Here is a 113,298-nt window from a genome sequence, read left to right as displayed (position 1 = left end):
AATAAAGAAAGGTTATTTTAAAGCTTTATTCTTAAACCACATGCGTACACGCGTTGACATTCTATATGTTGCGTCATCTGTTTTTGCCGTCTGGTTGTTGCATTCTTCCTTTCAGATTCCTGGGCAATCTCTCCGACCACAAAAACACACAAATTACCTTTCAATTATGGCATTAAAAGATATAACAAATGCATAAAACTTGTTTTGACAAGAATAAGGCTCTAATGTGCAGAAACAAACTAGATGTAACTTTACTAATAATCTTGCAAAATACCCGATTTGTGCTTAAAACTTTGTGGAAGAGAAGTTTATAATGGCTGAATGATTTCAGGGAACGAGCCCAACAAAAAATTGAGTTATGGTCCCAAGAAAAAAGAAGAAAAAAATCTGTTCTTTGAGAAATTAACATCAATCTGTTAAAAAAGTTATCGTATAAAATATGGATACAGTATAGAGGCATAAACCCTATATTTCTACTTAGAAGTAAAATTGAATTTTTGTTTGAAAGGAAATTTTGTTAATATTTGTCTTCAAAATGTTGCAAGGTACCTACCACCTCACCTATCGAATAAGAAGCTGGTAATTGATAATGTTTAAGATATTTTTTTTTAGAAAAGAAGACAATTATATTGAGACGTGGCAGAATTTCGCAAAAAATTAAAAACAACCTGCAACCGTTGCTGCAGAACACAAAAAAGCAAATCGCTCAAGATGCTTACTATCAAAATAATCCAATAGGCTCAAGCCCTCTAATAGGACAAAATCAGAAAACAACTGTTCATGAACGTCTAGGCCTTAAACAAATACGAATGAAACGAATCCCTTTTATAGGAACAAACTCATCTACAATTCCACCCAAAAAAAGAATTTTCAAACAGCATCCAAACCACATAAGGAACTTTAATAATTCCAAATTTCAGAGGATTTATTCTGCACAAGCAAGGCTTGATCGAATACGTCAGAAACACAAACCTCTTAGACTTCACAGATTTCAAAATACTAGAAAACACCGAGCTGCAAATCTAACTGTACAAGTAAAAAATCCAAACTATGTGGGAAGTGGAATTCAAAATAGGGGAGCAGCTTCTAGTGCTGTTGGACGATTCAAAATGATATTAAATCCTGTATTGCAATCGGAGATTTTGCACTTGAAAAATAACGAAACTAAAATGGGAGATGTAATCATTTATAATTGGCGTCCTACTCCAGTTACCACCATTTTCAGCACACATGAACGTTTCTCAAACTATTAAATTTTGTTTATGTTTAGTTTTATATAGTTTTGGTTTAGTTTTGGCCACCATTGCATGTTTGATTTATAGACGCAGCACACAAAGTAGTATGTTTAAAGATCTATTATTTTCACATTGCAAATAAAATAAAACAAATAGCATTGCATATATTCTAGTTTCACAAAAAAATGCTTTAAGGATAATAAGCCCTTAAATTATTGAATAAGCCTTGTAAGGTTAATTTTGGTAAGTTCTTTTAGTGGATTGTGCTGTTACTTATGGTATCCAAGAGATGTATGTTTGACTTGCATTATTTAAACCACTTTATGAAAGTTTTAAAGTGTCAAAAATCGCATTGGTGGTCAAAGCCCTAGATGTTACTTTATATTTGAAATTAAATATATTTTGGATTTTGATTACACTGGTGTTAATCCTCTTTTTTTATTATTATTCATATTATTACATTATATAATCTGCAACAGGTGATGTATAATTTGTTTTTTCTACTCCTACCCAAAAATTAATGGTCATAGAAAAACTACAGTATGGACCCGAGGGAAGCGCAGCGAAACAAGAGACAAATGCCGTTTAACAAATGTCTTGTATACGACTGTTAGTTTCGGGGTACATTTTTGCAGAAATTACACGAATACGTTCACTGCCAGACCGTCATGCGGTAAAATTTCCGAATTGGCTCGGATCCATGGGAAACAAAACTCCCCTGGCAAAGTGACGCTACCCGCACGCTAGATCGGTGAATAATTAGGTACTTTACAAAAAGGACTAGAAAAAACTTTTTAAGTCACTCGCTCTGCTCGCCATTAAAATGCCGTTTGCCAAACTTATTGCATAATACAATATTTGGTAATCAAAAACTTTGAGAAATGTGGTGCCTTTTCATGTATTTTTGCATTATTGTTGGAGACACAGGAAACACTATAGAGTTGCATCTATGATTCTCGCGTTCAGCATGTCCCTTGTGTATTTTTTTTTTAAATATTGAGTGGCACATCAATAGTATATTATGGAAGAAGTGTGGTAAACGGCATTTGAATCACGAGTTTATTTGCCACGAGCGGAGCGAGTGTTTAATAAATGAGTGACTTAAAAAAGTTTACCAAACGTATTGCATTCTATACTTTTTCTACGGCCGTTATTTTTTGGGTACATTTTTTTAAAACATTCAAACATTCATTGATATGACCCTCAGAATTGACAATCGTCAAAATTCAAGTCGAGCGGTAAAATCTCCGAAAACTTCCGATTGGTCCCAAACCAGTGCGGTAATATCCCGTAATATTAATATTAAGATTTGTCAATTTTAATTGTGGTATTAACAATTAGAAAACATAAATGGCATTATAATCGATGCAGTTAGCAATATATTCCATTCAAACAAAAGCAAGTTCCTTGAAGAAAATTTTCATAACAAAGGAGTCACAGTAGCAAGAAAACGACTCCGACTTGAAACCGATCGAAATTGACCAGTACTCCCGCGTATAAAATCTTGGGCTCAGTGGGATTCCCTTGTTGTGAACGATAGGCTTCTAAAAGGTTTGCGGAAAAACTCAGAAGGTAACCAAGGAGTACAGTTTCTGGACCTCAGAAACGTAACAAGGCCCACAAAACGTCAAAATATTGTAGTAGTACAGTGTCCAACACTGATAAATTTGTCCGGTTACCCATTTATTACGCACTCGCTTACACGGAGTGACTTGTTGAATTCCACCGTCGCGTTAGACGAAACCAAACGATTTTGGTTATCAAAACGTAACAATAATGTAATTATTATCGGAAGTTATTTTAGTCGGACTAAAAATCACAGTAACATCTAAATACCTAATCGAAGGTTTTTACCAATACCGGTACCCCTGCTGACGTCCTTGCTCATTCATTCATTACTTGCTCATAGTCATATGTTCGAACCCGGATTATTGGAAGAACTTCATTAGATTCAAATTACTTAAATTTTGTCAATAAGGTACTACCATTAATATTTAATAACTTTATAAATACTTGCCTCACAGGCAAGTACTTATAACAGTCGTTTTAAAACCGTTCGGGTTGCATCTGAAAAGAAAACGTGTAAAATAAATAACATGTATAGTTTAAAAGTTTTATTGATTTTAGTGTTAGTAGCATCGGGTAAGTTTAACTGAATCATTAAATATCCACTGGAGCTGAACACTCTTTTTCTGTTCTATTTTCATCACCATGGTTCTATGAAATTGACGGTATATCTATCATTTAATGTGTGAATGTAGACCTTCTCCTGTTACTGACTAATTATTTTGTTCAATTGAAATCGAATTTGAAAATGACATTTGATTGTATTGGTTGTTTTTAGTTGCAGGTTGGAGGCTTATCGATATAAAATGTAATCCGGATTTTTTAATTTTTATAATAAAAAATACTTCATAATATTTTTTAATAAGTAAATTAAAGCAAAACTGCAAACTTACCAATTATTTCTATTTATATAAAAGGGATTTTAAAAAGAAATTAGTCGAATTCAACTCTTGGAAGTAGGTTTAATGTGTATAAACGTTAACACGGAAGAGAATCTATCATGAGTCTGTGTCCATTAGAAGAATACTCAATAATAATGTTGCATTTTTAATTTGTTTTTTATCAAACCTGATTACAGATTTAAATCCAAATACCTAAACATGATGTTCTTTAATTCTGATTAAACTACATGCATTTAAAACTGGAAGACACAATGGAGAGCACAATAATAATATTGGAAATGTTTCATTTAATATTCGTAGTCAAAGACTATTATTCAACAATCAATCAACAGCTCAATATTTCAAAACATCGATAGTTATTGTAATGAATCAATTTAAATCGCAAATATCCAGTTCCTCTTGGATATATTTTCTAAACAAAACTTCTATATAAGAATAGAATCCTTTTTTTCGTAACGGCTTAAACATTACAATCTTCAAAAAGAAAGTATAAAAATCAAAAAAGATGCAAATATTGAGTTCCAGCATGCAGACGTTAAAGTGGAGTGGATTTGGATCTACTGCTTTTGGGTTATAATCCCAACATATTATATTAAATCGAACACTGGATTTTTCTAGACCATTAAAGTTCATTATTTTTATTTTATTTTTTTCTTTTCAATGATGTATCACAATCTCTACTTTCTATTGTGCTAAATGAAAAATATACACCGTTTCTATATAAACACATGTATCAGAAGCTGTTGTCATCTTTTTAATGTCATAAAAGACTATCAATATGGTGTGAAACCTGGTTCGACACTTATGATACCCCGGAAAAGGGTTGGGTTGACTCAACTGATAAGCGTAAAACAAACGTGCCATCAAAAAGAGGTAAAAGAATAACTATTTTGCATGCTGGCTCTAAAGATGGTTGGATTCCAGATGGACTTTCTCTGTCTGCGAAAAATATTAAAGATTCTTCTCTGGATTACCATGAAGACACCACCATTGTTTTATTTGAAAGTTGGTTTAAAAACAAACTAGTTCCAAACATTCCTCCTAATAGTGTGATTGTAATGGACAATGCAAGTTATCACAGTAGACAGTTGACTAAAACCCCTTCCTCATGTGACACAAAAGCAACAATCCAAAACTACATGTATAATATCGACATTTATTTTCACCAGGATTATACCAAAAAGCAATTAATTGAGGTTCTACAAAGCTTGAATCCACAAAAGGAATACATCAGTTTTAAGACTTTACCACTGTATATTTAATCCCATTGAACATGTTTCGCACAACAAAACCCCAAATAATTAAATTCTCAGCAAAGTACGGACGTGTTCGGCCATATTTCATTCTTACAGCTTCTCCGGGTATTTCCTTAATTCGTATCAGTTACTCACTTTCTTATATCTATGAACAGACTTTACCCTGTAAATTATGTTTATCTTAAAATCACCCTATAACTTCCAAAATTTGTGACAAAACTCTCCGTCTGTAAAATACCTAATTACGCACCGATCTAGCGTGCGGAAAGCGTCGCTTTACTACGTCAGTTTCGTTTCCTGCGAATCCGAACCACTTCGGACTATTCCGGAATTTTACCGCACGGGTTTGGGAGCAATCGGATGATTTCGGAGATATTTCCTACGCTTTGAATTTTGACGTTTGTCAATTCTGACAGTCATGTCAGTGAATGTATTCGTGTTTTGCGAAAATGTACCCAAAAACTAACAGTCGTTTAAAAAGTATAGTATACAACACGTTCGGTAAACTTCGGCACTTGTTGCATAATATACTATTTCTAATTTTGGCATTTAAAATGGCAGTTTTCAAATCTCGTTATAAAATGTCTTACTTTTCATAACCAGCTGCAAAAATTAAAACGGAACTGGTGATGAAATAGTATATTATGCAACAAGTACGGTAAACGGCATTTGACTCACGAGTTTATTTGATACGAGCGTTTAATAAACGAGTGAGTTAAAAAAATTACCGAACGTGTTAATTATGTGATAGAATATGCTGATGAAATGCTAGCTTCAGTATTCCCAGTATCTGCGACGCGACGCTTGCATAAAAACTTTATATATATAACAACTTTGTACTTTGCGTTCAGTTCTCCTTGTAACGGGTTAAATAAAACCTCGTAGTTCTGTTTGTAAAACAAAAAAAGTGTTTTTTAAAAACGAGATCCTTCGTTCGAAAACCTTAACTGGCGCAGTCGTGACGGATTTGGGGTAGTTTTCGGTCAAAGCCACGTCATCGGGACGATTTGATCGCGAAACGTGGGTTTCAACCCTTAGACTCCAAAACGAACCAGTGATAGACTGTCTGACAAACCCAACGTGATTGAGTTCGACTGAGGGCAAGGAAGGCAAGAAATCACCCCCGCAAGCAGTGCTACGCAAGGAAAATTCCAATAGGAAGAATAGGCTGACGACTAAGAGAAATCAAGGTTAGTGCCCAAAATTCCTATTGTTCTCCTTTCATCTTCCCTGGTTAGGACGGTGGAAATAATTTTAGGATTCTTAGTTTTAAGTTCAATTTTAAGAAATTTCAAAATCAATTAAATTTATGAACGAAGATAAAGACGTCGACAATTTAAGTGCGTTTTTTACTTCGTTAAATTTAGTGGAAAAGAAAGTAGAGAATAGTCAAATCAATTTGAAAATGAATTCTAATCAATCGTCGAATTCAGGTGTAAATTACACTTTGTTAAAAATGTTTATAGACAGTATTCTACCATATAATGGTGATTCCAACACTTTAAATAGTTTTCTATCAGCTGGAGATTTCCTTTTTGATACATATGGTCAAGGAAACGACGAAATTTTAAAACAATATTTGTTAAGAACTATACGAATGAAACTTGTTGATAGCGCACAAATTCTAGTAGGCTGTAGAATAGAGTTAGTAACGTGGGACAATATTAAAGTAGCTTTGTTAAATTGTTTTGGCGATAGACGAAATTTAGAATGTTTAGAACAGGATTTGTTTATGGCCACCCCCTTTAAAAATGAACATCCTTTAGATTTTGGGAAAAGATTACAAGTTTTAAGAAGTATCCTTGCTCAAAAAATTAATGCATTTCCTGCCGATACTATGGATAATGCAAGCAAAGTAATTCATTTACGTCAATACGATCAAATTTGTTTAAGGACGTTTATTAGAGGATTACCAGGACAATTACAAAGTATTATAAGACTTAAAAATCCGAGCTGTATAGAATTAGCTATGACCCAAATTATTGAAGAGGAAAATTTTCAATATACACAAAATATCTTCAGAACTCCAATTCAATCAAAAGTTTTACCTAATACTTCTATCGAACCCGTTAAACAATTTTCACAAAATCCAAATTATTTTAGTAACCAAAATTTTAATTATATACAACCGATTCGCCCTACAAATTATTTTCAAAACAACAATCACCATAATCAAAATTTTAGAATTAGGCATGATCAAAATCAGTTTACTCCCCAGACTAATAGTTTTCCCAGAGGTCCAATTAATATGCCTCAACCACGCGAAGTTCCAAGAAATTTTCCTACAAATAGGCAAGTTTTTGGCCCACCTAAAAACGTATTTAAACCGACAGGTCAGATACCTAACAATAAACCCGAACCTATGTCAACAAGAACAAACTATACTATACCACGTCAAAATAATCAAATTAACCATTTCAAACCTACTGGCCCTAGAAATTTTATTTCGCAAGAATTATACCAAATCGACGAAAGTAACGCGGTACAAACAGATGAAACATCTGCGGTATTTCAAAATGAAAATATTCACCAAGACGAATACTCTGAAATTGAATTTTCAAATCAAACTGAATACTTTAATGACACTCAAAATTTTACAATAACGAGCCAATGCGACTCAACGAAATGACATTAGAAATGTACACTGAAATTAATAATAGTTTACCGTACATCCAGATTAAAGAACCCGCAATTAAACTTTTAATTGATACTGGTTGTTTTCACTCGATTCTTCGACCTTCCATTGCAGAAAAATTTTATTATGAAAAAATATATCATTCCCCAACTATTATTAAAACAGGAACTGGTGAAAAGGAAACTCTATTTAAAGCAGATATTCCGGCTTTCCCAGAATTAAAGGCTAATACCAACCTATCTTTTATTCTTTTTGACTTTCATAAATTCTTTGACGGTATAATAGGATTAAACGACCTAAAACGTTTTAATTTTTCTATCGATCTTGTCAATAAACAATTAAGGAATAATACAACTAATATACCAATTTTATTTAGACAACCACAAAACGAAGTATATTGTATTACTGTGAATGCACACGAAATTGTTAACGTAAGAATTCCAGTAACACAAAACAATGATGTTATTATTCCCGAGCAAGTCATTGAAGGTCTCTATTTTCCAGAAACACTTACTACTGCAAAAAACGGTTTTGCGCAAACAGAAGTTTTTAATTACACTGAGAAAAATATAACGTTAAATTTCCCACAACCTCTAAATGTTTTATCTTTTCCGGACTTTCATAAAGAAAATTTTGAACTAAATATGATAGATAAAGAGTCACTTTTCGGAAATCCTGGAGATATTAATGAAGATATCGATAAATACATACATGAAGAAGATCAAAATATAAGCCTTGAACAATTGGAACAAATTGAAGACGTGTTTAACCCTCTAGAAAATGTAAACACTCCAAAAATTAATATCATCTCGGACATTCAACTTAAACCGCCAAATATTCCTAATACTGGTGAGACAGTACACTCAGCAGCTGAAGATCCAATATTAAATATACCAATTACCGAAAATAGTTTAAATACTTATTCTAATCAAATAATATTTAACCAAAAAACAAACGATCGTTATCACGTGATTAGGAGTTACCCATTTCAAAATAAATCTAGATTTTCTGTTTATTTAAGTCAGAACTATCAAAATGAAATAATTAAATTCTTTTTAAATTATTTGGATCCAACAAAAATGTACTGCCTTTATGTACAAAACACCGAAATAGATTTAAATCGAGAACTATCTGTTTTGTTACCAAATACATTTAAAAACCGTGCTTACAAATTGGTAATATCGAAAACTCTTTTAACTGACGTCACTGACAGGACAAAACAAAAAGACCTAATTGCATATCATCATGAAAAAACCTGTCATCGAGGAATTAATGAAAGCCTAATAGCATTACAAAGGCTCTATTATTGGCCAAATATGAAAACTGACCTAACTGAATATATTAATAATTGTGACACGTGCCAACAAACAAAATATGATCGACATCCACCAAAATTAAAGTTTATGTTGACACCGACCCCTTCTGAACCATTAGAATCCATCCATATGGATACTTTTCAAATATGTAACGTAAAATTTCTTACAATTATAGACGTATTTTCACGGTACGCCCAAGCTTATCCGTTAGAACCCGTTTGCACAGCAATTGCTATCTTAGACGGTTTAGCGACCTTTATAAGTCATCACGGCCTACCTCAACAAATAACGTGTGATAATGGTACGGAATTTAAAACGTCTTTGCTTTTAGATTTCTGTAAATTGCATAAAATTGCAATTCATTTTACAACTCCGGGCAATTCTAATAGTAATAGTGCAATAGAGATATTTCACTCGACTCTTGTTGAACTATATAGGGTATTAAAATTAAAAGAACCTAAAGAAGCCCCTAAAAATTTAATAAAATACGCAATTATAGGTTATAATTCATCAATGCATAGCGTAACAAAACAAAAACCTTTTGACGTTATTAATGGAAAAGTAAACGGTTTAGATCCCTTTGATTTAACGGATGAAATCATTGTAAATAATTATATCGCAGATAGACGTGAAAGACTAAAAACTATCTATCAACAAATTTACGAAACATCGTTAGAAACAAAAATACGTTTAAATGAAAAACAAAACGAAAAACGAGAAAATCCACCTGAAATGAAACAAAATACAAAGGTTTACGTTACTGACAAAACAGCAAAACGTAGTAAGGACAAACCCCGAAGAAAACCTGTTATTATAGATCAAGATATTGGGAATAAAATTATTACAAAAAATAAAAAAATAATTCATAAATCTCAGATCCAAAAACCTAAAGCTTTTTCTTCTTCGCAGGTTAATGAACCGGACAACGCTGTTCCTTCTTGCAGCTACGCTGTTATTAGTGATAGCGAATAATGATATTGAAGTTATCCCAATTAAAACACCACTTCTCCCCTTCCGCTTAGGAAATGCTCGAATAATTCAACATCAACATACATTTTTGCATTTTGTAGAAACATCTCAACTTTTTAATCAATTACGTAATTTAGAATACGCTTACGCTGTAATCTCAAAATCATTAAACTATACAAATAAAAATAATTATCAGAATGTACACTATATTAATGGAAATAATTTACTTAATAATGTTCGATATTTAATTACTTCAGTAAAATTTAAACTTGGTAACATAAAACCTAATAACCGTACAAAAAGAGGTTTAATAAATGTTGTAGGTAAATTATCGAAATGGCTTTTTGGCACTCTCGATTCAGAGGATGGACAAAAATACGATAAAATTATCACAGAACTTGTGCGTAGTAAACATTCATCTGACATCCAACTAAAAAAGCAAACCTCGTTGATTCAACAGCTGATTGACAACTATAATGATACTATAACACTTCTACAGAAAAATCAAGAAGCTATTAAAAAACATATAGACATTTTTGAATATAATTCAAATAAAACTATTACTGACATAACTACTTTCATTAAGGCTCAAAATACACTAATGCAAATTATTCTAAATTGCCAAAGTTTTATAACTTTTTTGGATAATTTAGAAAATGCCATTACATTTGCGAAATTAAACACATTACATCCTGTAGTAATATCGGCGGCTGAATTAGAACAAATAATTTTTAAATTGACTGTTCTTTATGGTGATAATCAAATTCTAATTTTTGAAAATCAAAATAATTATAATCAGTTAGCAAACTTACAAGTTAAATTTACAAAAGATAAAATAATTTTTGCCGTCCATATTCCGATTTTTCTTAAAGATATTTTTGAAATATTCCACCTGTTCCCAGTACCTGTGAATCACTCCTTAATTATACCTAATATTGGGCACTGACATGCAACAATATCAAGAATCAATCTGCCCAATCATTGAAGACACCTACGTTTGCGAAAATCAACTTACCCAGCCCATCGGTGATTGTGTGACAACCCTCATTAAATATGCCGAAAACAAAAATTGCCACGTAGTCAATGTAAATGTTTCAACGCATATAATACGACCAATCACTAGTAGATTTGTTTTGATAATACCATCGGAACAGAAACTTAAATTACAAATGAATTGTCAAAACAAAGAAATAGCTTTTATTGAAGAAGCCTGCCTAATCAATGTTCCATATAATTGTGGTATAAGTACCCAAAATACTGAGCTTTGGAATAAAGAAGAAATTTTTAAAGCAAACCCATTCTCACTGCCACCCATTAAAATTGAAAATATGGAACATCACGATGTAAAGTACCAGCCACTCCAACTACAATCGATTGATCTCAATACGATCAAAAAACTACGAGAAGCTGCGAAATCATCGATCCCCGACATTGGTTATGAAATTCATCCAGTCACTTGGAGTCTCGCCACTTCAACAGGAATGATGTTTATTTTAATCTTGTTAATAGTTATAGCATGGAAAATCTACAAGAGCCATTTGCTGCAAGATTCCAAGAAAACCAAGAACGACCAGTCTTCCGAAAACAACCCTTCGTCCCTGTTGTTTTCCACTTCGGAGGGAGGAATTATGTGATAGAATATGCTGATGAAATGCTAGCTTCAGTATTCCCAGTATCTGCGACGCGACGCTTGCATAAAAACTTTATATATATAACAACTTTGTACTTTGCGTTCAGTTCTCCTTGTAACGGGTTAAATAAAACCTCGTAGTTCTGTTTGTAAAACAAAAAAATGTTTTTTAAAAACGAGATCCTTCGTTCGAAAACCTTAACTTGTTGCATACTATACTTTTTCTACGACCGTCAGTTTTTGGGTACATTTTCGCAAAACACAAATACATTCAATGACATGACTGTCAGAAATGGCAAACGTCAAACTTCAAAGCGTGGGAAATCTCCGAAAACATTCGATTGCTCCCAAACCCGTGGGGTAAAATCCCGGAAATGTCCGAAGTGGCTCGGATTCGTGGGAAATGAAACTAACGCGACGCTTCCCGCACGCTAGATCGGTGCGTAATTAGGTATTTTACAGACGGGAGTAGAAAAAGTTAATTTATTGTCATTAATAATTGACATTTCCGAGTTGCTTCCATGGCAACTAAGAAACTAGATTTAAAAGTGATAATTATAGAAATGGCGTTTTAACATTTTTGACAAATCTTTAAGGGATTTTGTTCTTTTTTAGCTGCGGAAACTGCCATTGGATCAATCTCATCAGCTAGCGCTGAGGCTAGTGCCGTAAGTTACGGTAACACGCAACATGGTGCATTGAGTTCAGCGTCTGCTGGTGCCAAAAGTGGAGGAGGCAGTGTCGGTTTTGGTGCTGACGCCTTTGGTTCCGCTAATTCTGCACCTATAGGTGAAAAGCAAATATTAATTTACCAAGAACTAATTAATTTAATATATATTTTTGCAATAGAATTGAAAGAAGCATTTCCTATTTAATTATGTTTTTTATTTCGTATAACCAAATCAAATCAAAACGTTTTACAGAATCCATTACTTCTACAAACATGAAAAACCTAACGTTAACAGAATTGCTTATTTTAGATAAGATTATAAATTATAATAAAGCGCTATCCAAAACAATTCGTTCCTCAATTATTGAAACTCAAGTACAGTCATTGGCAACAAGTGAGTAACGTAGGTTCTAATTATTTAGGAAATCCATTTTTTGGAGCTGCCGGAGCAAATGCTGCAGCCGGTGCTGGATCGGATTATTACAAGGGTACACAGAATATACGAAAGCTTTTCGATAGAGTTGGAGGTATGATTACATTTTTTGCGTGTCTAATTTCTCCTGCATAATTTATTCAATTTTATTAGTCATAAATTATATAATTTTTTGCGGTAAGCAGCTGTGGTGTCGTATACATTTCAATTATTGCCAGTTCCATGACATGATTTTCCCCGTATATTTTTTAAATTTCTATCATACAGCTAATTAATTTAAAACAAATTTGGTTTCAGCTGCTGCTGCAAATTTGAACAAGGAATATTCCCAAACACTTGGGGCTATCACTGACGCTCAAGCAAAAGCATTTGGAGGCGCTTCCAATTCTATCGCAACTGCAGCTGCCAACGCGAGATCCCAGATTTTTGCAAATCCGTTTTTTGGAAGTTCTCAAGGTGTTGCTAATGCTGGTACTTTGGGGCATGCGCCATTCGGATACTCCCAGGCGAATGCGGCTGCAAATGCAGCTTCTGGAGTCAATTTCATGCGAGGATTAACAGTCAGTGGCGCACAAGCTAATGGTACAAATAATATATATGGACATAATGGGGGAGGTCATGCCATCTCCGACGGAGCTGCTACAACTGGTACTTTGGGAGGGTTAGAACTCGACCACTCCCAAGCTAATGCTGCTGCAAATGCCGCTTCTGGAGTCGATTTCATGCTAGGATTAGCAGCCAGCGGCGCCCAAGCCAATGCTGGTGCAAATACGGTATATGGGCATAGTGGGGGAGGTCATGCCATTGCTGAGACAGCTGTTAATGCTGATACTTTGGTAGGATTACCACTCGAAAGTTACCAAGCAAAGGCTGCTGCAAATTCAGCTTCTGGTGTTGATTTTATGGGAGGATTAGCAGTCAGCGGCTCCCAAGCCAATGCTGGTGCAAATACCGTATACGAACATAGTGGGAGAGGTCATGCCAGTGCTGAGGCAGCTGCTGCCAATGCTGGTACTTTGGGAGGGTTAGAACTCGAAGGTTCCCAAGCAAATGCTGCTGCAAATGCAGCTTCTGCTGTTGATTTTATGGGAGGATTAGCAGCCAGCGGCGCCCAAGCCAATGCTGGTGCAAATACGGTATACGAACATAGTGGGGGAGGTCGTGGCAGTGCTGAGGCAGCTGTTAATGCTGGTACTTTGGGAGGGTTAGAACTCGAAGGTTCCCAAGCAAATGCTGCTGCAAATGCAGCTTCTGGTGTTGATTCTATGGGAGGATTAGCAGTCAGCGGCTCCCAAGCCTATGCTGGTGCAAATACGGTATACGAACATAGTGGAAGAGGTCATGCCAGTGCTGAGGCAGCTGCTGCCAATGCTGGTACTTTGGGAGGGTTACAACTCGAAGGTTCCCAAGCAAATGCTGCTACAAATGCAGCTTCTGGTGTTGATTTTATGGGAGGATTAGCAGCCAGCGGCATGCAAGTAAATGCTGCCACAAATACAGCTTCTGATGTCAATTTCATGCGAGGATTAGCAGTCAGTGGCGCACAAGCTGCTGGTACAAATAATGTATACGGACATAATGGGGGAGGTCATACCATCGCTGATGGAGCTGCTAATGGTGGTACTTTGGGAAATTTAGAAATCGGGGTTTCCCAAGGAAATGCTGCAAATGCAGGTTCTGGTGTTGATTTCATGGGAGGATTTGCAGTCAGTGGCGCACAAGCTAATGCTGGTGCCACTACTGTATACGGACTTAATGGGGGAGGTCATGCCATGTCTGATGCAGCTGCTACTGCTGGTACTTTGGGAGGTTTAGGACTCGGAGATTCCCAAGCAAATACTGCTGCAAATGCAGCTTCTGGAGTCAATTTCAGTAGAGAATTAACAGCCAGTGGCGCTCAAGCTAAAGTTGGGGCAAATAATATCTACGAACATAATGGGGGAGATCATGCCATCGCTGACGGAGCTGCTAATGCCGGTACTTTAGAAAATTTAGATCTCGGGGTTTCCCAAGGAAATGCTGCTGCAAATACAGTTTCCGGTGTCGATTTTATGGGAGGATTTGCAGCCAGTGGTGCACAAGCCAATGCTGGTACAAATGCAGCTTCTAGTATGGATTTAATGGGAGGATTAGCGGCGACTGGTGTAAATACTAATGATGGTTCGAATGCATTACATGGTTCAAAGGGAGGAGGTCAATTTAACGCTATTGGTAGTGGAGATGCTAGCACTGGTACTGGAGACATAAGTCTTATACGAATTTTAGGATCGTCAGGAACTCAGGTTAATTCTGCACCTAACTCACGTTCCTTAGAAGGCTGGAGATTTCAAGGTGCCCAAGCCAACGCTGCAGCGAAGGCAACTTCTGGCGTTGGTCCTTTTGGTTATTTAGGATTTACCGGAACTGAGGCTAAGGCTGCTTCAGATGTACAACGGCGTACTGATAGTACAGGATTTGCAGCTCAAGGACCGGGAAGTATGTTGAAATAAGTTTATTATACATTTTAATATCTTCATCTATTGTTTTCCATTTAAAACTACGATTTATTGGCACTGTGATCATCATTTTTTTGATATTTTTAGGTTTTTCTTTAGCAAATTCAAACGCAAGAACATGGAATTAGCAAAACGAGCTCCGCTTTAAGTTAAGCTTACCTATAAATTAAAAATACTTTGTTAATAAAATCTCTTTATATCTACCAGTGTTTCTGATTTTATACTCCGGACCCTACTTTAAAATACCCGATTATACCCTGATTAAGCATAAACATGGTGTCACTTTTAAACGTCAGCTTTATTAAAAATGGGGTTTCCTGTACTTTAGTCATGGGTTGGAAAAGATGGTATGTTTTAACCAGATTTTAAACACGAAATGTCAGTTCTAATGACAGCATGAAGTTCTTGAACACTCGGTGTGTTCGTGTGAAAACAAACTCGTGAATAAAGTATTATTTCTGAAACTTTTTGCATAATATACTGTTAAAAACTAGAAAAAATGTACAAATCCTTCTGCATGGAATTTTTTGAAATTTACGTCTTGTGTAAGTCAAAAATAAGGTAATTTCTCAGGTTGAAGACCTTCGTACTGAGCTTCTACAGTTTTGAATAGCATAGATTTAACTTTTTTCGCCATATTTCCGGAGTTATCTAAGGTTTTTCAAATTTTTTAAAATAGTATACTTATCGTAGCACTTATTAGAACTACCCTGTATATTCGTCCCCGACTCAATGCCCAACCTTGAGAGGTGAGTTTGAAAGATCCTGCATTTGACTAACGGTCTCAACTTCTAGGTGAACAACTAAGATTCTGGTTTTTTCTGAATGAAACTAACACTACTTTCGAAACTTAGTCTATATTTATATAAAAAAATCACAATTTTTGGCAATTCCATATGCGAAAATAAATGCAGGGATGCAGCATGGAAAGACTAATAAGCACTGGCGAATGAACTAGCGTGGGCGCTGGCGCTTGAATACGACCCTATAAAAAAGGATAAACTCAAACGGCCTGAATAAAACTAAATGCTTTCCCATTTAATACCTGCTGAGCTGCCTGAAAACGCACCGGCTTTGGAATAGGCGGCGCTACCAGAATGAGCCGCACTACCAGCATGGGCCGCACTGCCTGTACCAAAATGTGGGGTTCCCCCGAATCCAGACGCACTTCCAGCCGAAGCGAACGAATTGCTACTAGCAAATCCATGTTTTACCTGCTCGGTTCCGGACTGTGTTCCCGAATACGATCCAGCAATGGAATCAGATAATAAATGTTGGTTGTTTTTCGAATCTACCTCAAAAATATCTTGACCAGATGCTTGGTTTGCTCCAAAACAAGATCCTCCTGAGCAGTCGGATTTATTTCCCGATACTAGACCAGGACCGGATTCGGAGGCACCATTATTACTGGATGCACCGCCATCCATTGTGCAAGCTCCCAAACAGCCAGATTTTTGTCCGGCATTTTTGCAAGAGCTTCCCGTACAGCCAACATAGCCGCCTAAATCGACGTCAGCCGATAACAAAGGAGCACCATTTTTGTTTAAACCGAACGGACTTAACTTTTGTCCCGCATTGTTGCACGAAATTCCGGTACAACCGATATACCCAGCGAGCTTGTAATCGTCCTCTCCTGACACAAGGGATCCATCGTTTTTCTGTATAGTAACTTGGCCGGTTGCATATCCGGAATCGGATCCACCACACGAACCCGAAAAGCACGGGATACCGCTACCACTTAGTGGGTAATCGAATACTATTTTATCTGTAAATATTTGTTCAGTTGTCAATAATATACAAAAACATTTTGGTGATGCAGCAGGTGCTAAAAAAATAGCGTAATGTGGGAAAGTACACACAAAAGTACACGTGTGATTTGAAAGTTCAATACTCAACGGGAGAAGGATCTCCGATTTATGAAAGCGAAATACGGCTCGATAGAGAGCAATAGTTAGTAGCGATTTTGGCACATTATATAAATTATCATTTGAATTCGGTACACTATTTGTTCACATCCTGTATAAAGTGATTTTTCAAATTTTCGTTAGTTTTGGTTATGTGCAATAAAATTTAACTGATGACTTTAGCCATAAAACTCTTCCAAAAGTTGGTGAACATTTTACGGAATAATTTAATGTACACTGATGCTTTTAATCAATATTCAAGCCCATATTGCCCATTCTATTTAATTTTTCTTAATTGTTTTAACTAATTATACCAGTACTTTTAATTCTTCGGGCAAATAATATGTCTGAGGGTTAATGCTGGGAGTCTTGCTAAATAGGAAAATTGTTCATAACTGTGATTTTTAAAAAGTGCATCTTTCTAAACACGACCATTGCTTAAATCAAAGTGAAACAAAAACTGTACCGTGCGTTCAATTTATCTTGATAACATTTTAATTGACTGTAACTTTTTTGTTTTTAGAGATATCAAGGTAAAGAAAAAAACAAAATGTGGGGTTAGTAGCCAAGTTTTTCCGCGTGACGTATAAAACAAAACACTATCAATTTTCAACAGGGTGTTCCATTTAAAAAATATATGATGTAGGCTTATATGTTAGAAAATTGATAGTGTTTTATTTTATACGTCCTTTGGGGAAAAAACTGGGCTACTAACCCTGCATCTTGTTTTTTTGTTTATCTTAATATCTCTTAAAACAAAAAAGTTACAGCCAATTAAAAAATATTATCAAGATAAATTGAATGCACGGTACATAGTCTAGTTAGCTTTTTCTGCAATTATTCTTTTTGTTATAAATTATTTTTTCAACATCACATTTTCACTACTGGACTACTTTATCTCATAATTTCAAAAATATATTTTTTTAAAGTGCAACAAATAATTCCAAATCAAATATCAATATTTAAAAATTTTTACTGCCAAGTGCATCAAGTCAATTTTATTGTACAAAAAAAAATCAACGAATATTTCAGAAAAATTTACCTTGGGTAGATAGAGCGCTTCCAGAATAAGCTGAACCTTCGGCGGCATTCGAAGCTGGTTTGCTCTCGTGAATGCTTCCGCTTCCGCCTGGGAAGTGAGACGTTGGGTACTTAACCGGCGTCAATGTAGAATAGGTTCCTGAAAGGCAATTCAAATTTGTAAAAATTAAAACGCTATGGTCACGAAAATATTCATTGTAGTCACGAGTTTGATCCGGCGGAGCATAGCAAGTGGACGTTATAATACTGCTTTGAAATATTGGTAAAACAAGGAACGAAGGCTAGCCAAAATATTACCCTTGAATCTATTCGGAACGTGCATATTATTTTATATTATAACTAAATATGTATAAGTGTAACTAATAGCTGGATCAATTTGATTAGGTATTATGTAACAATTATGACAGTAAATATTTTCATCTCATTTAAATAACTTCGAGTATAGGAAAATAAATTCAATTTAAGTATACAGGGTGTCCTTTAACTTACCCGCCTTGTATTCTATAAATGAAAATAAGAAAGTTCTGTTTAATAAATGTGATGCCCAATGCAGAAAATGAAACTAAACTTTTGAAAATTTACATTAATATCGAAACCTTAATTCAAAATTAATGTATCAAGTTGTTCGATGTAGAAATTTGAATTTTGTATTAGTGTCAACCCTAAACCAGTCTATAAAGCGCATTCATACTTGATGAATTTGTTTGATGAAACTGTTTTGATTGTATGCGTATATGTGTGTCATTTATAAGTTTTAAAATTATCAACATTTTTCCAGAGTTAAGTTTCAGTGTCAATGCTGTCTTTCTAACGACTAGCATTTGCTACATTTATTTCGGTTTATAGTAGTGCCTGTTGCTTGATAATGTGTAACTTAGGGCATACTTTATAGCTACAAATATTATTAGAATAACCGCATTTTTGGTAATTTCGGTTAGTTTGGTTGTATTGTATACGTATATGTATACGTGTTTCATTTACGACTTTTAAAATTATCAACATTTTTTTGCGAGTTAAGTTTCAGTGTCAATGCTGTCTTTCTAACGACTAGCATTTGCTACATTTATTTCGGTTTATAGTAGTGCCTGTTGCTTGATAATGTGTAACTTAGGGCATACTTTATGGCTACAAATATTATTAGAATAACCGCATTTTTGGTAATTTTGGTTAGTTTGGTTGTATTGTATACGTATACGTAGACGTGTTTCATTTATGACTTTCAAAAATTATCAACATTTTTCGAGAGTTAAGCTTCAGTGTCGATGCTATCTTTCTAACGACTAGCATTTGCTACATTTATTTCGGTTTATAGTAGTGCCTGTTGCTTGATAATGTGTAACTTAGGGCATACTTTATAGCTACAAATATTATTAGAGTAACCGCATTTTTGGTAATTTTGGTTATTTTGGTTAGTAACGTTGGTCAAATTATTTTGGAGAAACATATTTTGCCGATAAATGTCAAATTAAATTACTAAAAAATGATAAATTAAGAAAAAAAACATATACCTTGGCAGGACTGGCACTAGACTTAAACTCTTCCGTTCTGTATTTCCATTTTTTCAATACAAGGGACAATAATTATTAATATAATAAATATGATATTTGACATCGGTCAAGCCTTTTGCTTATAAAATCCAGTTGTTGATGGACTTGTCATTGGGATACATTATTATAGAATATACTATATTATATTATAGAATATACAGCTGAAGTAAGCGGACAATATACTTAATAAAGACCTAAATAAAATAATTCACGTGCTTGCCAATCTATATCTACGACAATTTTTGTATTCACACCATTATACTAATTTGTCCTCACTGCATGTTTCATACTGTAGAACCTTTTATTTTTGTTGAACTACCACCTATATGTAAACTAGCATCACTAGCCGCCCACTTTCGACTTGCTTCATCCTTAATTGACTTTTGGGAACTGGGAAACTTATATTTTAAGTTATTAGAGGTATTTTATATTCGCCTTTTTTTTAGAGGGTGAGGGGGTATATTTTTTTAATTATTTTAAATCAAAAAGTTTTCGAGTATTTGGGGTCACCCTTGACTGTTTCTAAGATACATTTTTGTTTTTCTCTCTGTCTGACAATTTTTTTCACTTTGTTTCTCTTATGCGCAATTAAATAAATTTCATGTACCAAATATCAAATATGGTTCGGAAACTCTACTGTGATATATGAGAATTATGTAAACTCTTTACTGTCCCACGATCTGGGACATTTATTAATTTATTTATTTCAACAGCTGAGTCAATTTACAAAAAAGAACAATATAAATATAAATTAAATTAGCAACATAGCAAAACACCAAAATAAGTATAAACCTTTTTTTAATTAAAAAAAAACAGTATGACACTAGCTACTTAAAATCAACCACTCCTTTTAACTTTCTCTTAAATGGTCGAAGACCGCTAGCAAAGAATCAAGACAACAGTTCTTAAATAACCTCAAGGCTCGAGTTAAAGGCGAAAAATAGCCCTAGTCGACTTAATGAAATGGAAAACAAAACATTGGGGAGTTCTGACGTCATTGATAGATGTTAAAACCAAGGAACTAGAGTTGAGTCAGACAGCTATATATACCGTTCAAAATTTTATAAATCGTCAAGACATCGGAGTAGGTTCTTGTAATTTCCAGACCATCTATCATAAAAGGCTCACATACTAGATCATAATTAATGTGATAGTTGTTGCAGATATTCCTACTAGCTTTATACCGGCTATATGATAATTTAGAATGTTTATCCGCTGGTAGAGGTGGGGTTTAAGAAGAGAATTTTCGTTTTTCAGATCAAAATGTACTGAATCTCGCCCATTTATTATGTGACTATTTTTTGTAACCGTAAATAGGTAATCAAATAAAAATTGTGCGCCATACTAAATTACCTGAAATTGCAGCAGAACCAGCATTAACTCCTGCCCCTCCCCCCACCTCGACCACATTCTGGATCGGTTTACTATCGTGGATGCTTCCAATAGGGCCTGGAAATTTGCCTAAAAAACATACATATAATGCCGCTTTGAACAAAATAACCATACACATTAAATTCACCTGTTTCCGTATGACTTGGAGCAGCAACATGACCGCTTACCAAAGCTCCTCCTTCTCCAACTACATTAGGAATCGGTTTACTATCGTAAATTGTTCCAACAGGTCCCGGGAATTTACCTGAAAAACGATCCAAACCTGCCGACGTAGTCTCGAAATAAAAAATGTGAAAGGAAATTTACCAGATTCCGAATAGCTTACGGCTCCAGCTTGAGCTCCGGCTTGTGCTACGCTACTCGCACCACCTACTACGTTGTGGATCGGTTTGCTGGAATGGATGCTTCCAGTCGGTCCTGGAAACTTTTCCGATGTTAACGGCCCCTCTTTAGATGCGGTCGTCGAGCTTCCATAGGAACCCTGACTTTCCAATGATGTACTTGGTTTTTCTATAGGTAAATGTCCCGTTCCAGGTCCCAGAAGTATCTCTGGAGTGTTTTCCGTATTTCCGCACTCGGCCCCATTGCAGTTGAATTGAATGTTCTGGCACCCGATAGTACTACACGGTACTTGAGCGGAAATACTTGGCGAATGGGCATACGGTGCTTGCAAATCATGAGAAATGACTGGCGCTTTTTCTTTGATAATATAGTATATTCCGGGAGTAGATTCAACCACAGGGGTATGATGCCCTAAAACTGGAATGTAAGTTTAAAAGTGACGACGAAATGGAGAAGAAAATGGCACCTGCGCCACCGGTTTGAGATGCGGCCTCTGCGGCAGCTGCTGAATCGACATGAACATTGTGGATATTTCCAGTCACGTGGCCGTGTTGCAACGGTGTCAAATGTGCCGGTTTACTGTCGTGAATGCTTCCAGTGGGGCCGGGAAAAGTGCCTGGGACTGATGCTAAATGATAGAATGATTGACTGAACATACCCGAAAGTTACAACCACCACTAATAGATAATATAAACTAAGATAACATAAACTTAACTATTCAATCAAGCAAAAAAGGGTTCTACTTTCGATCAGTTAAAGTTAATTTCTTTTTACTTTCCTTACTTTAACCAATGAGCCAAAACGAATAATGATCGGACTACAACTGAGTCATTTGTATTAAAAGGTGTGCGTCTAGGATGCATCCTCTCACCATTGCTCTCTAACATCTAGGTCGAAAAAATATTTCGAAGACTTATGATACATGTTAAATAATAGAAATGATATGGAACAGCAGCATAGGCTACAAATTAACATTGCTATATAAAACCAAAACCATCGGTAATTAGTAGACAGGTACTGGATGCAGAGGTCATAATAAAGGACGCAAGAGTGGAAGGGATTGTTGGGATATCTTGGTTACACGAATTACATGACCAAAACCACATTTTCTAAACTTAAAAACGGCCTTCTTTAACAATCTACGCCTTCGGAGGATAACGAACAGATGACGACCCCCATTTGAAACAAGAATCAGAATACAAATCATTAAATGTAATGATTGCAATGTAAAGTAGATGTGTAGAACAAACAAATCGTTATGAACATGGTGGTATATTGTCGCTTTACCGCAGTTTACTATAAATGCTTAGGTTGGGTACATTAATTAATTAATAATTTATATCATTTCCTGATAGGTGCTTAGCAAAACATTACTCCAGGTCATTGAATTAAGTGCGATTTTAAACTTAGTGTATTTGTCTTCCACCAGTGTCGAATCAACTCACCGGAAACTGCCACGTTAGAGCTACCAATATTTCCCAACGGACCGCATTCTTTATGGGGCGATCCTGGTCTATAACTGCACGCGGGTCCAACTATCGGTATGGAAGGTGTACCAACGTTGCCGCTATATGACGGCGCATAATTTTGTACCGTATTGTAAGCCGAACCACTTTCCACTATATGACTGACAGGTTTGCTCGAATATATACTTCCAGCAGATCCCGGCAAAGTCTGAATGAAATCTTTATTGGTGCCCACAGAACCATGGTATCCGGGTCCTTCTCCATAAGTCACCGAATGAATTGGAGTAGCAGCATTAGCTGGCTTGCTCGAGTAAATGTTGCTGGTTGAAATTGGGTTCACAGCTGGGACAACTGACGGTACTTGCACTGTAGCCGTGCTGTGTGAGGGAGTGGCAAGTTTATAGTCGTGAATGCTACCACTAGGACCGGGAAATGGTCCTCGGCATCCCAAACAACTGCCTGCTGAGTAACTCGCAGCGTTTTTGCTGTTGCCACTGGCCAGACCGCCATTGGTTTTTACTTGGTCGTCTATTACATAGTTTGTATGGGTAAGAGTTCCTCCCCCACTAAGAGTCGATTTTCCAGTACACCCGCTATTCCCATTAGAACATCCAGATGAACCTGCATAAATCAATCAAACCAGTTCGTTATCGAATAAACACATTTTTATAGTTAAATATAATTAATTGATTCATTTTTTTAGCTAAATAGTAATAAGCACAATAAAAATAGTATATATATTTAAGAACTTCCCAACCCACCATTGAATTTCTTCAGAACAACCACAAACAAATTCATTATAACCAGGATGATATTCAGAACAAATGGGCATTGGAAGAAGAAAAAGCTACTAGTTTCAACTGCAATTAAATTTGAATCCTATTTTATTTCACTCAAACTCAAAACGTTTCCTCATAATAAAATTGTTTTTAGTCTCTGCAAAACTAGTATAGAAAAGAAATAAAACTCAACCAGTGACCAACGACAAAACAATTTTTATAATTCTACACTTTTTTAAAAAGAACGTATCTTCCTCGGAAAGTTTTAATTTCTCATTTTTAAACTGTAAGTTAATGCGGCAATTTTCAAAAAATATATATATTTTTTGTGTTTTAGCATCCTTGTAGTAATCACGCAACTTTGAAATCAAACCACTTGCTCCGATAAAGGGTCACAGAGAGTACACATTAATAATCGACTGAAGTGAGCAATTTTAATTGTTTTAAAAAAGTAATAATATGTTTACCTGTATGTACCCCGGAATCAGATACTGTGCTTACTTCGGCGGCTGAATTAGCAGCTGCTTGCGCGGAAGCACCCGCTGAAACAAATCCGGCATTGCCACTCTTTAGATTACCCAGTAAATTGTTCACTTCATTTCCATTCAGGTCCCCGTTAAAGGATCCGCTAAAGGAACTGGAACTGGAACTGCTGTATGCTAAAAAATAGCACATGTTTTTGGTAACTAACACATCACATGAAGTATTGAAACCAAAACCCAATTTAAATTTGATAACCGCCCAAATAAATAACTCTTTCTTTCTTCAAAACTTAGTTATTGATTGATAACTACACGATTACCACATTTCATGAGGACATCATCAATGATTTCTGCTTTGATCGAAAAATAAATGCCAACATAAAAAAAAGATATTTGGGCTCTATGTAACTTATATTAATGTAGAAAGTTACCTGATGCCGATGACGATGCTGACGATCCACCTGAAATGAGTAAAATATGTGTAGGAAACTAATACCAGAGGGTTTTGTATTATGACGTTGCAAATTTAATCCGAAATCGAATGTTGCTTCGATAACAAAAAGGGAGAATTGTATGAGTATTTTTGGCTTTTTAAGATTTTAGTCAGTGAGCTCGTATAAATTATGGTAACAGTTTTAACATTAGTTCAAGCAATTATTGCTTCAATGTCTTCAATTTAGTTGGGAATTTTACATTTTTTTATACGAATATGAAAAAATTGCAAAATATCCTTCCCGCACTTAAATATCTTATTCTAAATATTTTTTATACTTACTAAAGCTCCCACTCACGGCACCAGGTGCTGAGATCTTATATCCATTTGCTGTAAAAATATAAGTCTAATGTTAAATGTTTAAAATAACATAGACATTAAAAAAAAATTCCATGGCTACCACATTTTCATTGAAGCGGTTTATGAGACAAAACTTATTTGGGTTATGTTTTATTCAGCGCTCGTATCGACGCGACTTGTTGACAAAGCTAAATCCGATACCTTACCTTAACTTGCTGCAACAAATAAGTATTACCAGTGATCTAATGCTTACTAAGCAGAAATTTATTACATTAACCATATGCTGGTATCTGCCCACATAGAAGCGTAAATATTACGATTATATTTTTTGACTTAAAGCTCATTGATTTGCTTTTATAGGATGTATCAAAATTATTATTCCCATTTAATGGTTGCAATCGAATTCAATAATAAAGAAATAAACGAGATCTAATTAAGAAGCAAATGGCAGAGGGTGGAATTAGAAAATCAGCAATTTTTTGTTTTTAATTTAGAACAAGTTGATGCCTTATAAAATAGTGTTAATACTCATATGATGTGTGTGAATTTAGTAGATCAAATAAATTAACCCAAACAATAAAAACAATACAAAGTTTTAAATACCTATTTATTTACATTTACATTTATTACAAGTTCTCCTATAATTACTTCTGTTTCTCTATAGCTATCCTTATCACAATAATTGGTTTAATTACATTGTATAGGTATGTACACGCAATTGGGCATTAATAAGTATTACAATAATTTCAAATATACTCAAAAATTTAGGCAACTAACCAAAACTATCAATACACTATTCTTAACCTATTTATAAAAACAATTGATTGTTATTGTGCTAAACATTACTTTTACCATGTATAATGTTGAATTTTAGATATAAATTTTGCTAGCCCTAATTTTAAAGTTAATATGAAAGTTTAATGAATTTGAGTACAATAAAACAGATCACGTCTCACTAAGTTTCTCCATTCTTTGCGGGAAACCACCGTTTTCTAATCCCCCGTGTAATTTCTTTTCCATTTATTTAACGGAGCTTTTCTCCTACAGTTACCAGAACTATCAGTGAAAATCGGATGTAGGCAAGGAGTTTTCCACTTGGTTTGATAGGATAGGTTGACAGGACTCTACTGTAGCCGAAAGTATCTGAGCAAGGTAGGTGTAGGCTACATATATTTTTACATTTCACAAAATTACTTGTCTGTCTTTGTTCTAGCATGTTTATCCACTCTTGCTGGTATTCTCCTCCCATCAATTTCGCTTGGTTCTTTTGTAACCATGATGGATCTAGTACCATGATACATAACAAGATCACATTATTTTGGCTTACTATATCTTTTTTCTCCTCCCGTCTGTACCTAATTACACACCGATCTAGCGTGCGGGAAGCGCCCCTTTTTCACGTCAGTTTCGTTTCCCACTGGTTTGGAGCAATCGGATATTTTCGGAGATATTGCCCACGCTTTCAATTTTGACGTTTGTCAATTCTGACGGTCATCTCAGTGAATGTACTCTTGTTGTTTTGCGAAAATGTACCCAACAACTAAGGGTAGTAGAAAAAGTATAGTATGCAACACGTTCGGTAAACTTTTTAACTCACTCGTTTATTAAACACTTGCTCCGCTCATGTCAAATAAACTCATGAATCACTTTTTGCATAATATACTATTAGTGTATTGTGCCAGTTTAAACAGAATTTGGATGATATTTTACCGCATTGCTTTATTGCCTATTGCCTTAACACGGCCCTGTCACGAATATCTGCATCAATGTATTTATGGCCGAAACGGCAGATATTTATATTGCAATTATTTAAATAAAAACAAATATCTCGAAAAATACTCCTTTTCTTTCAAATCACTGCATTTTTAATGAACAAGATAATCCTTTAGGTTACTCTCTTGACCGAGCATTAATTTTCCGTGCGAAGCGTTGGTCAATGTTTAAACAAGTAATAATTCACAATGAGGCCTTGACTTATCAAACTCCAGAAATATTTTTCGGAGCGGTGACCTCGAGAACTTAAAGAAGGCGCCTGTGGTAAGTACCGCGTGAGAAATAATAAAAGCATTCGCCCCGCCCATGGCAAATAAAAAAATTAATGTAAACATCTTAAATATGTTCGTAAAGTCGATCCTTTTTCTTCATATTTTTCGGTTACAATCCTTAATCCAGACATACTTCGCACAATATTGCTAATGCATATTGGGTTATTGTAGTAAAGTAATAAAATTTGACAAAAAGTATACATTTTCTGCAATCTTTTTTGGTATTTCTATCTTTTATTGCAAAAATTTGACATTGCACATCATTGAAATTAGCATTTTTAAGGTGACGGCAATTATCGAAATAACCAGCCAGCAGCAGAAAAACACCTAACCAGTTGTTTGTATTGTAGCACAGAATATCTTTTAAGGTGTTATAAAAATATAAAGATTAAATATTATTCGATACTGCCACTGAGATACACGTAGTCGATATTTACCTTTGTCTTTACACTTTGAGACACACCATACTTTAGTATTAGTATTATTACACCAATCTTGTAAAGTCTACTTTTCTCGTTGGTTAATACTTCCTTTTTAGAGTTTTAATTTCAACCAAAAAATATTTGAAACTGCCAATCAGTGTATCATCGGTATTTATCTAAGACAATTAAAATGTTTAAATGTGCTAAGAGCAATTGCCTATTAAAGTTAGATTTAAAAAAGTAAGCATCTAGTTAGGACGCATCAAAATTTGTTTATTATTGATTGTTGATAGGTACATCTCAATAAGTCCGTTAAAGATGAGGTTTGTTCAAAAAGTCAGGGTTTTAATGAAACAAGGATTCCAAGATACTAAGAAGCAATAACATTTTAAATGCTTTGAAACAGGTTTTACTTAAGGATCAGTGTCGTGTCCCTTTAGCCATTTTGTGTCGGGAGTTATAAACCATCTACAATAATGAACTACACAAACCAGTCAAGGCCTGCTGCTAAAGATATTTTTTTACACGACAATGGCTTGAAAATACAACTATCTGCATAATATGCACATATATAGGTATACCCGTTTTTAGAAAACATTAACAACGTCATTGACTAGCGTTTCATATCATTTCTTCACCAGCTCAGGCGAGATTTTTAATTGAAATTTTGTTTTTCTAAATATATGCTGACGTAATCAATAATGTTGATAGGTGCCCAGTTAACATGCATAAGGTCTGCGTTGTCTCGTTTTCGTATTATGGGCACCTAGAAAATAGAATTCTGTCTTATGAGTTTATATTTCGCTATTACTTTCATCTATGCAAGTAGTAGAAAATTGCGTAAAAAAAATTAAGTATATTAAAATGGCACATAATAAGACTTTTAAAACGGTAAGTTATAGTAGAATAGCAGCACAAAAGGATTGAAAAGATTTTATAGCAAGAATCAGGAAAAAAATAATTAAAGCACAAGCACAAATGAGAAGTGTAACGTAATATCTGATAACCAATTTTCAGGTAACCTCTTTGGTAATAGAAAAAAATCAATACCAATATAAAAAAATACGCAGACATTCAAATACAAGTGGTTGCAATTATAAAAAACGTAAGTCCATAAGGAGATAACATCCTAAAATGAATGTATAGGGTGGCCCGTTTCTTGTGGCATAAACATTATCTTAGAACATTCAAAATATATCAAAAAGACAAAAAGACAAAAGTTGTTTGGATTCACTCATAATTTTAAAATATTATATTGTTACAAATATTAAATATAATATTTATCAAGATTGAAATATGTCAAAAGCATTTGGTATGATATTTTTCATATCGTTATTGTTTTACATATATACTTAATTACCTTAAGAAATTAAACTCCATGCACAATTAGATTGTCTCCGATATTTACTTTTATAGTAATTTACTGCATACAAATATGTAAAGAACAGTAGAAATGCTTAATACCTATATGCTTGATATTACATAAAAAAAATGAAAATCATTATGCTTGTAACCACCAAACGATTTACTACGACATGAGGTAAAAGTTTCTTGATTTATTGGTAAATTCGTATTTAACAATTCTTGGAAATAGGATCGTCTAATCTTGAGGTGCCCTTAAACAGAATCGATTATTATTATTAGCGAAGAATAGTACCTATATTACGTTATTGCATAAAAAATAAAACCATAAAATCTAGATTTTCTTGATAAACTTATACACCAAAAATTCAATGAGTTGCCATGTATATATTCAGCGGCAAAAATTCGGCACGGTGCAACGACAATTAGAATTTGCCAAAGGAAGATCAACCTCACACTACGTTACTCTAAGCACTAGAATTAGCACAAAACAAGGATAATGATATAATTGTTTCTTCAACTGAGAAGATAAATTCGAAATACAATGGACTAACAAAAACATATTATTTACGCCATTAATTGGTGTATTCATACAAACCGCAAGAAGAAAAAAATCGAAAACTACACTTACACAGGTTCACTATCACAGCCACAGTTATAGCAAATTTTCTTAACATTCTCGTTAACGTCCCGTCCGGTCTATCTCCAAATTGTTATTATTCTTGACTGAATGCGGATCTCAATGTCTCACCTATTTATAGAGACTTGAATACTTATATGAATATGCCGCCTGACCAGTTCAACACAGGACTTGCACGTCCTGGGGATTCCGTCTTAATCACGACGGTCACAAAGTGTAATAATAATCCGTGATTTTGTTTTCATGTGTTTTCATTATATTCAATTAACAACTTTTTAAAAATGAAGAACATTAATGGATAAAGTAAACACATATGAACCGGTCAAAATCTAATATCCTGTTTGACTTTCAATAAATCTGATTATAATTATAATAAAAAAAAATCCCACGTAATTTCAGTATACGGGATTATTCACTTTCTGTCCTAGTAACTCTGAGAAGTAACACAGTGAACTTTTCGAAATATGGTATATAAACTTTTTTTTAATTTTATTTAGGGGGAAGCTGGAAAAAATGGAAATTACTTTGTTTGTCCTGCAAGGTACTACTAATGACAGAAGCGTAGTAATAAATTTATTATTATTTGTCAATTTGTCTACCTGTTTGGTTTTTTTAAGGTAAATCGTTTTGCTAGGTTGTCCTTCTGCATTCTTCTAGGCTTTCATGAAAGAAACTATAATATCCCAACAACTAACCAAAACTACCAATTATGGCTGCTTTGTCCAAAGCATACTTGTTCAAAACTATCAACAAAAAAAAATAACTATGCTATATTTTAATAAAGGTAAATTGAAGTACTTTTTAATTATTTTGAAAATATACAGGATGTCCCATATAAAAATCAATTTTTCGGTTGATAAATAATTAACTATTAGTTTTACAAATATTACATTACATGCCTAAAAGTTGCTTTACAAATGTTTTCCGTAAAAAAAAAGTTACAGCGAAAATAACCTAAACGGTACTATATACCCTTGTGCTATAAAGCCTTGGTCCAATTTGGCATTAATTTTATAATCTCCCAAAGAATGTCGGGTTTCCCTTCAAAATTGTCCAATTTGGCCCACCCTGTACTTACATATTGAAAATTGAAATATTGAAAATATTGTCTTATTATTATCATTACTTCTCTTGTAAAATTTTTCTCACGCTGTCACGCCTGTGCCATTACAGTTATATTTGACGAAATCCAAAATTATATTTAACTTCCAAAAATGACTGGAGAACAATAATAATTCTTCGATAATTTCGACGAGTTTTGTGAGCTTTTGGTTAAGAACTGCAAGTTTGAAAAGCTTGCATTGTTTTTAAGAAACACACAGCTCTTGATTGCTTTGATTTCATTGGTCGCCGCTGGGATTCTTAGTTTTGGTTAGTTAGCTATCTTTTCGAAAAAATGTTTAGTCGCTTAAGTTGTGTCGACACAGTGACGTAAAAGTAAATCCTCGGAGAACTGTACTGGCAAAATAATACAAATGTTGAACGTAGGCTCTCTAGATATTCCATGTCTCTTCAAATCAATGATTGTCGTTGCTAAATGTATGCTCATGGTGAACGGCATTTGAGTCAGGAGTTTATTTGTAAGTTTAGCAAACGTGTTCCACACTATCCTTTTTCTACGACCATTAGTTTTTGCGTTATTTTTGCGTGGAGTAGAAAAGAGTAAATTATACAACAAGCGTAACAAACCGCATTGCAGTTACGAGTTTTGTTTTGGCAATTGTTTATTAACCAGCCAAATAAACTTTTGACACAAAAACTTTGTCAAATGTATTGCATTCTATATTTTTTCTATTTATGCAGAACAACACGAACACTTTCACTGACTGACGTGTGGCATGTGACATTATAAGTTTTCAATTTGGAAAACTGAATTTTATTTATTTCGTACATATATATGATCAAAACAGGGTCAAAAGAAAATTACCACTTTAAAAATATAAAAAAAAAACGTTTCCTGGCGAAAATCAAAATCTGTGACGGTCAAAATATTTATCTGGCCTACCTACGTTTAATTTGGGTTCTAATTTACTTGAATTATTCATATTTCATGAAAAAATACAGCTCCGGTAATCAAGGTCTTATTTTTTTGTACATTTAAATATATTTTATTTAATAAATTCGCTAGAACAACATTGAAATAATTAACTCATCGGTTATTCTCATTCATTGGAAATTCTTTTACTTTTGAATTGAATTTACTTTGAATTTGAAAAGGTATTGTATTCACTCTTGGTGAGTATGGGGTAAAGATATGTACTTAGCGAGTACTTGTTAGAAAGGACCAAACAAAACCGAGAGTCCAATTTGTTTCTATGCCGTCCTCAGGATGACTTAGTAAAACGTCAAAATGTCAGCATAGAAACAAATTACCCTCTTGGTTTTATCTGGGCCCTTCTGACAATATACTGTGTACCAGTTACAGGGTTTTTATGGCAAAATTAAGGTTTGTTGATTTTGTGAATAAGTGGCACATCCTGTACCATATCAAAAACTTTTGAAATCGGTAGCTTCAAATTTCGGACACTTGATTCGCTTCATAGTTGGTTTTCGCTAAAAATATGAACGGTTCGAAGTTCTTCTTTTTTATGTGCGTATAATTACTTGGAATTTTTTTTTTTAACATTGGATGTAATAGTTTTCGATAGTCTCAATTTTAAATTTTATGGCAAACCGTGGATACTACTGGAAAAAAATGATCTGATGACTTCATTTTCGAGTTTAGAACATGAAGAACTATTTATTAATAATAAGTATAAAATTAATAACAAAAAGTTCGTCTGATTTCAACACATTGTGTAACACCTATCTAGATATCAATAATATATTATATTCAAATTTTCGATTTGTATAAATCAGTTTTAAGCACGATTGAAATTTATTAATAATTTTGTTAGCTTGTTGCTGCAATAGTATATAACATACCAATTTATAAAACGATACTTTAGGCACGAGTTTGATTGAGCACAAGCGGAGCCAAAGTCAAAATATCTTCCAAAAACAAGCAATCGCTCCCAAACGCGTGACTCAAGTACAGGAAACGTCTGGGAACGTTTCGCAACCGCGGTTTGAGCACGGCTGAACATTAATAATTGAATATTTGTGACTAGCACAAAAATAATTTGTTTCCTTGATATGAAGTAATTTAATGAAAAATTTTAGGTTTTAATAAAAATGAGCAACGCACATTACAAAACCTGAAAAATTAAACGTTAACAAAAAAAATCATGTAGATAGAAATGTTGTTTATGCAACAGAAAAATAATCAGCAATCAGACTCTCATATCTTGTGGGTCTTCGCAGACCAGTTCCATTAACTTGCGCAGAAAGTCCATTATAAATAATGGAAATTATCCGATTTAATGGCAGATAAGTTAATACGAACTTCAGATTACAAGATACCTACTACTTTTTTTATTTAAACCACACCCCTTCTTCCCTGCACTATATTTGGTAAGTTGGTCCGAATGAAGAAAGTTAGTCACCGGGTGTCACAAGTAGCGAGCTATTAATAACGCTTGAATTATGTAGTTAATTAAGTAGAAATCTAAATACAAACAAATAACAACAAAAAGAATGATTCACGGGGACAATAAGTGACATTAAAGCTTTACGCGAGGACACGGAATAACAATATAAGTGATTATTAATGGCGACATTTATATCTTGTTTGCCATTACAACACTGTAAGATAACTCGCACGTAATAAATCGGTAGTAAAATATGTTAATAATAGTTAGGACACTAAACAATCCGTTATAATTAAACGATAGATTCAAAGGATGTAAACACCCCCCACTAGGCTCTCGCGAAATTAGTAAGATAATAGAGGTTCAAGCCGTTCAAAGTTCGTCTGATATCGGATTAATTCTGGAAGAAAAGCTATTTTAAAATTTAAGAGCTTATAAAATTATTACCCGCGACAACACATAGCTCTTTTATGGTAAATATCAGACAAAAATAATGAAACCGATGATCCAATGAGATACAACAACTATTACTTCACTGAAACTTAAGTACAACGTGTGCAAGAAAACAATTCGAAGAAAAAATAAAAATATCAAGGCTAGCGCTAAACCCACGCAAATTTCGGCTTAAAATGCGATATTAACATAAACTGCGGATATTAATTTACGAGAATTTAATTTAGATGCCTTCTCTTTTTGGTGTATCTTTTTTAAAGGCGAAGATTTTTTAATTAATTTGGCACGATAAATTGTGCCCTGCAAAACATAGAAAGATATGGAATTAGAGAAATAGTCCTGTGTCTTTGCTATTTGATAACCGATAGAGTAGTAACCCCTTTTTTTATACATATGGGTAAGGTAGAGTTCCGCAGTTCGCTGTCGGGTCATCTCTGTAATATTTTTTATTTCTGTTTATTTAAATAAAATTTTGTCCCAAAGTAAACACATACTTTTCTCATTCGTACTAAAACTAACTGTGCTCGTTTAATATGCAATCTACCCAAGATTTAGTACGCGGTCTACCCAAGCTTATTTGATTAGTTGGTTCTTGCATCATAAATTGCATAAATTGGTTTGGCATTTTATGCAAAATTCTTTTTATCTATTTCACTTATGATAATACATACTTCAACTGTCCAAGTTATGAATTAATTTCTCAAAAACTTTCGCAGGTACAGGTCAGTTAACGATAGAGGGAGGGGGGGGGGGGGAGAGACAGAGAGAGAGAAAGAGAGAGAGAAAGAGAGGGTGAGAAAGAGATTTTAACTTATTTTAAAGCATACAGGGTACATTTTTTCTAAATGAAATTCTTTAATTTTTTTATTAATAATACATAAATAAACCTAATAGTTTTTCCAACATTTTTGACCGTTATTTTCACCAAAATTGCTAATTGCTGTCTGTTGCGTCATCTACTACTCCAAGAAAGTTCTTTCTCCTGTTTATTTTTGAATCTAAATTTGGCCAATCGTTTTGTCATGATATTATAGCAAGCAATAGTTTCAGACAGAAAGAAGGGTAAATATTGGAAAAGTTAAAATATAATCCCAAAATTTTGAAATAAGATCTTTCAGAAAAAATACTAATATATATGGTCCGCATTTAAGAAAATCAAAATGTTTCAATTTCAAATTATCCGAATATATTCGTTTATTTCCGTTGCCTATTTTTACGTTAAATATAAATAAAATTAAAAAAAAATTATAGCAAGTCTGAAAACTAGTATTTTTTTAGAAAAATTAAAAAACTATTAGGTAAAGATTAGTTGAAAACTTTTAAAACGAAAATAGTACCTTTTAAAACAATGTGTTTTAATTGTGGCGCTTTTGTGCATCTTAACAATTTTTACTTTTGTATTTATCATTTCCTCATAACTTTTGAAACCAATTTAATTAGTTTAATGCAAACAATTCCTCAATCATATAGGAATTCAAAATTAAAGTTGTAGGTTATTTGTAAAATCTTTCAGAAAAAAAATAGTTATAAAATGGTGCGCATTTAAGAAAATCAAGATAATTTAAGACAATTTAAAATGATCCAGATAGATTCGAATCGCTTTTGTACATCCACAGCATCTAATTGAAATTCCGTTGCATATATTTTTTACGTTGCATTCGAATAAAGCTAATATCAAATAAAACAATGGCGCTATCATATTTTTTTTGGCCAGCGTGAAAACTAGTATTTTTTAGAAAAATAAAAATATTGGAAAAACTATTAGGTATGTAGGTATGTATATACTATTATTAATAAAAAAAAGATGAATTTTAAATCGAATTCAAAACATTTAAAAATATGGTGTACCCTTTAAAAGAATGGATGTTTTATTCGTCATGCTTCTTTGAGCCCTGTATACTTTAAAATAATTTGAAATTGTGCATCCTAACACTCCTTAGAACTTTTGTATTTACCATTTTCTCATCTTTTGAAACCAATTTTATTAGTTTAAATTTCTCAATCGCATATAGGTTTTCAAAATATAGCTTAAATTTTTAAATTGAACCCGCTGCTCCTATACCTAAATAGAAGTTTTGCACAAAATAAGAAACTACATTTTAGAATACATTCTATAAAAAAACACAACTCGATCAAAATAACTACTTGTTGAAAAGATCACTACAGCGTTGGCTGCTTCCAATAATACAGTTTACATATTTTTTGCATACCATTTGATCACCTTAGGGTCTTGGAAGGGATGTTTTAAATAAAACTCAGGATGAACATTTACCATTTTATTCAGTGGTTAAACCTTTCAAGACAGCATTTCATTTTTTGGTTGGTGCAGCTTTCTTTGCCACTTTGGGCTTTGAAGGCTTAGCTTTTTTAACTTTCAAAATTGCTGCCCTCCTACGAGCCTGAATCTTTGCTGATTTGACGACGGGACTCGTTTCAGGTAACTGAATCTGAAAATAGCAAAAATTATGGAAATTGAATTGAACATTGAAATAAAAACTAACCCCTCGTTTCTTGGCTAGCAGCTCTTCTCTAGCTAAGGCCCTTTTCTTGGCCGACAACACTGCTTGACGTTTTAAAACGGCTGCATATGGATTCAAACGGACCAAGGCCTTGGTATTAGTAAGAGGATTGAGGCGACGCACACGACGCACAACCTTCTTTCTATTGACAGGAAAAAAAATTGAAACTTCAACTAAATAAAAGTAATCCTTAACTTACTGTGGAGGACGCAAAACGGCCTTGATTTCATCGGCTTTAAGCAATCTAGACAAATCAGTGTTAGACATTTTAGTTTGGGGCAAATTGTAACCCTTCTTCTCGCCTGATGGTTTTTTCCAAGTACCGAACAATTTATCCAAAGCTTGGAAGGCGGATTCCGTCCAAATAACAAATCGACCTACATGACCGCCGGGAGCCAACTTCAACAGGTTCAATTTGCTAACACTGACCAAATCAATGCCAGGAATGTTGCGGAATGCCTTGCGCAAACCTTTAAATTATCAACACCATGTTAAAATAGCCCCACTTTTAGTTAGATAATTAAATTGTCTTGGGCACCTGAATCTTTTTCAATTAAGAAAGTAAAGAAAAAGTACCCAGTGGCGCAATTTTTTATTGCACCAGTGCGAGTACCCACAAGCAATCTATGCTTGAAGATATGTAATCCCGGTGCATTTAAAAACTGAGATAAAAAAATACCTTGATCTTGATCATATACAATCAATGGTCCTCTGCGCTGAATTCTCCTCCTGTTACGCATTTTACCCTTGCCAGCACGGAACCTTTGACTCTTGTACACCTAAAGGTTTTTTGGTGCCAAAAGAGAAACAAACAAAATGTTAAGAAAAAATTTTTCAATTATAATAAAGCAAAGAATATTATGAGTGTAAGAACGGCAACCGCAGTTTACATACAGTTATTTCCCTATAGTATAAAATTAGCATATTGTCAAAATTAAATAAGTAGAGCTGTTGTTCCGTGAATCTTAAAATTTTAGGCAGATTAAACCACTCTCATACATGTGTGAAGCTTAGAAAGGTATTACCGCATTACAAATCAAAAGTGCTTGAAATTGAAATAATAGTAATAGACCGAAGCAACCAGCAAACCTAATAACACGCTAAAATTTATTGCAGGTGTTTGAGACTGTTATGTACTGTATGCTGTGAAAATGTAAACAGTTACAAAGTAATACACTGGAGCAACAATTTGCTTCAATTGTTATGCCCTCAAGAGCAAAAAGTAATGATTTTAACTTTCAATTCTTAGCAAAGCAACTGGACCAAATAGTGTTACCTTTTGAATATCAGCCCAAGCTTTAATTCTGCGCAAAAACTGGACAGCTTGTTTGGTCTTTGTCAACTCTTGAATCTTGTCCGTGACTACAAGAGGAAGCTCTGGTATTTGATCAACCACATGGCCTTTACTCATGATTAGGGCAGGAACTCCACTAGCAGCCACTGCTGAAGCAAGAGCATAACGTCTTTGGTTGACGTTAATTCGTCGGTGCCAGCGACGCCATGGTTTAGTGGGAGCAAACATACGACCTCCTCGGCACATATTGCCAAAAGCACCCTGGCCAGAACGATGGGTACCTCCACCACGAACTCTTGGAATACGTGCGACGGCACGACCAGTTCCCCATGATTCGGCAGAGGTTTGGTGACCTTAAATTTACGAACCATCAGCATTAAATTTTGGTAGATTTTTTTAAATGCAAGTGTATAGACCTATCCATTATCAGTGCTTTTGAGAAAAATCATTCAAAAAATCATAAACACGGACCAAAAGCAAATCATCATACAAACCTAGCAATCAGTGAGAAGTTCGACAATTGTATTTTTCACTAATTTTAAAGAAATGAGATGTAAAATAACAATTAACGTACCGGCTTTGTCGCTTACGCTATAAGGTTGACGGTGATTCATCGACATTTGCTGATGAACAAAATTCACAACATCAGGCCTGATCGGAGCTTTAAATACCGCCGGTAAGGCAATACTAGAATTATCCACTTTTTCGGATTTTTCATTATAGACAGTAATTAACGGACGAGCCGCAGACAACGCCTAGAAATGAGAAACGTCGCACGTTTCAACTTTCTGATTATACCACCAGCCAACACAATGTACAAATAAAGGTTAAAAACACGTGCTTCCTATCCAAACCATCTTGTGAATGTACAGATATAAACGAGCAGGTTAACTTAGGGCCAAATATAACAAGCAAGAAAATTTAATTTTTTGTCATTATTGCTTACCATAATTCAAAGAATGTTACTTATTACTCAACAAACGCATGGAGCGGATACAACATCCACTACAAAAAAGAGATATCAACGTAGATGTCATTTCACAGAACAAAAGTACTACCAACTTTTAAATTTCATAATTTCGTATGCTTCTTCTTTATGACTGCAACTTAAAGGGCAAAAACCAATAGGCTTAGCTTACTCACACGTTTTTTCCATAAATAGCAACTGTCTAGTACCAGCAGAGACGTCAAGTACCCCCTCGAAAAAATTTAATGCGCCATTTATATCGCAGAACTTTGCATGCAGTTTTTGACGTTTAATGGAATACATTTCACATTAAAGTCCAATTTATATGGAAGGCAACTATCCTCTTTTGTTTACGTTCTTGCTGTAATTGTATGTTGAAAGATGGAGCATTCTAGTTTTCCTAAAAAGCCTTCATTAAATTTTTTTAGTGAAGTTCCTTTAAAGGTAAAATGGCGTAGTATAAATCGACGTAAATCGAAAAGATAAGACGATACAATGGAAATTTGGTCGAAAACAAGCCGATAAATAAATAAATTTTGATTCTTGCCATGTTGGCTAATAGAAGCAAAAAGAAGAAGAAGAAGCAAGAAACCAAAAAGATTTAGTGTTTTGGAAACTGAGTTGTTTTAAAGTAATAATTGATTAAGTTTTCCCTTCGAATTAAATACTATAATGGCTAACACAAATACTGATTTGACAGAAGAGGATGCGGCAGATCTGCAATTTCCCAAAGGTAGGAACCATTTTCATGTAGTTTTTAAATAAAACCATAAAATAATTTCAGGGGAGCAGTCCTCTTCCGAAAAAACTCTCGCCACAGAAATTCTCAAAAATGACGTTATCATACGTTTTTGTTCAAATTGTTTTAAAGAATTAATTTCTAGATACGTTCTGTGCGAAATCTGTAAATTAAATATATGCCTACAATGTTTTTCAAAAGGGGCAGAATTTGGTTGTCATAGGAATAATCACAGTTATCGACTTTTTACTACTAATATAATTCTATTTGAAAATTCTGACTGGACAGCAGAAGAAGAATTAAAGTTGTTGGATTCGCTTATCAATTATGGTAATTGGGGCTTAGTAGCACTTGAGTTACCCAACAGAACAATAAGTGATATTAAAGAGCATTACAATTACTTTTACTTGGATAGAAATAGCCACAAAGACATGCCAAAATTTGAAAAAGAGATTGATAATAGGTTGCCAGAAGTTACTGTACCATATAGATTTCGATTAACAGACTCAGATGACCCTCCTCGATATGCATCAAATACTGTTGGATATCAATCACTGGCTGGATACAACCCAGCAAGAGGTGATTTTGAATATGAATATGACAAAAATGCTGAAGATTTGTTATCAAATATAGAATCAATTAGTGTTGACGATCCTTATTACAAAATTTTAACAGACATGCAATGTTCTATAGTTCAGAGCTACAATCGACGCTTAAAAGAAAGACATAGATGGAAAAAAATAATTCAGGATCATGGTCTGTTGGTGTTGAGGAAAACTTCTTCTTGGTTACATAGATATGATTTGTCTATAACCAAGCCAGTTTATGAAAAATTGATCAGATTCATGAGATTTTATGAACCAACAAAATTTGAAATGCTTCTTGAGGGACTTCATCGGGTAGGAGAGTTAAAACTCCAAATTCATAGGTATGCACAATTATTATTTAATTCCTTTCGCTTGCACATGAAAAATGAGTGATAGGTAAATACTGAGTTGTTTATGATATAGCAAGGAAATTTAGGTTTCTAAAATAAAGACTTATTTTAGCCAACAGTTACTGTGGAGGACAAATATCTCTAAATTTCTGATCACCTTGTATATATTAATTTTTCCAAATGATATATCAAATGAACTTGATGTCACAAAAATCTGACAGAAATATTCAGAAATGTACAACAAAAAGTTAATGAAAATTAGAAGGAAGATTACATTAATATCTTTAATTACCTGTGCAGTCATATTCCATATTGGTCTTCCACTTTCCAAAAATGTTCTATTGTTGCCCCGGGAAGATCAAAGAATTATGAAAAACACCAACACAACAACAAAGTATTTCTAGTAACCGTTTTTTTTTGTAACTTCCAGATTAATCCAACTTAGAAAAAAGGGCATGACAACTTTGGCAGAGGGAAGGTTATATTTGAAATTGCAACAAATACACTATGAAAATAAGAAAAAGTTAAAATTGTTTCGTTCTGATGCAAATTTTAATTGGAGGGCTACTCAAGTACCCTCATTACCATTGAGAAATAAATTTGTTAACAAAAGACGTTCTACTGCAATTCCATTGGAGATAGTGGGCATGCCTGGCTATGAAAAGTTAACAGAAGATGAGAGAGAACTGTGCGCCAACATAAGATTAGTACCAGTATCTTATTTAGAGTTAAAGGAGGTCCTAGTTGCTGAAAATAATAGAATGGGACACGTCAAACTACAGACCGCTCGCAGAATGTTAAAAATTGATGTCAATAAGACTAGAAAACTTTATGATTTTTTAGTCAAGCAAGGATATGTGGGCAAACCAAATTCCTAATTTTGCTTGTATAATGAAGAAAACTGTATGCACCAGTTTAAATCTCGAATAAAATTGTTTTTTATTTTGAATCTTAGTTTAATATAAACCTGTTGTATATTCAAGTAAGTAATGTTTTAATATTGAATATCAGTGGCGGGAGTGTATTGTTTCATTGCTGGCAATTATATGGTAAATAAATTAAATTGTAGAATTTGAAAATGCAGAGACTCTTTTGATTTCCGAGGTGCACATGTTATTGGAACATAGGAAAGCGCAGAACGAATCGGCGGAAGACGAGCAGGAATTTTCTGAAGTTTTCATGAAAACATTGACATATACAGACAGATTTCGCAAGTTTAAAAATAAAGAGACTATATCAGCAGTTAGAAAGTAAGTAAGATTTTCACATTGACTCATACGACGAAGACTACAGTAACTCATTTTTGACGCATTTTGGGTTACTATTATACAGCGCACATACCAACAACTTTTGCGATGAAAAATCTAGTATGTAGTTGTATTTCTAGTGGGCTAACCTTTTTGTTTAGACATATTGTATTTTCTATAGTGATGATACTGGTGATATAATATATAAAGTATATAGAGTTTCAAGCCATTAGAGGAACAGCAGAATTTTATATAAGCCAATTAACACCTCATTTACAAAAAGTAAATACAGTTAAAAGTTCACCAAACGATATACCGCTTTTACAACCTTTTACGGTTTTGACTTTGGAATGAGTTTAAGACCCGAATTTTGTAAAGCGGAAAAACATCCTTTTCAGCAGGTGCACCACAAGCCAGGGTAGTATTTTAGATGGTAACTGACAAAAAATGTGCCGTGCGGACTGTTGTATTTTAAAAGTAGGGAAATTGTCTTTGTGTGATTTTCATAAATCTTTCTAAAACAGTCCCTACTTGAGGGAGCTCAATTGCAAGTTGAATTTGCCGATACTTAGGTTGCTCTCGTATATTAAAAAGACATTAGAAAGCTTAAACTAATTTCCAATTTAAGGGTTTAACATAATAACACTAAAATGTTTTCCTAGAAAAGCAATATAAACTCTTATGCAGATAACTGATTTATAATGGATGTTTTCCCAGTTTGCTAATGGTTGATTTGTGGGGGTTGGTGATGTCATGAAAACACTATACAGCACTACGTGACATAGTTGTGAATGGCGTCCAAAAAAGAAAAACGCGAATAGATTGTGGGCCCCAAAAAGTGTACTTGACATTCACCATATCTGAATAGTGAGACGATTGATATATGATGCGTATCAGCAGAATATTGTTTTAACAATTAAAACTTTACATAAAGAGTTGCGTAGTGTTTTGAGTGTTGCCAAGAGACTTTGAAACCCAGAACATGTTATCGAAGAAAAAAATGTTTACAGAAAATATTTACAGTGGACTACCAGAATTAATTATTAATATTCTAACAATTTTTTATAGTTAAATTTTCTCCTTCGTTTATATTTTTAATAAACATTTTAAAGTAAGAGTGGATTTTTCACTGTACGGACTAATAATAATCGAGGAATCTTACCAGCGAAACTCTACACAAAGTACCGAAGTACGGTTCTGGGACGTCATTGTGGAATTGCGAATTTATTTATTGAGGATTACATACAGAAACCCAAGCCTAGGGTTAGACCTTCATAAAAATTTACGAAAGTTAAATACCGGATTATGTCATAAAAACGGTATATCGTTCGGAGAACTTTAAATCAGCATGTATATAAGCAATAAGTGTATGCCTATCACTGAAAAAAAAAGACCAAATTGTCTCCACAAAAATTTGTTTTTAACTTTGGGTTATTTTTTGGCAGTTTCTATTTATAGAGGACGCGTTGATGCAAGATTCTTTAAGTTTTAAATCTTATAACTGCATATATTTGTGCAGCATGCAATTTTTTTCCGCATCTTTTAGCTTGTTAAATCAAAAGAAGATACATAAATTTGAATTAGCTACCATTGCAAATTTGTGTCCAGAAACAGCAGAAGAAGCGAAATCCTTAATACCATCACTTGAAGGTAGATTTGAAGATGACGAGTTGCAAGCCGTTCTGGACGACATACAGACAAAACGAAGCATACAATATTAACACAAATATAAACAAGCACTCCATATGTTAATTGTTTTAGAAATAAATGTCGCCAAAAATATTTTCAATTTATTTTCTTTTATAATAAGATACTTTATTACACAGCTTTGGCTAGTTACAAAATTTTATACAAATATAAATAAATATCATACAATAATTGTAAATAACTCAATCCCCGTTCAAATATTAAGAAATCCTTTAATAAATCTAACAAAATGCAAATTATTTCAAGAAATTATTTATTCATCGTCAGGTAAATCTTCGTCCGTCGTATACTCCGATTCCGGATCAGCCTTTTCAAGTGGATTTTCCTCTTCTGAATCTTCAAACTCCCACTGCGGATGAGCCGTGATTGCTGCTGGGGCTTGCTTCACGTCTAGCGTAAAATCTTTTTGTTGGTCAAAACCAATATAGGAGTCTGACCTAAGACACACTGTAAATGTGCACACGCATGGCCAAAGGGGCGCGGTAAACTGAAAATTAAAAAAAAATGCAAAAACTCCTACAAATTTTCATTAATACACCGGAAGACCTCATTTTGATTTCAATTCATTAAAAATTCACTTAACGACTAGAAAAATCTCTAAAACACAATTTAAATGCAAGTTGAAATTCACTTTACTTTTATATAATAGACACTTTCACCCGCACACACTGTATGGTTAGTGATAATGTGTTTAATGTGCTCTGTGCTTTTTTTTTAATGGCAAATTGAAATTAAAATTTGGTTACAAAAATGGCAACTTTCATGCAAAACTTAATTACGAGCATATTTTGCTATCACAAAAGTATTGAAATTCTCAATGATTTTAGAAATATTTAACAAAAACTATAAATATCCTCATTAAACCACTGCAGCGTATAGGAAATAATCAGCCATGAATGCCCCAGAAATGAAATATCACAGCAAGCTATGGAAAAACAGTTGGAGCATTAGTTTTTTTTTAATGTTTTCATTATTATTTCTTTTATTTTTGACGACCACCTTATCAGTAAAATTTATCTGGAAACCCACTTCGTACAACTTTTTTTCCACTGTTTGAAGTTTAGGATTTCAAGTTTTTATTCTGTGAAAATCACTTATAGTTCATTATGCTAGGCAAAAGATTTGACCTTTTTTATGTTATTTGGAATCCTCTGTTAAGATATAATATAATTATTATAAAAAAAATATTGTTAGTCTAGAATGGTTAATTTTTCCCATTTTCTAGTAATAATTGTCATTCCGCAACCACATTTAATTTTTTATTATTGAATTATTGATATTTGCATGGGATATTCATCATTTTGATCCATTATAAGAAACTTTTACCTTCAGATGGATTGTTTCTTTCTCTACTAAACTTGTTACATGATAAGGAGCGGTGAGAAGTGTTTTTGATTTTCTATCGCATATATAGGTCCACCAGTATTCTTGTTTGTCTTGAGGAAAATATGGACAGTGAACTGGGTGAGAAGATTTTGATTTGCCCTCGAGAGATTTTTCTTGCTCATGCAATTTACGAAATTTCTCCCACTCCTAAAAATTAATTTCAGAAATCTATACTCAGGCTTTTTAAAATAATAATTGCAAAACCTGAAGCTTACATAAATTATATTATTTACCTGATCACCATCTTCATTATTAGATTTTTGCACACTTTCATCACCTGAAGATTTATCATCTTTCTCATTCGTATCAGCATCACTTTCCTCCCCAGAGTCATCTGATTCTTCCTCATGTTTAATTTTAACTTCCTTTGTTTTTTTTTCAGTACTTGGAGAATCTTCTGCTTTTGACTTTACATTACCCGCTGACCTGCTCGGTTTTGTGCTTTTCTTTGTTTTTTTTCCACCACCTTTGTAAATAAACACATTTTACATAATTTACATAAGGTCTAATTAACATGGTAATATGTGTTTATGTACTTTATATTAAAGACATTACTCTCACTGTTATTGGCTTAGGGTAATGTAAATACACGTAGATTCGATTTCTTATTCTCAATGGCACGCTTAAAAATTGTGTATTAGGGATTGGGTGGTTAGGGATAAAAGTGTAAAAATGTATATTTTAGATATGGCATAGGAATATAGAATATGATCGAAAGATTGTATCTAAATATTAAAGCTTATGAGATGTTTTTGACTATGGTGATTGATTGGGATATTAATTTTTTAACTTTTTTTGAAAATCTTGAAAAATCCAATATTAAATCAAAGAAATGAAATAACAATTGTGATTATTCATTCCGGATTTAAACTCTTTCCACCATTACCTCGTTTCTGTTTTAACCAGGCAGGTCTCCTAACAGCGATAGCATCACTTTCAGCATCCCCGCCTTCTTTAACTTCTTCTACTCCATTTTCAGTTATTTCAGTATTTTCTATGACAGTTTCATCGCCGAATAAAGTGGACATATCATTTCTTGTCAAATGTACTGTTACAGTTACAATAGCACCAGCAGTTACTTCAGTTGGATTATCATCGTCCATAACTAAAAAAAGGAAAACTTGCTCTGGCAAAGTAATATCGTAACTACAATTAAAATAAAAAACTACAAAAGTACATTGTCAGATTTTAGTCCAGGTCGTCTTTTTATTTGACAGCACAAAAATGTATGTGATTTAGTAGAATAGTATCATTAGTATCTAGAAAATTAACAACTCTTATAAGTTTCCTCAACAAAAACAATGCATAGTGGATTTATTAAAGTTATTTCTCACCTTATTACTTAACAATGTTAAATACATACCTTCAACAGTGATCTGAAAATCAATAAAGGGCATCCTACCCAACACTTTCATGACATTTTCATACTCATCATCACTAAAACTCCTAAGCAGATGCCTTCGTTCATCACTTTTTAACTGGGCAAACTGCTGTAGGGACTTAATCTGCCGCTTTTTAGATAAAAAATATTTCAAATTATCATCATTGATATAAGGCAACTGCAATAAGGGAGATTTGTAGTCCCACAATGCCTGAACTATCATTGGACACAGTTTCATACAGTTTTCAAGGGTACCTATTTTAAGTAGATGTTCAACTAAAAACACAATATGAAGCAGTAAAATATCCCAATATTGCTTGCAAATTATTACTTTTCTGGGCATAGGCAAGGAGAATTAACTGATTTACACAGTTTACTTGTTCCTGTATTAGGTATGGACATTTCGCTATTAAATATCTTCTGTCCTGTTCCAAGGTATTCGGATTTAAAGGTACTCTACCTAGATGTGCATGTATAATAGCACGAGCCTTAATACTATAGAGGTAGCATAATGGTCTTTCCTTATTTTTTTCATTTAGATTTGGTAGTTTCTTGATTAACTGAAACAAAATTTCTACTCTTATTTGTTTGATACCCAGCAAATGAGCACCTAGCGCCCCATTAACATATAGCACATTAAAAAAAAAAAAAACAAGCAAAGCTACATTCGTTGCACCAGGGCGGCAAAATATATTACCCATTATTAACTAGTTTGAGTAAAAATTTAAAAATAGTCATAAAACTTTTTAGGAGATGCTTAAAAAATAATATCAGGCATTGCAATGGTATTATTGTCAATTCCTTAACTAGGGCTAATTATTCATATTTGTTTTATATTTTATAGATTTATTTTATGTGCATACTACTGTAATCTATGAATTTTTTTAAATTGACATTTAATTATATTCAAGAAAGTAATTTTTATAACTTGTTAAAAATTAGTAACACATTTTTCTGGATCATTAAACTCAATGAGGAATATATTTACAGTGGCTCTGTTGTAATTAACATCTAGATATGAAAAAAAATGAAACACAGACATTTTGGCTATAAACTAACTTACTTGAGGGACTTCCTCATTATCAGATTGGCGTTCAATTATTTCATAATTATGCTTTTTATCAAATTCCAAACTGGCTGCTAAAATCATAATGACTCTTTTTAAAGCCATATGTGGAGTTTTATGAAAAAAGTAATAATACATTTGTGTTGTATCTAACAGAACTTGATCACCAGTAAATTTAATACTCCTGTACCACCAAGTTCCCACCTAAAAAATATATTAATGAAAAGCAATAAAATGGATCAAGTAGAAAAGTGTTCACTTACAACAATAGGAAGAGCAACCATAAATACCAAAGCATATAATCCAAGCACCCATACACTATTTTCTTTCTCCACTATCCAAGAAGGAAGTGCTATTCCAAAGCTCATTGCCCCTGGCCCATCAGGATTGCCATATTTTTCCCAGTTCCTTCTTGATTCTTCATCCGTTAATGCCTACATAATTATTTATATTAATTTTTGAATTAATGTTCAATTATGATAGTATATTATAAATACCCACCTGATGAGCCTTGGACAACTTCATAAATTCTTTTTCATCTCCAGTATCCTTGTCAGGATGTAAAATTTTGGCCAACTCTCGATAAGCCTTTTTTATCTCAGCTTGACTAGAGCCAGGCGATATTCTTAATATTTCATATGGATCAAAATTGGCCATTTCATAATCAAATTGTGAAACTTTATAAACTAGAAATATTAATGCTAACCAACCCAAAATTATAACAAATTTTATTAATAAATTCTTTGTCTCCCTCCAGGGTTCTGCCTTTTGCAGATATTCGCGTTTCAGCAGACACCCGGGACATTTACATTCCTTTTTTTCCTGATCGGGATCTAAAATAGATAAATGGACTAGATTAACCTTACATTTGGTTTGTTGAATTAATTACCAGGTTTCTTCTTTCTAGGCCAATAGAAAATAGTTACAGGTATTAAAATTAGGGCTAAAAACGAAAGTAAAAAATAAAAGAAGGTTCCGCCACTTTCATCGTATTGAAATTTTTGCCCCATTTTATCAAAAATATAATTTGGACCTTAAGGGTCCCTCCACACAACAAAACAACGTGTCATACGTCATCAACACAACGTCAATGAATTGAGCGAATGAACGAACGACAACGACGTGTGCGTGTCATTTGAATTAGCGGTATCGTCTTCTTCTAGTAGCAAGGGCTTAGAAAACAGGGGCAATGTTTTAATTATATACAATACTACTTTAATATTAGAAAAATCACATTTTTCAACATATAAATTATATATTTTTTAAGCAACACCAAGCACGAATTGTCAAAGGGATGAATACCCACACCACCAACAGTTCTTATATGTAAGGTGGTCGGTAGAGATGATTTAAATTTGCATAATTAGGATCAAGTGTCAATTATCTTTCTTATCTTTCAAATGCAGTTTCAAGTGTGCGTTTGGTGTAGAAAAGTTTTAAACGGTGATGGAAAACATTTATCCCATAATTTTCAAGGTGCTTTGAGAAATGAAACAAAATTATTTTCTAGGCAGTTAACAAATAAATTAATCAAGTCTATGTAATGGATTTTTTTGATATTGGATTCTGTTATCTGTGAAATTTAGATCATTTCGTGACCATTTCTAAATTTTGCTATATGACTAAAAAGCATGCGCGGTTTTCTGATAGAAATCGCGTGCTCTATCTGAGACATGTGCCTGAAGCCTTTGCCAACGACGAGGACGTCAATATGTGCGACGTCGCAGCTTGCGTCACAAAAAGTTTATTTATTACTGAAAAAGTTGAGAATCGGCAAGATCTTTCAACAACCGAGTTGGATAGGAAGGAAATAACATCAAGGTGAGGAGTGGTTTTAACATCTTCCACCGGCCCGAAGACCACCATGGCTGAAGCGGAGCAAGAACAACAGCAGGCACCCGAGCAACCAAAGGCTCCGGCGAAAGTAAAAGAAGTTATCGGTAAGAAAACTTATTTTTAACAATTACGTGATGACTTCCGACGACGCGCGCGTCTATCGTCCATGTTTTCCGCGATGAGCACATGGTCGAACTTTTTGATTTTTGTGAAAATCGTCATTTTCATGACAATTTATAGAATTTCATAGTCAAACTGCCTCAAAACGAGATTATTTTAATTGCAATTTACGGCGAAGTGAATAAACTGAAGCTTCATTTTTTTTGTGAGTGATGCCGCCATTTCGAATACCAGCAAGATTTTAGCTATTTCGGTAGCGTCTAATAAGAATTGTGAAACACCTAATTTTATATTTTCGAAAGAGTTGTGCCTTTTTGTCATAGACAATTTCTGTTAATAACTATGGAAACCAAAATTTATTGACTGCATTTCCTTTATATTTCCCGGGCATGCTAAGAGGTATTTGTAATTATTTTAATATTCGTATCTGATTGGATTCCAGTTATATTTGTATCCACAACTAACGGTTTAAAAAGTTTTTGTTAAATTTCATACTATAATTGTATTAACAAAACTTATTGAGGGGTAACCGCTTAGAGAATTATTGTGGATGGTATCAAAGAATTCCAACTTATTATAGAAAAATTAAAAGGAATTGTAAGTGTTAAAGAAATTGTACAGTTTTCTCTGTGGCATTTACCCCTTAAAGATTAAAAAATCCCGTATGAACCGGCTACCCTACATATTTTTCATTCCTAGTTAAATTAGAGTTGACCATAAAACTTAGTTTTTATTTTATTTCCCTATATTGTACCCACCTTAATAAATAAAATATTTAAATTAATACCTGTTACTGTAATTATAACTGAATTTCAAAATTATATTTTTTCACTGATAAGACGTTTTGGTATTTAACATTCCAGCAACCAAAGTAACTGGTACCGTGAAATGGTTTAACGTGAAAAGTGGCTATGGGTTCATCAACCGTAATGACACAAAAGAAGACGTTTTTGTTCACCAAGTAAGTAACTATTTGTCGGCCACAAGTCCATTGCACGCTGCTTAGATCCATCTCGGACGACATAAGAGATGCTTGAGTCATTAGTGTGCTACATAAGAACACCTCCACCAAAGCTAATTTCGTTAATATACATTAATATTTACTTTCAAGCATTTGGTGGGGAACAATTATTTTTGTAAATTTGTTTTTTTTTTTTAATTGGATGGTACACTAAACAAAAAGATAGATTCATCACTTTCTTATTAGTTCCTCTTTGTTGAAAATGGGGTGGCAATTACAGGTTAATTTAAAAAAGTAGATTATTTTATAAACAAATCCGAAATGCATATTCCAGTCACTTTTTTGATTTCTTTATGAGAGAAGGGTGTTACACCCTAGAAAAAATTAGCCCTTTTCATTTTTCTTCACTCATATTAGTGGCAACTATTAATTAAATGTAGTTATATTTTTCACGTATTTATCCTTATGAAAAGTTTTGTCATAAAACAATTGAATGGGTTAACTAAGCCTTGAGAACTAACAATATGATATAGAATATAATAAATATAAATAATAAATTTTGTTTTATTTTAATAGGTATGTTATTAGAGTTGAAAAGAGGTTTTATATTGCACATTACAAGAAATAAATATTGATGACTTGGATGCAGGTCTACTTAGAAGCAAAAACGAGAAATGTGGAGAACCAAAAAAAAAGTTTTGCAATTAAATGCGGTGATTGAAAAATCTGATATTTTTTTGTATGTACCTTTTCTGTGAATTGGTTATTTTGGGTAGCTATTTGACTCATAAATTACAATCTATATTGCAAAGTAATGCACATATGTATTCCATTTGGTTTCTTTTTAGTCAGCCATTAGTAAAAACAATCCGAAAAAGGCTGTTCGCTCAGTGGGAGATGGGGAAACTGTGGAATTTAGTGTGGTGGTAGGCGAAAAGGGTAACGAAGCTGCTAATGTAACCGGACCTGATGGCGAACCGGTCCGAGGTTCTCCGTACGCTGCGGATCGGCGCCGTTTTCGGTATTGGTAATTTTTCTTTTTTATTTTGCCGAGCGCTTACTTTTCAATTACATTCCACCGAGTGAGAGAAATTGCAATAGGCTCATGATGAGAAAAAAAGGTTTTATTTATGAATAATAGGTCATGAGGTGTATGAATTAGTTTAGTTAGTAATGATTTTAATAAGTAACCAGTAAACCATACTACTCATACATGATAATAAACCTTGAAGCGATCCTCACTAAAAAAAGATTCAATTTTATTTTTGTGTTTCAAAAAACATTGCGCTAATTTCTAGGGAAAATAGAATATTAAAAAATAAGGTTAGCTTCGTTAGTAAACAAGTTCTTTTTTCAATAAAAAGATCGATTTTATTTGCTATGTGTTTTTAAAAAGAAAGTTAATTCACGAACCTATTGCAATTGATCGCGTGTAACAACACGATAGAGAACTGATTCATCAACGTAATAGGTTTTATCCGCGCAACCGAGGTGGCCGAGGGGGCGGCCCACGCCGGCCACGCGAAAGTCAACAGAGCGAAGGCGATAAGGACGGGACTGTATCCGGCGGTGAGGGAGGAGGCCGTTACAGACCTAGACGCGGACGCGGCGGTTACCGTGGTTACATGCGGGGCGGACCTTACATGGGACCACCGAGGGAATATCATTACAATTCCGAGTATCAGGGCGATTTGGACGATAACGGGGGGGACATGATTCCGCGAGGTCGCGGACCACGTCGCGGTTTTTACCGTCGCGGTAACCGCGGAGGCGGCGGTCGAGGTGGTAGAGGACCTCGTGCCAGATCCGAGGATAGCCAAGGCGGAAATGATCAGTCCCAGGGAGGTCAACGAGCCCGCTACCGCAAACGCGGACCCCAGAAGGTTCGTTCCAGCAACTCTACGTCTGAGGGTGCGAACAATGGTGCACAGGTTAGTGAGAAACTTTCAAAAATCCAAAATAGTTTGGTGCAAAATAAATAATTTAAAGCTGTAATTAAGGTGCTTGGAGGTAATGGTAACCATAAATCTTCTCCGCCAGGCTTCAATAGACAATTGATATAAACTTGATTCTTCAATCTGTGCTTAGTACAGTCTACTAAATTCAAAAATATTTTTAATAAATTCTATTTTTATATAATAGGTCCCTTCATTGGGAATATGCGTTGTTACCTGTAACACACCTAGATTGTCCTATGAGTTTTTTTTTGTTTTTTTTTTTTTAGGAGAGTCAGCCTGTACAGAATACAACTACGGAGAGCACAGCTTAATTGCGGCTGTGACTAACCGACATCACTTATTACAACAACAATTAGGGCGTGTTTTATAAATAGCAGACAAAGGGCGTTTCATTGTACCAAATAATTATTTTTGTAAATGGAATTTAACATTTTGCTGTCAACGTTAATTGAGCGCTCGCTTGGGCTTTCAGGTGGTTAACAAAAACGTTTTTTGATACTTTTTATAATTGGTAAGATTTTCATAACGAATAGTTTTGATAATTGTCACCAACTGAAAGCGGCGACGGACACTTTGTCGATTCAATGAAACGTCTTTAGACCTTATGTCTTGCTGCGACGGTTTTTCTTTAATAACATTATCTATTAAGAAGGCTTGACACTCTCCAAAGGGCGGGTGTCATTAAAAAATCAAATTTATTGCAACATCTAACTTTTCATTCCTCAAACAACAGGAGAGAGTAAAAAGTTAAAAAACAATATAAAAAAAATGGAAAATTTTCAAACCGAGCAGATTATTTCTCGCATGGTGTTTGTCAGGAAGTTCTATTGGTAATTATCGATTGTATCTTTTTTTGTGAAATCATTGCTATTGCAGATTCCTAGTCAATTTTTATATTTGTAATTTTTGAAATCAATTTTTGTAGAACACTTACTGGGAAATATAGTCTGTTCTGAATGCGTTATTTTATTTAATACTTTTTCTGAATATAATACTTATTTTGCAACTACAGAAGTACTTTTCATTTGTAGGAGGGGAGAAAGAAGCACAGTGTAGAATTGTGTTAAATTTTTTTTTATGTTAAACAAGGATTTTTGACCATTACGCAACTTTTACTAATCTTATCTATTATGATTTCCAAGTAATATTAGCATCCCCTTATGTTGGATTCTTTTACTACAGTAACTAACATTCACACGCCTGTTAAAAGTAGGAGGCTAAAAATCATTTACCAGAGACCTATTAGTACAATATTGCAACAATTCTGAAAGTTGTGAAAAAATGAAAATAAAAAAATATAATCGGATCTCCATTGGCAAAAAAGTCTTAGCAGGGTTGATATATCCTATTGGGATAAGGACCATATTGAGAAATGTCGATAGATTCAGTTTGCAGTGAAATTAGAATTTCTCAAAGCACCTCTACAGAGCTGATCCCATTATAATCTTATAGTGGACCTAATTTCTTTTGAAGGGAATAATTCTATACATTATTTGAATTTGATGTTTGTTGTGGCCTAGTTGGCTGTATATAGGAAACAAAACTTAAAAAATTAGAGTGGCTTCTTAAAATAAAATATGTATGCATGTTTCAGTAAAAAGCGGATGTTTTTAGCACATTTGCTTTGGTCGTTCGTCTGCCTTCGCTACCACAAATCAATCTACTGTGGCACTCTTCCAATTTAATAGTTCACCCACCTATGAAGTCAGTTAATTTGTCCTTCAGAACCTCAAAAGTCCAGTTTTGGGTATCTGATCTTTCCCCCCGCCGGGCATTTGCACAGAGCTCGTTGGTATTTACTTCCGCTTAGAATGTGCTACTATATGTACCAAGGCCAATTTTTATCTCCTCTGGATGTTCTACACATGAACCGCATGTGAGCCGACGCTGTTCTTTCCCCACTAGACCAGTCTTGTTCTGAACCCACTCTTCCCTGCTTGACAGTAATTACAGTTTTTTCTAATGTGCAAACCATACTGAAATCTTAAGTCTTAAATCTGAAATTATAAAGTATCTTATCTGTTAGATTATATCAGGTAACGCCATCGGCGGCAAGCTACGCAATGGCAACGCGTCACTAATGGCCTAGGAAAATTCCTCTTTGGAGACAAATTTATTAAAATGCTTTTTTTGATTTATATAATTTTATTTCCGAAAATAGTTGAACACCATTTGCCTTTCACAGATCCAAGAGCATTAAACAAAAATGTTCGTTAATCTAAGAAAATTTTGCAGAAACGAGTTTACCGGGCCGATTTACTTTTTTTTTTTTCAAATTTCTGGGGCCAAAGCTTTTCGTAATATCGTTGCCCTTATTGGAACGCCAAGCATATTTCGAACAGAAATGAAAGGAAAATGCAATGAATAATTGTGTTTGGCGTATGTGTTATGCTTCGGCATATAAATAATTATATTATCATGTCCTTTTCAATTTTTATTTTATTTTTTTCGTTGGGTACATTAATGGGTACAATTTACAGATACGACGTATATCCTATCTCTTATTTTCTACAAACTATTTACAATTTAATACTTATCAAAAAAATTTCAATGTTTTTTGACTAACTTTTGAGTGATTCGAGTTATAATAGTTTCTACATTTAACAGCGCATTCAACAGATAAACTTATGTCTTAAAATGCTTCATTTTTAATGTTGAAATATTTGGGAAAAAATCCTATTTTTACTTTCACTAGGTAGGTATTTTTACCATTTAAAAACAAATTTGTAGCATAGATAAACTTGTGGCGTTCGTGAGAACGTGTTAATTAATTTTAATAATAAAAAACGTGACACGCCAATGGTTTATCGCAATTTTATTACTAAACTTAGATGCCCCGATCAAATGGTATCTTCTTATTAATTAAATATGACACTTTCTCGACTCTAACCATTTTGTAAAAAACTGGGTTTTTCTCAATTGATCTCTACAATAGTCCGTAGTCGTGCCTGATACATTGAATGAATTACTAAGTTTTTTCACTTACTTCGTACAATCAGATATTGCAAAATACCTACCTACAACTTAAGTAGGTAGCATACGCAAGAGACGACAAAGTTATTCATGCCGTTCAATTATCAACAAATAACATGAATAACAATAATCACTAACGGCATCCGCACGTTCTGACAACCATTTGCTTGTACTTTTTCAAAACAACATTGTGGTCGTCCAAGAAATACAATACAGATATCGGCGATAATTTGGTGGGCGCACAGCTCGATTTCGGATATCGAGTTGGATGGATCAAATGGACCAAAGTTTGGACAATGGCGTGGTTAGACGCGTTCATGTGGGCGTTCAATGGAAAATTACACTCCCCTCGGCAATAGTAGGCGGCGTAGCCCTCGGGAGCTATGATCCAGTCCTAAAATCATAACAACGGTTGGTGACACTTTGTCAATACCAAAGATCTATTATAAATGACTTAATTTTTATTAGTAGTTTAAATTTAAACGTATCAACGTAGTGGTATTTTCGTGATCATTTTGGAATGACGTCAGCAACATCAATTTAAATTACCGACATAATGCCATTTTTTTACAGTTTTCAAGATAGTAGTTTAATTTAAATTAGTACCGTTGAAGTGGCGTGTAATTTACCCGAAAAGTAATATAGAAAACAATTCGTTTACTAAACTCTAAATTCAGCATTCTTGACAATCAGTAGGCTGTCCGGCGGTAAAAAGTGCTTTACGAAAAATATGTACTCACCAAAAGAAAAATTATTACTTTAGTAATCCAAGCAAAAAGAAATTTATGATGGGGAGGGGGATATGCATTTAAATCCATTCAAAGATATGTATGACTTCAAATAATCGCTAACTTTTGCAGTATGTCTTTAGTTATGCATTATTTTGAATTCCTACACTTAACTTAATTGTTAAAGATGAACTGTTTTGTATGTTTTTTTTTCAGAATGTCCTGGGTGTTTCAGTAAGTTTTCTTCAATTTAGAAAATTGTACCGAGAGTTATAATTCTTGTATTATGGTGCTCTATATGGCTATTATACAGGGTGCGCGCCATACTTGAAAAATTCCAGTGTGAAAGGCATTTTTTACAGCGTTCAAACAAAAAATAACTTTTATGACCACCCTTTAAAATTAAAAGTGCTGGAAGCTTTAGTAAGTTTTGAAGATTTATTCTTTTGATTCGAAAAAAATCTCTGTAACTAGCATTATATTTAAATAATAAATATAATAGCAAATAGAGCGTAATATAGGCGACTTACTTGCCATTGTAGATCCTTGAAGCTAATGTAGAGAGTATTAATTTGGCAGCTCTGCCAGGTTTCGGACTCTATGCCTTAAAAAAAGAATAACACGGTTACAAGGGAAGCGTTGAAAATGATGAAGTAATTACTTCTTCCGTTTTTTAGAATTGCTGAAAAATCGGATTTTTTTGCTCTCGATTTTAGTTCTCTCCTTGTTCTGCTTCGGGCATAATTGGAAGCTTTTAAAAACGCCACCATGAAAGGCTGAGTTTCTTCGTCTCCTTTGACCATTACTAAACCGATATCTTCTGGGCGAATTTCATGACCTAATGCAAATAATAATAATAAAATAGTCAATTAAACGCCAGAATAATAGCTAATACATTTTACATTACGCAACAAGTTTGATAAACCGCGGCCATTAGTTTTTGGGTACATTTTTGAAAATCAGCACGACACCATTCACTGAGTAAAGTGTGACATGAAACACGTGAAAAGTACAACAGGCAACACGTTGATAAACTTTTTCACGTCATTCGTTTAGTAAGCACTCACTCCCTTCCTGTCAAATCGAAAATCAGAGCGTTTATCAAACTTTTTGCATATTGCACTATTATAATTCTGAAAACTCTATATTGTTTTCATACACTTGCGCAGGGGTGTTGCAAACGAAAAAAAGTTTTTCAATTTTGGTCGTATTATTTTTCACTTCAAAAATGCCTTTGATGTAGTTCGACCACTACTCAGTGGATTGATGCTCCTCGATGCACTTTGCCTGAAGTAGACACTGGCCTTAAGGGTTAACAAATCGCGAATGCGTCGCAAACTCGATACTAGTGGTCGTAGCGGAAGCTCCACAATTTTACCATAAATAATAGCCCAAAGCTAAACTAAACTATAGAATACAAACAAAACAAAATAATCGAAAGAAGCCTAAATACACTTTTAATATTTCAGTTCTTGTTCCATTTAGAAATCCAATTTTATTTCACGCACAAATGTTTCTGCTTCTTCTAATCAAATATTTTTTTAAATCCAATAAACTATACAATAATTAATATGTTTATTCAGCCTGAGAATACGTGATTTTGAATAAACGCAGGTGTGTTTCTCAGAATATCCACTCTGCATGGTAATTTATAATTTTTATTTGATTAATTCATTACACTAGGGTTAAAATGTGTGACAGATTTCGTTGCCTATCGGATACATATTATTAACCGTCTATAGCCATTTGGAGCCAGAAATTTTTTATTGTACGTGTTGTTCCCAATTCCACCCTTGCGTATCGGTAATTTAAAAAATCCGCATTGGCTTGCATTTCTTTATTGTTCTTTAAACTGTATTTTAATGAGACAGTTTTTAGAAACGACTTTTTGGTGGAAAAATTTAATGGGTAACCATTGTATTTTTTTCCCTAAAAATATGTGACAATACTTATGAACTTAATTTGGAATGTTTTACGTTTATAACACTATGTGAGAGCCTTTGGTAACATCTATGAACTCGCTGCCGAATGGCGAAACAGCATACAGAATGTCCCAAAAATGTTTATTTTTCCCACAATTGCTCAAAGTTTTGTTTTGTTACCCAACCCGTATTTTGTTTATAAAGGCCACCCTTAATAAAAAGAATCTGCTTAACAAATGACTGCCTAGACTTAGGCTAAAACAAAACCTTCCATGACCTACCTAGTCAATTAACAAGACGGCAAATTGCAAGCAAAAATCCAGTACTTTTTAAAAAATCTAACTAACTATATATAATATTAAAAAAAATGAGATTTTCTCTTCAAAGCCGTAAAAAGAATATAGGTAAAATCACTTATTTTTTTCTGTAGTATATTAATATAATATATCTAATAGAATTTAATATTTATAGCATAGGGGAGATCTAATAACATCTAGATATAGCAACATTTGTTTTGAGAAAATTTAGCTTCATTAAAATTAAGTTTTTCTATTTTTTACCTGGTTTACCAGCAGGATGGACGGACAGATAAAGTCCGTTATTTGATTTCGGGAGGGCCACCCACGCCGCCAGACACTGTGTTATGTTTAAACTTAGCCATCCGGTGAATTCTGCTGTCGTATTTATTGAGGATATGTATTCTAGACCTCTCTCTCTGAGGAAAAATGGATAATGCCATAAGATCTTCTATTATATATATTTGGGAGCATATAGCAATTTTTTTGGCGGAATCGTGACAAAATTTACTCACCCTTCGTATGTTTTTATCAACTGATACGCTGTGACAGTGTAAATCGACTCGGGGCGTTTTATGGAAGCCGATTTATTTTGAAAGATTCTCAACTCGGCACCAACGATGTCTTCTGCTACTGGAAGTTCCAGAACATTGAACCAAAGCCTCTTTCCTCTTTCGTGGCGCACGCTATCCACGTGATTTTCTAAAAACATTATTTGGACTTTTAGTAACTTTCAAAATTTAGAATAAGTAGACAATATTTATTTATTTCTTTATATTAAAATGAATTTTCTTTTAATAATAAATTAACATGCGCTACAATAATGAGATAATTAACATTTCTCATCATGGCTCCATCATCATTTCCACAATTCCTACTAATTTAGTCAGTATGATTATACATACTCTATATAAAATTTTAATTGATTTTGGATTTCGACATTTCTCAGCTCTTTTAGAACATATTTGTTTTGGAATATGCCTGACAAATTTGAACCACTCCAATCAGATATGAAAAATATATATTTTAAAATGTCTTTCCTTCACTCATGTTTAAATATTAACATCAAAGCTGTGAGCACCTCTTACTTTTTGATTTTTTTCTTGTTGATAGATTACATGAAAGTGCCAGTGTTGCTTTTTATTTAGCTACAATAAGGCATTTTAATGTACTGTTAGTCATTTTTCGGAGTTTATACCACCTTGGGAAGGCGATTTTCGTTTAAACTTACTAAATAGTCAAATGCATAGGAACAACATTTTTCCATTTCTTGAATATGATGACGTTTTTAATGATGAAGTGGACATTAAAAAACGCAAAATTAAAATTAAATAAATCTTTATTCTGTCTAATGTTTCGGATTTTTAGAAGACAAATTTTGGCAAATTCTACTCAATTTAATAGAAATGCCGTACTAAATTTCGGACTGTGATGAAAAGCTGTGATGATATTTGGAAGAAACGAATTATTGAAAAGGAACTAAATACCTACATAGGATACATACATACAGACTAAATACCTTTTAGGTGTGTATGAGAAGAAGGGATGTACAATCTCGTACCACCCCGCATTTGTTTGAGGTATTATTTTTAATTTATGTTCTCTGTTCTAAGTAAAGAATTCCAATATTTTATCTATATATAAATGATTTACATTTTGTAACAAGGATTTTTTTAAATAAAAATGTTATTAGTACCTAAGTTATTAGTATATAAGTTATTATCGGTTAACAGTTCTACGTGCTAATAGAACTTGTAACAGGAAAGGTTTCAGATAACTTAAATTTTGGCGCCTACCTAAACATTTAAAGATCATAATCTAGTAACGTCTTAGTCGCAAAATTTCGGCTAGAAGGACCGCAACGTCATGTAACGTGAATTCCCGCGGGTTCGCGATTCGCGAGCTGAATATCTTTCGACCTTAAATTAACATCCGAGGAACGCAAGCGTTGTATATATGCGGGACATGTAAACAATGCATACCGACACTCTCGAACGTCATAATAATATCGCTCTCGTAAATTTGTTGCTGCTCGTTTCCGCTTAAATTCAAATCGGAACTCCTCTTGGGCCGCCTGTAACCCTCTTCCTCGTTTTGTTCTTCTATTAGTGACTTATAAATGTCGAGTAGAAACTTGGGTGCCGACTTTTTCACGGTACTCTTGTTGATTTTACGCGGGCGATTCGGCAACCCCAACAAATTCAATATCTCCGATTCCATTTCGAGTTTTTCGACGTTGGTCATCAGACGGTCGATGGCTGTTTGTCCCATACCGTTGTCGACGTAAATCGCCGCTTTCGGCGTGCAACACACACGACTAAACGGCAAAAGCGCCAACCACATCACCAACGTTAATCCCCAATTCATTTTTACACTAAAGACGTAAAGACTCGCGTCCAGCAGTCGAGCCGGTTGCAAGCGACGACGCCCACGTTTATTTTAATTACCGCTTCGTCGTGGCGATCGCGCTCGCAGCACTATGGTCGACATCGAAACTGTGGAGCACTTCGCTTTCGTCAAGGTATTCTCGACATCGGCAGGTACAAAAACAGGTCTTGCGGATTGTTTAAGAAATCTCCCTCCCCGCCCATAACAAATAAGTTAACGTCGCAAGTCTACAGGAACGAATTTAACCTAAGCAACAGGTTTCTTACCTACATTTGTTTTGTCAAAAAGGTGTTTTACTTCAATTCTAAACAAACGATTAGTTCGCAAACGACAATACCACAGGATTTCTTGCGGAAATTTTTTTCATTAATTTTGAGATGCACGAAAGCACCGAAAAGTCAATAAAAATAAAAAATAGATTTTGCTTTTTTGGGAAAACAACTCAGAATTTATAGAAAGTAACATCTGCCTTAAAGCAGAACTCAAAAGCAAATAAAAATTTCTGGAAACTAGGTCAGATTTTCTGACTTACGTCAGATGTAAGTCAGAATTTCGGAAAAACTCACATTTTCTGATTTAAATCAGAATTTCAGAAAAATAAATAAGAATTTTTTACATTAGTCAGAAATTCTGACTTATTTTCAACAAATTCTTCAAAAAAGAAATAATTTGTTGCATTTTACTTCTAATCTAAAATATAAGGGCTAACTTTTATGCTTGGTGATTAGCGCTTTCGTATTGAAACGCCTAAAGATCATAAATTGATGTTTAAAAGTCGTCGTTTTCCAGACATCATTAAAAGATTTAAGTTCAGACAAAAGTTTTTTTTTTGTAAAACTTCTATTACAATATAAAATTTTAACAAACTTTCTATTTACATTTAATTAATATTTAAATTAGGAGAAATATTCGCCAATAAAGTTAAATTTGTAGCTTCGCTCACGCTAACCAAAAACTTACAGGACCAAGTTTCGATTTCTAGGAAAACCTGTAAAATTTTAGCCCAAAAATGACGTATTAGCTTAAATGACATACTTCAACTAATCAAGTTTTTTATTCACGAGTTTTTCTACGACCATTAGTTTTTTGGTACAGTTTTGCAAAACAACAGGAATACATTCATTGAGTGGCATGTGAAAATGGTCATCAAAACTGATAAACGTCAAAATACTAAAATCTACAAAAAACTTCCGATCGCTCCCAAACCTATGACGAAATTACCACAAACGTCCGAACTGACTGTTGTCTGGCGACATTTCCGGCATGCGCAAAATGCGTAAGTACCGGTATCTTTTTTTTTGTTAACTGTAACCATCAGGTTTAATTGAATTAAATTCCTGGCTCACTGAAAATCATGCGACAATAACATTAAAACTTTGAGTTTATTTTTTTATCCAAAACAAATGTACACCAATCATGGATATTAATTTACTACCGATATTCTTATTATTTAAAAAAGCCGATGTAAGGTATGATAATAAATTTTTGAAATAAGAAATGTCTTAAAATCCTAACCGTTCCCTCTTATACAGGTCCGCCTAATAAGCTGGACTTTGCGCCATTTTATTTCTATACTGCAATCTCCTCACAATTACCTAATTCGTTTTTTCTCTGAAAATTTAAAGAGATCTCGACATATTATGACAAAATATTGTAAACTATTAAACGGAGGAACCGTCACCACGTTGCCGTTGAACGCCGCAAAGTTTTATTGGTTAACACAGAGTTTTCAAATGACATGCAGATATTGAACGTCCCTAGTCCAAATTTTTTGAGGTTGTGTTCAACAGCTTTTACATTATCAGCATAAAGTTCTAGTAACTAGTACGGGGTCTATATATTGTGACCATATAGCTTCTAAAGATATAGACGCCCTGCCTATGCCGATAATACAGGAACTTATGAATTTATCAATGATGGTCCGTTAGCTGTTTGCGGAGAACGAAAAATGAATTATTTAGAAATTTGGATTGGATTTCGAGGTTTTTAGGTCTATCTAAAATACTTCGAACAATGCAACATTGTCGATTCTAATATTAATATAAGGAAACATCGTTATCTTAAAAATATATAATATATCCTAAATAGGATACTCTACAATTTTTCAAACTTCCACAGGCTACTGTAATACTTTTTACAAAACTTCTGGATTCCTCCTGCGTCGGTTTTTGCTGAGTCGAACTTGCTGACGTTTCGCCAATCATCCTGTCAAGCTCTGAAGAAACCAACAGGATGATTGGCGAAACGTCAGCAAGTTCGACTCAACAAAAAACGACGCAGGAGGCATCCAGAAGTTTTGTAAAAAGTATACTCTACAGGTTACATTTTTAGATTCACTCCTTTTGATTAATTTTGCAGCGCGGTTGGTGAAATATTTATTATTTTTCTTTTTCTCCAATGACAACACTAAAACCTTAATTTAGCTGCTTTTTGAACTCAGAGAAAGTCAAATATTGAATGAAATATTATTGCTTTTTACTAAACTTCTGGATTCCTCCTGCGTCGGTTTTTGCTTAGTCGAAATTGCTGACGTTTCTCTAATAATCCTGTTGGTTTCTTCAGAGCTTGACTGAAACAGCCAACAGGATGATTGTTGAAACGTCAGCAATTTCGACCAAGCAAAAACCGACGCAGGAGGAATCCAGAAGTTTTGTAGAAAGCATTACAGTAGCCTGTGGAAGTTTCTTTGAGAAATATTATTAGTATTAATTGGCCATGGAACGCCAAGTTTTAGTAGTGTCATATTGTGGGGAAAAAAAGAAAAATAATTAATATTTGCTCTAGATAGACGTAAGAGTGTAAGAATTATAGGTGTAGAAGACTCGAAAATCTAATTTAAAAAAATCTATGTTCGGTTCTCCATAAACGTCCCACCTACCATCGGTATGTTGTGGACATGCCTTCTTAAAATTTTAAATACTACTAAATTTGCGAAAATAAAATAAGAACAACTACTATTTGCGATCAAAATTTATAAAAATATTTTGCAAGTGAATATATAAAGACATTTTCTTTAAGGAAGCGGTATGGTCGAGAAGCTCTTTTCTTGCTGTAGTTGATAAATTCATAGGAATTCAAAATGGTGGTTGTTGATTTGCATTTTTACCCAATTCTTTGCACAAAAAAGCAGATTTAAATGTAAATTTCAATTTTCCCTGCTGCCACTGAAGCGATCGCAAATCCTATTTCCCTACTTTGTCGGCCATAGCGCACGAACTATGTTAATTATTTTTTAAAAACGGTGTTGTCTTATCGAATAAGTTAACTGGCGCAGTCGGCAGTATCGTCAAAATAGTGGATCAATCGCTGATAGACTCAATTCGCTATCCGAAAGTTCCAACAATGGAGTAGTCGAGTGAATATCGTTTCCTCGTGCTGGAATTTAAAAAACTTAGTATCTGTGAGTGTTTATTCCGAATAACTGAATGTCCGTGGTGCTTTGGGGTATTGTCACTACATCGGGCAATTTCGTGAGGACTAGCTGCTTTGGAAACGACAAAATCTCCATTCGAGAAACGAAACCTTATAGAAATATATCGACAACATCGTTATGGTGTAATGTAAGTTAAACATTTTTTTTATGTCCGACTTAAAACACTTTAAATAATTCATCCATAAATTCGCCTTCAATTGACTCTGAAGATATTTTTTCGGAAACTCTTCTTCATAGTTCCGAAATTGTTTTAAGACAAACTCAAGACTATATTAATAAAATATCCCAACAAATTTCGAGTATTATCAGTGGAAATAAAACTTCTGAAAGTACTAGTTTTTAAGCCGGAGAACTTAAAGTGGGTTTCTGAATTTGTCAATCCGTGAAACTTAAGTTACAAACTTCTGTAACTCTAGTAATCGGAATAATTTTCCAAATATTTTTCAGTTACATAGTTTATTAGGAAAATTCACGGGAAATGCAAAAATTGTAACTATTCAATTTAAGTACATGGAATGGATTAAAACCAACATTAACTAGGAAACACCGCCCAATGTTAACAACAACGGATACTAGCGACTAGAGCCATGAGCGCGAGCATGCTTCTGTACAACTATCCTAACGGTATAGTTGTCTGTAAGGGTGGAAGAGTTATGTCATCACCTAAATCTAGTAATACTGACGCGGTAAAAGCTGATGCTGTCACGAAGCACCACTTTTAATCTTGTGTACTCATTGTAGTTAGTAAGATATTTGTCGGCCATAGAGCACAAACTATGTCCATTATTTAATAAAAATTCTTTTTTTAAAACAGTGTTGTCGAATAAGTTGGCTCAGTTATTTTTTCCCGAATTTGTGAGTGTAAATCGGCGCAAACCGTTTATTTTAATAAACTTATAGATTTAACCTCTATGAAATATGCAAATAAAGTTGAAATCAAGAAAGATGACTGAAAAGTCTAAATAAAGAAATAATAAAAACGTAAGTGGAAAAAATGTCCAAGAAACAGCTGCAGAGCCTCACATAGACAGAACGCTCCTTCATCGCAAGCCTAGTAATTGCAGATGAAAGTTTCGCCTTCCAAATCTATAATTGTAAAAACTGCCAATGCACAATTTGTTTAAAAAACTGTAGGTATTGCAAAATATAAAAAATAAAATTAAAAACTATTATAAAACATTGAAAATAAACAATTTGTTTTAAAATAACTGTATTCCAATAAATAACCTAAATTAACCCTAAATGTAAGCACAGAAATTAGTAAGTTAATATAATTACAACGTATATTGGATTTTATTCAGTACTTCAAACAAACATCTTCATTTCTCTTGTTTCTAGTATAGTGATATTATGGATTTTCCTTATATACCCACAAGGTATTATATCCGTAGTAAAAACATTTTTTGCATTTAGTTAAGCCATTTAACACGAACAAAATCTAAAAAGTGTCGTTTATTGTATCGAAATTTAAAAAACAACCTTTAAAAACAAAATTCCTCCAAAATAATGAAGCCCAGTTTGCACGAAAGTATATTGGGATTATGGATTTTCCTTATTGTTAATATTATTATTATTCATATGTCAAACTATTGACTATAAAGATTCCCAATAAAAACACACATTCGAAATGCGCGCTTAAATTTGATCTTTTTCTAACCTTTATGGCACGCAACTATGACTTCTGTCTTTGTCTTTCGCGCAATACAAGTAAGAGATGTTTAACGATCTCCTTATTCAAGATCAGTTAAACGGCTATCGGAATATGTCATATGCGTTGTGATGTTGTGATTCAGTCTGAGGCTATTATTTTTATAATTGAACAAGTACAATCATCTGTATGGCAGAAGCCAAATCAAATGGGTAAACACAACACTGGCCAATTAAGAGAAATGACCAATCACCGAAACTGAAAAGTACGTGTGCAGTTTGCGAAAAACTACGCGATTCTGTTTGTTGTCCGGTTGTCTTATTTTATACCGTTTTAACATGCGCAAGTAACAGTTTCACCCTGATTGTTTTTTTACAATTATTGATAAGCAACTCGCTAGTGTACGATACACGCAATGAAAATAAGGAGTAAATTAGTTTTACGTTGTCCTGGCTGCAAGGTGTAATATTTCGGTAGTGAATAGTGGCGATATTATTGTTCAGTTACGATAAACATGGACGTTATTGGTGTAAAAATTAGGAAACGGCGTGAGACATTTTATAATAGTTGGGACATAATTAGAACTGCGTTCACATAAATCCAAGATCGAGGAATTGTTATTATTCATTGGAGGCATGAGCAGGTAAATAGTGCAATATTAGGACACTGTCAGTGGTTTATCTGCTCAGCAAACCTTTTCTAACGCGATTTGGACGACCATATTTTTACCAGTTTATTTATGGGTTGTTTTTGCATCGTGTTTATTAGTTGTGAGGTGTGGGGTATCCGTTGACATTTCGATGTTGATACATTTCTTGTTTTTTTTCGCCCTATTTCAGTCGATGTCTTTACATACGCTTATTGCGTATTTTCTAATTACGAATTTCTACAGAAACAGCCTTATTTTCCTTTTTTTTTTTTGAATAACAAAATCCCCACCGTAATCGTACTTCTCCAGAGGGAAAATAACAGCATTCCGACCGTAAAAAGGGTAACTCATGATTTTGCATTGTAATATTTTATATCCAATTATTACTTATCATCTCTCTCTTTAAACATGGCGCCAGTGATAAAGATGTTGCCAATTGCAAACGTCGGAGTATGTTGTTTTTCTGCCTGTTCACTGAATGGAGTGAGTCATGATGATATGAATGACGCGTTTTTTTTACGAGGTGGAAGGGGTAACGTAGTGTTTAACTATGCTGCCTTGTTCATGTAGTTAACATTAACAATTACTTTCTATAACTTTTACACAAAAAATAATAGTATCCACACATTTCTACACAAGAATTGTTTATTCACTTTTCTGTAAAGTGACAGGTTTCCGAGAAAAATACATTTATATGCACAGCCATTTGTTGACTTCGAAAAAAAAAATTATTTCACAAATATAATTTTTTTTTCAAAGTGCAATCAATAGCATTAACAAAAGTATTGTTTAGTATAATTTTTATTTTATAATATAATTGTATAATATATAATATTTATAATATAACTGCAAGTCCAGCGGGCGACCTTCTAGCTATTTAGCGATAAATCCCGCCATGGGGTAAAACTGCAAAAGATGCTAACATTGCTAACCCCTTAGGCGACTATAATATTTTCGTACAGATGGGAATGATGTTTCGCGCATACTCTTACATTTATAGACTAACCATTTTATTTATTTCTCCTCTTCTTTTTCTTTGACTAGGGCTGTGCCCTATTTAATCTAGCTAATAGTGCCTCTTGTGAGAGAGACGTCCAGTTCTCGCTATCGTTGTAAAGATCTGCCTGGTGGTCGTCTTGGGCCGGGGTTTTGTGTCCTCGCTTATTTTGCTAATCTTACTGGCCTTATCCTGTCCACATGGTCTCTCCAATCCATCTTTGATATCTTCTATATAGAGCTCTGTTCTAATAGATTCGCTACTTAGATTGACTCCTCATATATTCCTCATTTCTCTGGTTCGCAGCACTCTTGTTGTTGTTGGCTTGTGAGCACTTGTCTCTGTTTTGTATATTCTGACTTTACTTTCAGCTATATTTGTTCTTCCAGATCACGTGTTTCAGATATCCTCCCATGCGTGTCGCAACTTGTGTAATTGAATGTCATGACCTGTTCAATGATCCCATTTACAATTAACTTGCACTAGATCGGTTCTTTGCTATTTAACAAAGCTTGTGTCTTTTCAATGGAGATGATCATGTTATATCTCTTTGATGTTTCCTCGAGTTTATCTAATAGTCATTGCAGGTTTGCAGGTCATCTTCATTCTCTGCTACAAGAATTGCGTCGTTCCTATAGCAGAGAATCTTCAGAGAGCTATTTCCCATTCGATAACTGCCATTCATTAGTTTCACACTATTGGATATCATATCCATCACAAAGGCTTAAGCTGTTACCTTGTCTAATACCGCTCTTGTTAACATTTGTTAACATTGTTAACATTTTGGATTCAATATTATTTTTAACTAGAATGTTGTTCACGTCTTTGAGATTTATTCTATGGCATGCCTTCGTCAAATCTACAAAGCAGACGAACATGGATTTATTGACTTCTCAATTAGTTGCCTAAGAATAAATATGGCGTCCACTGTGGCTCAGTTTATTCTAAGACCTTGTTGCTCCTCAGAAATCTATAGGGACTATAGAGTCCCCGTAATCTTTTGCGTCAAGATGTAAATACCTTCAATGGAGAACACAATAGGGTTATTCTTCTATAGTTTTTAGGATCCTTTCTTGACCCTTTCTTGAATACGGGAATGGTTATGTTTGTTTTCCACTTAGAAGAGATCTGTGCTGTATTGATATTATTCCTCCATTTTGACGTTATTTATTAGTACTACTTCATCTAACTGTCCAGCAGATCCCATACCTTCTTTTGTCCGCCATATAGGTCGTTTTCCATATGTTTAGAAATTATTTCCCAATATTCCTGCTTCAGTTTGATTGCATTGGTTGTTCTATTTCTAGTCTTCTTGTAATTCTCATATTCAGCTGTATTTCGGTTATTAATATATCTTATACAAGCGGTTTTCTTTTCTTTTTTCAGATCCTTTATTTCATTTGTAAAGCAGGGTTTATTGTTTTTTCTTTCATTAGTGCCGATTGTTTTATAACTAGCCCTTCTATTCCGCTTTGTTATGTTCACTTTCAATTTTTCCCAGGCTTCTTCTACACTCTCTGTTTGTATAATAGGGCTTATTCCGAGTTTTTCTGCTAATAGGTTCTGATAGAGTGTTCTCGTGCTGTCGTTCTCAAGATATTCGATAAGGAATTTCGTTATGTAATTTGATGTCTTTTTCTTTTTGATTGTATACTTTTGCCTTGGCTTCCATAATAGCAGCCCGTGCTGTGCTCCCGTGTTTGCCGGCATAAGTATTCTCACATCAATTATCTGGCTGGGATGTACTGCTCTATTTGTGATGAGTATTTGCTTCTAGAATTTATACATGATATCGAGGATGGGTATATTAAAAAAAAACATCCGAAAGAAAACCATATCCCAATTGAAGAGTTCTTACATATTTTGAAAAAAACTTTCCAGGGTTTTTATTCTTGGGATATCTGAGAGACCACGCACTGTGCCCTCTGCTGAAACAAAGGGTACTATGATTATTGGTTCTCGTCTTAATCAACCCCGAAATCAAAAAAGATTCAGGCATTATATTCAATCCTTCTCAATATCAACTTTTGGAGTAAACTAAACAAACGAATTATTTTAACCCAAAAAATATGCTATTAACGTATGGCCCACTTTTCACCAGACACATATCATTGTAATTATCGAGCTAAGTTTTTCTTTAGAAGTTTCGGTTTCCTTTGTTAGCGTTTTTGCCACTTGTCTGTATTTTTTAAATTAATTCTCTGCCTGGTCTAAAGTCAGATAAAGGAACAATTAGGTATCCATATCCAGTTATCCTGACGGCGCCAGTTGGCACTGTGGTTTTAATTTCCACGTATTTCAGTGCCATCCTTCAAAATTTTGAACTATAACCCCACGTCAATAATAATTTTATCATTCTGTTTTTCAGTCAATTTATATCTAATGTGCTCATACCTTGTCTATGTTCTCGTTGTTTGTCTAGACAACTTAATTTAGTAACAATGTGTGGTTTAATTATACGCATCTTCTTGGTCATTGGTTCCTTGTTAAGGATGTTAAATATCGGTTTGTTGCCTGTATATGGTACGTTGGACCTTATTAAGTTTTGGTCTTTCACGAAAACTTGGACTGACGTTGAATTGTGAATGTCGCAGCAAGGAAAGTATTAAGATAAATTTGTTTGTTAAATGGTAATATTATACACGTATTTCCGTTACTATACATACATATACATTTCTGTCTTTTCCAGGAAATTAAGATAGCATGAATATTTTCTGGTTCCTGATTGTCGAAAGCTTAATTTTCCTATCATTTGTTGCCGGCGAGGAAAAATGCTTGAAACATCTTCCAGGTAAAATTGTGCGATATTTTATTATTTTATTTAAAAAAAAATAAAGGAATAAAACTTTGATTTCAGAGTTGTACGCATTTATCGCTCTTTTTATTGTTAATATTACGTTTAAACGTTTTAAAACTGCTTGAAAATAATTTTGAGTTGCGTTGTATAATTTTTAACTAGACATTGCATTTTATATAAATTTCAACCGGATAAAAATTTGAAAAGTAAATTTATAAAATGGGAAAAGTACAAATTGAGACAATTTTCTATGTCATTACCTACCGTTTTTGAAGATGTTATTTAAAATAGAAATAGAAAATTTTGAGATTAACTTGGACATATTATATAAAGAAACTAGTTTTTTTTTATGTAGGGCACATAGAATGGAAGTTGTTAATAATACTGTATTCAGACATAATCCTCCCCTATCTGGTTTGGTAGGGCCCACACGTAAAAATAACTTTTCCTTGCAGAAGTAAATCCGAAAAAATACTTTCACCTGGATGGAAGGTCTTTGGACATTGTGATAGAAATGTCCAATGAAAGGATTACCCATCAGTTGAGCACTTGGATTTTCTACATTTTTATTAAGGAAGTTATAGGATACTCCAAAGTACACATAAGCTCCAGATGGGACAATTTCGATATAGAAAGTGTAATGGAAAGGCTAATGGATCAAACAAATCCGTAAGTAATTTCTTAGTCTCAGAATGAAATTAGTAAAAGTATATTTATATCGCAGAGTTGCTAGTACAACAATAAATCTGGAAGTATGGATTCCGCCCGATTATGACACCTATGCTACGGAATTTGTTAAAGAATGTGGTAGCGTTTCCCCTCCAGGTCGTTTTGGTTGGTTCATTCCTATCGAGCACACGCAACCAATTAAAACTTACTATAATCCGACGGGGGAGGTAGATGTAAAATCTGTACACTGGAGATATTTTCGAGATAAGACTTTCGCACAAATTTTTAACATTGACCAGGATATTTTGGATAATATAGACGACCATAATCTTTCAAAGAAAGATGGACAGTTAGTAATATTGTAGTAAATTTTTCTTAGTGTTTCCAATGTTGCACGTTTTAGGTATGTGTGCAGCTATAACTTCTGCAGTAGGAGCATGTACACTCCGTCATTCTGTATGAAGAGTAAAACTCGGTGTGCAGTATTGTTAACTTCGTATTATAATGCAACAAGTTTTGTTATTAAACATATCATAGAGGATAAATTATATGTTAAAGTGCTGTTTTTGGGTGAAAACCTCAATGTAGTTGTGAGAAGCGTGAAGCAAATGATTAAAAATAGGAGAGATAAAAGTCTGGTAAGTATTACCCTAAAACATTTCTAATTTAAAGAATTCATAGGCTTTGCTGGTTGGGGTGTTATGAATCATGACATGTGATGGTCTTCCTTGAGCCTGAAAGCTTTACTTTTTTTCACAATTTTATCTTGGAAAATATTGATTATAAAAGTAAGTTAATACTATTAAAAGAAGGAATTTCGTAGTTCTATGTGACAAATATAAACTATTCAAAATTGTAAAATTTAAATCCTCTTTGAAGTGCGCGCTTTCATTGGCTGTGACTGGAAGACATTAGACAACGGCAGCATGTGCGTCTTGGTGGTTTTGATTTTAATTTTAGTCTTGATCTTGTCGCTTGCTTTTGTTATCTTGTGTTTAGCATCAAAAAGAAAATTTGAAAATGACCGAAACTTATTTTTTAAAAGGTTGATCTGATAATTTACCTTTTGGTGGATAAGTTTATGGTGACATCTTATATACACAAACCCACCCGAAAATTTGTGTTTTGCTGAAGTTCGCGGTGTTAAAGCTAAAACTTAAATGGTATATCAAATAAAGTGTAAAGTATTCAACAAAAAAAAAACAAAAATATTTTTTTGAAACTAGTGGAAACCTATAATACTGATTTTAAAGTATATTAACATTGACAAAGTGTTCTTTATTATATAAAGATCAGGAAGCCATTCCTATGGAGACTGTAATAGAATGCAATAGAATAGTTTGCACGGTTAAGACTAATATGACACTTGAACATAATGTTAACAAAAAAAAGACGGCTTTTATTTTCTGGTAGACGAATAAAAAGTTGATCTGGCGTTTTACGGGTTATACTCAAACACGATGGGCTATTTGCAATATTGTTTTTGTGTTACTTCCATTATTATCATGTAAAGCACACTAAGCACATATTCAAATTAGCGTAGAGTAAATACAAACACACCTTTACATGAACCAAAAATAAATGTAAGTAATATGAGTCTCCGCCTATAACCTGAGAATAACACTATAACATCTCGCCGTATCGAGGGAAAAGCAGCGGTATGGCGTCACGATCATTCCCGCGCGTTTGATGTTTTGAGTTTTGATATTTCATAAACAAATGTATTAAAGGATTTTAAAAAAATGTTTAAGTTCCCTATTGTCTTTAAGTTATACAGGTTTTACAAAAATTACGAAAATATGTTTTAATAAGTCATACTTTTAGACAATACATACTAAAATCTGTACCAAGACAATATACGTATAAGAAAGAATGTCTAAATATCAATACACTTATTATTGATAGTATTACTACTTTTTCATTATTTTCAATATATACTTCTGGGCATAAATAATAAACTTCTATAATTGTGGAAATGAAATTTGTATTTTCTATTTGGTCCAGTTGAATTTATCGCTCCTCCATCAAATCCTATCCTCACATAAAGTACATTATTTTGTGTGTGAGGTGGATGGGTGATGGAGGGGTCCTTCATCGTCTTCGGCGTTGGGTCTGATACTGTGTTAGGTACGCTAAATCACACGTTAATGTTGTTTTTTCTTTTTTTGATAATTGTATTTCTGATGTTTCATAATGCTCCTAATATTAATTTTCAGGTTGTTCTCGGTTGGACTCCGAGCGATGTGATCCTACACGAAAAAGATTACATTAGTGTGTCATTCGAAAATTGCGAGAGAATGAATTTTACGCATAACGAATCCGTTGGCTACAGATATGAGATGCACCGTTTGGTCAAAGTGGCCTGGAGCAAAGTTGAGCAATTTGCCAAACCATTATACGACGCTTTACGTAGTTTCAAATTTCAAGAGAACGACTATGATTTTCTCTTGGACTTGTACAAGAAAAATCAATTGGCGGTGGAAAATAAAACTATATCTCTAAAGGACATCGCCTGCGAATGGATGGATAAACGGAACGGCACTTGGACGAAATGGAAACAAAGCACGGAAAGTCTTATTTATATAGGCGGCATATTTCCATTATCAAGTTCGTCCTACACCGGTACCGGAATCGTTAAAGCGGCGTTAATGGCCATGAACGCAATAAATATGAACAAAACGCTCCTTTCCGACTACAAATTAACGATTCTAGTGACGGACGGCATGTGCCGCGCCGACAATGTTATGAAAAATTTCATCGATTTTATCGTTGATCAAAATTATTACAACAACTTGGTGGGTGTTCTCGGTCCCGCATGTTCTGATACCGTTGAACCGCTGGCTGGTGTGTCCAGGCATTATCACATAATGGTGATTTCGTACAGTGCCGAGGGTTCCAGCTTTTCAGATAGGGGGAAGTATCCATATTTTTTTCGAACAATAGGTAAGTATTCAAAGAATACTTGTTTGCACTTGATAATGGATTTCTGACATCAATTTTTATGGAGTTCCGCATTAAAAAACACTTATTTTATATTTGCTCGCTTAACTGTTAAGATCGGTATGAGAGTATACTTTCAATGTTGTCGCATTATTCGACGTAAAACATTTATGATCAACAATATTTAACCACAGATTTTTCTAACCTATAATTGAATATTGTTATTCGTCGAAAGGTGTTAACATCGAATGACCATTAAGGGCAACCGACGCTGGTATTTACCAAACTGCATTTAAGGGAGGGGATGTCTGTTTATTTTGGTAATTTTAAAATCACTTCATCAAATGGGCCTTTAACGTCATCCTTACATGAAGCTGTATTAATTGAGCGTTTTGACTTAAATTTATAAACCACTTTAATGCAATTTAAGTAGACAGTTACAGTATGCTATAATAAAAATTTCAATTGGAACCGACGGACAGAAATTTTAAATTCTCGTTCATCAAACAAATTTATCAAGCACATACAACTGCAAAAGAAAAATTGAAAGTTCAATATAAATTAATACCATAAAACAGCTGATATTGCTAGCACTGATGAAGTTCAAAGTTTGTGAAAGTGGTTCTCTTTTCTTAAGCGTTAAGTTACGTCAAATACTTAAATGACATGTATAAACATCTAATGATATTTGTCTGTTTGGTTTAAATTTCTTAAATCTTGCGTTAAATATAAGTTACATTAAAAGTTAAATGTCGCAATACTATATTAGTATATTACTATAGTACAACTAGTATTTGCTTGTTATATTCAAACTTACCTTACATTTAACCTCAAAGTTTATATAAGAATGTTTTTTTATATTTTCAGTTTCAAATTTTATGTACAATTTATTGTGTAATTTACTAACAAAAAGAGACTCTTGCAAAACCAAAAACGAAATATGAAAAATGAAAAAAACGATAAAAAGCAGTTGCAAACTCCACACCACTTTGCTCATATGCTGGATAAAATATGTTCTCAAAACTGATCATAAATTAAATTTTAAATAAAGTAAATTTTAATCGCTGTCGCGCCTTTGGCAGTAAATAGGCAAAAAAACCTATTTCAGAGTCAGCGGCATGTTTTGATGCTTATTTTTTCTCTCAAGCGATTATTAGATTCCTTATTTTTAATTTAAATTGAATTTTTGTGCGTATGCGCAGGACATGGACTGCAGCGCTTCCGCGGCTTAACATAAAAAACGCTATTTTATTGTATTACCGACTAATCAAAGCAATTAACAGAATACTGCTTAATTTTTTGTAACCTTTGTGTTTGTCTATTATTGCGTTTCTTGTTTATTAACTAGAATTGTTTAGGAGAAAATCAACATTACAACCACGTTTACCTCGCGCTTTTTAAAAAATGGAGATGGAAACGAATCGCGGCCCTTACAGAAGATGGCCAAAAATATACGGAGTACATCTCCTTGTTGCAAGATGAACTTGAACAGGATCACATAGCATTTATAGCCAACAAGAAGTTTCCTAGGGAAAGAGCCGAGTCAGAGCCTATGACACGGGTAAGTGGTTTTCTGGTACCCTAGATACTTTTGAAACAAACAATTATACATACAAAGGCCCTATTGCTAGGTATAATATTCAATTTGTTTCTCCGTTTTATTAGATAAATGTTTGGATTTCGGGTCATTACACAGAGTATTCATTTACAGAACTGTTACTCATTACTATTCTTAAAACCATATTTAACGTGCATATGTACTTTTCGACATTTATGAAAATCAAATCTTATTCATTTAGATCATAAAAAAGGAAACTAACGGTGATATTACAGGTGTCCAGAAGAAAAGTGGTATCCATTGTTTTCAAGTTACACCAGTACCCTGGTTCCAAATCTAATTTATTCAATAAATAAGCCCGCAAATAAATAATATAAGTAAAATATGAATAAGATCTGAATTCCATATAGATTTTTCCTTTTTTACTTTGAACAGATCATTTTTGGTTAGTTTATTTTGAACAAAACATTTTTAGCAGCCTAAACAAAAGAATTTCTCTGCTAATACTCATGAATAACTGTATTATAAAAGGTAAATGACCAGCTATTGCAACAGGTTTTCCATTTCTATCATGATTATTCAAATTTTTTTCTATTACTTAAGACAAATCTCTATTTAAAAATTTAAAAATGTTTTATGTTTTCTCTTTTTTTTTGCATATTGTGGATGTTTGAACGTAGGTTTATATTATCCTATTCCTTGAGTGTTGTGGAGCCTTAAATAAATAAGTAAATAAATACAATAGACGAAAAGTATTATCCCTCTATAAGAGTCTAACAAGTGCGACAAAGATACACCGAAATTTATAAAAATGGATGCAGTGTGGAAAGTTCTACGCTATTATCAAATGTCTTGCAGTTGCAGTTAAGATGGTCTAGGTGGTTCGACAATATAACAGGATTGGACGATACATAACCTTTCTCTTTAATTGCAAAGAGTGTTGCTATCTCTTTGTTACAATCGATATTTTGCCTATGAGTAGATAATATTTTCGCTTTTGATATCAATGTAATTAATGTGTTATATTGTTAGTATTTGGAAGATTTGAAAAACAAACGAGCTCGTATTATCATAGCTGACGTTGTTGACGATGATGCGCGTGAAGTTATGTGCGAAGCTTATAAACTTAAAATGACAGCATCAGATGGCTATGTTTGGTTTCTACCAATGTGGCTAAATCGCACCTGGTATAATACGGATTACTTTAATGCGGTACTCAACGAAGGTGTTAAGTGCACCACCGAGGAAATGATTAAGGTATCAGTTTGGTTAGTTTTGATGGCTTGCGTTTGATCAGTTTCAATTCGTAGGCCATTAATGGATACTTTTCCATGACTCACGCATATTATGCACCAGATAATGCAACCATGCAAGAAGGAAAATCTGTTGGAGAGTGGAAGGCAGAATATCAAAAATATGCTCAGAATCAAACATCTGACTATGGAGGATTTGCTTATGACGCAGTATGGGTATACGCTTTAGCGTTGGACAAATTAGCAAAAACAGATCCGGAAGCTTTGTCTGATATGCATTCGGAAAGCACTACAGAGTAAGCATAAGAAGTTACCATGCAATCAATGTCATGAAAATATGTTGTTTTTTTTTTTCAGTAAGCTGGTGAAGTTGGTTGAAGGTACAGACTTTTATGGAGTATCAGGGAGAATAAAATTTAGAGGTGGTCCTTCAAGATTTTCGGTTATCAACATTTTGGAGTGGTATAATAACACTATCAATCTCATAGGGGAATTTTACCCTAATCTAACCAATGACAAATCGGAAATTTCAGGCGGTGAACTTATTTTAAATAACTCAGCTGTAAAATGGTTCACGGAAAATGGTAAAAATACTTTTATTTTTTTTTATTTTAACTTATAAGAATCCCCAACTAAACTTTTAATGCATTGAGCTTTCATGTTTTAAATTTGACTTGACAAGTTTAATTTTTGCCTCGCTGACTTGTGTGGTCTTTCCTTAGACTTGCGACCAATAGATCTAGCATCTTTTGAATATCGTCTGAATCTGGTAGTGGTTTACCTAAAACATTTTACTTAAAATCATGCATATCAGATAATTCTGGAAAAATGTAAAGAACAGTCAGCAGATTACATAAAGCGCTAGAATATTCATTAATAAACTTTATAACCTTTTTTATATATTATTTATTAATTATGTCATTTGCTTACCTCTTTTTCTTTCTTTTCTATAAAATAATTTTATTGTTTGTAAGCTTCCTTTAAAATACAAATTATAAATGAAATACTATACTGATATCCATTCTTTATTGATAGTTTCATATTTATGGTAATTAGGCTAATATTTAATCTATTAGTTTCATATAAAAGCTCGAAATTTATTCCGCCGAATGCCAAAATAACTCCATCACAATGTTGAACTATAGTATCCTCATATCCAAACAATGCACCAAACTTGTTGCAAGTGGTTCTGCGGCAACACACGCTTACGCTATACTATCGGAAATAAATTATTTTGTCTGACCCATGGTAATTCACGTTATCCACCTTTATATACTGCTTTTACCCTCCCCTACTCCCTACCACTTCTATTCATGTGTTTAGCATAGTGCATAACAGAAAACAAACAAGGCTACTCACACTGACAAGTGGCACATATTCTATCATACAACTACTCGAACTTTCTATGAGGGCACATTCTTCGCTATAAAAATCTGTATCTTTCTGTTATTCTGTTCACCAAACCATTCAAAACTAATCATTTCCTAAACAAAATAATAATTACACAAATTTTGTCACAAATTAGGGCTCACTACAATTTCTCTATGTAAAATTATTGTAAATCTTTTCTTACTTTTTCCGTTATTGTTAAAATAACATCATACCTTGCATTTTTTAAATTTTAGGTCAACCGCCAGACGACGGTACGCTGCCGCCCCCGATCTGTGCAATCGAAAGTTTCGCTAAAGCGTTTAACGTTGAATGTCAAACTGCTGTTATTATATTGAACGTTATAGTAGCGGCATTTTTGATTCTAGTTGTTTGTAGCGTTTGTGTTTATCTTAAGCTGAAGTATGACCAAAAGGTTAAGAAACAAAAGGAATACATGGAAAGTTTGGGAATATACGGCAAAAAAGTTCCTGCGAATTTGGACGATTTTGAGGTTCCGAGAGAACATGTCACGATTAATCGGAAACTGGGTAAGAAATAACTGGTGTTTTATTTGTTTATAATTTATTTCTAATTTGTCATATTATTAGGCTTTATTTTGAATTGACAAATTTATTGGTTGACGTTTTGGTCTTATATTGAATATTTCTAAAATATAAATATTTATATTCGATATTTTTAATACTTCGAACACCGCTCTAAATAATGTTTACGAGAAACGGTTGGTAAGTCTTTATACCTGCCAACTCGACTTGCAGCAAGTTGTTGGTTCTCACCTGGAGCCTTGGGAGTTGTTATTGCGTTTGTTGTCCGATTTTAACGACTGACTTCAATCTGATCAGCCGTCTAGGTAAAGACAGACGCGAGTTCATTGAATTAATGAAAAAAAAAAATTGCAACGAGCGGACAGGTAGTTGAAAAAAGAATAACTTTATGCAATGAGCGGATTTTCTCAGAACGAAGAGAGCAAGCGAAACAAAAGAGTTTCCCGACGTGTGTCACACAATATTGTTTTAAATTCTAATATAATTAACATCTGACATCATACAAAGAGTACGGCATTGGCAACAGGATGTAAATATGATTTTTGTAGATTTTGAATTCTTTACCACACATTTCGAAAATAAACTTTTATTAATTATTTAATTTTTTAATAAAAAAAAGTCTTGTGTATTTGTGTTACGTTTACGTTAATTCCAACTTAGCCTATTTCTTAATTTGTGGTAAAAGAAATAAAATTCTCTATTTTCGCCGTCTCTACAAGCGAACTATGGAGCGCCAATCGATTTCATTCAATATGGAAAACAAAACAACTAGGTGATGCAGAGCCGTTACCCCACAATTTCGCGCCAGTCTGGAAAAATTAATAGTGACAGTGTTGCCACGTAACGAAGGCGCAAAAGACGCCTGGAAATCGACGAGCTGAAAGTAGAATATATCTTGTAAAATATACAGAGACTGGATCTCGCCCCTCTACAAGAAAATTCAGTTTACTATGATCGTAGCGACCTTCTGAAAATTTTAATTTGGACTACTTAGATCGTGTATATACCGTTTCTATTGCGCTGCATCCGGGCGAAATTGTAAAACCGACCAAAGGAGTATATATTTTTTTATTTTAAACATTGTCTGTTTTTGAGGTCCTTATTTATTTATTTTTTTATAGAAATAATTGAAGGTTTACTGATAATATCACTATTCATTCAGGGGTGGTAATTCACCAAAAACAAATTGATCTTACATTTTTAGTTCATTATATCTGCAACTTAGCTGAATTAGTACAATGTACAATAAAAGAGTATTTTATCGGAAAAAAATGAAACAAAGCATATTCATTCATTTTATAAATATTAACGACTCCAATGTTTCATTATCATGAAATTTATTTAAAAATGTTACGAATGTGGGTTTTTGACAAATTTTGTATATTTATGACTGGGGCTCCACTTCTCTCCAAAATTTAGAGCGCTAGAAAAGTTGACAGAGAAATTTTGACTGCACTTTATGTGAGCACATAGAGTAATTTACTTAATTTTCAGGTGAAGGATTCTTTGGCAAAGTGTATGGCGGTGAATTACGGGTAGGTGGCGGGCTAGTACCCGTCGCGGTTAAAACTCTAAAATTAAGCGCCTGCACTGAGGATCAAATTGATTTCTTATCCGAAGCTGACAACATGAAACGATTCGAGCATCCGAACATTGTAAGACTGTTGGGCGTGGTGACGAAAGAGCGCCCTATCTACACGTTAATGGAGTGTATGTTGTATGGCGATCTGAAAACGTTTTTACTTGCTCGTAGACATTTAGTTAGCCAAAGTATCGCCGACGACGAAGACGTCTCACCCAAAAGACTGACTTGTATGGCCTTGGACATAGCTAGAGGTCTTAGTTTCCTTGCTGACCAAAAATTCGTACATAGAGATATCGCGTGTCGGAATTGTCTCATAAATGCACAAAAAGTAGTAAAGATTGGCGATTTCGGAATGACGCGGCCAATAAATGACTACGACTGTTATGGTTTCAAGGATAACGGTAGAAGGAGGGTTTTGCCCGTACGTTGGATGCCACCGGAAAGTATCGTGAACGGAATATATTCGCCTGCGTCCGATGTTTGGAGCTACGGCGTAACCCTCTACGAAATCGTCACATTCGGCTGCACGCCGTTTTATGATAAGACCAACGTCGAAGTGATCCATTTTATCAAGGCGGGACACATTTTAGAGATCCCCAAGGGAGTGAAGCCAATGCTGTAAGTTGACGTCTTTTCCTAATTAATGAAATCCTATATTTACCTATTAAATAAGGGACAATTAAGGGTGTTCTTACACAATCTAAATTTTTGGCACAAAAAATAGATATGCTTCATACAAAACAACATCTGTTGCACAACAACTGAAAAATTGGTTGTGAAAATCTTCTAGTTCTTGTTTCACTAAAGCTTAATTAATTATATTACTATCTCTATTATTAAGAATGACCTGTCATTCAATTTTCAAACGTCCATGCCTCATCACTAAAAACCAGTTGGTCTTCTGCCTTTTCTTGTAAAATTTAATTCTCTTAAAAGTAATATATGGTAGCTCTTATCTTCGCGTTAGAGCTGAAAATATCAGAATTATCAAGGTACAAAATCCTTGCATCGAATATTTAATTGTTGAAGAAAATAGCAAAAAGCTATGATTGACAATAATTATGAAACTCAATGGTGTATATTCGTTTATTTACGTGACTGTCTTATTATTTCTTATGTAACATTCATAAAAATATAAGCACTGTAAGGAGTCATTTTTTCTTTTAAAAAAAGTTTGTGATAACTAAATGTCAAATAAAAATTGTGTATTTCTGTCCAGGCCACAATTTTATTAGTTCTTTTTTTTTTCAATTTTTATATTGAATTTAAGTAATTAATGTTGAAAAAAAACTTAGTTGGAACAGGATATTATATAGGTTTAGTTTATAGATTTAAAATAAAATACACGAGTTGTTGCAGAAAGTTGGACATAATTTCTAAACTATCAACTTTTATAATAAAAGCTATATAAATATGAAATGATACAGAATTAAATCCCAGACCCAATAAAAGTAGGAAAAACGTTTTTTCGATAGTCAATAATTTAGCCAAAGATATTAGAAAGCATTAGACCCATAATGAAAATTACCAATTTTAGTTGTAATAAAAGTGTAAAAAAACGCATTTTTCAAAATACCTGTTTTTCCGTCAAAAAATGGAAAAGTTCATTTTTCTCAAATACTTCTCAAAATTTCGTATGCGATGTAATGACGAAAAATACTCAAAATCAAACGAATAATATTTTCAAATATTCATCGCATTCCGTTTAAAAAAATAAAGTTGGTTACTGCCCGGGCACAATATATACATAAAAATACTATAAATAAAATATATATTTAGGAACTAACACTTTTTGTATTTACTTTTTTTCCTCATTGTCATACTTATTGAGATAAGGTTAGGAGCATCTTAAATGAACCACCCTGTATACATTTATAAAAAGAGAAACTAATTGCAGGCTTGATCAAAAGAGATTAGTCATCATCATTTGGTAAATATATTTTTGTTTACATTTTTGAAGCGAAGTCTAGTTTTGCACCAATGTATACAAATCAATCAAAAAGTTCTAGTGACATTAAACAACCGACAGTTCGTCAATTCAGTTTATTATTTTTACCGTAGTAAGTTCCCAAAATATGCCCAGATCTGGTTAAATGTTCTGAGAAAACGAGTTAAGTGTTTTAGTGTTCTAGGAAAATATTGTCCTCTGGTCTGAGGCGCATCAATTTTTATCCTCCTTTATCCACTTTTTATCTAATAGCTGTCAACCTAAACTTCTATTTTACTTTGTATAATTTCGAAATTTAGGTATATTTTTATACTCAGTTGAGAGTGTGTAATTAAGGATATTTTTGTTTTGCTTAATTATGGTCTTTTAACGTATTCTTCTTTTCTCGTAGCGAAGCCCTGATGAAAAATTGTTGGAAGCAAGACCCAAAACAACGCACCACTGCCTCGCAGGTTGTTGAATTCTTAGCAAATAACCCAAGACTGCTTTCTCCATGTATGGATATTCCCCTGATGTCCTTAGAATTAGAAGAGATGATACACCAGGAGAACAACATACCGATGGAGATCCGACAACGGTCGGTCTCTCCAAATTTCAATTCACCCAAAGCTCAAATAACGCACAGTCAAAACAATATCTATAATGATAAATTGCCGCCAATTTGTCACGAAGAAGACTTATCCGTAAGTATACCTTTAGAGAATTACTGCCCTAAGATGCCTCTATTAGGCACTGGGAAGTCGACTAGTAGTTTAATTAGTTTTGGAAAATTCCAAATGCAAAGCTGTAGGAGGGACTCGGATCGTCAAGATGAAGACGAGGAGTTTAGCGCAAACAGTCCTCTTAACGGCTACATAAGTAGTAAACTTTAACTATGTATAAAACGAAATTGTTAGCAAAATGTGCTGTTGAAAAGTAACAAAATGTTGTTAGTCTATTTGAATAGATATAGATATCTATTTTTGATAATCTGTATGTTTCATTACTATTAGCCCAATGTAATCTTGCAAGTCGAATAATATCACAACTACTTAATTTTTGATATAGTGGCATCACTTTGTAAATAATTAGTTTTAAAAATCTAGTCAATCACGTGTAGTGTAACTTCATAATAAACTCAATAAAGTGGTTTTAATCATAACAAATACATCACTGCTGTACAGAGTGTTTGCTAAGTGAGTACTACTAATTTAAAAAGGCAATCGCTAGAGAAATGCGTCTTTTACACAACGACCTTTTTTTTTTTGTACTTACTTGGGAAATGTCCTATATCTTTAAGTGGGTAATAACCTTGACTGAAGACTTGTTATGAATATATCTGTTTTATATATAAATGGAGGAATGTTCCCAATTGTAGTGGTGTATGTCTCTTGTGTTTTCTGGTCACTGATTTTCAAATTGTGGATAACGTGTAATGCAATGCAATTAAGGTGTAATTTCTTTTATAATAGGGTCAGAAAAAAATTGAAAAATATTTTTACGATTTTCATTTTCTCCATATATCCGAAACCAGTCGGAATTTTCTTATTTTCCAAACAGCTGTTGATTGCGTATCATAATGCAGAAGCTTTCCCGCTATCTAACTAACTTCTTATCTCGTATTTGTGTAACCCCTGATATAGATCTTACAAAAATTTACGTGCTGTATGCAGTAAGAGATATAATTTTTGAAGTTGTTACTTGCCAAATATTGGGTCTCCACCTCGGTTGGGTTATGCCAGGAGCATTCCATGCAATCCATCATTTTGTAACAATTTCAGTAAAAATAGTTGCTTGCGGTCAAAGGTTAAAATATTTTTTCACTTCAACGTTCGGTTATTGTTTATTTCCAAAAAAGTAGCCTCACAAATTGCGACAGTATAAACTTTTTAAAGAATTACCGTGCAAGAAACTTAATTTAGCAATTTGAAATGGTATAAACGCTTTTGCAGTGAAGGTTAGAAGTTGACCAGCTGGATGAAATTGTATTGATATAGATGTATGTTTTATATGTGATACAGATGTAAAGAAACCTCACCTCCCATTTCTCTTTTTTTATTTTTAGATATTCATTAATGATTCATGAGATATTTAGGATTAAAGAGATCCGATTTAAGTTTACCTAATTCTTTAATAATTATGTTATGGACTTCCCGACCTATACACAATATGGTCAAGTACATAATTGTAAATATTTGTCACACTATTAACTCATTGACAGAGCAATGGTAAAGTAAATTTTTAGAAACTTCATTTAGTACAATTGCAGCTATATTAAATAAGTAAACAATGAAATGTTAGCTGACTGTTGTGCTCATAGTTTCTTGAAAGATGGAGTTAACTTTCAAAACTGCTGCATTATTCTGGTTTAATAATAGCGTTTGAGGAAAGTGGTTGATTTATGGGGAGGGTACAATTACACTAGGAAATAATTGCATAAATAAGAAACGATTTTTTACGTTAGTTTCTTTGTGTGTTTGCAACATTAGCGCAGGTCTGCCCTAAGCCGATTTAAAAGTTTTATAAATCATTTCACCAACCAGTCGTTTTTGTTGATTAGAAATTTTCGTTTTAAGACAGCTGCCACAGGGCATTTACCTTAATAGCTTCAAAGAGAATTTGAAATAATGCAATAATAATACAAATAACATAAGGTAAATAACCTTACTTGACCAACTAATAATTATTAGAAGTCGTAGGTGGAATGTTGACCATAAGGTCAAATTAGTTGAAGGATGATAAATTCACATGAACTTCAAAATGTTTTTAGTTTTGCTTTATAATGCAAAATTTTTCCGACAGGCATATTAATCGTTTTTTATTCATATCTTGTAGCATGTATGTGCATATATTTCTTTTCGATATTGATCATTTCTATTCAAGGGGTTCCCGGAGATTCAAATCTCAAATACCATGACTATTATGTTCCTGCTAATATTAATAATCTGGAAGACTACTACTTCAAATGTTGCGTGCTATTTTCCAGACCTTTATAATAATTATTAATGTATGGAGATTCATTCTTATGTATGCATATGAGAATTGTAATATGTATATTTTGTATTAGTAGAATAAGTACAAACAATAAATTTTGTACGTTTTCACCTTTTATTTCCTAGTTGATTAGTTTACTTTAAAATGTTGTGAGTATAGATGTCCTGAGTGCTAAACATAAATTTTGTACCTGAATTTTTGTATAGGTAGTATATTTATGTATGTTCAAAAGTCTTTTAAGTTAAGTTATCTGAGTTTAAATAAAATAATTACTTTTTGTTAATCGTTTCAGTTTTCATCGGTGTAAGCAGTCAAACTCAATAAAACGACGCAGTTGGGTTATTGCAATTTTATTAAAGTATTTTTGACTCATTTTGTGTATTAATAAATATCTATATATTATAAAATCATATTTACAGACAAAAAAACTATTAATGTAAATACACTCATATCAGTTACATAAGACTGTAAGGGTTTCTTAAAGTACAATGGAAGAATAAACAGAAAATCATAAGTAGGAGGGGTTGAACCAAATAAAAATATACAACACTGATGTCAAATGAGAGCCAAATTCTAATCAATTGTAATGGAATGATTCTTTTTTTTAAATAATTTAAGCTTGATTAATTTTGACTAAATTGGCATAAATAAAAAGCTTTGTTCAATAACGAAAAGCAAAGAAATACTTCAAATATACAAATACAAAAGGCACATGGTACAAAAAATATTTATAAGTAGCATTAAAAATAATGAATTGGGTACAAAAATTAATTCCTAGTAAAACAGCAAGGGGTTACCTTAAAGATATTTCGATTAGATCCGAAAATGGATTTTTGACTTTTTAACAATGACTGCACGAAGACAAACATTTTTAAATCACATTTTCGCTGTTTAAAATCTAGTAGGTAACCAATTGCTAATGTATAAAGTTTCTAATAATAGGCTTCATAAATAAACTGCAGCAGGCAATTAGAAAAAAGGGAGTAAAAAAAATTATTGTAAGTCGCGATAACAATAGAAAATATCTAATAATAAAGCGAGAAAAAAAAACGTGCTCAAATGTCACTACACAACAAGAGCCATATCTTTCTTATTAGGCAAATTAACTTTTTTACCCTGCCATAACGAATTATGAATTGTAAATGCGTCTATTGTAACAGTCAAATGTTTAGTGTGCACCTGTGAAAAGCATTTGCCACCTGAGTTATACCTAAAAGAAATAACACATTAAGAGGTACATTTTAAAAATGATTTCAAAATTTACTTAAAAAATCTGTCGAACATCTTATCATTCACTTGTTTTGGGCCAGTGCCGTATAATTTGTTAACTGCTTCTGTATCGGGACAGTATGAATAGAGAGCTCGAAACTGACAGCCGGCGTCCCGAAATAAAATGAGAAAATGTTTGCTTTCTGATCTGTTTATTTCTTCTAGAACTCTCCTTTTTGCTTCTCGATTGACTACGCCTGGAAATACGCAATATTCGACGGCATTTAGCATAATGCTACGATTAGATTTGGTAGCGGGCTGCTTATACAACTTTGGACCTGTAAACATTAGAAAAATAATGTCCAACTGTTTCTTTTTTTATATAATAACCTGAATAATCCATCATACTACTAGGCGTCGAACTAATATCGCTGGATCCGTCATCAAATGCTCTTCGACCCTTCGACATTAAACCGGGGAGGCTACCCGGTCCAGAAGGAGAGGGAAGGTGTCGCAGAGACATCCCTGGAGAGGGGGCTCTTCGTGGCGGTGTAGCTCTGCCCAAACCTGAATCTGTATCACCAAATCTATAAGCTAAGCTGTCTTGATCAGTACTTGAGCCTATCAAGCAAAAATAGAACGCATTGAATTTTGTGCTTAAAAATACGTTGATTTATTATGAATCCCACGTTAATATTTACACATCCGCTCTATGTTATATATACCCTAATGAATTTTGTTTATAAATAAAAGGTTTCATAACAAACGCTATACAATTCCTAAATATATGCTGCACCTCAATCAATTAAGTTGTTAAGTTAACATGGTAAACGTGTGTGTAAAAGTTGTGGACCCTGAAGTGATTCACCTGCAAAACTAAAAAAAAATGTTTGGATAGGGATTGTGACTGTAGCTGATTGTAACTTATAGATTTAAACACCAGCCACTGCGTTTTTCTGAAAATTTCAACCAAGCCACTATCTCCGCGACTAACCCTAAGAGGGCACCCGGCCCAAACTTAAACCTCTTCCAAATCTATATTGTACTTAATCTGCCTAAACTTAAACCTCTTCCAAATCTATATTGTACTTAATCTTTTTTCTTTTAATTAAATCTATTCTGATGAACTGCGTTCAATTCTTTATGCTTAAAATTAAATGCAGGCTGTAAAAATATACATTTATGTAAAACAGGGTTTAATCTGATTTTATTGTTTTTATTGTTTTATTGTTTGATAAATAATTCAAAAAAATAATATTCTAAAATCAAAACGCAAAATATGAGTATGTTTTTTATAAATATAAGCTAATATGTTGATTCTTTGATTCATCATTCATGGTTTTATCGAGAGAAAGATTTAAAAAAATCAAATTATAAAAAGTTAAAGGACCATGTCAGATTTTGGGAAAAGTTAATATCAAAAATAGCTCGTTTTTTAAAATTAGCCGTGCAACTGAAATAGGGGAAAAAAGTATTCCTGCAGAAATATTTTTCTTTTAAAAACAGCTGAATTTTTGGATGCCTGTTTTAAGTATCCAGCAAATTCCGTTTTAGTGCTATTAATATACTGCATAAAAAAATAGCAGAAACATGTAGAGTAATTCCCACTAAAATTTCAGTTATTTTCAGGTCACATTTGTATTATTATACAAGATGCTGGAATATTTGTTGAGCCAGTTCGTTATTCCATATATACAGTATGTTCCAATGCCGAAATTAGGAACTCCAAGATACAAATTCGGTGAAATACTATAGTATTTATATTAGAATGATATATGACGCAAACGGTTTGGTAAAGGCCACTTTGGTGACAAGTTTGATAAACGAGTAACGGAGTAACTGTATGAACATGTTGCATGCTATACGTTTTCTACAACCGTTACTTTTTCACAGAGTGATGTTTAACGTGACCAACGCAACTGATAAATATCACAATATGATCCGCAGCTATAATCTACCGAAAACATACTTAGCTGCCAAACCCGTGACCTCAAGTACCTCAAATAGGGAGTAGAAAAAATATATTTATGCAAATGCAAATGAAAGTAAATACGGCTTTGCATAATAGGGCATTACACATACTATTTTTTACTTTACGCTTTGCAAATTTGGTTTTAAATTAATTTCACTACTTCACTACTTGGCCCAAGTTTACTAAGGATTTGAAGTCCTTATTTTGTTTTTTGTTTTTCACGTTGGGCAACGATTTAAGATGTATCTCCAACTGTTGTCAATTGGAAACCATTGTATAAATGTAACACACCATTGCGGGTGGCGCACAGTGGCTGGCCTATTAGAAGTATCTGGCGAACACATCAATGGATTTACTTTAAATTATTCAGGTCGATGTTCTATCGCTCTAAAATATTTTCAAGTATGCCGCTTATATATAAACGTAGCAACATCTTGTTTAGTTTGAATGGAACACCCTGCATATAATTTAATTTTTAGACTCTACTTAAGAAACAAAATAAATTTTGTTCAGGTTTCCCTATATCTTATAGTTATAGAAATAAAAAATACTTTCTTACATTTTTAAGCAATTTGAACTCTTCAAGTTTTATTAGTCCCGTGTTTTAATTAAACAGAAAGGCGAGCTTTTGCAGACTGTTTTTGGAAAGGTTTGGGTATTTTATCCTGCGATACCATTTTAGGTGGAATATACAGGGCGGTTTAAAAATAAAATTTGTACGATTTTTTTGTTCGAGAACGGTAAGACATAGGTATAGCGAAACCTGAAGAAAATCTACTTCATTTTTTGAGTTGAATCTACAGGGGGTGCCATTTAAACTAAACAAGATTTTGCCACATTTACATAGTAGCAACAAAACTGCATACTTGAAAATGTTTTAAGAGCGATAGACCACTTCCTGTTACATCACTCTGTATAAAGTAAATTTGTTGATCTGGTCGCCAGATATAATTATATAAATATATAGTTCAATATACAGGAATTCCCAATTGTTTTTTAGGTACTTCAGAAGTTTTGGTTCAAAACAACTGCCGTCCCCCCAAATTACTATCAAAATGTTGTCAAAAGAAAAACAATCATAAATTCTACTTTTCTGTATTATTATTCCAGCCTGTGCATGTAAAACAAAATAAAATACTTCTGAATTAGGACCTACTTGGTTTTCCATAGCAGTTGCTATCGAGTTAAGCAAAAGTTTTAAAATAAATATAGAAAAAGAATATGCAGCCTTGACAATAAATGCCACCTGAAGATTAGTTAAATTTTATATTAAATTCAGAAAATTGCAAATGCTTATTAATTTCAATGTTCTATTTCAACTAACTCTACAAAAACTGATTCAAAGGTAAAAATGTGAAAACCAACATAAAAGGTCCTACTATACTTATAAATAAATATGAATTAACAAAAAGATCCATCCAATTTGTAAACAAGCTACAATCAAAAAAATAAGTAAAAATCTGAATTGTAAGACTTTTGAATAAGACAAGATAAAGGATAAAGATATAAGTATCATGCTATTCATCTATGTAAACAAATTAAGCGGTAAAATATGCCTTTTATAAACAACTAAAAAACAAAAAGATAAATACAAATTCATTTTCTAAAAGTTTGTTTATGCCAAAACTTAAGTTTCAAGCGCCCTTTAGGACCCTTGCAGAAATTTAGTTGTAGATTTTATTGATACTTTGAAACAGAAAACCAAGCAGCTTCTATAAATTGGTAAATAGCCGAAAGAGTAATAAATATTACAATGAAAGGGAATCGACAAATATTTTTGGATATAGGTTCATTCCAATGTAGAATTATAAGTAGAACCGCAATTTCTACCCAAAATAGTTTACACTTCGCTACTTGTTGTTACACGATGACCAAGTATTATTATAGAATTAAATAATATGAGATTAAGTAGGCTTAAATTGTGATAAAAAGACTGAATTAAAAACCATCACCAAATGAAATTATTGAAATATATAAGGGGTTAAAATAAGGAAGTTCCAAAAATCTAAACAATATGCAAAACAGAACAGGGTGAAACAGCTTTAAACATTTTGAGTGCTAAATCTATCAGTACTTAGGTTTTGCAACTGTTCATCAACCTAAAATATTCAAATCAAACCCTCAAAATGCTAAAACCGCCTTTTAAAATAATCATCTAAAAAATAAAAAATATATATCATGCCCACGACCAACCAAGACACCGAACGAATACAACATATTAGGTGAGTACATGAACACCTCGAACCAGGCCAGAAATGATTGTAACTGTGATCTTACCATACAAATTCATCATAGAGCTAGACTTGCGCCCTTTAAAGTTTTGATAAGTTGAAATCTTAGGTCTGCCACGGACCTGGGCGGGGGAGGGGTCTGAAAAACATTTTTTGCATACATACACTACCATCTAATTCACGCGTAACTTTTTCCGAGCAAACAAATCTCTAACATGTACAAAGACCTTTAAGACTTAGACCCAAATGACCTTTAAAAAGTGAGAAACTGTGTACAGTGTACTCAGTCATTGTTCTATGTGATTATCATAATACCAGAACAGCAAAAATTCGAATACAATACAATAATAATTGATAATATGTTTTTTACGCTTTCCTTTCATTACAAATCAGAATAAAACTTTCTTACATGTTGTTATAAAACAAATCACAATAGACAAAATTACAGATTTGCTATTCCCTATACATTCTGTGGCAACCATACAGATGACGAAAAATGTTATCCCTTCATAGAGATGTCTCAAACGCGACAATCGACACAAAAACCAAAAAAAATGCACTCCTGTTCTGGCCTGTTTGGTTGAATATTGCTACATTACTTATGACAACTAAAGTATCATATAAAATGTATTAGAGGCAAATTTAAGCTGCAATAAATACTTAGCTGCTAGTATTGGAGGTGCAGCTAGGAAACTTTGATAATACAACAGATCTCTACATTATATAGCGAACCTTTATTTTCCAAGGCACATTGTGATGAAAATTTGAATTGAATGAAACAAAAAAAAACGCTTTGGACAAAGCTATCTAACCAACCACCGAAATGATTCTCTCCGCTATGTAGTCGTTAAAAAACGACGAAAAATTCTGCTGATAAGTAGAAGTGTACTAACTATTGTCACAAAACGGAGAACTGTTTCATTGCATATTTGGTTGCATACGCGTGTCCACAACCCGTCATGTACACATTTTCCTCGATCAATGTGTAATATGGTTACCATGACTATCACTAGATGAGGCACATCAGAAACTGAATGTCAAAAACTAATTGACAGATACCAATGCAATATTTAGCTCAAGAGTCAGATAATGATCGCATGAAATATTTCATGGAAGAACATACTCCTGTTCAATTACTAACATATTTTTTTAGAAACCACGGCGCACCACAATAGCCTTACAAAGGACCTACCAGCAACTCTCAACAATACAAATATTAACCTAAAGGTCTAAAGTAATGCAAGGAAAACAGAATCCTTCAAATACGAAAAATCAGTGTCGCAATTCAACAGTATAGCGTGCAGAGTTGATGCTACCTATGCACAACATAATAGAAAGCATACCGCATAACTCCTTACCTCTACTGGTTTTGTATGAACTCCGTCTTCCTAAAGTCTGATTTGCACTGTGGCAAGGTGACATACCGTGGCTGTCATCTGGTGAATCTGCAATTAGCGAAGGATTACAAAAATTGTCCACAGCACCAGAAAATATCGCCTATATTTTCACAAATTTTTCGCACACACCTCTATAAAGCATATTGCTGCTCATGCTTCTGTCGTTTAAACTATCTTGAGACCCTCGGTAATAATCGCGCTTCATAGTTGCCGGTGAATAAGCTGGTGAAAAAAAAAAAAACAAAAAATAACAAAAAAAAAAGGAAAAACAAAACGTAAGCTTTTGGGAAAATGGCTCCAAATAAATTATTTCTTCGAAACAAAACTAACCAACCAGCATCATTGCATAGCATCCAGCAAACCTTACTAGATGTTACTTAGATGATTAGAATTTTTAATAACAGTTTTGTAACTTACCAGTCAGATTTGACGTAGAGCCCTTTCTATCCCTACTTGACAGGCCTTCAGCGAGCTGCACTGAACCACTGTCTATGTGAATCGTTTTTGGCCTGGGGCGAGTGGTGCCTTTGGAACGCATTTTTGGTGTTGGTTTGAGACTTAACAGTTCTTGTTTATCTAGAATCTTTCCCTAAAAATAAACAATGCTTGGTCTGAAATATCATAATCGATAAAATCATACTTCTCTTTCAGCTTCTTCAATCGCTTTTTTCAACTTGTACTGCTCCAAGATGGCAGCTCGCCTCGCCGCCTGCTCCTCTTTCTTTCTAGCTTTCTCTTCTTCTTTCGCCTTTTCAAATTCCCTCCGTCTCTGTGTTTCCGCTTCTTTCTTAGCTTTTGCCTCTTCTTGTTGCTGTCTCCGTTGCAATGATAACATTAATAACCGCTCCTTCTTTCTTTCCAATTCATCAACCACCTCCTAATAACAACAAATCAACAAATTCAACCATATATTTCAAGCATAACTTCTTCATACCGGATTGGGATTTGTGAGCTCATTTCCTATAACTATCGCACTGGCAGCTGCCACTTTCTGCTTTTCTTGACTAGCCTCTCGTTTTGCTCTTAACTTTTCCCGCTCCTGACCAATTAAATAATCCATTTTTTGACTTTGATTACTAAATCTCCCCTCGTTTATTCGATTTTCTGATTTCTCTTGTCTAAAATTAAAATAATTAAAATAACTATAATTTTGTAATTAGTGAAATGCTGGTCATAATTTTTGAGTTGGTATTTTTGATCTTATTGAATGGTCAGAAATATTGGAAACTTGAGGTTAATGCTAAATATTAGGCAAAATTAAAACAAAAAAATACAGCCTGACCAGTACCAAACGGACATATTCTGAAAACCGTAACACAACCAACTTAATAAAACTAATATATTTAAGACTAATTACATGCTCACCTAATTTTCTTAAGAATTTGTGTTAATAAAACAGATTAAATGATCAAAATTAGGAGGATGACAACAAACTTTGAGCATGTGCACTAATATATTTTAGATTATTTCATTTATTAGCATAGTGAAGTTACAAATAGATATTACTTTCAAAAATCATATGATACTGCTATTTTAAAAATCCAGATATTTACCCACAAAACCAGCATTTGACAAACAGGCTGGATTTATAAATCTGTGTGTGCTTCTAATTCCCTTGGTTTTGTTTATTACATGAGTATAAAAAACTGTACAATAAGAGCAGTGATTACAAACCCAGATGTATGCTATTATATCACTGTTCTACTATCAATAGGTTACTTTCTTCAAAAAGTAGCTGAGTTGAAAAACCTTTATCTTTAAACATCAAAACTTAAATTATATATTTTTGGACAATAGAAAGGCCGTACATTATAGCTTTGTTAAGCCCACCACAGGCAACTATACAATACGATTCGAATACTATTAATGAATATTATGAATACACTACTAATATAGGACACTAAAATGTGTGTTCAGACAACAAAAATTAACGAATTGTGTAGTTCTAATATATTTAAAATATCTATATGTATATACATGTATGTAGTACTATACTGATTTGAAATTATAGCTATGTGTAATATGTAAGGACGACTGTAAAAGCTCTGAATAAATTTCTTTGAAAAAAAAAATCTAAATCGTCTAATCCTTTTCTTTCTTTTGATTTTCGCTGTAAATTTGGTTAGATTATTTTACACCTTATAACATTGGTTCAATATTTCTTTAAGTTGCGCGAATGAATAGTAATTACAGAAAAAAACTTACCTTTCGGGTGGCCTTGGAACATCATCGATTTCATCACTCGCGTCAACAATGAAGCTCCTTTCCTTTTTGGGAGACATTCTTTTTGTTCTAAGAGGTGGTTTTGTTCTTTTCGGCTGATCATTATCAAAACTAATATAGAAACCTTTCTTCTGACTAGTATCATCTACATCCGTCGGTTCGTCTAGAAGTTCAGAAGCGACAGGTGGCGAAGATGATGGTTGAAATGAATTTCGAGAAATATGTGGACGTGTGGGTGATGGAATTCTATATGTGCGAGTTCCTGAGACTATGTTGATGCGACTGAGACCTGTGCAAAAAAAAGGAATATTCCTCAATTAAAAATAAAGAAAAGATACAGTTTTTTTTTCATTTATGCTTCAAGATTTTAAAAATAATTCACTGAAATTCAATACACTAAATTAACAAAAGCACAATATTTAGAGTAAAAGATTTTTAATCGACGAGCAAAAGACCCTCCAGCAACTATACAGTTTCCAGAACAAGAAAAAGAGAAAGTAAGCATGATAGGATCTAAACCGTAAGGTGAATATTATTCATGACTCAATATTCCACAAAAAAGTTAAGGGCGACTAAATAGTGTACGGTAGATATTCAAAAATGTGGCGCCTCGTACATCCTGAGAAATAAATATTTCTGATGGCTCTTCGATATTTTCTATTTTTTTATAGTATCAAAAACATAAAAAAATTGATATGAATAATTGGGAAAATTAAACACATTCCAGCTTTCAGCTTAGAAGGCGGTTTAAAAGGGTGACACTTAAAGAACTGCACTTATTTGTACAAAGTCTTGACAGCTATTTTGTTTCCGATTTTATTTAAAAAACTCAAAAATTTTTCTATTTAAAATTTTGCAGGTGGATGTCAAAACCCAATGAATAATCATATTGAACAATCAATACTAATCAACATGACTTACATACCTTCACTTAGCGCCGTGTCTACGCTATTACCAATAAAGGAAATATTTTGAGGTTCCATGTCGTCAGCAGGCGGGGCCGCTACCGGTGCATGGGTGACGCTGGTTTTACGTTCCCGTCCGCCACCCACACCGCAATCCATTTGCTGAAGGCTGACGAGGGACACCCTCTTATTTGTGGCAGCATTGTCTAGCAACTGAGATATTTGCCGGTGAACATTGTGATGTTGCGGCGAAGCTGAAGGTGTACTGTGTGCAGTCGCAAACTATGCAGAGAAAAATTAATATAGTTATAAATAATACAATCAATAATTAATATAAATGTATAAGTACTACGAGAAAAGTAACTTTCACCTGTTTATGATACTGCTGACTAAGAGTGAAACTGTTCGAATGATCGCCGTTATGATATCTGTTTTCCGACGATTTAGCCAGGTCCTGATATCTGGCATGTTCCTGTAATCTTCTAGCTGTATCGTGCAGCACGAAACTTTCGTTGTAAGCTACTTCGACGGGTTGCGGTTTGCCCCACGTTTTCAGTTCGCCCCTGTCGTGAGATAATTGCGACTGCTGCGCCCACGTTCTTCTGGGTGGGGCGACGGGTGCGGCATGATCATGGAGAAAAAACTGGGGTTCTTCCACCGCCTTCGTGGGGCCAAACAAAGACACGGGAATAGGTTGTGCAGCTGACGCAGGTTGCATTTGGACAGGAACACCTACACAAAATAAAAAAGAGCCTAACAAAGTACCGAAGACGAGGAATCACCTTAATGCAGCAGCAAATAATTAAAAAACAAAGTTGTAAAGGTGTTAAAGTCGTGCCATCGAATTGCTATCTATGTATAGAAACAATTACTATGTCTTACTAACAACCAAATATTTCTTATGTTAAGGCAAGACACTATAATAGAGGATACTACTTTCTGAATAACACAACAATTTGTTAATATACTATAAAATATATAAAATAAAAACAAAAACAGAAAAACAACATACCCGTTAGATTTAAAGTTTTACAATTTTTTATTTTTATTTTATATCACAATTACCTATTTTATAATAAAATATATTCACGCTTCAAAATACAAAGATACAAATTATTCAATATTATTATTACGTATAACTCCTATCTCTACATGAATGTTTTAGATTTTCTCCCAATCTGATTTCGGCAGGGTTTTAATTAAATTTGCAAAAAACATCCTAGGGCGATATGATGTTGCAACAAAGTTTTTCAACAAAAATATAAATCGCGAATTCTAATTTGAATACAACGTTGTGTCAGGGTCCAATTTGTACCTTTAAATCCTAGAATCTTATGTTATCAATATCATTCAAACGATTATTCAAGTATACTAAATTATCCTACTTAGTCTTGTTTCTTCGGGAATGAAAAAAATGCTCTTGTAATTCCTTGTTTCCTGTTGCAGTTATATACACAATATATCATTTTCACAAACAACCTGTTTACATGACCAAAATGGAAATCACACGATATAAATTCATATTTCATTTTTATTTATTATTACTACTTATTTTGGATGTTTGGATTTAAAAGGATTTCAATTAGATTCGATAGGAAATTACAAAAAAACAACACACCTTGCTGCTGATAAATCTGGGGCTGGTGAGAGTAGGGTTGAGCATATTGTTGTTGCTGTTGTCTTTGCATCGTCTGATACTGTTGCTGTTGCATATGCAAAATCTGGCGTTGCTGATCGGCGATGAGTTTTTGATCGTGTTGCAATTGCAACTGACTTTGCTGTGCCGCCAATTGCTGTATGTCCGACTGAATATCGGTGAGACTAGAATTCATTCTAGATTACAAAGAAAGAGGGTGGTTACAAAGGGTGTCGCTAAATTTTTTAGGGGTTGACTTACTGAGCTATGGATTTTTGATATTGTTCTAAATCCATGTTATCCAAGTCGGGAGTCCGTCTTGTCTCTAGATATGGTTGATTATTATCAAACCACTTTCTTTCTACATTTGATACATCACTGGATATTTCCTAAGGATTAAGTAAACATTATTTATTTGTTAAATTTGAAACCGCAAAACTAATTTTTATTAATTTAACTCTTTAACAAATCTAGTGGCCATATTTTACTTCGCACAGCAAAAATTTGTTAGTAACATGACAGTTTGATTAATTAATAAAACATTCCTAAGGAAGCTGCTAGGGATTATGATGGTTGAAAAAAATATATATAGCAGTACTTAGATAAGTACCTGTAATGAAAACGGCCTCTGAGGTTTTGATGTTGCTGTCACTTCAGGAAGTGGGCTGGGGGATTTTTCATTTGGGCTTTGGTCATTAGAATTACTTGGTGATTTTAGTAAATTACCTCTCCCCTAAAAGTTAGTATACCTACATTACCACCAAATGCACAGATACCATAACAACCTGTTTAACCACTTTTTAAACCATTCTAATGCCATTTTGTAAAAAACTATGTAGAAAGTGTTCTTTTGCAGACCTTGCAAAAATATTTAAAAATAGCAGCATGGCTCAAGCGAGTCTTGCAATTATATCAAACCAATACAATATCAGCATCATAAATTAACTAAATTTGTAAACGAGCTGAATGCACCATCACAGAAGACTTATATTTTACTGGAGGTGGTAACAGTTTTTATGTTTTTTTTTAACAATTACGAAACGCACTTAAGTCATGTGGTGACTTAATATTATCCGCTTTAAACAAATAAAAAATAGTTGTGCAATGCAGATCCCATAGAATGTGCGACAAAGCTCATCCCGAACATTGATTCTATTTACACCAATACCACCACAAAAATGTTTAAATTATAACTTACCTTTGTAACAGCTTGAAGGAATGCTGCCTTACCAACTTTCTGCCTCTGTTTGTTCATGGCCATTTCCATTCTTCTCTTTTCACTTTCGATATGCCGGCGTTTTTCTTCAAGTTTCAATCTATAGGTAAAAACCATTAGGCAATTTTCTGCAGGTTTTTATTGACTTTGGCTTAATTAAGTACTATCGAAATTTTTGTTAGCACAAACCTAATATCATTAAGCTGTGTTGCCATTATATTGTTCCCCGCCAAATTATCATTTCCATTACTGGTTTCATGGCTCTGCGTGTTCAAGCTTTGCTGCTGCCACGTGGTTGTGTTGGGCAATGTATCAAAAGATGTCTTTTTCTCAGCATTACCATTTGTCGATTTGTTTAGGAAACTCGACTTTGGACGATAGTCTTCCTTCTCTTGAACGTTCATAAAATTTATGCCCCTATATTCACCTTAAATATTTCAAAAATATATATAGACTAATATCACAGAATAACGTTTCGAAATCACAACTCTTTGCCAAATGCCAATGGCTATGCCAATGCTAATTTTTGACATACTATCTTAAAGAAAATGGATAACTTACCACGAAGGAAAATGATCAACACCATAAATATTTTATATATCAAAAGATAATCCAACAGAGAATCATGATAATAGTATATTATGCTGCGGAACTTTAGTCCCGAGTGTGACTTGGTATGAGTGACTGAAGAAGTTCATTAACCTGTTGCATACGACAATTGGGTACATTTTAGCAAAACAGTACGAATACATTCGTTAAATGAGGTGTAATGGGGCCCTTAGAATTGACAGACGTCAAAATACTATTGTGGCTTAAATCTCCGAGAACACAAAGTTCTAACTCCAAAGTGACTCGCGGCCGTGGGTAACGAACCTAACGTTTTAAAGAAACAGTTCCGTTCATAATAGAATATTTTGCAGCAGGGAGTAGAAAACGAAAATTAGCTGTGATAGTTTACCTATATTCTTTTGTTTCCCCAAATCAGCAAAGCTCATACGGTTGTTCGCTTCATCATCCACCAAATCTTTAACTGATTTCTCCTTGCTTAAATTAAAATTCATTAACGTAATGTCATCACTACTCATTTGTCTTTTCAATCTGTCTTCCGGGACGCTATCTTCTTTTTCACAGCCATTATCGTAACCTAATTGGAGAGAGCCCCTAGCGTCTTGTACCGACGATCTAACCCTTGGATTTTCCACCGCGACAGGGAAAGATGGCGCGGAAATTTTCCTTCCCACATGAACAGCTACCTATCGGTGGATGGGTACATATTTTGAAAAATGTAGAATTTTAAAATAAAAAAAAAGAATGGGTGATTTGAATTAAATAATTAAGTCAATTTGCTTGCAATGCTTTGCTAAAATGAAAACTTCCACTTTATAATGAAACTAACCTCTTTGTCTGGATTACGGCCAATAAAACTAAGATTATCCTGACTACCGCCGAAGTTTTCGATAGTTAATTGAGATTCGTCAGTCATAGAATTTCTTCTGCTCCTTCTACCCGCAAAGCCAGTCTTTTTGTTCTCATCCCAATTACTCGGTTTGCCAGCAGCCACTTCAGCCCTTTCATCCTGTCTCTCCTTGGTCCCCTAAAGAATGTGGCATACTTAATCAGCTAAATAACTTAAATATTATTTACCCTAAGTTTGCTGTGATCTTCACTAAGTACCGATCTCAATGTAGGAATATTACGCCCTTTATAAACGACAAACGACTCATCTGTGCTAGGTCTTATGCTATCTTCACTAAATTCTGAAAGCGACTGCTGACTTTGTTGCAGGGAATTGACCTTCCGAAGTTGTGGGTTGCCAGATCCAGATTTGTTAACTTAACATAAAAATTTTAAATAAAATTAAAAATTGTTCTGGATACGCAAAAATTAAAACATTTGTTGACCGTTGACATTCTTCTTTTGAGTTTGAACAAATCTAGTGTCCTTTAATACAATAGCAATATTAACAACATGCAGTGCAATCTAGGCTGTTTGTTTCTACTCATGCAAATTTAACAAAAATAAAATTGCATCTACCTAAAATGTGAACCACACCATGATTATATGTATGACTGTTAATAATAACAAATAGCAATTAAAATTTTTCATTTATAATCTTCACTAAATTAGTACGTAACCAAAACTAACAACAATGAACCCGCAGTCTGTCTACTGTTAACAACTGAGGATGGTATTATTAACTACGCAGAACCAATAACGATACTGAAATCTAATAAGCTACTAATCTACTATTAGACTACCGCTCAAAAAATTCACGCTCCTCTCAGGATTCATTCATTCAAATTTCAATATCAGAACAGTAAGAACCCAAGGTATATAATTATGCCGGCTAACATATTTCCGCAGGAATTTTGTAAAATTGATTTAAGCCGTTTACAACTCGTAGAGCTTGAAAAATGGTCACTATCCAAACGTGAATCTCAAAATGATTTTTAATCGAGTGACAGTGGACTGAGACCCACTATTAATGAGGAAAAAATTGACCCTCTCTAAGCAACTGTCTACCACATGAACAAAGGGATTGTGGTGCGAATTATAAAAAATTACCTTGAAAAGTGGCAGAAGATGTAGGATTATCTATTCCGCTGCGCAGATCCGGTATGGGGTTCACAACCGGCTGCAGTAGATTACGTTTATGCACAACGCCGTGAGCATTGCGAGCAGGAAAGTCTTCTATGCATCAATGGCACAAAATTTCGATCAAAATATAATATTATCGCAAAGGTCACAGAATATGATCATGGTGGATTTAACATTTTTATGGGCAGCCTTTATATTTAAGCAGATTGTGTCAAATAAAGGTCAAAATCTTGTTAACAGTGGAGTTTTTGTGGTTAAAAAATTTTAAGTGTAAATCTGAATCTAAGTACTATAAACATCCAGGAATGACAGAGTACTTAAATTGAAATTGATTTTTACCTTGCAAATTATAATTAGTGAAACAATATGGACGCATACAAGATTTAAAATTGTAAATTTCGGTTCCCATTTTTCCACTAATAACGGATTACCAAACAAATTTATAATTCACTTTGCTTAGTTAATTTTTGCCCTATATAAAAACAACATAAAACGTCGTCTATGCCGTTATCAAACAGGACGCCCTTTGCACCCTGCACCCTTACAGCACTCTAAGAACTATTATTCAAGAAGAGAACTATTGCGTGGATATGTTTAAAGTGTATTTTCTGTTGAGAGTAATTCAGATAACCATCACCATAAACCACCACCTTTACAGACTGATATTTAGATATAAAAAATAAAAATCACTGAAAATAATTGTTACTTACCACCACAAATCTTTTCTTTAATGCAATTGGCTGGATGGATTTCTATGACATTGAACAGGTCCGCGAGAAAAACAATAAGATTTGACTTCAACGATCTGAAAAAATCTTGGTTCAAATTGACCATATCCTTCAATAAGAATTAGATATTTATACTGAAGTCCACAATTAGGCCAGCAAAACAGAAAATTGAGATTTTGGCAATTAGGGGAATTTGTTCAAATTATTTGTCAACAGAAAAAGGCTGGAAAAGGTATTTACCAAATTTGCAAAAATTTGATACATTCATAATCGAAATGCTGAACAATTTTACATGTCAGCAAAAATTAAAGAAGTATCAGTAAAGTCGCCAGTATCTATCACATATTGTACAAGACTTGTCAATAATTGTGAATTTTCCAATGAATAAGAAAACATGAATAAAACGGAGTTACTTACTTAATCCTATTGCTATTAACATATAAAACACTTTTGTTTACAAAATATCTCTAAATAGCGAAGTCGCAAAAAACTTCAAACTCAATTATCTGGAGCTGTTTCTGCGCATACCGCTTTTTTAATTGTGGATGGCAGAATAATAAAATTCAAGCTCACTCGCTCATGTAAAAAATATCCTCAGGTTCTAAATGAAATATGGACGATGGCAGACAACGATCACAAAACTCATGTATGATTTGAAGATTTTGCAAACTGCCCTGAACTGAGGGCACTTGCGAAACTTTGATGTCAGACCAGGAAAGTTCATCAGGACAATAGAAGGAAATTAGAGCTGCCAAGTTGCTACCATCGCATAGATCCTTCAAGTCGCGACAAGAATGAAAATGCGGTTGCCTCGGTTTATCGCCCTAAAAAAAACATTTTTTTAGCACAATATAACATATTATTTATAACAAAAAACAATTTGGTTGGGTTGATAAGTCCTGATATGGATTATGGATCACGCATATTAAATCATATCCACATTTTGGTCGAAATTTATAATCACAAATAATCGCTGATTGATGATACTTAAACAATGGACTATACTAAAGTGGATCTAAACTGGAATGGTTAAAGTAATGCAACAACAAATATTGATTCTGTGAGCCAAATTTTAGAGGTAGATGGAAGGGAGACGGGTAGTGATGGAGATTCTTTTCTTTTTTGTCATACACATTAATACTACCAGCAGCAAAGTGTAATACGAGGTGTTTTATATTACCTCTCAAATTTCTACCTTTTAGGCGTTTTTGAGGGTATATCGTTTAGTAGAGGGTACTTTGTGAAAACTGTGTTTTGTCCATTTTGGACAATCTCATGTATCTAGAATATATGCCAATAATTTCTTGTTGCATAATATACTATTAAAATAGTAAATTGTATACCATAGTAGTAATGTCAATGTGGGGATATACGGCAAAAGAAATAAATGTATTTATACCTATTGCACTATGATTGATCTAATTTTGTTTTATAAAAATATTTATTATTACAACTATATTATAAATATAGTTATTATTATATTTTTATTATTATTATATTTAACTTTATATCAGTTATATAACATGAGCATATATATTTTGGCGCATTATTTAGAAATTAAAAATAAATCAGTATTTTCATATTCCCTACCTATTGATTTAGTTGTCACAAAAATTTAAATTATTAAATTAAATCAAATAATAAATTGCAAATTTTAGTAAGAATTATACTGATAAATAAAATAATTAAAAAATGAGAAGAGAGAAAAACAACAAGCATACTTGCTATTTTGTTTTTACTGTACAATTTATCTCAGTTCATATTCAGTTCCTTGATATAGTTTTGTTAGAAATAAACTCTAGCATTCAGGATTTCAGGATTTTTTGGATCAAATTTATAGTTACAGAAGACTAATGAAAGGTATTTGAAATTGCTATAAAGGAAACCCACAGATGTACAGCTACAGTGTATCGACAAAATTATAAAAATATTATTTTTTATGTAGACAGTTACTCAAATAAGCTTGAGTTGCTTTATATTGCTCATATGTCTTTAAAATTGACATAACATGGGATTTTTTCTTTGTTTGGCGACAATGCGAGTATATATGATTTTCCATTTAAAACGTATATGGCAGGGCTACAATCCGGCAAATGCGACTATACTTCTGCAATTGCACCTCAACAGTAGTTTGATAGGTTTGTGTTTTTGGCGTGGATGGTAGTGTTTTGGAAGAGTAATGAGTGTCACGTTAGCTCATGCGCAGAGAGTTTCCACTGTTATATAATTTCTTGTTGTCCACAAGATAAAGATAAAAGAGATTTCGCATGGAGGCCTTGAAGTCTTTACAGTAGCAATAACTAAAATATTACATATTTATGCATTATATACATAACAATATCAGAGATATAGTCGATTACATATTTTTTTAAACTATCAACAGCTACAAGATTCAAAGGTTCTGTCTATATATGTTTGTTTAACAATTTTTTTTTCATAAAAACTCAATAATAAATTAAGTTCCGCTTATTCTTACTAACCAAACAAAATGATAAAAATGCCAAAATTATTTTTAAAATATGAGAATCCTCTTTAAAGAACACTGCAATAAATAATTACTTCAATTACTCACCCCTCCACCATTCGACAGTGCGGTACTTTCAGACCTATCCTGTTCCAGACGCTGTTGAAGCGCTTCACACGCCTTTTCCACCCACATTAATAGCCCCTGTTCATGATTTTTAGGCATTGGGGGTGGCGGTCCCTGCCCGTGACTAAAACGTTGAACAGCGGCCAACACGCGATCTGGTGTTACTACTTCTCTTGCGTACAAAAGCATGATGGATTCAATCACAACCATATGGGCATTCTGAAAAATGATTTTCTTAAGGAATAATTTTCAGGCAGTTCACAATGTTTACCATTCGCAAAGGGTTTGTTTGAATAAGGGTTGTTTCCGTAAGTTGACCTCCATCAGATGGTTCACTGATAGAGACACCTTTCCTTGACAATGTCATTAAAATGGCACTGTGATTGAGGCTATGATAATTAGGGTCTGAATAAATATTTGCCAACGAACGGCAGTAGATCTCCGCATTAGCCAAACCACCCACAATTTGGGGTTTAAGATGCTCTTGGCCCTATAAAAATCAATCAGAGGGCTAAATATCACATCAGACTCGTGTGTGCAAGCAAAATTGACTTTAATCTCACATTATTATGGAATTGTTTCACCTGTAAACCCAATACATACCTCATGATCCTTATAAAACGGTTCTCTTAAGTTTTCCGGAACTTTATTGTTAAATGCTTTTGAAAGCAGCCATTTGATGGAAGCTCTATGCTTGGCCTGAAAATATTTTCAAAAAATATAAGGCGCTAACCACCCAGTGACATTTTGTAATGGAAATGCTAATGAGTCATATTAACGTGGAAAAAGGCCAAGAAAAGATTATTGTGTAAGATCCAACAAAACGAGGTTGTGTTGCGATTGTTACCGACCTGTTGCGCGGTGTTCTCTCCCGAGGTGTTTGTCTATTCCCACCTTTAGCGACGACCCTGTATAAAGGTACTTTGGTATATGATGTGGTACACGCGTCTACATTGGCGACATTGGAGCCTAGTGTTAGGCAACATCACCTTTCATGTACCGCCTAGGGAGTGCACACCGTCCAACAGATCGCAACAGCTGCGCAACTGATAGACGTGCCGCTCAATGGTTGCAGAATAATGTTTGCTTGATCTATCCTCACATTAATAAATGCACCAAAACCCTCCACAATAAGCAAGCTTAGATTAAACTCGTCAAAATAAATATATTGAGCCAATACGTATTAATAAAAGGTCGCTCATGAATTACTTTGAAAAAACCATTAGAAATAGAATTAAAAAATTATGTAGGTAAACATTAATGAATCAAAAACGTTAAACCATTATTTAATAAATATAATGCGCACTTATATTACACACAATCAATATAAAAATTCACTTTTACTATATCATATGTTTGTGTTTATCAAATAAGAATTACATAGATTTCATTCCTGACCATATAATTATTTAAATTAACAGCAATTTGACACCCACAATTTTTATTCAACTGTTAAAATTCAGAACGCCACAGCACGTGCTAATTAACAAATGTCTGATTATAATTGCTTGTGCTTAGTAGACAATTGTTCATTCAGATGACAATTATTTTATTGTTTCATAAGATTAATTTTCAAACATTAATATGTTCTTAAAATGGGCTTATAGAAGAAAAAACATTAAAAAAAGTGTGGGATCAGTGAAACTGGCAACTCTCACTTCGGTGCAAATATACATTATTTAATTATGTAATGCATTTCAAAAATCAATAGGCACATTCTTGTAAATATTAATTAAATTAAATAATAAAATAAACTCGAATATAAATATGAAAAAGATAATTGATACTAACAAAGCAATGTATGAAAAAAAAATCACAATTATAATAAATATAACCATAATTCCTATTCATTTATTTTTTATTTCTGTGTTTTTTGTAAGTTCTACATTATATTGAATACAATCAATTTACCCCAAGAGAAAATAATTGTTTTGGGTTTGGTCAAAATTGAAAATAACAATTATTTGAATGAAACATTATGATACCCAATATTAAAAGATACAAAATATATATTAATCAACCAGATAAGAATTCTTTAATACAACTTCAATGAAAGTAAGGAAAAATATGTAACTACTACTAGATGCCTCTAGACTACTTTTACATCTTCTTTGGTAGGCAAATCAATTGCATGAACTGAATATTTTAACATAATTCTGCTAAAAACTCCAAAAACAGAGGAATTCTTCTCACTCCAACATGTAAATAAATAAAAAGTATACCAGGTGCTATGTATCCCAATACAAGATGACTGTAATTACCTGTTTTGTAAACGTATCATCCATGTCTAAATTATCCGATTGATCAGTTGGTTCCGATGTGACTTCGCCACTTTGATTTCTCTTTAGGCCAGAGTTCCTATTGAATATTTTTGAAAATGCACTCCACATTCACAATAAAAATACAAAATTTTAAGTTGCCCTTCAATATCATGGCCTAGTCAGCCTACGCATGATCGATCCCAACCGTGTGTATAACCCGCGACATCCAAGAAAATTTAGCACAATACACGATGCACTTGCAAAAACTTCTAATTTATGAAACAATTCTCGTTAAGCTTGGTTTGTTGAAGTTTTATCTTTTCCAACTTTTGACATATCAGTTCAGGTCTTGTCATCTGAATTTAAATCACACCAGCGCCTCTTACAGTAGGTCAACGATTTAATGGAACCACAGAAGATTAGATTCATCATCCAGAGTTTCAGTGTCGCCAACGATTTCTTTCAAAATTCAAAAAGTATTATCACAATAATTGTTCATTATTCCTTTGGTATTATAATTACCATACTCTAGTGATAGCGGTACAGAATGGTGTTTACTAAACTTGAGTGTAACTTACAATATTATTCTTTATGATTATTGTAACATATTTTTAAACTTCTTCAGTCATTCGTTTATTAAACACTCGCTCCCCTGCGTTCCGCTTATGCTAAATCAAATTTGTGACTAAAGTAGCATTTATCAAACTTGTTGAATACAACACTATTTTCAACCTACACCTCAATTTTCAAATCTGCGACCATTATATGTTTTCTCTGGGTTAGTCTATTTGAAGCCTTAAAATAATTAGTAAGGCTAAGTATGGCTCGGATGATAAGGTGTTAGACCTGCAAACTCAACTTGCCGGAGGTTGTGGATATGGAAAAAGCCTTGGGCAGCTGTTTTAGTAAAGGTGTAAGGCAAGTAAGGAAAAAAAAGCAATTGTCCATAGCACCAAATGAAAAAGAAAGAATTTGACTGTATAGCCGAAGAAAATCGACCACCAGAAATAAACTATAGAGATGTTTGTATTCTGTGATTGATGTCTACAACTCTCTCTATATCTATGGCTTTTCATGACAAACAGGATTTTAGTATATCTGCCTTGTTATTAAATTAAACCGGATAAAACTATATTATTATAATTTTAGTTTTAATAGGGTTAGGTAAGGAATATGACTACAGCAGCCAGACCAACATTTGAACCCGCTAGAGGCGGCACAGGTAGAAATGAAAAAGACTTAAGTGCTATTTCACGTCAATATTCTAGTCGCGATTTACCAAGTCATACGAAATTGAAATACAGGTTTGTACTTTACGTCTTGAAATCCAGTATGTCAGATTAATTGCCAATGACTTTTTCACAGAGAACCATTTCAAGGAACACAAGAGGAAAATCGGTCTCGAGATTTCCGTAAAGAATTAGATGAAAGAGAAAGGGAAAAGAGACCTGCTACCAGATCAAATGAACATAGCAAAAGAGTTAAATTAGATCAAGTACCTGCAGCAAGTTTAGATGCTGATGATCCATTAGATCATGATGATGATTCTGATACAAGTGAAGATGAAGATGACACGGAAGCATTGTTAGCAGAGTTAAACAAAATCAAAAAAGAAAGAGCTTTGGAACAAACCAAAAAAGAGATAGAAAGACGTCAGGAAGAAGAACGAATTCGAATGGAAAATATTTTGAGTGGAAATCCTTTGCTGACCCATTATTCTTCAGGTGGAACAAAGACTGATCATAAAGTCAGAAGAAGATGGGATGATGATGTTGTCTTTAAGAATTGTGCAAAGTCAGAGCCAGAAAAAAAGACAAATGTTTTTATAAATGATTCCCTTCGATCAGAATTTCATAAAAAGTTTATGGAAAAGTATGTTAAATAATTTTTTGAAATATTTTAAATTTGGAATTAATTATAATATCTATTATATTATTTAGCAGTTGTTTCTTTGAATACTTAATATTTTGTCCCCATTTAAAAATAAAGTAATTACAAATTAATGTTTTATAAGAAACACAATTAATATACTAGATTTTATTTCTTTCTTTTTGGTGCATTTTCTAGACCTTTTACAAACTTTTTAGGAATTTTATATTTATCAACTAGTAAGTTATGAATAAATATGACTTGGTTTCCTTGTACAAGCAGTTGATCAGATTTCTTTCCTGGAGTTTTTGAAATTATAGTTGTGCTGGCTGCGACTCCATGCTGACATTCTTTTGAAAATTCATTTACATTGATACCAAACAGTTCCAAATTGTCAACTAAAGTTACTTTTTTGTTGTACGATCTCACACTTACATTCATTGTAATAGGAGATATTTTGCCTTTATTGAAAATTTGTTCATTGCCACTAACAACTTTGAAACAGTTTTTCATGGAATCACAGACCCTTTCAAATACTTCTTCCCAGGTAATAGCACTTTCGGTCCTACAAATTATTTGTAGAACCTCTTTAGGCTTTACTAGATTAGTGTTTTCCAAATCCTGGCATTGGTATTTCTTAATATAATCTGTGACACACATTCTCACAGTAGAACCCTGAATAGTATCTCCCTTTCTATAACCGGCCTGTTGAAATAAAGGCAGTACATTTTGTGTAACTATATAGGACTCACTAATATGAGGTTCTTTTATGCCCAAGTCATTGGTAGTTTTCTCTTTTGGCCTATTAACGGGATTGATATAAAATTCATTAAATTTTGGGTGATTCTTATTAATTTCTGTTATAGCTTCAACACCTTTTTTTATTTCCTTCACTGTTATCAATCCTAACTTACACATTTCATCTATGAATGGCTTTAGCTTTTTGTATGAAGATTGCTTTATATCCAAAACTTTGTCAGGTGGGCAAGAGGGAAGCATTTGGAGTTTATAAAAATTAGAAACTAGAATTGGCAAGTTAAGATTTTTGGAATATTTAATAGCACACAAGAAGCAATAATTAAGTAGATCATCTGACAGAGCTGTGTCATTATTTAACTTGGAGTGATTTGGTTTTTCCTCTTCATGTGAGTGTTCTTCACCATCGAGATCGATCTTTGCTTTGTCTAAAGTAACTTCTCCATTTGTGTTATCTTGAAGTTTTTCTTTGTCCACATATTCAGATTTTTTTCTGTCTGCAGAAAGTTGTGGAAAATCTTCATTATAATTACTTAGTGACAACCATTCCTGAGTTCCCATGTTGGGAATTGGAATACTGGATATGCCATTAAATACACATAGGTTATCTCCATAAAAATGGTATATTGTTACACATTTGCCTCTTCCGTGAGAACGAATCATCGAATCTGAATCCTGACAAGCTACTCCAACAGCTATAGGAGCTTTATTGTTTGACAAATTAACAGAAACAACAGATCCTTCTGATACATGCCCATATTTTGATATTCCGGAACTCAATGGTGGAGTTATAATACCTGGCAACATGAGGTCAGCCCCAGAAGTTATGAAATTAAATACTTGAGGATGGGTGGTGAAAGAATATATCAAATCTGGATACTTCCATAATAAATAAATGGTGGGAAACAATTTCTCCCCAACACTAAAAAAAAAAGGTACTTTATTAACCACAAATAACTGTACGACTTCATCCTTGTGGGTCACAACTTTGGCACAATACAAAACTTCTTTCTTATGAAGCAAATCGTTTGCTTGAGCTTCGGTAAAAGTCTTGAAACTAGCGCAAACTTTGTCCTTAAAACTCTTACGTTCAGAGCCTTTTACCGGGTTATTACTTTTGATTCTAATCGGTTTTTTAAACATGTCCAAAATATTTTACGTTTTTAAACTTTTATAGTATTTATAGGTTATATTCACAGATAAAAGAAATTAGTTAGTTTTATCATAACTAGTTATACAAAAATCCCGTTTCCAATTTGTTTCCAAAACAAAACCGCTACAATTCCTATAATAAATACATAAAATTAATAATTAAATCAATTTTCGAGAAAATTACTTATTAAATATTACATTCGTAAATAGCCGGTAATTTTATATGTTCTTCCCACTATTTTTTGGAATCATATAATTAATAAGAAATTAGCTTTAAAAAGTTAAATTTTCCATTTTTTGAAATTGCCTTCTAGTTCCTCTTTAGGGAAATTTTGCATCAATATTATGGTGATTTTCGCCAATCCCTAATATTTTGTCATACTGCGACGTCTTGTAGTGGCAACGTTTGCAGTTTGAGGACCTGTCACCTTATATTTCATTTTTGTGATAGTGCCTCCAGTAATTGCATTTTGGCCATTTTTTAGGACAAACAATTAATTTGCTATTTTTATGTTATTGAAAAGTAACTATCGAATTTGAGAAACCCAGATCTAAACGAAATCGTCAATGTAAGTTAACCCTTTTCTATTGTTTTTCATTGTGTCAAATGCGTCATTTCCATTGCTTTAATCTCATTCGATGCTGTATATCAACTTGTAACGGGTTTTTAGTTCGTGATTCGCTGTAAAATTACCTAGTTCGATAATTCACGATAGTGTCAGCTGATTATCTAGTGCGACGCCCTTGAAATCGGATTTTACGCCCCCTCTTTTCATTAGTTATTTTGCTCGTTCTTCAGAAGTATATATACCATGTTGCAAATTTCTCCTCAAAATTGACAACTAAATTGTTATGGATGAACATACCTTCAAATATATTTCTTAGGACTTTGAATCTTAATATCTGCTTTAAAAATTGTAATTTGTTTACTCTGTCAAAGAAAGTAATAAGTCATATTGAAAAAAGCAGAAAGCACTGTTTATTAGCTACCTTAAGCATATTCTTTGCTTTCTTTGACAATTGATAGAATAAGCAACTAATACACAGAAAATAGTTTTTTAATTATTTTGAATACTCTTTAAAATTCCATTTCTATTTCTCTTCTGCCAGAACTTTGGTTATTCTGTTATTACTCTGGAAAACTATAAATAAAATTATTTTTTTATCAGAATTTGTAACCAAATATTTCACAGAACATTCCCTTTTTTCAATAGGAAAACTTCTTAATCTTGTTATTTTTAGATAATATGGCAAATAGAACAGTTACAGCACAAAGACCAAATGGGCAAACTCAAGGAAAGATATGCCAGTTTAAGCTGGTACTATTAGGTGAAAGCGCTGTGGGAAAATCTAGTCTGGTGCTCCGTTTTGTTAAAGGACAGTTTCATGAATATCAGGAAAGTACAATAGGAGCGGCATTTCTCACTCAGACAATCTGTTTGGATGACACAACTGTAAAGTTTGAAATTTGGGATACGGCTGGTCAAGAAAGGTATCATAGTCTGGCCCCTATGTACTATAGAGGAGCTCAAGCTGCTATTGTGGTTTATGATATTACCAATCAGGATACATTTGGGAGGGCTAAAACTTGGGTCAAGGAACTGCAAAGGCAAGCTAGTCCCAATATTGTTATTGCTCTTGCTGGCAACAAGCAAGATCTTGCAAATAAACGCATGGTAGAATTTGAAGAGGCCCAAACTTACGCTGATGAAAATGGATTGCTATTTATGGAAACATCTGCTAAAACTGCAATGAATGTAAATGACATTTTCTTAGCAATAGGTAAGGTTTAATGCCCTTATAATTTTGTTATCTTAAGCAACAACATTTTAGTTAATTATTTCGAGAAATATTTATTTAATTTTATAGGATTGATTGCATTTTCACTTATTGTATTTTGCTACTAATTTTTTTTAATACTCATAGAATTTACAGTCATGCATTACTATTGCCCCATTTGATAACTTATTGTTTGTAGAAAAAAAACTAATGCCAAAGAAAACATTTTAAAATAATGTTTATTAGATGATAAACGTTTTTAATTGGTAAGTTTTTTTATAATTTTGTTTAGGTCCTGAGAAAAATATTGTTTTCCATTTACATCATTTAGACATTTTAAACAGGAAAAACATCTACAGTATTCTAACTTGGGGAGCAGAGTATTCCAGGACTGTCAAAATCTCAATCAAAATAAATTCAATAATATCATCCTGTAAAATAAAATTTTTATTACCATGAGCCATTTCAACAAAACATTTTTTTTCCTGGGTTTTTTTGAACTTTGGTTCTTTCTCCATAAACTGATTATTTTCGAAGTTTCTGGGCTATTTTGCAAAGAAAATATAAACATGTATGAATTAAACCGACGTCGCGCAATTGTATTGACAAGCATAGGTGTGTCATTTGCAGTCATCTTTTTGATAATTGATTCCCTTTTTAAACTCTTTCATTCAATGGTTCTGACCAGCTAATAAGTCTAAACAGTCCAAATTTGTATATATAAATATATAAAAATTACATTAACAAATTTAATAATTTTACCAAATGTAGGCCGGCAAAGAATCTTTTGGCCTAAATAATGTAATCTAAGCACAGAATAACAATAGTGAAAATATAAAAGTCATGAAAATAAAATCAGTTAAAGGGTCCTGAATAAGTCTATATTATTTAATATATTATTTATTATTTAATTTATTATTAACATATTATTATTATATTATATATTTTAAAACCTAGACACATTGGTTTTGTTAATTTATTAATGAAAGTTCTTAGTACCAAATTTGGCTGAATATCTTGAAAAATGAAGGTTGACTCCAAGTTTGGTTGTGGTGAAGTAGTTTTTTTGAAATGTAATGAATGAGGCAAAAAAGAACTATGGACACACTAACACTATGGAAACAAGAATTGGTAGATATGTTAAAAATGAATTTACCAACAAGCAAATTGGTCCAATAAATCCCAAAACTGATTCAATGATCTATTATAAAATAGAAACAGTCGGTTATTGATTATTGAAGTGTAAAATGATTTTTTTAGCAAAAAAATTACCGAAGAATGAGCAAACATCAGGACAGGGCGGTAGTGCGCAGGGTAGACGACTGACAGAAGGTGACACGGGTCCGAAAGCGACGGGCAATTGCTGCAAGTGATGGCCAATCGATAAGGAACGGTGATGCTCAGATTACATGGGCCAAGTGCTATTTCAGATTACCGAACTGGACTGTGCAGCTGCACTATAGTGATATCTCTAAATGTAATAAGAGTTCTTGTAATGTGAAATTCAAACGGAACATGGTTAACGTTTTTGAAAATATTTGAATTTAATCTGGTATAACAGAAAACGTTGATTTAATGTAAGGTTTAAAAAATGTCTCCACATCCAGATTTGTGATAAATTCTTTGTTTTTGTTCTTTTTTTTATATATATATATATTATATAGAAAGTATATAAAGCATTTGGTAGTCTCTTAACATGCTGATTGATTCGAGGTTTTAAATCAATTTGAATTAAACAAAATTTTATTAATTCTACCTATTAATTATTACTATGTATTAGGTTAATGAAATGTTTATTTACAACTACTAAGATGTGAATAGACATTTTTGTACTATTTATAAATTATGGTAAAGTAAGTTTGGTGAAATAATTCCTGGTTTCCACTTTTTTATAATTATGTATTTTTTATATGATTTGTTTTCAAACATGTATGCATGACTGAAATTTCATTAATGTGTACTCTTTATTTATAACTACTCTATTCATCTCTCCCGGATGCATATAGTAAACAAGTATAAAATATATTATATCAAAATAATTTATCTTAGAAACTACTTGCGATATGTGTCCCTATTGAGTATCCCATCTATCTAGTTTGACAGATAACTTTAATCTTTCGTTGTAGCGGGGTGGATGTACAGATTTATTGTAGTACTAATCTCTTGTCGTAATGGGTCATATTATTGTTGAATTATTTCCAGTAATATAATTTTAAGCTCTATATATAAATATCGTAATTTTAAGTGAATACCCGGCAGTGTTCACATATTGTTGTATTATATTGAACATAAAAAAAATATTTTATTTGCTTGCTTCAGATGTTAGTCTTTATTTTGTGTGCACAGGAAAAGGTTGTACAGAAAGAATCATACTCAAATAAATGATAGAATAGAACTTGTTTCAATTACAAATCGCGATTTCTTAGAAGATTCAAATTTATCGACTCCAAGTGTGATCTTTGGGGAACATGATAAGATGGAAATGTGGATTGGCCGTATTATATGCTCATCCCATTTCCGAATGCCCATTCCAGGTGGAAGTACATGCTATCAGTGTCTGTTCGGGAAATAACTATAGGGGAAAATCAATATACTTGGGAACAAAAAAGTTATTAAAATCACTTCAATTTTTTAAGACCATAAGAAGCGCCCCATTCTAGCAGGGATACCTATTTAGGAACCAAAAGGCAAACAATGATGGGAGCAGAAACGTTGCTGAGAA

At 33.5% G+C, this 113,298-nt stretch overlaps 13 protein-coding genes and 1 non-coding gene across 32 annotated transcripts; 8 read left to right on the top strand and 6 right to left on the bottom strand.

Annotated features, from left to right (window-relative positions):
- Positions 1-369: 369 nt before the first annotated feature.
- On the top strand, positions 370-1,736 carry LOC132696689 (uncharacterized). Its single transcript, XM_060661671.1, has 2 exons — positions 370-545; positions 613-1,736. Exons 1-2 carry the CDS (start codon positions 536-538, stop codon positions 1,251-1,253), a joined length of 651 nt encoding a protein of 216 aa, XP_060517654.1. The 5' UTR covers positions 370-535; the 3' UTR covers positions 1,254-1,736.
- Positions 1,737-12,573: 10,837 nt separating this feature from the next.
- LOC132696729 (fibroin heavy chain-like) lies at positions 12,574-15,267 on the top strand. Its single transcript, XM_060661723.1, has 3 exons — positions 12,574-12,706; positions 12,910-15,087; positions 15,195-15,267. The coding sequence occupies exons 2-3, from the start codon at positions 13,158-13,160 to the stop codon at positions 15,233-15,235; spliced, it is 1,971 nt and encodes a 656-aa protein (XP_060517706.1). The 5' UTR covers positions 12,574-12,706; positions 12,910-13,157; the 3' UTR covers positions 15,236-15,267.
- Positions 15,268-15,954: 687 nt separating this feature from the next.
- Positions 15,955-29,437, bottom strand: LOC132697217 (uncharacterized). Of its 4 annotated transcripts, none has more exons than XM_060662536.1 (12): positions 29,314-29,437; positions 24,836-24,883; positions 24,492-24,521; positions 24,046-24,237; positions 22,779-23,420; positions 21,800-21,961; positions 21,298-21,750; positions 21,119-21,253; positions 20,953-21,060; positions 18,054-18,191; positions 16,153-16,872; positions 15,955-16,092 (listed from the first exon to the last, which is right to left on the bottom strand). In XM_060662536.1, exons 1-12 carry the CDS (start codon positions 29,357-29,359, stop codon positions 16,040-16,042), a joined length of 2,727 nt encoding a protein of 908 aa, XP_060518519.1. In that variant the 5' UTR covers positions 29,360-29,437; the 3' UTR covers positions 15,955-16,039. The 4 variants fall into 4 exon arrangements, with proteins under 4 accessions (XP_060518519.1, XP_060518523.1, XP_060518521.1 ...); XM_060662540.1 differs by having other exon boundaries at positions 21,119-21,235; XM_060662538.1 differs by having other exon boundaries at positions 21,298-21,744.
- Positions 29,438-35,512: 6,075 nt separating this feature from the next.
- LOC132696207 (large ribosomal subunit protein uL4) lies at positions 35,513-38,097 on the bottom strand. Its single transcript, XM_060660917.1, has 7 exons — positions 38,005-38,097; positions 37,633-37,813; positions 37,041-37,411; positions 36,444-36,543; positions 35,964-36,234; positions 35,747-35,906; positions 35,513-35,692 (listed from the first exon to the last, which is right to left on the bottom strand). The coding sequence occupies exons 1-7, from the start codon at positions 38,005-38,007 to the stop codon at positions 35,555-35,557; spliced, it is 1,224 nt and encodes a 407-aa protein (XP_060516900.1). The 5' UTR covers positions 38,008-38,097; the 3' UTR covers positions 35,513-35,554.
- Positions 38,098-38,537: 440 nt separating this feature from the next.
- LOC132696191 (DNA-directed RNA polymerase II subunit Rpb4-like) lies at positions 38,538-42,728 on the top strand. Of its 2 annotated transcripts, none has more exons than XM_060660885.1 (3): positions 38,538-38,758; positions 38,810-39,692; positions 40,132-40,758. In XM_060660885.1, the coding sequence occupies exons 1-3, from the start codon at positions 38,698-38,700 to the stop codon at positions 40,577-40,579; spliced, it is 1,392 nt and encodes a 463-aa protein (XP_060516868.1). In that variant the 5' UTR covers positions 38,538-38,697; the 3' UTR covers positions 40,580-40,758. The 2 variants fall into 2 exon arrangements, with proteins under 2 accessions (XP_060516868.1, XP_060516869.1); XM_060660886.1 differs by lacking the exons at positions 38,810-39,692; positions 40,132-40,758 and adding exons at positions 40,771-40,951; positions 42,495-42,728 and having other exon boundaries at positions 38,585-38,758.
- Positions 42,727-47,594, bottom strand: LOC132696190 (translocation protein SEC63 homolog). The gene is made up of 10 exons (XM_060660884.1): positions 47,378-47,594; positions 46,990-47,321; positions 46,752-46,922; positions 46,486-46,692; positions 45,754-45,982; positions 45,405-45,698; positions 44,928-45,146; positions 44,275-44,507; positions 43,982-44,188; positions 42,727-43,142 (listed from the first exon to the last, which is right to left on the bottom strand). The coding sequence occupies exons 1-10, from the start codon at positions 47,496-47,498 to the stop codon at positions 42,909-42,911; spliced, it is 2,247 nt and encodes a 748-aa protein (XP_060516867.1). The 5' UTR covers positions 47,499-47,594; the 3' UTR covers positions 42,727-42,908.
- A 651-nt stretch (positions 47,595-48,245) lies between these two features.
- LOC132696192 (Y-box factor homolog) lies at positions 48,246-52,320 on the top strand. Of its 2 annotated transcripts, none has more exons than XM_060660889.1 (5): positions 48,246-48,428; positions 49,308-49,405; positions 50,254-50,426; positions 50,877-51,336; positions 51,630-52,320. In XM_060660889.1, the coding sequence occupies exons 1-5, from the start codon at positions 48,353-48,355 to the stop codon at positions 51,672-51,674; spliced, it is 852 nt and encodes a 283-aa protein (XP_060516872.1). In that variant the 5' UTR covers positions 48,246-48,352; the 3' UTR covers positions 51,675-52,320. The 2 variants fall into 2 exon arrangements, with proteins under 2 accessions (XP_060516872.1, XP_060516871.1); XM_060660888.1 differs by having other exon boundaries at positions 50,254-50,432.
- Positions 49,437-49,572, top strand: LOC132697523 (small nucleolar RNA SNORA53). Its single transcript, XR_009618169.1, has one exon. It is a non-coding gene; the product is annotated as a small nucleolar RNA SNORA53 (small nucleolar RNA).
- Positions 52,321-53,784: 1,464 nt separating the features above from the next.
- LOC132697201 (protein 60A) lies at positions 53,785-59,925 on the bottom strand. The gene is made up of 6 exons (XM_060662508.1): positions 59,265-59,925; positions 57,798-57,984; positions 57,547-57,701; positions 55,726-55,902; positions 55,595-55,668; positions 53,785-54,730 (listed from the first exon to the last, which is right to left on the bottom strand). Exons 1-6 carry the CDS (start codon positions 59,647-59,649, stop codon positions 54,470-54,472), a joined length of 1,239 nt encoding a protein of 412 aa, XP_060518491.1. The 5' UTR covers positions 59,650-59,925; the 3' UTR covers positions 53,785-54,469.
- Positions 59,926-64,884: 4,959 nt separating this feature from the next.
- On the top strand, positions 64,885-84,385 carry LOC132696946 (receptor-type guanylate cyclase gcy-13-like). Of its 7 annotated transcripts, none has more exons than XM_060662115.1 (14): positions 64,889-65,394; positions 69,087-69,188; positions 69,650-69,863; positions 69,919-70,212; positions 70,267-70,501; positions 72,080-72,806; positions 74,162-74,364; positions 75,394-75,618; positions 75,672-75,910; positions 75,972-76,198; positions 77,240-77,533; positions 79,043-79,751; positions 81,473-81,764; positions 84,347-84,385. In XM_060662115.1, exons 2-14 carry the CDS (start codon positions 69,101-69,103, stop codon positions 84,359-84,361), a joined length of 3,762 nt encoding a protein of 1,253 aa, XP_060518098.1. In that variant the 5' UTR covers positions 64,889-65,394; positions 69,087-69,100; the 3' UTR covers positions 84,362-84,385. The 7 variants fall into 7 exon arrangements, with proteins under 7 accessions (XP_060518096.1, XP_060518098.1, XP_060518099.1 ...); XM_060662116.1 differs by lacking the exon at positions 84,347-84,385 and adding an exon at positions 81,866-84,169; XM_060662114.1 differs by lacking the exon at positions 84,347-84,385 and adding an exon at positions 81,842-84,169.
- Positions 84,386-84,398: 13 nt separating this feature from the next.
- On the bottom strand, positions 84,399-105,396 carry LOC132696945 (patronin). 7 transcript variants are annotated; one of them, XM_060662103.1, is made up of 27 exons: positions 105,021-105,396; positions 103,363-103,458; positions 103,031-103,249; positions 102,742-102,978; positions 100,743-100,993; positions 100,152-100,246; positions 99,409-99,534; positions 98,488-98,675; positions 98,240-98,437; positions 97,802-98,096; positions 97,033-97,270; positions 96,826-96,943; positions 96,238-96,360; positions 95,889-96,016; positions 95,610-95,824; positions 94,362-94,723; positions 94,012-94,273; positions 93,069-93,375; positions 91,798-91,981; positions 91,504-91,740; positions 91,281-91,452; positions 90,993-91,085; positions 90,825-90,911; positions 89,513-89,605; positions 85,654-85,884; positions 85,319-85,601; positions 84,399-85,264 (listed from the first exon to the last, which is right to left on the bottom strand). In XM_060662103.1, exons 1-27 carry the CDS (start codon positions 105,147-105,149, stop codon positions 85,120-85,122), a joined length of 5,112 nt encoding a protein of 1,703 aa, XP_060518086.1. In that variant the 5' UTR covers positions 105,150-105,396; the 3' UTR covers positions 84,399-85,119. The 7 variants fall into 7 exon arrangements, with proteins under 7 accessions (XP_060518086.1, XP_060518088.1, XP_060518089.1 ...); XM_060662105.1 differs by lacking the exon at positions 89,513-89,605; XM_060662106.1 differs by lacking the exon at positions 89,513-89,605 and having other exon boundaries at positions 85,654-85,836.
- A 424-nt stretch (positions 105,397-105,820) lies between these two features.
- On the top strand, positions 105,821-106,955 carry LOC132696654 (protein CWC15 homolog). Of its 2 annotated transcripts, none has more exons than XM_060661607.1 (3): positions 105,821-105,938; positions 106,179-106,324; positions 106,386-106,955. In XM_060661607.1, exons 2-3 carry the CDS (start codon positions 106,194-106,196, stop codon positions 106,903-106,905), a joined length of 651 nt encoding a protein of 216 aa, XP_060517590.1. In that variant the 5' UTR covers positions 105,821-105,938; positions 106,179-106,193; the 3' UTR covers positions 106,906-106,955. The 2 variants fall into 2 exon arrangements, with proteins under 2 accessions (XP_060517590.1, XP_060517589.1); XM_060661606.1 differs by lacking the exon at positions 105,821-105,938 and adding an exon at positions 105,959-106,112 and having other exon boundaries at positions 106,170-106,324.
- A 36-nt stretch (positions 106,956-106,991) lies between these two features.
- On the bottom strand, positions 106,992-109,097 carry LOC132696653 (eukaryotic translation initiation factor 2D). Its single transcript, XM_060661604.1, has 2 exons — positions 108,996-109,097; positions 106,992-108,930 (listed from the first exon to the last, which is right to left on the bottom strand). The coding sequence occupies exon 2, from the start codon at positions 108,786-108,788 to the stop codon at positions 107,058-107,060; it is 1,731 nt and encodes a 576-aa protein (XP_060517587.1). The 5' UTR covers positions 108,789-108,930; positions 108,996-109,097; the 3' UTR covers positions 106,992-107,057.
- A 95-nt stretch (positions 109,098-109,192) lies between these two features.
- LOC132696655 (ras-related protein Rab-5B) lies at positions 109,193-112,965 on the top strand. Its single transcript, XM_060661608.1, has 3 exons — positions 109,193-109,366; positions 110,040-110,579; positions 111,837-112,965. The coding sequence occupies exons 2-3, from the start codon at positions 110,045-110,047 to the stop codon at positions 111,947-111,949; spliced, it is 648 nt and encodes a 215-aa protein (XP_060517591.1). The 5' UTR covers positions 109,193-109,366; positions 110,040-110,044; the 3' UTR covers positions 111,950-112,965.
- The last annotated feature ends 333 nt before the right edge of the window (positions 112,966-113,298 follow it).

This window comes from Cylas formicarius, unplaced genomic scaffold (assembly GCF_029955315.1).
Source record: "Cylas formicarius isolate icCylForm1 unplaced genomic scaffold, icCylForm1.1 PGA_scaffold_1__22_contigs__length_36826433, whole genome shotgun sequence".
In the NCBI taxonomy this organism is placed as follows: Eukaryota; Metazoa; Arthropoda; class Insecta; order Coleoptera; family Brentidae; genus Cylas; species Cylas formicarius.
The sequence above is the reverse complement of the archived record's forward strand: the minus strand, read 5'-3'. Positions and strand labels throughout refer to the sequence as shown.

What these genes read in the sequence shown, in the direction of transcription:
- LOC132696207 (XM_060660917.1), bottom strand. An exon ending in TGTATATGATCAAGATCAAG is followed by an intron (nt 36,235 to 36,443) that starts GTATTTTTTTAT and finishes GATAATTTAAAG; the next exon opens with GTTTGCGCAAGGCATTCCGC. An exon ending in GCCGTTTTGCGTCCTCCACA is followed by an intron (nt 35,907 to 35,963) that starts GTAAGTTAAGGA and finishes TCCTGTCAATAG; the next exon opens with AAAGAAGGTTGTGCGTCGTG.
- LOC132696653 (XM_060661604.1), bottom strand. Translation starts at nt 108,788, where the DNA reads ATGTTTAAAAAACCGATTAGAATCAAAAGTAATAACCCGGTAAAAGGC.
- LOC132696729 (XM_060661723.1), top strand. Translation starts at nt 13,158, where the DNA reads ATGCGAGGATTAACAGTCAGTGGCGCACAAGCTAATGGTACAAATAAT. An exon ending in TGCAGCTCAAGGACCGGGAA is followed by an intron (nt 15,088 to 15,194) that starts GTATGTTGAAAT and finishes TGATATTTTTAG; the next exon opens with GTTTTTCTTTAGCAAATTCA.
- LOC132696654 (XM_060661607.1), top strand. Translation starts at nt 106,194, where the DNA reads ATGACTACAGCAGCCAGACCAACATTTGAACCCGCTAGAGGCGGCACA. An exon ending in CATACGAAATTGAAATACAG is followed by an intron (nt 106,325 to 106,385) that starts GTTTGTACTTTA and finishes ACTTTTTCACAG; the next exon opens with AGAACCATTTCAAGGAACAC.
- LOC132697217 (XM_060662536.1), bottom strand. Translation starts at nt 29,359, where the DNA reads ATGTTAAGAAAATTTGCTATAACTGTGGCTGTGATAGTGAACCTGT. An exon ending in GGCTGTGATAGTGAACCTGT is followed by an intron (nt 24,884 to 29,313) that starts GTAAGTGTAGTT and finishes ATATTTTTACAG; the next exon opens with CAAATGGATATAAGATCTCA. An exon ending in GTTTTCAGGCAGCTCAGCAG is followed by an intron (nt 16,093 to 16,152) that starts GTATTAAATGGG and finishes CCTTTTTTATAG; the next exon opens with GGTCGTATTCAAGCGCCAGC.
- LOC132696192 (XM_060660888.1), top strand. Translation starts at nt 48,353, where the DNA reads ATGGCTGAAGCGGAGCAAGAACAACAGCAGGCACCCGAGCAACCAAAG. An exon ending in GAAAGTAAAAGAAGTTATCG is followed by an intron (nt 48,429 to 49,307) that starts GTAAGAAAACTT and finishes TTAACATTCCAG; the next exon opens with CAACCAAAGTAACTGGTACC. An exon ending in GTGCGAACAATGGTGCACAG is followed by an intron (nt 51,337 to 51,629) that starts GTTAGTGAGAAA and finishes TTTTTTTTTTAG; the next exon opens with GAGAGTCAGCCTGTACAGAA.
- LOC132697201 (XM_060662508.1), bottom strand. Translation starts at nt 59,649, where the DNA reads ATGAATTGGGGATTAACGTTGGTGATGTGGTTGGCGCTTTTGCCGTTT. An exon ending in AATTCTAAAAAACGGAAGAA is followed by an intron (nt 55,669 to 55,725) that starts GTAATTACTTCA and finishes TCTTTTTTTAAG; the next exon opens with GCATAGAGTCCGAAACCTGG. An exon ending in TCAAGGATCTACAATGGCAA is followed by an intron (nt 54,731 to 55,594) that starts GTAAGTCGCCTA and finishes TTATGATTTTAG; the next exon opens with GACTGGATCATAGCTCCCGA.
- LOC132696946 (XM_060662113.1), top strand. Translation starts at nt 69,101, where the DNA reads ATGAATATTTTCTGGTTCCTGATTGTCGAAAGCTTAATTTTCCTATCA. An exon ending in ATGCTTGAAACATCTTCCAG is followed by an intron (nt 69,189 to 69,649) that starts GTAAAATTGTGC and finishes TTTTCCTTGCAG; the next exon opens with AAGTAAATCCGAAAAAATAC. An exon ending in AAAATGGTTCACGGAAAATG is followed by an intron (nt 76,199 to 77,239) that starts GTAAAAATACTT and finishes TTTAAATTTTAG; the next exon opens with GTCAACCGCCAGACGACGGT.
- LOC132696191 (XM_060660885.1), top strand. Translation starts at nt 38,698, where the DNA reads ATGGCTAACACAAATACTGATTTGACAGAAGAGGATGCGGCAGATCTG. An exon ending in AGATCTGCAATTTCCCAAAG is followed by an intron (nt 38,759 to 38,809) that starts GTAGGAACCATT and finishes AAATAATTTCAG; the next exon opens with GGGAGCAGTCCTCTTCCGAA. An exon ending in TTAAAACTCCAAATTCATAG is followed by an intron (nt 39,693 to 40,131) that starts GTATGCACAATT and finishes TGTAACTTCCAG; the next exon opens with ATTAATCCAACTTAGAAAAA.
- LOC132696655 (XM_060661608.1), top strand. Translation starts at nt 110,045, where the DNA reads ATGGCAAATAGAACAGTTACAGCACAAAGACCAAATGGGCAAACTCAA. An exon ending in TGACATTTTCTTAGCAATAG is followed by an intron (nt 110,580 to 111,836) that starts GTAAGGTTTAAT and finishes TGATTTTTTTAG; the next exon opens with CAAAAAAATTACCGAAGAAT.
- LOC132696190 (XM_060660884.1), bottom strand. Translation starts at nt 47,498, where the DNA reads ATGGGGCAAAAATTTCAATACGATGAAAGTGGCGGAACCTTCTTTTAT. An exon ending in CCTTGCCTATGCCCAGAAAA is followed by an intron (nt 45,699 to 45,753) that starts GTAATAATTTGC and finishes TTGTGTTTTTAG; the next exon opens with TTGAACATCTACTTAAAATA. An exon ending in TTTTCAGATCACTGTTGAAG is followed by an intron (nt 45,147 to 45,404) that starts GTATGTATTTAA and finishes TCCTTTTTTTAG; the next exon opens with TTATGGACGATGATAATCCA.
- LOC132696945 (XM_060662103.1), bottom strand. Translation starts at nt 105,149, where the DNA reads ATGTGGAGTGCATTTTCAAAAATATTCAATAGGAACTCTGGCCTAAAG. An exon ending in ATCTTCTGCCACTTTTCAAG is followed by an intron (nt 98,676 to 99,408) that starts GTAATTTTTTAT and finishes TTTTATGTTAAG; the next exon opens with TTAACAAATCTGGATCTGGC. An exon ending in CTCTACGTCAAATCTGACTG is followed by an intron (nt 91,086 to 91,280) that starts GTAAGTTACAAA and finishes TTTTTTCACCAG; the next exon opens with CTTATTCACCGGCAACTATG.